Source organism: Rhamphochromis sp. 'chilingali' (genome assembly GCF_963969265.1).
Source record: "Rhamphochromis sp. 'chilingali' genome assembly, chromosome: 16".
Lineage (NCBI taxonomy): Eukaryota > Metazoa > Chordata > Actinopteri > Cichliformes > Cichlidae > Rhamphochromis > Rhamphochromis sp. 'chilingali'.
In genome coordinates this window covers 25,870,731-25,974,305 of record NC_137943.1, presented here as the reverse complement: position 1 = coordinate 25,974,305, position 103,575 = coordinate 25,870,731, and the positions used below count along the sequence as shown (strand labels likewise).

Here is a 103,575-nt window from a genome sequence, read left to right as displayed (position 1 = left end):
GAGACACACAGGGACAAAGCCAGTGTCCACTGACTCTACACGACCCATTAACATTAAACGGCCCCTTTGAGCTAAAACCTGCTGCAGCCTAATCTCTCTCTCTTTTTTTAATGAACAGATTATAGTTGCCTTTTCTGTCTTTTTCAGAACAACAGATGCTTGTAGTTTCAAAAGAATCCACTGCTCTTAAGATAAAACAGCCCTCTCCTCCCTTTGGTCTCCCATAATCGCTGCTCCCCGCCGTACAGATCACATCATCAAAGCTGCGTGTGTGTGCACTCCTTGCATCGTTAGACGACAAAAGGTAGAAAACCTCCGCATGGCAGTTAAAAGGATGTTGTAGTAACCCACAGTGCAGCCGATGCAGAGGATGATTCCTGCCACTTGAGGGCGTCGATCAGCTGCTGTGCTCAAAGGCAAAGAACAAAAACAACAGCTGGATTAAACACTTTATTCATAGAAATGTACCACAGGTTGGAAATATACATCAGTCGAAAAGAAGGCGTAAATAAGGATTAAGGTCATCCTTCAACATCTTCACAGGAACTAGTACGTGTGACATTTTGGCCCAAACACAAACCATCAACACAACCGCATTCATACATCTGTTTAAAAAGCACATCTGGGATTCAATTTGACATTTTCAATTATGTTTTGTTTTCTCTCATACATAAAAAAAAATCAGAACATTTTAATGTCTGCTGTATTTTTGTGCTGTGCTTTGTGATCCCATTCCCATCATTCACACCCAAAAAGCAGCAGTTTGTGATTGTCTTCATCTGTACAATAGCATAGTTTGTTGTCTTCTTCTTCTTCTTCTTCTTCTTCTTCTTCAGGCTGCAGCTTCATATCTCTGGCTAAACAGAACCTCCACCACCTTGGGGTCAGCCAGGGTGGAGAGGTCCCCGAGGTCCTTGTCGTTGCGAGCAATCTGTCTGAGGATTCGCCTCATGATCTTTCCTGAAGTGGATGAGGACACGATGTTACACAGGAGGCAAGTAGAGGAAGATGATGTCGATTTATAAAGGTGTTGGACTGTTACCTGAGCGAGTTTTTGGGAGCGCTGGGGCATTCTGGATGAAGTCTGGTGTAGCGATTGGGCCAATTTTTTCTCTCACTGAGAAGAGAATGTAGAAAATAGAAAAAAAAAATCAATCAAAAAAAGAAACAAAAGGCTGTTTTTATTTTGGAGCATTTCCTTAGCTTTTTTCTCAATTGCATGCAAGTGGGGCGATCGTGGCTCAAGAGTTGGCAGTTCGTCTTGTAATCGGAAGGTAGCCGATTCGAGCCCCGGCTCCGACAGTCTCGGTCGTTGTGTCCTTGGGCAAGACACCTCACCCATGGCCTACTGGTGGTGGTCAGAGGGCCCGGTGGCGCCAGTGTCCGGCAGCCTCGCCTCTGTCAGTGCGCCCCAGGGCAGCTGTGGCTACAATGTAGCTTGCCATCAGTGGGTGGATGACTGAATGTAGTGTAAAGTGCTTTGGGGTCCATAGGACTAAGTAAAGCACTATAAAAATACAGGCCATTTACCATATAATAAAATAACTTACCCTGTAACATAAACAGTTGGCTGTAAATGAACTTTCATATTTGGCTATTCCAAAGCCAAATAATAAAAGTATTAAAGTATGATGTTCTGTTGGTGCAGAAACAGGAAGCATAAAAAAGTTGGGGAAACTTATTTGAAAACCCATGTATTATACCCTCAAAGGGTATTTTTTTAGTTTTTCAGTTTGTTTTAACTGTTATTAATTTTTCAAGAACATATGGAACATGCTTGAAAAATATGAAATTTTACAGCATGTAGTTGACTTCGATGTCCTGAGTGATTTAGATACTATAATAAAGACACTTTAACCTTTTGACAAAAGTGTATCCCTTACTGTTGGTCTTTCTTGATAAAGAAGTAAAAATAAGAAGAAGAATTAGACCAGACAATGTCTTTTTTCCCACAACTGGGCAAGTTTTCTTAAGCTGTATTAATTTTCAGTCCTGCAAAAAACTGAGTACATCCTTACTGCTTCCATAGCAATTAAGTGGGTAAGTAGCATTTAATTACCATCTGATTGACCACCTCAATAAAACAAATTCACCCCAAGGCTAGCAAAAAAAACCAAAGAGCTGCATGTCAGAGAGTCCAGGCCTCGATTAATATGTCAAATGTTGAATGTTCTGACTGTACAGTTAGAAAAAGACTGAATAGGTATACCTTTGGTTAAGAGGAATAGCGGGAGAAAGCCTCTTCTATCAAAAAGAACATGAAAGAACAGCTTATGTTAGGAAAGTTGCATCTTAACAAATGTTCTTTGGACAAATGAAACCAAAGTGGAGATGTTTGTCCAAAGTGTACAAACCCCACATTGGGAAACAAAAAAAACACAGCACGAACACTTCGCACGAACTGTCAAGTGGAGATGATCTGGGCTGGTTTTGCAGTCACAGGACCTGGGCACCTTGCAGTTTCTTTATCCACCAAGAACTCTTTTTGTATATCAGGCCATCTGTCCAAAAGCTGAACACTTGGCTAAAATTGTCCAAGCACACCAGCAAATCCACAACAGAGTGGCTGAAAAAGAGAAGAATCAAGGTGCAAATATCGGGTCAAAGTCCAGACTTAAACCTGATTGAAAGGCTGTGGCGGGACCATAAGAGGGCAACAAACCTATCCAAACCTCAATGAACTGACACAACGCTGTAAAGAAGAGTGGGCCAGGGTTCTTCCCAAAGGTACGAGAGATTGATAAAGTCTTACAAAAAACAATTATGCCAAGTTACTGCACAGTTACTGCTTAGTTTTTCACAGGACTGAATCCAGCAGAAGTTGTATTTGTATTTAATTTAACATTTTATTTTAGATCAAATGCAAAACAAGAGACCACTGATACACAAAGACGCATGAATTTTAGTGGACTTTAACCCTAATCAAAGGTCTCACCCAGTCTCTTGAGCTCATCCACCAGCGTGTGACTGAACTCCCTGCTGTCTTTGAGGGTGACAAAGCAGTAGAGGGACTCTCCCTTCACCTTGTGAGGTCGACTCACCACCGCAGCCTCCGCCACAGCCGCGTGCTCCGTCAAGGCCGCCTCAACCTCCGCTGTGCTCATCAGGTGGCCTGAGGGGGGGAAAAGATATGCAAGGCCATTGCAGAGATGAATAGCACAATTTCCTGGAGAGGCTAATAAATAAAAATGTGCTGAGAATATTTAAAGTTATTTATGTCAATTAGATAACAGCCTTAAAATAAGTTCTGAGGGACAGCACCGTACCTGACACATTCAGCATGTCGTCTATTCTCCCTGTGATCCAGTAATAGCCGTCCTTATCTCGCCTGCAGCCTGAGAGAGGACAAAACAAAACTTTATATGGGGTCTCGTGGTTCACTTTGGTGCTTTAGTGAGAAATTGTTCATGTTGAGAACTAAAACTCTATCCTGAGTAATCTTCAGCCTGGGAGTGATAGCCAGCTAGGGCTGATTCTTGGATCTCACCATCTCCAGTCACATAAAAGCCTGGGAATTTCTTGAAGTAGGTATTTTCGAAGCGCTCATGGTTCTTGAACACAGTGCGCATTATTCCAGGCCACGGCCTCCTAAATACCTGAAAGAGAGGTGTTACTGCCATTGCTATTTTGAAATTTTATTTGCATCCATACACTGAAGAGTTCAACGACAAAAAAATACACTTCTTCTAATTTTTTATATAATTATTTAAACTATTTTTAAATAAAATAAACGTCACATCCAGGAAAAATACTTCCAGAAAGCATAAGAAGGTGAAGAATGTAAATGAAAATGTAAAAAATCTAAAAGTATTTGATTACATTCAGATAATAAACATGCTGCTGGTTCATTGGCCAACATTAACAGTGAAACATCGTTTTCGTCTTCCTCTCCTCTTTACCACACATGTATTCGTTGTTGCTCGATACGATCACTGTGACAGAGAGAAATGAGGCTGTGTTGAATTGAAACTTACCAGATAACCCTCAGCTTCACCTTCCAGCTCCTCTCCGTGCTCGTTGAGGATGGTCGGCTCCACCCCAAAGAAAGGGAAAGTCTGAAATATGAGTTTTGGATTTAATGTGAGATAACTGTTTTGTTTCATTTAATAACTCCCCTGCAGCTGCAGCGTTTCTTCCAGATCATTATCTGGATCATAATAAGGAGAACCAGGCTGCATTTCCTGCCCTGCTTTTGTTAAATCATGCTCGCCATTTTCATGCGCACAGGGAAAAACCCTTGCATACCAGCACGACTTGAACTAATGACAGTCCTCACATGCAGGTATGTTTTAGATTTAGAAATGTCAGCGTGGAAGAACTGTTATCACTTACAGCAGAGCCTGGTTTCAGCGGTGTAGCAGCAGGTAGAGGAGTCAAGACATGACCTCCCTAAGGAGAAAACAAACATAAAATATCACAGCAACAAAGAGGTAATAAAGCAAAACATTTGATATGCCTTGTATATTGTTCACATGTTGAAATAAATTACCAATCAATCAATCAATCAATCAATCAATCAATCAATCAATCAATCAATCAATCAAGAATATAATCAATCAGTGGTGTATCTATGGGTGGGCTGGGATGCCTGTTGCCCACCTATGAAAAAGAAAGCAAGCAAAAAAAAAACAATCCCAGTCATGGCTTTTTTTAAAATGTCATTGATTATCAAAAGGACTACTTTCCTATTGGGCATTTTAAAGGTTTTAGCATATGCTCACTACAATTCAATTAAAATTATTAATACCTTTAATTCTTCTACTACTACAAGACTTTATATAGTGTAGTTTAACTGTTGTATTTCAATATTGTGGGAGCAGTGTTTTTCTCTTATGTTACTTCCATGTTCGTTTCCAAATATTTTATTCAATTTTATTTATATAGCAGCAAACCACAACAGCAGTCACCTCAAGGTGCTTTATATTGTAACGTAAAGACCTTACTGTGATATAAAGGAAAACCCCAACATTCAAATGATCTGCTACAAGTAAGCACTTGGCGACAGTGGAAAGGAAAAAATCCCATTTAACAGGAAGAATATGTGACTGGTTTGGGAAAATCCCGCATTGAGGTACTATATATTTTTATCGTTTTATCCCTATTGACGCATACCTAGCATCATCTTAGAATCTAAACACCTACACATCCTGAGAAGAGCTATCCCAGCTCATCATACAAAAGTTGTTTCAGACCCTGCAGTTCTTCTGAAGCGATACGCCTGAGTACGACTTCCTAATAACACCTCTGTAGTCAGTTTCTTGTTTCTTACTGTTTCTGTTTGCCAGAAGGTATCAACGATGGGACATCTGCTTTGACCAACCACTTCATAGTACCACTGCCACGCCTCTGGGTTGATGGGTTCACCCACAGTACCCAGAATTCTAAGGCTGGAGAGGTCATACCTGACAAATCAAAAGATTTCCCTTAGATCACGTCATTGAGTGGTATTTATCATGCTCTTTGTAGTTCAAAGTCTAAACTTCCTTACTGACAACAAAGAAGGAAACAATCTCACCTTCAAACTACAACTTCAGTGCTCTATGTTGTTTTAGCCTTACCATAATGTTGATACTGTGCTCTGTTTAAATAGTGAATTAAAATCTGACTTCGGTGAGACTTTGCATTTTTAAGCTTTCATAGCTGATAATTTTAATTTTTCATAATTGTCTATAATGACTCATTTTTTGCATGTATTGTTGAGAATGTTTGTCTAAGTAAGATTATTTTAAATTCTCTTGACAAATAGACTATTATTTGATTATGCTAAATATTTTCTATCTACAGTTCTACCAAACTTGTAATTAGTGATTTGGAATATTTCTTTTTGTCGCTACTGTGCCAACACTGTGTTCCGATTAATTATTAATTTTGAAAAATATTCTTATTAGTGCTGAGAGCTAGATGAGAGGATTGACCCTCCCTTCTATACTCAAATATGCAGCTCCAGTAACTAGAAGGTTAGCTTAGCTTCACACAAAGACTGAAAGCAACTCCTAAGCTATGCTAACTGGCTGCAAAGCTAGCATAGACATTAATCCTTATTAATGTAAACATAGTATATTAACAAACACGATTTCAAATATTAGTACATATGTTAACTCTCACTAAACAAAATAAATTAAGCCTTTATTTTATCACTACTTAGTAAATATTAAAAATGTGCTCATACTAATGCTTGGCTAATAGAGTAGTAGTTAAGGCATTAGCTTAGCAAGCAAAAGGTCGCTAGTGGGATTCCACTTGTGGGCATCAGGAATAAAATTGCCAAATTAAATGTGGTGGTACCTATTGTGGGAACTCTTTGTGACAAGGCAGCAGCTGAAAGTATCACATAGTTAATATTAATAATATGATAAATTAATAATCTGAAAGAGGTCTTTTGTTGCCAATGCTTACAATAAGTACTTGGCTAAGATGTTAAACTTAGCTTTAACTTAGTACAAATATGACAGTCTATCAATAGTCAGATTAAAGCCCTTAAAGTTTTTGTCATACTACTCAAGTTAGATTTGCTTAGTTAAAATATTTCGTTAAAATAAACCATTTGTTTGTTGTTTGTCTCTTTGTTCAGAGAAAGAAAAATCTATTTAAACACTCAGTGTCTTCTGTTTTTATCCTGTAGTTTATAAGAAGAGGTTTCAATTGTTCCCATATTGGGTCATAGCTCTAAATCTGAAAACACACTAACCAAATTGTTATATAAGAAGTGAACAAGTTGATGGAGGTCTTTCCAAATCAAGAGAGGCACCACATCAACTGCACCACTTCCCTAGTAAAACTGCGACCTTAAAGCCAAAATATCTTGGCGCTAATGCTGTTTGTAATTATTTATTTATTGCAGCAGATGATGTGTCCACATACTTCTGTAGTGGCTCTCGTCCATACTTCATCAGCAGGCGGATGGCTGTAGGAGCTGTATAAAACTTGGTCACTTTGTACTTCTCAATTACTTCCCAGAACCGGCCAACATGGGGGTGAACAGGGATACCTTCAAACTGCAAAAACATGCAGACACATGCACACGGAGGTTTGGTTTTTGTTTAATGTTCTATACATGTGACACCTTGCTGATTTGACTCACTAGGACGCTCGTAGCACCATTTGCAAGTGGACCATAGGTGATGTAGGAGTGTCCGGTGATCCAGCCAATGTCGGCTGTACACCAGTACACATCATCGTGGTGATGATCAAAAACGTACTTGAAGGTCATCGACGTGTAGAGCAGATATCCAGCAACAGTGTGGAGAACACCCTGTTTCAAGTGAGCAAAAAATAGGTCAACAAGGAGACAGAAGACAGCAAAAATAAGGGATCTGTTAATGCTGGCAGAGGAGATGTGTATGGAGGTGTGTTTCTGTGTGCATATTAGTCAAGTTCTGTTTACACGCTCTCATAGTGGGAAAGCGAATTCCTGTTTGGAATAAAAAACAAGTGCCCATAAGGTAAACCATAACATTTTAAAGTTAAAGTTTATGTCTTGAGTGAAAGAAACATGTCTGTGTAAAAGAAAAATCCATAAATTCTGTGTTTTCTATAACAACGCACACACGCACACACACAAATAGAATACACAAATACAACAGTGGAGCTTGCAGATAACTTTCAAGGATTACATTTGTGCCTCTCAGCAACAGAAAACCATTAATTCTCACTATTTCATGGCAGATTATGTAAACGCTGGCCCGGTTAAAGTCATTATAGGCTTATCATTGTAATAAATAGATGCTGCGATTTGTGTAAATGATAAGATTTCCCTCATGCCTCTTGCTGTGTTTGTGGAAAAAAACTCGCCTGCATGTGAACGTCTGCCTCACCTTGGGTTTGCCGGTGGAGCCGCTGGTGTAGAGGATAAAGAGCGGGTCCTCTGCATCCAGCCACTCGGGCTCACACTCCTCAGAGGAGTCCCTCATGGCCTCATCCCACCAAACATCACACTGTGAGTCCCAGGGGGTCTGAATGCACCACAACAGGAGGGAACAAATCAAACTCATAAACCGGATCATTACAGCTGCTTGCCAAGCACACCAGCAGGAGTGCAACATGCCAATTTCAACTTTAATTTAGAATGCCCTGAAGAGCTAAAGGCTAAATATTTGGAAAAATATGACAGAACCATTTTTTTGGTTCTGAAATATATTTTTCCCCTTGTAGTTATTCAAATAAAGACATAAATATGTATATAGAATCGTTTTACAATGTGACAAATATGTGTTTGTCACTGTGTGTTCATTTTTCGAGCTGACGAACCTGTAGTTTGTTGCATCCACCTCCACTTTTTGTCTTCAGTGCATGGTGCTTGATGATGAGGCATTTGGTGACACTAGCTGACCCTCTAAAAGAGAAAAAAAAGAAAAGCAGTGAAAGGTAGTAAAAGCATAAAGTCTTTGCCTAATGGATACTGAGTGCATGCATGCTGCTCTGCTTTCCAAGGATTTGCAAATACTGGATTGGGGTCACATCTTGGTTCTTGTAGGTCGAGCGCCTGAAGTCCCATGAGATGAAATATTTTGTCATGTGTCCACAAGTTATTTATCCAAAAAAAAGTTTCTTTTTGGAAGTGATTACTGCTGTTTGCTCCTTGTAGACTTAACACAGTTCTTTCCTATATTAGGTCACTGTGAACAGCACAAATCTTGTATGTATACTTTGTGCACAAGATTAAAAAGCATACATTATATAATTTCAGGGGATCCATAGATGGGGGACCCACATACACGTAAACGTTCCTGAGCTTTATGTTTTTTTCTCATGTTTCTCAACTCTGTATTAGTATCACCATAACAGTAATTTAAGTAAATAAAGTAAATACTGTGATTTGATGGTAATTATAACAGGGGTTAGGGTTGGTATGAAAATTTGACATAAAATGATTTTTTTCACATATGGCCTCAAAGTTACCTCTAACCACATCTGTACCCCAGATACTCCCATAATCCTTCCCAGCATGCTTTGCTTCTCAGCTAACATTCCTCGTAGTCATGTTGCTATAGCAGATGAGTAGCTTGGGCCTCCCTGATAAAGGTGCTCCATGTTGCCCGGCAACCTCGTTAATGTAAAAGTCTTGCTGTATTATTCTTTAACATCTCTGATATCAGCTGACTGCTCTGTGTGTGTGCGTCTGTGTGTGCAATGACTCATATTCCAGGGGCTGACTTCCATTACCAGCTGCAGCCAGTGTAAATAAGGGTGGTTACTGAAATCTGGGAAAGTGTAGGCTTTGTAAGCAGGAGCTACCTTTCCCGGCACTTCTCCAGAGCCTCGGTTGCAATCTGCTTCAGGTTGATCAGTTTCTCTCCTCTGTAAACACCATCTGACAGGAGACAGAGGGAGGAACAGGTAGAGGCAGAGAGCTATGATGAAGAAGTAAAAGTAAACAGCAGGGAATCATCTTTGCAGCTTCTGGCAAAACAAAACATCTCATTGTGGTGCTGCCATTTGGCACACATGTTTTAAACAGACACATTAGGAGCTACTGAATGAGTGAGGACCACAAAAGAACAATGTACACATCAAGCACAGTTAATCAGTGTTTAGAATAGAGATTGGTGGTTTTTGTTTTTGATTGTTTTTAATTTTGTGCTGAGTCCTACTTTTAAAACCAAAAACAAAGCTATGTTTGTTCCTTTGTATATCTTCATATAACCAGATAGTGAAACTCTTAACATCAAGAGCTTCTTTTACAGGAATATCTTGGATTAACTTGGGCAGCATTAACCTAACGTTCTGTTTGACACATCAGAGCTCACAGAGAAAACTCAAACAGAAAGGCCCTGCAAAGGCGTAAACTTAAGATTGTCTTGCAGAGTGGTAACAGTGCTTACTAGTCAGCTACATCGTAATCTGATGTGTGCAAATGGATAAAATGTACAGTTTATCCTTCTGCCACACCTTGGGAAACACAGGGACAGGACAAACACTTGGCTGCCTGAAGACCTACCTGCTGTCACCAGTACACTACTCTGGGCATCCACAATCCTTTCACACAGAGACTCACAGGAGAAACCTGCAAACTGAACAAGCAAAGAGAAAAACAGAGGACGTTAGATAACAGAAACAATCATTTCAGGAGCATTTGCACGATTTTTTTAAAGAAAGCACTTTTGAATTCTTGTTTTTTTTCTCTAGTGAGAATAGGGACCAGGTGAAAGAGCAACTGGAGAGGAGGAGGTGAAGAAGCCAGGAGTAGATGCAGTAAAGCTGGATGAGTTTATATACCTGAGCTGCTTTGAATCGGATCATCCGAAGCACGATGGAGGTGAAGAAAAGAGTGCAGGCAGGATGGAGACGGGATGAGTTGTTACAGAGTAAAATAAGATGGCAGCATTGACAAAAACACATGAGGGATAGAGGATATATTGGATAAAAAGGATGCTGAAGATGAAGCTACCAGGCATTAAGAAAAGAGGAAGATCAAAGAAGAGGGCCATGGGTGTAGTGAGAGAAAACATGGAGGCAGATGATCCACTTTGGCAACCCCTAAATGGAGACCAAACGAAGAAGAATTCCTGGTTTTACCTCCAAATAAAGTTGTTTTGATAATCTTAATGAAGAACTGGCTAAATAACTACATTTTAAGGCACTTGCGGCAGGTGTAAATAAGGTTTTTACACAAAATCATCCAACCAACATAGAGCAACATTTAATGTATATTTGGAGCTGTGTTTGTAGCAATTCATTCACACTGACTGTAGCGTCGTGTTTCAGCTATACCAGATCTTGAGGGAAATAACTGGCTCTTGATCTGCCAAATTCTCCACTTTGATGCCTATCAGCTACTCAATAACTGTGTATGTTGCCTGTTTGGGACTGACTAGGTAGCAAAGGATGGCTGCTGAGAGAGTTTTTTTTGCAACTTGTTTCAATATAGCAGCTTTAAATGCTTTTTATTTAGTGTGTGTAAGTTATTTTAACTAACATGAGAAATAGATCATAATTATTAGGAAACATCATTTACAAATTTAAAACTGAGTCAGAACCCTTGAGCCAGACTAGCAGATGTTGCTGAGTACTGAGCCAACATAGTCCTTTTTTTTTTAAAGGCTGGAAGTTGTAAGAAGTGTGGAGCCTTCTAAAATCCTAAACTAAGCTGTTATGTCTCTGATATTACACCGTGATGGAGCATGCTGCTCCTTCTCATCATCATTTACAGATTTAGAAACCTTGTTGAATTTTACATAACAAAGCAGACAGACATTAACTGCTCTTTTCTATGACTGTCATTCACATAGAATCCAGACAGGAGGTCTGGATATCTGGACAAGGTTAATGGTTCACAGAGCATAAAGTTTCAGTGTTGATGAAGCATTATGAATCAGGTCACTAAGGATTCTGGACTCAGCAAAATGTCACTGCATGATTGGCATTGGCTCTCCTGCAAGTTTCCATGGACCAATCCTTTTTGCTCATTCATGATTAATATTAGCAGTCACGGGATAATCTAAAAGGCTGGCGCTGTCCCAAAGATTGTTATGTTGCCATGCCAAGTGTTGTTCCTGTCGAAAGTAAATTAATCAGATCAAAACTGAGAGTTGGACGATATACAACAATGACTAAGCAAAGACAAGGTCACTTATATCTAACTCTGCCAGCCTTTGTGAGTTATAAAAAGCGCCCACTTTGGAGTCACATTCTAGAGTTATTTTAAGCAGAGCTACTAACCTTTGCATGGAAGAGCAAGGTTAAATATCTAAAAGAGTGTTGGCTTGCTTGCAGAATTGCAGTGACTCTAGTGCCTTCTCAAACTGGAAACAGCCAGCAACTGTCTGACCTATATACTAAGTGCAGGTGCTGCTGGTGCTGTGTTCATGTAGAAGACAGCTGATAAACTACTGGAGCAGGGCAGTCTGCACTAACAGAAGCAACAGCTCGGGTTCAGACAATGTTTTCTTGTGGAAATCAGAGCAGCAAGAACCAGCAGCCTACTTTCTGACAGTCTGCAAAAATGCACCATGCAGATGGCACATATGATATTAGAGAATGCTGGACAGGAAAAAAAGACTTTTCAGTTTTGTAAAATTGTTGCATATGGTGCATAGTCATAATAGTACTTACCACAATAGAGTGAACAGCACCTATCCTGGCACAGGCCAGCATTGTGTACACAAGCTCTGGGATCATCGGTAGGTAGATAGACACTCTGTCTCCCTTTTTCACACCTTAATAAAAATATATATACATATAAAACAAGTTACTGCCACTCTATCTCTGAAACTAAGTTTGTCAGCAAAATCTGTAAAGCTATACTTATGTATTATAATCATGGACTAAATAATTATGGACTAATCGTGGACATGACCATAAGCTCAGGTTCTCACCCATTTGCTTCAGCACGTTAGCACAGCGGCAGACATGGCTCAGCAGCTGGCTGTAGGTGATGGCCATTTGATGATCAGGTGAGTTTCCCTCCCTGATAAGACAGCACACAAGAGAGAAACTTTCAAATGTATAAATGTATTACAAAACCTGTCTGTGATTCTACAGAGGTCTCTTCGTCTGTTTTGGTAAACAATTGCACACAAAAGTACTTTCCCACTTTCCCCAACAGTGTTGTCCGGTGAGTTCTTTGAGTTCACAGTAGAGATAACCTGTTCCTGTTTTTGCTAAGTCTATATTAGGCTTGGATGTTTGTCAGGATAGTTATTTGGAAAACAATTTGGCACACTTGAAGGGGCAGCAGAAAGCATGGTACCAAGCCAAATGGGAATGATGAAATAAATGACTGCACAGATGAAATTCTGCAACTGAGAAATGACTTCAAGATGTGATAGCAAATGTTGTAACTCAGCTCTATGTGAAATAGCCTGCATATATGTTGTCAAAGTCTTTATTTATTTTTGGGAAAATGTACAGCAGAGCAAACCAAATTCAGACATGGCGTTCCGCAGGGGTCGATCATGAGACCTCTTTAATTCCAACATTTATATGACTCCACTTGCCAAAATATGAGATAATCAAAATTTCCCATATTTAATCTATACCAATCTATACAAATACTATAGAAGCAGATTACTTTTCATATGTGTTTATTTTTGATTTGTCACTTAAACTTCTTTCACGGCCCCAGATTTTTGTTGAAATGGCACTCTTTGCAGCATTTTTGCTGTTCTATTTAAAAAAAAATAAAATAAATTTTTGCATTCTTCTACCAGTTTAGACAGTTGTTCAAATTATACTTGGACAAAGCGTGAGCTAAAGTCACATGAGTGATCAACTGTTGCTCAAAACAAACCATGTGGAAATTGATAACTTGTCACCACAGCTGATAGTTATAGTTTCCTTACAGAGTGTACTAAAATAGTCACGGCAAACACGTGAGCAGGTATATCATACAAGTGCTTTGTTTGAGTGTAAATAGCATTAATGCTCTCCTACAGGTGATTTCCAGTATGCCAAGTTCCACTGAACCCTTACATTGCTGAGCGTGCAGAACAACCTTCCTGCTTGCTAAGCTTAAACAGCTGACAGAGCAAATAATAACTGTCATAATATAATAGTAAAACATCATAAAGTAGAGGCTTTATTGTAATATGACAAGGACGTGGGGTCATCAGCACGCAACTGCAGGTTCAAATCATTTAAATGACTTAAAATTTAAAGCTAGAATAAGTTTAAAAATGTAATGTGTGTACATTCGTCTATCAAGTGAAGTTAGTTGCTCTAGTTAGACTTTTTGTAGTTGATTAATCAAATAGAAATAGATTTTTGCATTATAAAACAATAAGAAATTGTTGGACAGATAGTGTATAAAATCTGTAAATTTTTATCTTCTGCTTCTGACAGGAAGAAGAAGCACTGCTGTAGTGATGTGCGCTGCCTGTGGTTTGTTTTGGTGTTCTGGGGTCAGCACAGGGGACACAGCAGTTGTTTTTGACTGGAATACTTAGCATAACTCCAGGCAGCATTTCCCATCATAGCTATTATTTCCTCTGGGGGCATGCTGGTGCTTACCAGTAATAGGCAACCTTTTCACCAAGGCTCCCCTCCCTCACATGTCTGTCCAAGACATTATAGCACATGTTGGTTTTGGCTCCCTCCATGTATTTCACATAAACGCTCCCTTTCGTCACATCGAAGTTGTATTGCAGCATCGGTGCTGTTGCAGGCTTCTTCCAGAAGAACTCATCAGCAACCTCTTTCCAGAAAGCTAAAACAGACGATACCTTTTATCAGTGTTATGGGATGCAGATAAGGCAGATTAGCACAAAGAGATACTGTATGCAGACAGGCTCAAAGAGATATGAATGGCAAGGAAGCGCTGCAAGCGCTGCACTAAAAATACAGACAAGTTTGACCTACCTTCTGGATTCTCCAGAGACTTTTGGTACAATGCCAGATATGAGTTAAAGTCAGGCACATGCGCATCCTTCTGCAGGTCATTAAGAGGGTAGTACATTTTGTCCTGAGACTCAGGAACAACCATTTTGGAAGTACAGATGCAGACAGGCCTATATCATTGGAGAGTGAGTCAGAAAATGGTATAATCTGAGTCCCTGCTGGTCTGTCTGAATCCTCCTGGGTGAGGTAAGAACACTACAAGGCCTGTACTGAACCAACACAATTCAGCATGCAGAAAGACCCACCCCTAATCCCTGATCTGCAGGCTCTGGCTCAGTCTGCTTAGAGTCAGGGCAGCCAATCAGCTCATGGAGTGCAGCACTCCCACTTTTTCATTGGATGAGCCATCCCTGGCCTGCTGATCACATTATGTTTCTAAGCAAGTGGGTGGTGGAGGAGGACAAGGAGGCGTCTACCCCCAGCAGGATAAATGCTGCGGATTCAGGCAAACATTTTTTTGAAGGGAGGAGGCTGATGGGTGATGTTGGTGAAAAGAAGAAAATAATAATAATAGAGAGGTATGCAACAATTATTCACTTTCAGAGTAAACAAACCCTGCCCAATCCCCAATGCATGTCTGCTGTGAGAGACAGCTCCTGAATCCTTTTAACACTAACATTTAATAAAACTTAGTCTTTTAAAACATAAATTGCTTATGGGAAAGCTCACTGTAAAACCCCTGCTTCCACCCTGCTTTGCTTTAATCCTCTGACATTGCAAACATAGCACAGTTAAAAAAAATATCCTTAGAGAAAAGAAAACAATATTCCACTAACAAAACACATGTGAAAAACTTAAAAGAACCAAAAACAAATACAGAAATAATAAAAATATTTTATACTCGGTAGAAAATAAGTCATAACAATTTAACCTGAGACAAATTATTATTCGCAATTATATAATGTCCGCTTCTACTTTCAGCTGCTCCCTTTAGGGGTCGCCACAGCGTTTTATCTTCCTCTCACCCTATCCCGCCTATGTCACGTCAACATTCTCCCTGTCCTGCTTCACTGCATCCACGAATCGCTCTGCTGATGCAGTGATTTCCAGTCTTGTTAATCCTGGTCACTCCCAACGAGCATCCTCAACTCTGACACCTCCAGCTACCTCCTGTCTTTTTGTTACAAACACCGTCTTCAAATACTGCAGGTCTCACCACAGTCTTTTTCATTCGTGCACATGTGTTCTATTCTGACTATAATTCATTTTCCCTGGAGTGCATACCTCCACTTCTCCAGGCTTTTCCCACCTGCTACCAACTCTCACTACATCAGAATATACGAAGACTCCTGACCTCTGTCTGTCAACCTGTTCATCACCACAGCAAACAAAAAGAGGCTCAGAGAGATCCCAGACGTAATCCCACTAAATGTATATCAGTATTTTTACTGCAGTATGTTGTCTTTTTAATGAGCACGTTTATTAAAGTAATATTAGATATTACTTAAAAGTTTGTTGTGAAGCATTTTGTATAATTTTGTTTGACCGTTTTTACTGCGTCTTTATTTCTTGTACTCTTTAATTTAAAATATGATAACAGAAAAACAATGTTCATTATATATTTGCATAATTTTGTTTTTTGAATGTAGAAGAAATTTTCGCAAACACTCAACGTTGACTGACTTTGAGCTCCAACTTGAATCTGGGATCGATTAAGCGCAGAGACGTACCGACGTCACGTCGTGCGTCAGACAGTATGCATCGAACCTGAGCGCGCTTGTGTTGATGGTGGCTACCGCTGTCCCGTTCATTTCCTAACGCACCGGGACCAAACTTCAAGCGACAAGATGTTTCTGTCTGCTGCTGTTCGCTCTGCAGTGTCGCAGGCGGTACGGTTGTGATTTTTTATGGATCTGGGGAAAGGTTTGGGTGCAATTTTCGATAACTTGGAGAAAAAAAATGCTATGACTCTTCACAAGGGCATGCAGTGGAGGCCGCTCAGCAAAATGACGTTGGGTAACACTAGCATGCTAGCTAAATTAGCTTTCTGCTGTCAAACTTTTAAAAGGCGATCGCTGGAAAAATGTGCAGCGAAAGGAAAACATAGCCGCTAGAATGGGTTTTTAGCAGGCTCGTGTACATGCAGTTGGCTTTAACTTCACCCTATATAACTGCTTGCATGGCTACTGTAAATTCACAGTATGGGAAAACACAGCAATATTAATCACTTAATATTAATCTAGCTGGAAACTTGGATCAGATAACACTGTTTACAATTTACATAAAGCAATGATTTACGTAAAAGTGGCTCAGCACAAGAAGTTTTGTGTATAATAACAGCTTGCAAAAGCTTTAGATCTGTTAAATATCAATTATACTGCAAAGTTTCTACTAGTAAAGTAGTAATTCTACACATTTGTTACTGTACATGTACTTAAGCTATCTAAGGTATTCACTATGCAGAATGTCACATTTCACAGTCATACACATCGTACTATCAGATCATAAATTTTGATTATATAAGTATAATCACTCCAACATTGCAACTGGGACTCATTTTAATTGTTTTATATACAGCTGTGCAGCTTAAACTTTAATAATAAGGCATAATGTGTTACAAGATGTATATTTAATATTATGGTGATGTAGAATTGTTCGCAGCTTCAGATTTCAAGAAAATTCAGTAGTATAAACGTAGTACAATTAATTTCTAAATATAGTGGACTAGAAATAGAAATCTATAGATTTGGGGTTATTAAGTTTTCATATCTTCTTTCGGACTAGTGGGAAACGTTAAAATATACACGAAGAGGTTTATTTTACACAACTTTACTCACCTTTACACTATTGTGTCATACTTTATGTAAATAAGATTTTCCAGTAACAAACATTTTAGTTTAATTCCACTTCATCGCTTTAGAGGAAGATTTCTCAAAATAATTTTTTTCTCATACTAGAAAACAAAAATCTTGACTTTAGGCGCAAACTAGGACTGGGCGATATATCGAGTTTTTAAAAAAAAAAAAAATTGATATATTTTTATACGAGATATAAGATGTGAAAATATCGTTTATATCGATATAGTATATGTTACGTTTTAATTATACTTGTGGAGCCGCAAGTTTGCCTCTCTTTCGTCCACTTTTGTCTCTACGCAACGTTACTCTGGCTCGCCTCTCCTTCACTGAACACAACTCCTCCTCCCCCATAGCTTCACCTACAGGCAGCGACAAGATGGACACGGCAAATCTCCGTTAACGAGTTACTGCGCATCGCCCCGTGCGTGGAGCTGGACGGCGTCAACGTGTTAACGACCTAACCACGCTAACGCCATGCAGCCCAGAGGGGCTGCACAGCCTACAATCCTTGCATTTTCTCAAAAGTTGACAGCGCGCCTGATGTATGAATTCTGGTTGTGCTTGATGACCGCGAACCGATTTTATGTGGAACACAGCGCTCAGCAATCTGTCAAAAATGTTTGAGTACGACTTTGGTAAACTACGGAGCTGTGGAGTAATACGTACTGTGCTTCAACGTAATATTACCGTACTTTGTGTGTATAAGGACCATAAATGACACCTGTTCAGAGTCATGGTTACATTTCAAACTCCAGGCTGTCAGTCACGCAGTAGAACTTGGGAATAGAGCAGCTGTGAAATCTGTCGTTGTTATTATGCTCAGCGTCCTTTAGTTTACATTTTGACTGCACAATTGTGAGCTTTTTGTTGTGCACAAAAACAACATTGTTTTAGTTTATTTATGGAGCATTATTAATTAACAAATGCTCATAATATATTTTTGAGTAATTTTTTCATGTACACCTATGCTGTATGTTAATAAAAGTGCCTGTGTGACATCTGGGAAACAGCTTTAACTAAGAACTCTCTTTCTGTTCTTACTTTATGGAATAAAAAAATATCGAGATATATATCTCATATCGCCATCCAGCTAAAAAATATTGAAATTTGAATTTTGGGTCGTATCGCCCAGCCCTAGCGCAAACCTTCCATTTTATTGCTGTATGTATTTTAAAGTTTTATTAATAGTATAGTTGTGTACAAATCAAGGCAGGCGCAGCAGTCACTATAAATTTGACCTTTTACATTGAGCCAGTCAGTCAACAATTACCTACAGTCTTTAGTCTTGCAATCTTTGGGTCATTGATGTGAGATTCATATTTTATTATGTCTAAGTGCATCAGTTCTGTTTAAAATATGACTTGAAGGAGTTTAATCTACAGACTAACATTTAAATAAAATAAATAAGAGGTTTAGAAAACTAACAGATGATCTTAAATCACAATGTTAATTTGACATCTGCAGTTTAACTCCTCCCAGTTCCTGGTTCATTTTAAACTTTAAACACTTCAAACTTTTTTACTCGAACACCTGTATTAACTTCCCAAGGGCACACATATAATTTTAAAATGAAATTTAAATTAAATAGAAATTAAGTTAACGTTTACTTCAACATTATCCTAGTTTTACATAAAAACCTCATGTTTTTGGTTGCACCACCTGATATTTTGGGGTTTTAGTTATCGCTGAACTAACACAACTTAAACTTGGGTCTTAGAGAATGAACTCCTGCAAGTCATGAATTGGATTCATTATTTTTAACATATGTTATGCACTCAAAAGTATTGCATGTAAGTAGCATGTTTACTGTAAGAAATGTTGGCATTTGAGATCAGTTTGAATTTAGCTCCATGACATCACTAGGTATTTTACCTGTTTTCTTCTGTTTTGTAGGCCAGGAGTCTGCATCAGTCTGCTGTACGTGCTGGAGCTGGTGGCATTTTTGTGGTGAGTAGCACTTTCCGTTCCTCAGTGCACAAAATGTGTAGAAGGTGACAGACAAAAACAGAGTACATGCGGATGCTGTACACGCTGATGCTGTACGGGCTTTTTTTTATACATTGTGTGAGCTCATCATGGTGGGTTACTATAGATCAGCAGCTCATGGAAAATTTTGTAAATTACAGCAACAATTTGTAGTCATTTCTAATATTATCTATATCTATATTACTACTAAGTTTAATTGTTACTGCTCATTGTTCAACGCAGTCAGTCTAGCTGTTACTATGTCACACTAACATTGTTTTTTTAGTTACACTGGGGCAGAAGTTCACTTACTTCTGCAATTTTTGTCTATTATTGGAAAATGAATTATTCATGTTAATACATTTTAGAAGGGTTAAGAAAAAGATTTGCTGATGGGCTTCATAAAACAGGATTAAACAGCAACACCATATCAGCTTTCTTTACTTGGTGTATGCATAAACAAATTTTCACAAGCATGGACTTTAATCACGAAACTTTTAGAAACTGTATTTATCCTCACCTTGTCTTATTTCAAAAGTGTATTCTGTCTTAGTGAGTGCTGCTCCAAAACCAGGGTTACACAGGTCACAGGAGAAGTGGGAGTCCAATTTGCATGTAACAATTGAGGCAGAACGATGGTCGGAATAATGTCAGAAATGTTTAAATGTAACCATTAATATCAGATACAGACAGACATTACAACAATCTCCATCAAACTTATATCACGCCACAAAAATTAAATAAATATAAACCAGAGTTTATAGAGCATTGAGGAGCGTTTGTGTTTTTGCACAAAGGTAAAGGCATTCTGGCATGAATTTTCCAACATTATGTCAAAGGTTTTAGAGCTACTCTTTCCATTAGATCCTCAAACATGTTTATTAGGGGATTTTAAAGGTTGGTACCCAATTACGAAAAAAGCCAACAGAAGTTCCTGGAACTGTCTCTATGCATTGTTAGAAAGTGCATAACCATTATGTGGAAGTCCGACTTCCAACTACCTATTTTTAGATGGATCTCAGAGATATGTAGATGTGTCCCACTTGAAAACATCACCTACACGCTCAGAAACGACTATAAAACCTTTGTTAACACTATACCAACTCCTTTATTGGACTGATAGGATCAAATGCAAAGGTTTTTAGAACTTATAAACCTACTGTCACCAGTGTCAAGTATTGTCCTTATGCTGTATTTTTGTTATCCTGATCTGTTTGGGTGGGTTTGGAGTGTGTTTTTGTCCATGCGTCACTAACTTGAAAATTTTGCAAAAAAAAAAAGGCTCAGCCATTAATTGAAGACACAGCTCTGCAGTATGTTTGTAAAGGATTGATCCCAGTGGTATCTGTTTTCCAAAAGACCTTAATTTATCCAGGGAGGAGCCATTACAGCCACACGAAAACATCTTGTGATAATTTCATGCATTGGAAACTCTCCTTGGTTCCATAGTCCCCCGGTAGTAACATTGTTTTTAACCTGTGCTTGATTTAAAAAAAAATTCTTATGACACTCTTTTTTAATTAATGCATTGGTTGGCTGCTTTAAATTAAAAAACAAAAAACATTAAATTTCTTCCCTCCTCAATTTTTCTATTGCACAAAGGAGCTTTGCTGCTCACAAGGGGGCAGTGTGTGCAGAAGCAGAAATAATAGTTGTCTGTGTTGAGTCTGTTCTCTCGTTGGGTAGTAGCACCTGTTTCCCTCTGGGCTTACATGATGAACTGTTAATATTTTATCAGATACTGTTTGCAGCTCACAGATCTGTTACTCACGCATGAAAGTGGTAGCTGTTAAGGAAAAATTCAGCCTCAGTAGAAGCTTCACAAGATTTAATATATACACAGATAATTATATACCGAAGACGGTTATGTGTGTGTCTGTTATAAATAAAGTTTAATCTACTTTAATGTTATCCTTATTCTTTTTTAGCACAGAGATACTCCTGACAACAACCCTGACACACCTTTTGAGTTCACTGAGGAGAACAAGAAGGTGAGCCTCGCATCTGTGTTGAACAGTATTTTTTTAATGCACTGATGTGGTTTTCATTACCAGTAATAGCAGATAATTGCAGGTATTGATTTTGTGTTATTGTACAAAAGCTGGAATTTCTTTTCAGAAATACCCAAGTTGATTGGCTTAAGATGTCTCTAGCTTTATTTTGTAACTAATTTAGTAGTTATTTAATTGCCTTTCCACCTTAATACACCAGACACAATGTATTTTCCTGGTATTTTTGTAGAAAAAAAGCTCAACGATAGATGGCCTACCTACTACTGTACTGTACTGTACTCTACAATTATAGTATCATTTAATTCATGTACATGAATTATATTAGGACTATTTCACTGTATAAATTGGCCTTATTGTTAAAATAAAAATGGGAAATACAGTTATGGAAAAATATCTTTTTCTGTTCACTGTAGAGGATTGAGGCGATCACTTCAATGTACCCAGAAGGACACAAGCAAGCAGCCACCATCCCCGTGTTGGATTTGGCCCAAAGGCAACATGGATGGCTCCCTATTTCTGCCATGAACAAGGCACAGTCATATTTTTAGTGTTTTCCAGCAGAGTGATGCTCGTCAACACATTTTATATAAATTTTGTATTTCAGGTTGCAGAGGTGCTGGAAATCCCTCCAATGAGAGTATATGAAGTAGCAACGTTCTATACGATGTTCCTACGTAAGCCTGTGGGAAAATACTTCATTCAAATCTGCACGACAACACCCTGCATGCTCTGTAACTCAGACAGCATCGTGGAGGCCATCCAAAACAAACTTGGTAAGAGTGCTTTTCCATTTTATGCTGAGAAACCAATGAAGAGATGAAAACAGATGAAAACAAACTTTTTTTTATTGTGTATGTTTGAGATAAACAGAGACTGAGAACAAATGTATAAATATACAGTTGCCATTGGTATTCAAACAATATCAAGCTGTAGCATCAAACAAGATTGAAATCAAGCAAGGAAACTGTCAACACACTTGAGCCTACGTTACATTTAATAGAGGACAAGGTTTGTTCTTTAAGTCAACCATAGTGAAGTTTTACTCTTCCTTTTAACTCGTATATGTGGCTAACAGCTGTGGCACGTCAGGCTTTAGTGCTCGAGTTAAAAATATTTGTTGTTTTAGTAAGACAATCTGTAGAGTGTCAGATGAGACTAGCTGAATATGAAGCGTCTCTCCATTTGGTTCTCCACAGGTATCAAAGTTGGGGAGACTACTCCAGACAAGATGTTCACTGTAATAGAAGTGGAATGCCTGGGTGCCTGTGTGAATGCTCCAATGGTTCAGATCAACGACAACTATTATGTGAGTGCTCGAGTCGTCTGTGCAGATGAACGTTTTAACTAAATTAACCAAATTAGATTAAAGCTCAAACGAGTTTCACAAAGAATGTGTACAGAGCACCGTTTCTGGAGTTCTCCTCTCATGTGGAAAACAGTGCAGGTGTGACACAGCCTGCAACATGGAAGACTCTAAAGGAAATTAAGAGCAGGGAGAAAAAAATAGAGAAATAATCAGCTATAACACGAGTGTTTTCTTATTCATTATATTAGTTTGGAAAAATATCAACTTCTTGAACCAAGTGTGATGTCAAAATTTTTCTTTTTAGATTCTTTTGTGGTTAACCATGTGAAAATAATTCTACCATGGGACATTTAGTTATTGCAAGCCGAGCTTAAGTGAATTACCCAATTAAAGATGACTGTGAAGGAGGAATTCTCCGCAACACCTCAGCTTGCTGAGGTATCATCATTAGCGAGAAAAGGCACGATGTAAGAGTACCTTGTGCTGAGGTTGGCATTTTCTTATGTGAATAATTAACACTCAAGCCATACACACAGCCTTTGGAGATTAGATTAATTCAGTCATCAATTACACATTTAGTTTTACTCAGGATGACACAGTTTGCAAATAAGAGCTTGAACTTGTGTCGGGTTGTTCAGGGGCTTCTAAATATGAAGGTAGAAGCAGCTTTGGAGCAGCACACAGGCAGTATTAATTAAGCAGACCACCCGATTCAGTCTTTGTACTTAAGAACATTGTGAGATTTGAAAAAAATGCCATAATGGTTTTGGGCAAGTCTATATCATTCATTTTTAACACTATGGTTCAGCTCTGCAATATCATAAAGTAGCTGTACTGTAAATAAAATAAAATAATTAATTAAAAAAAGCACTATTTGACACTTGTATCCTCTTTAGCACGACTTGGAAAAAAAGCTAAATCTGTCAGAGCTGGTTTGAACTTTACTGACAGTTAAAGTCAGAGTTATTATTGGCTATAGTTATTAGTGGCCATAAAAAATAATTGATTGGAAAACTGGGGATGCGCTGATCATGAAACTCTGGCCCGATACTGATGTTTAAAATAAGCTGAAGACGGTATATGTACTTTTTTTTTTTCCCTTTTTATCGTTTTTCTGTTGTTGTTTACTTCCTCTTCTTGGTTTCCTCTTGCAGCCAAACCAAAAAAAATCTTCATTACAAAAATCCTTTCCTGTTTTAAAGTCGATTAGCTGTCTGTTATGCTGTATACTTTATAGTCAGGGAAAACTGATATGATACAAGAGATACATATCAGCCACTGATGCCTATAAATATCACTGCAGATGTCAGTATTCTTGTTTTAGTGAACAAGGCTGATATTGGCTCATATTGGTAGGCTCATAGATCTTACTATTGATAAATTGGTGCTGCCCTGCATGTCCTAAAGATCAACAATAAGATATTTTGAAAGTTGGGAAAAGTTGCTGTTGGGTGAAATACAGTCACTGACTGACATGGTCAATCTGACATTGATGTAGTATTTATCCATTTATTCAATTTAGAATAAATCATCATAATTTCCTTTGAATTACAAAGATAGTATTTAAAGTATTCCCCTGTCTTTAGAATATAATAGATCTTCTTACAGATTGGAGGATGTGAAAATCAAAACATGGACCATCAGATGACCAAAAGCTAAGCTGCTCTCATCCCTTATTCTAGGAGGACCTTACACCAAAGGATATCGAGGATATTATTGATGAGCTTAAGGCAGGCAGAGTCCCTCCACCAGGACCCAGGTACGTGCACAATTTGCATAATAGATTCTTATATAATTTTAAAGTCATTGAACTGATTGTAGATGAAGAAGTTTGTTCTTTTTCTATAGGAGTGGCCGATTCTCCTGTGAGCCTGCAGGCGGACTGACTTCCCTGACAGAGCCTCCTAAAGGACCAGGATTCGGTGTAAGATCGGACCTGTAGACATTTCTGGGCCACTCTCTGCTTGCTACAAAGGCAAGCTGTCAGTGAAACTGTTATGGTTAAGTCAGATATATTGTGTAAATAAATTGTTCCTGTACATGTTCTCAAGGTGTCAGTGTCTCACTTACATGGATTCCAACAAGGAAAACAAAACTGGAAACATGAAATGCAGGATTTGTAGCAGTTGTTATATTTCTAGATACTTCTAAGCAAAGCTGGCTAAAGGACTGGAATAGTAAAGCTTCTTAATACGTCAATGTAAGCCTAAAGCTAAATATTTTTGTGCATATTGTGATACTACATAAATAGTATGTATTTCTACCTCAGTAAGTTATGTGACAGTTTCCACTGTCATTGCCACTTCAGTGATGGCCACCTATGGAAACCTTATGAAGGGTTTTTACTTAAGTATGAATCACATCCTTTGTACACTCAAATTCATTCAAATATGACATCTCAAAATTACAGCATAGCACATGCACAATAAGATGCATATTCCTACCATGTATGCCCCTATGGAAAAATCATGTAATTAAAAGCTCACAGTACAAGCTAAAGCTATTAGATGTTTATTGAAGTACTACACATGCTAAAACAAAAAGTATAAAGCCTTTTTAATTAACACTAGCTCTACCAAAGTCATTTTTGGTCCTTAATATTTTGTTCTGAATTTTACTGGATGTAAATATATTTTAGTGGACCAATTTTAGATGTCTTTCAATTACTGTGGATCAGTGACATTTAAATTGTTTATTCATAAAGAAAACCTTTGGTAAACGGTAAATACCACCAGATATGCTGCTACGCATGGTGTAACAAATTATGATTAAATTGTAAAGTTATTTTACTACATGTTACCTCTATTTAGTTCATTTCAAATGTGGTTTATTGACATTGTTTCATTATATTTGGTTCTGGACATACATTTAAGACATTAGTAGAGACTACCTGATGGTTCTGACAGGAATAATATAAAAATTATTTCATCTAGTACATGTCCAATTAATATACTCCAAACTAGACTGTGGGTAGTATCATTGTGACTGACTTTATTAACAAAAGAACCACGTATTGACCTTAAGATTCCGCCTGCTTAAACACCTTTAAAGTTGATTCATTCAAGACATTACATGATAAACACAGCCCCCTTAGCCTTGAACAGCACCCCACTTCCTACAACTGGTCCTGTCGTTTCATTTTCATCCCATCCCGAGGCCGTTTTCATGTCTAGCCGGTACCCCTCCCCCACTTTCCTCGTACCAATACGCTTTCAACCCAGCTCTTCTCTGCAACATATAACATTATGCACGGTGACGCATGCGCAATGCATGCAACATGATGCAAATGTCACTGCGCAACCAATTCTAAGCTGGCTCATACACTGAATTGGCGGGCTAATAGGTCGACTTAACCAGATCGGCTAATTACTGAAACTGCGGCCTGAAGTCCGCAGCCATGCTCACGACAAAGAAGGAAAACGCCATTCCTCTGTTAACCTCAGCCGTGATCTTCGAGAAAGTTCCCACTGACCGCAGCACAGCAGCGGAAAAGATGACGTCAAGTGCCCATTCCTGTTCTCTCTCTCCCTCTCTCTCCCTCCTTTCGGTTCAAATACACACGCTCAAAAGCCACTTTGAGGTGCTACACACACCGCTAACGTACAACATGTCTCAGCAAAAAGCGTATTCTTAAAATTAAAGATGCGAATTTACTCACGGCTTCGGTTAAATGAAAGTTAAACCGTTTGACACATACCCATCTACAGTCTATCCAGCAGACGCAGACCTTATAAGCTCGGTGGTGCTCTGGTGGTCACATGATTTCTCCCTACCAATGAAAATGACGCTTGCATGTTTTGCTAGGTTTTTCTCCGAGAGGACGAGCGACGAACGGCTTGGATGTTTTCAAAACCAGCGATGAACGTCACACAGCCGTAGGCTACGGTTAACGTCCAGTATTTATGAAATTAACTGTTAATATTGCGCAATAGTCACATATAGCGGAACCTGAATGAGTCGGTGGGAACGTGTAACCCCTTTTAAAGGTAAGCGCAAAACGAGGTTTCTTGTTTGACTGCCTCGGATCAGGATGGGTAAAAAAATCCTAGCAATCTGGCTAAGTTGTACTGCAAGCTGGCTAACGTTAAGCTAACTTGACGTAAACTGCGTGCGAAAATGGGAATGTTATGTGTTTGCGTGGGCTTGGTATAGTTGTGCGCCACGTGCGTTACACACATTGAGGACTTATTCTACGCTAACTGAAATTTCCACCCCAGTAACTGCCTTTAGTTGCTCGGTGCTTTCAAAGCGAGGATACAGAGCGCTGATAGGAAAATGTCGGGGCGAAGCAGAGCGAGCTGGGTTAGCTTCAGACAGCCAGACAGCCAACGGGGCTGTGTAGGTCTGGGAACAAGCTCGCTAGCTAGCTTAGATTAAGCGCTGGGGAGGGGGATCGTTGTGAGGGCAGTAAAGGAGCTGCAGTGGGCTTTTGTCTCGGGCTGTGCTGTGCTCCCTGTGTTGACTGTTGCTGTTTAATCGCGAAACGTGAACTTGAATTTGCCTTGTCCTGGCCAAGCACTAGCATTAGACAACATATTTACTCGCAAGACGAATTTCACCGCCAGATTAATCAACTAACACCACAGCTCGTGTTTATTATCTATGTCCAAGTTGCGAATTTTAGCGCTCAACAACATTACTTTTTGATTATTGGAAGCACGAGCGGCATTAACGTTGGTGGGTGGTGGTTTCTGCAATGATCGAGCCAACGCCACTTCGTTTATTTACAACCAGCGTAGTTTGGCGGGACAGTAGCAGTCAATATGCTGTAAAATGTAGTTATGATTTGTAAATTCTCTCAAGGAACTAGCATAGCTATTAGAAATCCGGAGCTTGCGCCTCCCAGGCAGTGACTGTGACATCTTGGGGGTGTGTTGCCTGATACAAAAGCTGCTTGTCTTTACATGGCTATCTGTGCAGCAACCCGTCTGAATCAACCGAAACGTCAACCTGAAATTGAACATACGTTAAGTTAAAGAGTTTTATTGGATTGCAGCACGTCTACACTGTTAAATTAAGCTTTAATTTTTTTTAGAATCAGTCCGAAATTGGTCCTAGTGGCAGTATTTTTAAGTGACATCTGTCTCATACAAAATACTGTGTATTCGTCTTATACTATTATATTGAATGCAGTATGTAGACAGTGTAATGGTCATATTGTAATGGTGTTTAATTAATCTGTTTTTTCATACAGTTAAAAAAAACAACAGTATTAAATGTAAAATATATTTTTTATGTCTTTGTTAAGGAACAGCACATGTAAATACAGTTAACTGGCCATTTTAAAATAATTGTTTCATTTTCAATATTACAAGAAATGTTCATTTTGGGATCATGAAGAAGAATGCTATTTAGCACCACAATTCAAACATGAAAACGTGTCATATTCAGAGATTAACTAATCGAGCAGCTGCTTAAAGGTTACATCAAAAATAAAACCATAAGAAACCAACTGTCAGAAACGCATACTCTTATTGTCTCTTTTGGGGGGCTTATTTTAATTTTGGAGACATGAATATTGACTTGAATACTGCTAGTGTTCTAGAAACCTCCATTTACAATTTGAGAGTTACTAAAATAAAGCATTAGTTGTTACAATTCAACTGTTGTGCTGACAATTGATTGTAGCATCAGCTTGCGTCTGTGGCCTTTTAAATAACCAAATCTTACAGGAATGCATGAAAAATACTCTTAAAACAGGGTGATCTGTTTGTCATTTCAGTTAAAGTTATATTTAGTAATTTCACTCTTTAGCTGACCTTAAACCAGGAACTGATTAATTAAACTGAATTTGTTAAGATTATAGAAGGTTGTATAACAGCAAGCATACTTCCAGTTCGCCATGACACATCATAATTGACCTTACTACTAAGGAACAGCACTTAAAATACCTTAAATGGTGAGTCCTCAATGATGAGTAAATTCTTGCGCAATTGTAATTACAATTCCTTTAGAATAAATCTTGTTAAATCATTTTTTTAAACTTAACCTTAACCTCAGCTGCAATTTAGATAAATCACCAGGACCATGCTGCAATTATTTGCTTATTAACAATGTACTAAGGAGCAAGTTAGGATGTAGTAATACATGATACTTTTTCATATTAATGTTTTGTTAAATGTAGTCCACTGTTAATCTGCTATTCCTTTAGATACATTTTATATAGACAGAACAGTAAATAAAAATGTTATTCATAGACTTAAATTGGCAGTAGCTGATTTTTATCAATAGAACATATCACTCTCATATTAGGGAACATGATTCTTCAGGCATTAAAGTGCTGTCTTCTCCCTTGATTGATTGATTGGTCACTGCTGTTTTGGACTCAATTGTACGTGGTGGGATTAGTAGGCTTTTCATTAGTGTGCTTGTGTCACCTCGAACTTTTGTTTTTTAAAATACTCTTTTACTTTCTGTAATGAGTTTGTACTAACATCTCTCTCACTGGCAACTGAGTATCATGTGATGATGATTTGCCTGAGGATGAATGAGACCTCCCACGGCACTAAAGGTTATGACAATACGAGTAGGACACATAATTGACACTGCAGTATATTACCAAGCCCTTTCTTGCAGTGCGTCATGGGTGCCTTTTTTGTGGTGCCATTGAAGAGAAGATGCTTCTTTTTGTTTGAAAGGGTTTTCTTTGTTCACTTCAGTCTTCTGGTAGTTTAGTAGCTGACACTGATGAAGCAAATTAAATGATGGTGTCCAATAATAAATGTCAGTTTTAAGTAACAAAAAGGCACTGCCCTGGCTTTTGTTTATCGTTTTGTTCATTGCAAACAACATTTATTTAGTTGTATTACTTAATTGGTGATTTTAAAAATGCATAACCTCAGTGTAACGGTGTGATTCTCTACAAAAGATTAGGTTCTTTGGGGCGTATAGGTTTAAGGGTATATTAGGGCTCTCCAGTTAATCAAAATTTACATTCAATCTAATGATTTAAAATTAGATTAAACAATTAAGGCAGTTCCTTCTTTTATCACATCTGTGCACTCATTTGCCCTGTGTTATAAATCCATGGCACCTTTTCCTTTGCTGCGTGTGTATCAGATTCATGCTCCTCTGTTAAAGTTAAGACACAACCTAATGTGCACATCGCCATTGACACAGTCAGCACAAGCACCGGCATATGCTACATCCTAAGCTCTACATAAATTCCCAGCAGAAGCATAAAGTCAGTGTTCTGTCCTTCTATTAACCGCCAGACGTACTCCTTGACATGCTGTACCAGATTTAGATCATCTTTTGGTCAGCACTAATATTAAAACAATTTTAATTGTCTGAAAACACTTTGGTTTTAACAAGTAGAGAAAGGAGAATTAAATTTGAAAAAAGCTGCTTTCATCTGCTCCCTTATTCACGAGGAATCGCTACAGTGGGTAACTCCAGATGTTGAATTTGGATGAATTTCTTTTTGTACTGGTTGCCCTTCATGACACAACCCCACAGGGATTTGTGTTTCTTCACAGCACTGAACCGGGGATCTCAGGCTTCTTAGGTGAATGTGTAAAGCACTACTGTGGAGCCACTGGAAAGGAGCATCAAATGCCATTCCCGGCTTTTGTACTGGCAATCTGTGCTTGATGCTTTTGTCTGTGATCTCAATGTGAATTGCCATAATTGAGCAGACTTGGGGTATGGGCTCCATGGACTGGACTTGTTGTGCTGCATCAGATAGAGGATAGATTGCATGGGGATCCAGAGAGTTTGTAGGTCAAGTCAATACTTTGAACTCTTTGTTTTTTGTTGTTTTTTTGTTTGTTTGTTTGTCTTACTTTTCATGTTCTTCCAGAGAATACTGGGATACATTGTCCTGCTGTTAGCTGCTACCAACAGCCATGGTGGCTGCTATTGGAGGTGTTGTGTTACTAATCAGCAATTTCAAAAACAATAAGTTGCTTGCTTGTTTGACTTTTCACCTCAAGATTTTAAATGAATCAGTCCCAAGTGAAATTAAAGATAGCATTAGGGTTAGGGTTTGGTATGTTCTACTGTTAACCTCTGTGCATAGTGTAACAATGGTTGGGTGGGTGGTGGTGTCAGTATGATATTTTTTTTAATTTATTTTTTTAATAAATACATTTATATAAAGGTTTCCAGAAAACATTTCATTGTTGACCTGTTAGTGGTTTTGATGTTGGGGTTTTAAAATAATTAAATTTTTCGAAATAGCTGCCCAAACAAGTACTTAGGAGTAATAAAAGACTTGCACATGTGCCGGATGACACACAAACAACACAAAAGGACAAGAGAAAAGCTGTGTAAATACTACTATCCCCTTCAAAGTTTCAGCATGTCAAACTCATCAAGACATACTCCAATGTCGTGTTTGTTTTGTTGTTATGTCTGCATTGCTGATGCACCAGTTCACTTTCTTCTGTTTCTGCCTGGCTACCTTTGTTATTGGTGCGGTAAGACAGCTCAACATTTTTCAACTTAGTCTTTTTTTGTGAGTTTTATTGACCTTTAGATATAATTTAAAATGAAAAACAAACACCTAGAAAATGTGAGGGAGGTAGGGAAAGGTAGGCTTAGTACATTAAAACATGAATGGTTGCATGTCCTGACCAGTGGGTGTTTTTTGATAGTAAAGTTCCTCTTCAGTCTAATTGCATAAAGTCTGTGGTTGCATGTGGGGGTGAAAAGAGCCCCAGGCTCATGAGGACTCGCATGTCTTGAGAGGCCTGCAAGTTGGCTATGGGGTGAACAGCAGAATCTCAGAGCAAATGGTCAAATGTTACAGTTTGCCAAAAGTGGACCGGGCGATCTGGAGACAAAGGCAATCATTGATCCTTCCACAGGTTGATCTTCAGAAATCTAGCAGGTTTTACTTTCCTGAGATAGATCTTTCTACCAAAGGCTCCATTTTGGCCATTTTGGTTCATGGTCCACTAAACAGTAAGTTAGAGTTTTTAGGGAAGGACTAGAGCAATTCTTCCCCAAATTCCCAACAAGCTGAATTTACATTGTTGTCAAACTGCAAGGTAAATGGGCACCTTTCTGCCATTAGATAGCAGGCATTGCCCATTATTCCAGAAGCCGTTGAAATTATAATGACATTAACCTCCTAAGACCCGAACTCTTCCACGGCATGCATTTTTAATTTCTCTTTGATATTTGGGCATATTGGGGCCCAATGAATGTAAAAACAAAGAATTACCAGATTTTTTTTTTGATTTTTTTTTTACCTGATTTGTCTTTTTATGAATCAGAGCCACATATGAGGATATTCATTTAAAATTTTGATAGAACAGTAGCAGTATAATGTCCTCGTAAATGGATATCAGGCCCCGGTTGAGCAAAATTGAGTATTTTGGTCTAAATAACCCAAAATGTGATGTCCACATATGTGGACGGCAGGTCCTAGGAGGTTAATGCACTTTGTCTGCAGTTGCCAGTCTGCCCATCCTATCATTGCATTGACAGTTCTATTATAGTGTATTTACTCACAGGCATATGACTAACTTTACTTTTAAAAATCTGCTTTTGATAATAAGCTGGCTGACACCTTCATCAAAAATGTCTAGCACATGTATGGGGTGAAGAGCCAGTGGGCAGATATCGGTTGACATGTAGCTTGATGACGATCAGTTTCACAAACCAGCTGGCAAATCTTTTTTTGTTTTTCTTTTTTTATTTAAAATTCAACCAGTTTCCGCAAGAGAATATGACCTGTTGTTCTCTGAGAGTATTTTTGTTAGAACTGGCATATGATATGTTAATTTCCTCTTTCTCATTGATTGGATCTTGTTTGTGTTGCTCTTCCAAAGCTTTTGCTTTCATTTTCACTCATCCTTCTTTCCTTCAGACACTAAATTAGCTTTTATTGCTCGTCTACAAATCCCTTACAGAGTTTGTCTCATGGCGTAGTCAATTGCAGGTGAGACTTTGCCATAAAGGAGGGGCATGTTAAACAGCAATTCAATTGTGACTCAACTGTCACAACTGCATATCAATCCATATGTCAATGTGATATGACTTCCTGTAACGATGAAGTGTTTGATCTGCAGAAAAACTGTTATTTAAAAGTAATGTCATTAAGCAAGTTAAAACTACTTATGTTTAGACGGAGCATTTTGTTTTTGTATTTAACATTGTAGCTTTATGTCATATAGTAATAAAGTGATCATCTGAATAATTGCTTCTTGCGGTCGCGCTGTGGTTGAGACATTAATTACAGAGCAGTTTTGGTCAGTTTGAAATATTTTCTCTGGCTGTCTTGACAATATTTAATGCCAGCATTTATCTTCTGATCACACTCGCATGCATAGTGACAGGTCTGGATTCTCAAAAATCTAATTTTCCTCTTATTTCTGCCAGATCATGGAAATCAGATGGTGGGAAAGAATCTGCAGTCACATCAGTTTTACACATGCCGTCGAGGCAGATCGTCATAAGAGGCATAGACAGAAACGTGCTGAGAGCCATGCAGACGCTTGTAAAGAAATGCAGCCCAAGTACACAGTTAATACTGAACTGAAAGTCCAGCTACGTCAAATTTTCAGATTTCTTAGATTGTTATTAGACTCCTTCCAATATTTTCTTGCTTAATAATGCAAGCACAAAGAGGGCTTGCTCTAAAAATAACTGGAAAACGTTAGGATGACATCTATAGTATAAAGCCTCTCCAGACAGACTATAAGCTTCTTAGAGAATAGGGTATTGACTAAGGTGCTGTAATGCCTGAGCAATTATGTAAGGGCATACGTTATTTCCTCTTTACAGTGCACTTCTTGAGAAAATTTGTTTGCATTACAGTTGTTCATTTGGATTATTTTTCATACAGTGGAAAGTACATAATACTTATTTCCAGTTTTTATTGTTTTTGTCTCCAGTATTATACAATATTTTGTTTTTGTAATTTGTTTTAGTCCATAACACAATGCCTAACTTGCCATATCAAATGTTTTATGCGTTATGCATTTTTTGGGTGAGAAGTAATTTAAGAAAGGGGAAAAATAAGAGGCAGCAGATTAAAGGAGTAACATTCACATGGAGGTGGAGGGTTCTAAATGCAGATCGGTGCAATGGAAAATGTCTTAAGCTATTTAGAAGACATTCTCTTAGAGAACAAGAGAGAAAGGTATTAACCCTTCACGGGTTTAGGGTTAAGCCTAGACACAAAGTGATGACTTGGACATCACTGAGTGAAGGAAAGTAATGATTTCATATGAGCTTAAGCTTACTAAATGTATTGGTTCATTTCATGTGAAACATAAGCAGTCTGTTTAAGACCTAAACTTGTGCCTTTTGTACTCGAGTCCTTCACATTGAGAGTTTTAGCTTGGCTATCTTTGGTATTTTGGGCCTATATGTTGTCTGCTTGGTCTGATCTTTGCCATATTGCAGCATTTCACAGCAACAAAGAGCAAGAATGACTTATGGTTGTAATAAAGCTGTTTTACTTTACTAACATTCTGATTGGGGTTCCTCTTTTTTGTTTTGAGTGCTCACAGCAGGGCCATATCTTCAGGGAAATCCCCCCCAAACAGTCATTTTTTTTTTTTTTTTTTTTACTCTTCACTCTTCAGCAAAGTGAACACCACTGCCCACTGAGTATTGATAAATTGCCATTATTGGTTATTGAGGCTACTGTGGCTGTGCCGTTTAAGCTTTGTGATGGTGAAGATTGGTCATCTTAGAAGATGGAGTGAAATTTAAAAAGGTTACAACAAATGTGATGGGAAAAACTCCAAGCACAATAAGCCAAAGAAATTATCTGTTTCCTCTATTTGAGGCAGCTTAAAATTCTGTTCTGTATCACTTTCACTTCATCTTGTCGACTACACTTATTGGGTTGCAGTTCAAAAGGGAGCATGAAAGCAAGCAGTGGTCATGATGTGATGTGCCTCAAGCTAGACCAGAACCTGCAGTTGGCTCCATCAGCCGAGTATCTGCGTCTTCAAGAGGCCTAGCAAGCGTGCGCTTGTGCATGTGTCTGTGAAGAGGGTGGAGCCTCCTGATTTCACAACATGTGCTGGCCTTTGCCAGCAGCTGAATGTGTGCAAAGTGTTGTTTTTGTTTGGTACGTTGAGTGCATTATCTTTGTGTGTAACGGCTTGATAATCTATTGTATGCTTTTAAAGGCCGACAGTTCGAGAGCCTGTGACCTTCCTGCGTGACTGTGAATGCACCTCATGCGCACAGGAAGGAAGGAACAGACTGGGTTGCAATATTACAATGCTGTAGGTTTTTAAATTATTAAAGAGCTCTTAAAGTTTTATTTTATGAATGAGCAGTGAGAGATATATCTGTCTGTTGCTAGTTTATTGTGAAAAAAGACAATTTGACAGTGGGTGTGTTCTTTGCATTCTTCATGGACTGCTTTCACTTCACTGATGCCAAAGAAAGCAGTCATATCCTGTTTACTCTGGCTCGGTTTTGTGACCATGCTTTCGGAAGGCTGAGGACCCTCCTGCTGTAAAATAGGTTAATGAGATTTTCATTCACTGGACAATTTCAGTGGATTCCTTTTGGTTGTAGAATAAATCGCGTCACTGAGCTCTTTTTGAGTGGAGAAATGTGATCAGATTGTGCTAATCATTGGCAGTACTCTGCATGCTGCTTTATGCTATCCATGACTGTGCTAGTTTTCATTTTAAATGGGTTTAAAGCTAAGGTGAAAACAGGCTACAATTGAGATCGCTTAGGGTTATTATACAGGAAGTAACCTATACACCTATCATATTCTCCACTGTATGTTTACATAAGAGTTAGGGTTGCCTTTGATGATGGGTTTTATGTCTTACTAACTGTTTAAAATATTTGAAGCAACGGCAACATAGCAATGTTGGCACTGTTTCTACTCTACCTGAGCACTCAAAGCACTTTATACAACTTGCCTCATTCGCCCATTCATAAAAGCGCTATTGTCTATGCTTTTTCTACATAAGTGCTTTCTGTCTAACATTCACACACATTTATACTCCAGTGGATGCACTGGAGAGCAACTTGGGTTTATTATATTGCGCAAGAATATTTGGCATGCAGACTGGAGCAGCAAAGGATCGAACCACAAACCTTCCAACAAGTAGATGACAGCTCTACCTCCTGAGCTACAGCCAGCCCATTAAATTTAAAGGGTTTTTTGTTATTAAAGTTAATTGCACATGTAGTAATAAGGAAAGACATTTTTATGTGGCAGAACCTATACATTAATCAGTTTCATTTTGTTTTTATAGACACAATTGAAAACAAACATTATTGATTAAATAACATGAAAGCAAAGCATGTGTTCAACATGCTTGTTTGAAGTATAATCAACTGTGGCCCTTTTCATGCACAAAACAGTTTAGAGCAGTTCAGATATGTTTAGAATTAACCTGCTGAAATTGGGCACAGTTGTTGAAATTCTTCATGTTTCTGCATATGATTACAGTAAAGATTAAACAAACTTGGAAGGGGCTGACTTATATACACTAATAAACCACAAAATGAAAAATGTAGGCTCCTTTTGTGCCACCCAAACAGACATGGGAACTTTGGCAGATTCTGAAGGACACTCCCAAAGATTTCTTTCTTTTGATCTGCATGCAGCCACCAACTGCTCCAACAAGATTGTGTAATACAGCCCAGACTAGGGCTGCACGATTTTGCGTAAAATGAGAATCACGATTTTTTTGGCTTAGAATTGAGATCATGATTCTCTCACGATTTTCTTTTCCAGTACAAATATTTATTGCACTTATTAACTGCACATCAACTTCGTAACAGTTGAGACTGAACATAAAAACAATAAATGTCTCACATTTTGTTGTTGCCGCAAAATGTTGTACTGCTTGAAATTCCGTCTCCACCGTTGGTTGACACTGCGTGTATAGAGCAGGTAGTGCAACAATAGAAAAATAGTTGCGGGACGGCACTGTGTAGCGTTTGTCTAGGGTGTTGATCATTTTCCTAAATCCCTCGTTTTGCACAGTGTTGATGGGAGCCATATCTTTGGTCAGGTGATAAGTGATAGCCTCCGTAATTTCTTTGTGCCTGCGGGAGTTCGACGGGTATAGGGAAGCGCTGTATAAGGTTCCCGTTATTGATGTTTGGGTGGTTGACTGGGACGGATTTTCTCCTGTCACTTTCTCGTCATCCCTGACGTGCTCTCAGTTGTTTTTTCTCTGCTAATTTTAGCATCACACGGCACAGCTTCTGTATCACGTGGTATAAGGCTCCGCCCTTGTCATTTGTTGAGCCGGAAGAGTGAGCGCTTGTTTTCGTGCAGACTACGTCCCGGATCAAAATGCGGTACAATCGTCGTCGTGTTTTTATTTATTTTTTAATTTTTTATAAAATCGTTGTCATTTGGAAATGAGATCGCACATAAGTATGAATCGAGATCGCGATTTTCTAACGATTAATCGTGCAGCCCTAGCCCAGACTGCAAACAGAAACCAGAAATCTTGCAGTGCAAAAAACCTTTTACCTTGTCTGCAGCTTCTGCATGTTGAAGATATCTGTTAAAATAAGTTCTTACACATTCTGGGGTGGTTCAGTTAGACTTGGATCGTACTCCCACCTTGAGTTTCGCTCAGCTGGTTTTGCAGTTTGGTGGGGCACGTTGTCCAGACAGGGAGGCCTTTTGGTACTGCTCCCAGCTGTCTAAAACAGCATTAAAATGGTGGAACATGTTAACATCAGACGCTCAGTATGGCACTGCATTGGTGATGGTTCATAAATATGTGGAACAACATGCAACGTGGGCTATGCAGTTTGTTTGTTTTTTGTTTTTGTTTTTTCTGTTCATGCTGTTCATGTACTACAGCTACAGATTAGCCTGTGCTGTACAGAAGGCGGAAGTAATAATAAACAGAACTTCTTCACATTGAAGTGAAACCGAGTGTTAAAAACAGTCGAAGTAGCATCTCTTCTATCTAACGCTAACTTTACAGCCCATAGCAAAGCATCATTGCCATCAAGCTATACACTGTCACCTTTTTGGAGGCCTGCACAAAGGTGCGTTAACATAGGCTTTGTGTTGGTTGATTTTATAGCAACAGAGATGTAAAAGGACGATACAGTACCTTAAATTCCCCATAACACACACGTGAATCCCCAGACCTAAGGTTTCAATGCAGAACATTACATTGAACCAATGTTATTTACCTCACCTCTTTATGGTTTTAATGGTGTGGCTGTGGTGTATTATGGTCCATGGATTTATGTAGTGCTCCAGTATTGACCACTTCATCAAAACACTAAAGCACAGTAATATGAAATCACGCAGGAGCACTGAGTGCATTGTAATGGACAAATCTAACCAAGTGTCCTAAACGCTGTAAAACCTCATGTAATTGTTAAGCTAATTGATGTATTTTAGTACCAAAGTCATCCACTTTCAGTGTAAAATGACCGAGGGAAGGTAAATGGTTAACTCCTTTCAATGAATATCTAATGTTTCTGAGTTTGTCCTTTAGCTCCACACAGCCTCACTCTTTAAATGAAACACTTTAGAATACAAATTGGTATAAAAAAAAAAAAAACATTAATATGCTGCATATCTTGTGGGGCTGACTGTAAAAAAATATACCAGCTCTGAAAATGGTTGCTGTCTCTGCGTTGTTGATTCAAGGCATCTTGTGTCTTCTTAAGCATTAAGACTATAGTGTTGAAATAAGGAGAGGTTTAAATATTTTACTCAACCAGGCCTTCAGACAATTAACTGATTAACTTCCAGCTATTCAAGAGCAATTTTGGTATTTCATTGTTGACTTAAGAGGTTTAAATCAAAGGTAAAAGGTTGGTGTGCTATGTAATCTGTAGACTCCTCGCAGCATGAAGCTGAAGTTGCTTTTTCAACCTCTCCGCACACACTGGTCTCATCTAAGCTTAGTCTGGCACTGCAGAGCTGTGGTTTTGGCACTGCGCAGGCAGCCATGTGTCGGGCTTGTGATCGGATCGGCAGCTCATCGAGTTTAATAGGATTTGACAGGTGTAGATGGAGTCGTATCTTGAATGTCATAATGAAAACTGACACAATATTTGCCTCACAGTTTATTTTTCAGACTGTGGCCAGCTAGTTGCTCATATGGAACCGAGTGGATAGGATTCCTTGTGGCTGTGACACCTTGTTAGCTGCAGATGTGTTTTGTTTCATAGTCATGTAGGTAATGTCTTTGCCACCAGGGGCTTTAAATCATTGCCTACAAATTCTCTGAAAGGAAAAGGAGGGCGTTTTGTTTTAGCAAACATGTTGCAACAGTGATGAGGCTTTTTTTAATTCATTTTTTTAACATGTATTAAACAGGATATTTTTCAGTTAATAGTTTTTGTTACCAACTAGGGCTGCCACAAACGATTATTTTGATAGTCGACTAGTCACCGATTATTTATGCGATTAGTCGACTAATCAGATCATCATCCACTGGACGTAAAACTACAGCTTATTGCACCAGCAGCATCTGCTCTTATATAACTATCATTAGCTTACAGCTTTAAGCTTTTAAGGTGCTAACTAAAAATAAAGACAAGATGATAGTTTATTCAATTTTAATGAAATTTGCAGATTGTTTCGGTAAAGTTTAATAAACTCCTTGCTATCTAAAATATAACAGGACACCGGAGTATATTCTCCAGCATCTCACACTTCTGATAATCAGCTGTCTGCTTGACGTTTATTCAGCTGTGTAAAAACTATAACTTTAATCTCAGCCAAACCGATTTACTCAGGAACAAATAAAATACAAAAAAAAAAAAAAAAAAAAGCCAAACAACAACATTTTTAATTTATCTAAGTGACTCATATATATTTAACCTGAGTCACGAAAGACGGCGGTGGGTTTGAAAACAATTTGCCGGGAGTCCGGTGTTCTCACGGCGCTAGTGACCTAGCCCCCGGCTAGCTATCGAGCTAGTGGGTAACAGACGTCTCCGAAAACGTCGGAGCGCTTTTGAAAATATGTGGTGTCCTGATAAACTGAGCCGATATTTGAGGTTTACACAGCTACATTCTCGCCTGAAAATATGTTAAACGTTTATTTTGTGACCCAGAAAGAATAATAAGAGTAATATTAAAACTAACTAGCTACCGCCATTGTTGGAAACTAAGCTGGGCCGCGCTATGAATTCTGGGACACAGCTGCTTCTTCTTCTTCGGGGTTTAACGGCAGCTGGCATCCTTGTACATGCTGTGCTGCCATCTTCTGTTTCAGTCCGTTATTACACTCTTAAATCCTGCTATTATTCCTGCGTCTTTTGCGATCTTACAAAGCTTCAAACGACACGTCGACTATTAAATCAGTCGTCGACGATTTTGATAGTCGACGTAATCGTGACTAGTCGACAAATCGTGGCAGCCCTATTACCAACATGAGATGCATTTCTGTTGCATATAGCTCACTGTTATTAATGCCAAGTCTGATAATTGCTAATTCAAAGTCAGATTTTTTTTTTTTTTATTAAAAATTCCCCAATTCTCCATCCATACTGTGGATATCAATATTTCCTCGAGCAGCAACAGCTCTCCAGTGTTTGATTGAGTCAAGTGAGCTTGGCCATGTGGTGGAAATGAGAACAAGACCTATGCCTGGGTCCTAACCTTTGGTCTAATCCCTCCCACATTCCCTCCCCCTCCTTTTAACCCGTAATCAGCAGTAAAGGCTTCATTGTTCTTGTCCTCTGCTTGGGTATCTGATCATTAACCTACATTCGGAGCAGTGGCGGTAGGCTTCTTAAGGCTGTCAGACTCTCTCGAACCAGTTTAGTGGGCATTTTTCATCAGTCCGGGTTAGAGCCTTATTCTCGTGCCAGTGAAGTTAACCCTATTTACATCCTCTCATGTACAAACATGTTATTTGACGAGGCTTTTATTTGTGTGCAAGCCATGTCCCGAGCCTCGCCCTTGTAGATTTAGATGAGTTATTATTATTTTATTTTATTTAAGCGAAGGATAAGACTGAAATTGTTCAGCACTCTGTCTTGCATAATAAAGCTCAAAAAACAATTTCTGGTCTTTAAATGAATTTATTATGTCTTTCATAGTATTGATTTGGCAAAAGAATCTGGTGTTATAATAGTATTTGACATTAGCAAAGTAAATGCTGTATCTAATGGAGATGAAACATGAAGTGTACTTAGTTGTACGACAAAACTTTTTGTTGTTGTTGTTGTAAGTGACTAAATATACCTATAAAAGTTGCTGTCGTACTACCAAAAAGCTATTAGCTTCATTGTAGATTTGGCAGCAGCTGACTGGTACAGGTTTGAACAGTTACTTAATATTAATATCCACCCATGTTTTTCCCATGCCAGAGAGTTTAACCAGTGCTCTCCGCCTCTTTCCAGCAGTGTGCCCGTCTTATTTATGAAAGCCAAAAACTACTGGAACGAAGGCCAGACGCTCTGGTGGGAGGCAGCGTGTTTCGCCTGTCTGGGGTTAGGGTAGTGAGAGGTGAACGGCCTCCTCGAGGCATCCAGTGTCTCTTTTGCTGTTTGTCGAAAAGCGCCTTCAGTTAAGATGACCCAGTGATGGGAGGAAGAAAGCTGCACTTACATTGTGCTGGAAATGTTATGCTGCTTTGAATTTGGTGCATAGTTGAGTCAGGAGAATGACAAGAGAGTGACTTTAAGAGCCCAAAGATATGAAGGGCTTATACAACCTCTTTTTGTGACTCTGCATTTAAAAAATAGACAGGTTGTGATTGCATTTTAAAGTCTGTGGCTGCAGGTAATATTATTTCTTTTTATGAGTTAAAAAGTCCAAAATACCTCTCGTCAGGATAATGTGTCCAGAACCCAAATTTGTTGTTTTTGCAATACGGCACAATATTTTTTAAAAACTGTTTTCTAAAAGAAGCTGTTTAAGGTGTTGATTATACCTGTAATTAATTGCTAGTATAATAAATTAAGTAACTGATTGTTGCTGCTCCAGGCACCATGCTTACATGTTGTTGTTGTTGTTGTCACAGCTGACAATTATAATTTACATCTGCTTATTCCCGGGTTCCCCCCCCCCCCAGTATAAATTTTGAGCACCATTTTAAAAATATCAATTATACTGGGTAGAATAGTAAGCCAACAGCTCTTTATGCTTTTTAAATTGCTTGCTTACTTTGACCAGACACCACAAACCCTTAATTTGAATATATGGCCAGGCATTCATTACAGATACAAATGATAGACTCTTCCTGATATACTGCTGTTTCTTCTTTGTTTTTTGTTTGATTTTTTTTCTTTCTTTTGTCTTTTGAAGGGGCAGAAAATAGAAGAGCCTTTATACCTCATAGATTTTGTGTAAGGTATTTAAGAACATCTAATTCAGCTTATAGTCCAGATATTTATATGTGAGAGATGCCACTTTGCTGGATATTGTTACCTCCCCTACCCCTCCAGTATCGGGCCTTTGCGGTTGGCTTTGTCCTGCTACTCATTAGGGAGTCGTTGTTGGAGGAGGAGGATGGAGGGAGCGAGTGAATGTACAGCTGAGAGAGACCTCCCCCACCATTTAGCCCGATGGCGTGTAGGACCACAACCACGTGACGGGCTGTTTACCGTTGCAGCAGGCGTCGAGCGTCTCCTTGAGCATGTCACAGTCTTCCCTACATCCTATTGTAGGAAAAGCTGAATACATCTTCTCTGGATTTGTAATATTCGTGATAATAATTAAGCAGTTTTTATTTCTACTGCAGTGTAACCCAGTGGTTTAGTCAGAGCTCACTTTTCATCAGGGGTTTTTTGTTGTGTGTGTGTGTGTGTGTGTGTGTGTGTGTGTGTGTGTGTGTGTGTGTGTGTGTGTGTGTGTGTGTGTGTGTGTGTGTGTGTGTGTGTGTGTGTGTGTGTGTGTGTGTGTGTGTGTGTGTGCCTGCAGTCGAAAGTACAGCCACATGGGAGAGCAGGGGAAAATCACATGTATGTTCCACATGGTGTGTGTGAGAGCTCACAGCAGGCAGTACTCTCGCAGCTGGAGTGGAGTAATGTTTCTGCTGCTGGTGGCGGCAGCGTACTCTGCTCTGCAAGCTGTGTGTCAGGCTCGGTGCTATTCTTAGCCCCCTTTCCCTCCCTGTCCCATCCTGCAGTCAGTGGATCAGGTTACCATACTCTGTGTGCTCGTCATCCTTCCTGGCTACATCTCCACCATACACTCTCCTCCATCCTCCCCCAGTGAACATACCCCAACACTCCCAGAGTCTTTTACCACAATTCCCCTGTCAGACTGCTGCACTCATGCAAGGACACGCACTAGCAGCCGCTCTGCTGTCAGGGCCGGCGCACCCGAACACTACAGGGAAATGGTTGTTATTGTTGTTAGTCAGGAACCAGTGGAGTTAAAAATGCAGGAACGCTAGGTTATAAATAAATGGAGACAGAGACCAGCAGTGCAGCAGCACACTTGGCTTGGGATTTCGCTGTCTTCATTCATTCAGATTTAGAATTTACTTCTTTTGAAATCACAAATTTTGCAATGTTATAGGTAAAGAAGGATGGTTAGTAAAGGGTGATATGTTGACCTCCAACCTTGATGTTTAGTTGCAGTTTATTTTTATGGGAATGACTACAATACATGAACCATGCCACACACCACAGCATTTATGGCCTAAGCTATTTTTCAATGCCCATCCTTAGGTTGAGCTTTTAAAACACAGACATAAAAAAACAACATACACAATCAGTGCACACATTAAGAAGCAAAATAAGATTTTTAGTGAATATGTATGTATGTATAAAGTGTTGGTCATTCTACTATATATATACTATAATCTACTATACTTTAAACCTTTATAAACTTAATATATCAATTAAGGCCACAGAAAACTGTCATTTTAATTTGATAAATCAGTCACAAATAATCCTAAAAATCATTTGCTTTCTAAAACATAAGAGGAAAAATCTTCCTCCCAGTATCGGAGTTTAACATATTAAATTGAGGCAAATGATTGGGAGTGTGAATATTTGAATTTCCCTCTAAGTTGTTTTACTTTGGCATTTTTGACTGCTGTTCATTTATGAGAAGATAGGGCTGCTCAATTAATCGAATTTTAATCACGATTACGATCTGGGCTTTCAACGATCATTAAAAATGACTGAGCCGATTATTAGCCCCTCCCTCATTTATCCGCGACACCTTAAAGGCCGGTCCGTGAAAATATTGTCGGGCATAAACCGGTCCGTGGCGCAAAAAAGGTTGGAGACCGCTGATTAAGAGGACCCCAGGGAAGCTCGGAAAGCTAAGCAGAAGTTATTTGGAGAGGAGAGTGACTGCTGTTGGTTGAAAAGAGTTAAAAAAAAAACTTCAGTGGTGTTGCACACTATTTTATATTATTTTTTTTAAAGTCATTGTTAACCCTTTAAAGCCGGTCAGAGCAGCACGCTCCGTTTTGTGTAACTATTTTTAAATCCCTGTAGAACCTGAACCCTGTAAGCTAGCGCAATAATTTGTTTTGCATATGAAACCGGAGGAGTTGTACTTACATCTGATGCCATCAGCTTGTCCTCGGTCACGGTTTCCTTCCACATAAAGCTTTGCAAATATTGCATAAAAAGCGCTTGCAGGAACAAAAACATAATATTCCAGACACACGCTTTGCCGATCCGATCAGCTGTTCGTAACACTTCCCACAGTGAAACAGACGTCAGCGCAAACTGTCGCATGTCCGCCATTTCCTGGCCGAAACCGGAAGTGACGTCATTTTCGCGGAAATGTAGTTTTTTACTTGTAGGCCTTAAAAGCCTATACTGGTCATGTTTGACTTTTCTGAATAGTTGCTGGGATGCTTAGAACTCGAATTGCACTGCTGGAAATAGTTTATTTTGATGCACCTGCTGTTTTCTTTGCAAATTTGCATCATAGGATTGTTTTTTTTTGTTTTTCCTGCAGTATATAAAAATTGGTGTATCTCCAAAATAAAACTATGAAGACACTCACAATAAGTTTCCTGTTGTTGTAAACTATTTTTTGCAACTTTTTTTGTATTTAAAGTTTTGAGGGGTAAACCTCTTAAATTTCTCCAAGTAGAAATATATGTAAAAAAAACAAAACAAAAACGATTTTCAATTTTTTTGTAGTTTATTGCACTTTTTTGCAATTAATGTAGTTACTATGGACTTAATGCATACATATTATTAAAATATGGGCTATAACAGTTGTATAGCAACTTGAAATGCTCCCACAAATGGCACTACAACATGTAAAAAAATAATATAAGCTCTGGCGGACTTGGTTCTATGGTAGGTCTTAAAGGGTTAAATAAATATCGTCAAATAATCGAGATCTCAATTTCAGTGAAAATAATCGTGATTATCATTTTTGCCATAATCGAGCAGCCCTATGAGAAGAAACTGCTAAGTAATTATAACCGAGATTTTTAGCTGGTATTTCAACAGATATATGATTATTGAAAATATTTCAAAGTGGCCCATGTGTTGTTAGTGCTCATCAGTGTCCTTTTCTGCTGAATTGTTAACCACAGTGATGGCGTTGAGACTGAGAAAATCAGCCGATGATTTTTGTAATCACATCTCTCAACCTTTTCCCACTCGTGGGTTGTTTTTTTTTGGTTGTTTTTTTTTGTTGAGGGGGGTAGTTTGATAAATCTGCTTTAGTGATATTAAGTGGTTTGGAAAATTTTTGCTCACACTGTTTGCCACAGTATGACATCTCATGCCAATCTAATCTCCGCTTTAGTCTCAGTGAACTGTAGCAGTCATCAAGGCGAGGTTTGATCTGGACTTGAAACAGCCTGAGGTTAATGGCAGAGCGTGCAGGGGCTTATGCAGCCCTGAGCTGCACATGAAACGCAGTAAATGCAAATGCCAAATTGGCGAGTGCCCAAATACCTCTGTAATTATAGTCCCACCCTTCTCGCCTCCTCTCTGTGCCAGATTGGAGTCCTGTCAGCGTTTGTTTTCTGGTTTGGTCCTGGCCTGTCCACACTGCTTTAATACCCCCAATACACCAGCCTCTTTACACCAACAAGTTGACTGTGGGCAGCTCAATTCTCCCTTTCAGCTGCGTGAATGACAATGCTGCTGCTTACTGGCTATCTGCTGACTAATGACCTCTCACTGGCCTCGGCTGTGCAGTTGGTCCATGTGTTTGGAAAAAACTACCTGTCAACACCACAGTATCACACAGGATCGGCAAAGATCATAAAAGGTATCAGAAGAAGCAAAATGTGGGATTACTGAAAGAAGTCTAGTTGCCTTATTAATGTTAAAACCAGCACGACTGGTTTCTCCCCGGAAAGGTGAATAGCATGTGTAACATGTATGCTGCTTTCCAATAGAGATTATTATGAGTGATGATGTTATGGAGAATCACGTAGTCAGATTATGATTAAACTGCACGACGAGAATCGAAGTTTAAAGCCTCACAACAGCAAATTATTTCCTTTATACATTAAGTCAGTAAGTAAACACAAAAAATCTGTATAAAAATTTATTTAAAAAAAACAAAACATGTTGCAACTTCTTAAGAATGGTTAGACTGAGCAAAGTTTGGTTAGACTCTAAGAAGGCATCATATTCAGTACCTACACATTACAACAATGCCATATTCAAATAATTCATGTCAACCTGAGAGTTGTACGAATACACGAATACATAAAAAATGTCAACCACAGAGCAGATTACAGCAACAGCAGTTTCCTCCTTAACGTGCGTCAGCGTTGTCACTTTGTTTATGACAGGCATGCCTTTTGTCTTGGAGTAGCTGATTAAACTTTCAGTTGTGGTTTTTATATACATCCTAAAAATGGCCCCTCGTAAAGGTGATTACATGAAACATTGTGTCACTGTCAGAGCATGCTTGTTGCTCAGCTTGCATCTGGATGGTGTCTAATTGAAGGCTTTTTATATGTTCTGATCCCCACAGGCTGTGCTTCTTAATGCTAAAGGTTTAAATTAGAAGAAGCCACTTGCATTCACTTTTCTTCAATTTCAAAGGCGATATTTGCATCCTGTTCAGCATCCTTAAATGCTGAACATTTGGTAGTTGAAGACTCTTAAATATGACCACTTAATTTTAGAAAACTCACAAAAACCTCACCTGACCTTGAACTTGTGATTAGCGTTTTGTAGACATGGAATGTAGTGGATATTACCATCACTTGTATACCTACTAACAGTGGACTTTTCACTACTAATAGTGTAGAAGCAATGCCAGTCTTTCAAGGATACTGGTTGCCCTTGTCCTTCCAATTTTAACCCTGTACATGAGGACAGGCTCCCATTAGAGCACAAGTTAAAGAGAATGAGGCCAAACTATGCAAGCAACAGTTTCGTTCCCAAGTAATCTTGACAGTTAATCAGAATTTTTTTCCCCCTTTTATAATATGACAATATGATGATTAAAAACGCACAAGTTGACGTCAAGTTGACGTTAACATGTAAAATTGATATGTTAAATATGTATGCATTTTCCTGGAGAAAAAAACTTGACTCAATTGCTTGTAATTGATAGATAAAGTGGGTTTTTAAAGCATTTGAATGGTAGAACCTCTGTGTTAGAAAAAAAAAATGCAAACAGCCATAAATTTTGAGGATGGTTATGATTTTCAATTACTCGAATAGTAAATAAATTATAAAATCATTTTTAAAGGACTGTTTCTTGTCTTATATCTTTCCTTGTTAGTACTTAAGTTTTCAATATACTCTGTTGAAGACATAAGCAGCTAGAAAGATCATGTCTGAGCAGTCATTCCTGTTATACTTCTTTGAAATCTGCTTAAAGTCTCATGCACAGTCGGTGCATTGTAAAGTCTCCAGACGTCTGTGCAGTCATAAGAAATTGGCAAGCATGCGTACATTCTTATGGACCTTCGCACTCACCTAATAATGACATTTACATCACTTAGACCCTATCAGACTTGTAGACCAGGCAGGAATAATCAAGGTTTTAGTGTGTAACATGCCACTACTGTTTGAATATGGTGGCAATGCAAGTAAAAGCTATTTGTCAGCCACTGAAAGTAGAAGTTGGTACTACATACCAGGCTTTGGACCTGTGATATACATGTGTCAAGGTTAGATTAGATGATACTGTGTAAACAGGAGAAACTTGCAAAGGCAAGTGCAGCTGTCAGAAAGTTCTCTGCGGAACATCTTCAAAATGAAAAAGAAAATGCAGTCCAGTTCAAACCCAGGTAAAGAGAGCCTGTCGCAAGTAGTCCACATCATAGACAGTATAAAATATGGATGAAGATTCTGTGTTTGTAAAGTGAAGCCAAAGCAGAAGGGCCACAAACCTGCATTCATTCTAAACTCCTTTTGAAAACAGACTCACAGTTGTATAAAATCTTTCCTGTGTTTATGGGCTCATTTGCTAGTTTTAGGACATATTGAATAAAACACGAAGTTCTTTTTGTAAATTATGCAAATTTTGAGTGGTTAAAAACAAAGTTTATCTAGGATATCCTAGGACTGGGTGATATATCGAGTTTTTAAAAAAATATTGATATATTTTCATACGAGATATAAGATGTGACAATATCGATATAGTCTATGTCACGTTATAATTATACTTGTGGAGTCGCAAGTTTGCCTCTCTTTCGTCCACTTTTGTCTCTGCACAACATTACTCTGGCTCGTCTCTCCTTCACTGAACACAACTCCCCCTCCCCCATAGCTTCACCTACAGGCAACGACAAGATGGACACAGCAAATCTCCGTTAAAGAGTTACCGCAGATCGCCCAGTGCATGGGGCTGGACGGCGTCAACGTGTTAGCGAGCTAACGCGCTAATGAGCTAACCGCGCTCTGTTATGCACAAAAACGACATTGTTTTCTTTTATTTATGGAGCATTATTATTTAATAAATGCTGATAATTTATTTTTGAGTAATTTCTTCAAGTGCCTGTGTGACATCTGGGACACAGCTTTGACTAAGAACTCTCTTTTTGTTCTTACTTTATGGCTTTAAAAAAATATCGAGAGATATATTGTATATCGCCATCCAGCTAAAAGATATCGAGATATGAGTTTTGGGTCATATCGCCCAGCCCTACGATATCCTATTATTTAATGACTTAACAATCACGGGTCTTTACAAGGATGTAAGAAATGCTCTGATCAGGGCATTATAATGAGACTACTATTCACTGGATTGGACCATGGTGGCTATGTCCATACTGTATATTGTCTATGGGTGGGAAGTGATCTTTAAAGAGTCATTAAATAGTTCCCAGTGAATATGGGCTAGGATTCTTCCTGTGAAATGTCCTTTCCTATTTAAAAACCCAGAAAACATGCTAGCCAGTGCCAAACACTTTGTCACATTTTGTTGTCAGAACTTTCCTGTGAGAGATTGCTGATCTGATTATTTAATCATAAATTATTCAGCCTGGAACTTGCCAGAATTGTTGGGAACACCAGAGCTGTGCTATTTACTGAGATGGCTTACCCCTTAACACAAAAGCCCTGGTTTTATGAATAAGTGCAATACTAAAACTGCTATCATGCTTGTTCTCTTCTTGGAAAATTAAATGTCTACTATGAAATTTAGAGTTCCCTTGTATTTTTGATGCCTATGAGTAATGGGGGCTGCCCCAATCATTTTGGAGGCTGCTTAACAACTAATCAATGGCTCTCAGGTTTCTTAATATAGAGTAAGAGTGGGACTTTCATAAGCAGCGGGAGGCTATTTCTGCTCAGTCATCATGGTACTGGGTGTGTATATGTGAGCGAAAAAAGGAAGCAGGGAAAGTTCATTCAAAGTACTAGATAATAGAGGGTCTCATGACTGAAAGCTGCAATCTTCATGTGGCAAGATAACTGACAGATGCCATGTTGGCTTCAGGTGCAGGCTCAGCTTCAGTGTTGTACTTTCTCTAAAGTGCTGGCACCCACAGTGCACCCCAGTGACTCTGCAGCTTGTGTTACTACACCGTCACAAACCACATCAGAAACGAGCTCGGTTACACTGATGAGTAGGCCGCAGGGACAACATACAGAGGGGGACGTTTTCCTCTCAGAAACCCAAGAAGTCCCTAAAGCTGTGATTCATGCTGCCTCATGTAGTTTTTCCTGCCGGTGCTTTAAGGTCAATCTCGAGAGATGCAATGGAAATTTCAATAAAAATCCCTGATTACAGATCCACTCAACCTACATCCTGAAACACAGCTGAGTTGCGCTCTGTGGCAGCACTATTTCAATACCTGCCCCTCCATTGCTCTGTGGGGGTTAAGTGACTTTTCTTTACTTGGCTCGTTTCCTCTGTAACACAAACATTTGCTGAAAGCCTATAAACAGTCTCTGAAAAAAACGTTATTTAATTGTACCTGCATTTTAAAACCATCTCCTGCTCTTGCCACTGTCTCGTGCAGGCATGCTCTGTTTGCAGCAAGAATTACTAGGTCAGCCTTCCATACAGGCAGTGATGTGGCAGGGTTGAAATCCTCCTCACTGCTGTTGTGGTCTCTGTCTCCAGGTGCATGATGAACCTACTGTGCTGTAGCTGTCTAAGCTAGTCAGGTTGCCTCACCATGGCAAAACCTGGGAGCGACAGAGATGGAGCCATGGTGGATAAGCAGGCGGGGAAGAAGGTATGTGACTCTCTTACTTCAAATAGAAGCTTCTATTACCATCCTGTGGTAAACACAAGGAATAGTTCCTGCAAGTTTACAAAAGTGATACTTGTTTTCTTTACATTTTCTTGGGGAAATACTGTACAAAATTGGACCCCAAATAATACACAGGTGATTTTAAATACAACTAAATGAATTCAGAGTTTGGCAGAAACTGTCAATAGGATCACATGATCAATGAAAATGGCATTTGAATAAACAAAGATTGACTGCTTGGTTCACATGATATTGTAGAACAATCTGGTTCATTCACATTTTCTTTCATCGAGCAAACCAGGTAAAATAAAACTAAATTGAGAAGCTGTTATTGATGCTAAATCATGTGGCATGCAGAGAGTGTTGGACTCCAAGACAGCTGACTTCTTTTAATGCTTCTTTAGAGTGTGTGTGTCACTTTTTGCTTCCTGAGTAACAGGGGTTTTTTTGTTTTGTTTTTTTGTTTCAGTTCTCAAACATCTGCATGAATGTTTCTTGGGTTTTAGAGCTCTGATGTGTAAACACTCATCACCCACTTGCTGAACACTAACATCTGGGCACCAGCAGGGAGCACATCTAAGCTTGTAGCGGCATTATTCATTATATCGGCTTGTTCTGTAAATGTCAGTGCACTTCAGCTGCCATACATGTACATGTTGACATCAATGCGGTTATGTTCGGCCAACATTGTGATTTGATTGTATGTAGTTTACCAGTGATAGAATGAGATAAATCTTGTGGTTCATCAAAAGGATATTCTTAACACAGCATATATTTCTGTGGGGCTTTTTTCTATTGTGATACAGTATTCTGCTTTAACCCAGAGATGCACTCGAATGTTGTGCGTGAGAAATATCTGATGTACTATCTCCTATATTACCATGCAAACAGGGCTTAATTGCCCTTTTCTACATAAATGCAAGGAAGCATTTGTGTCTGCCTTTATTTTCAAGGCAAAGGTACTTCACATCTTAGCTCTCATCTACTTTCAGCCGTGCCAGACACTTCAGCTTTGCACAGCTGGCACATTGCTTCACTGAGATCAAAGAAGCACCATGCTGCAGACATTTTCCTCCTGCCAGAAATGTATTTTACTGCACCAAAGTGCAGCACACTAAAAGTAATGGTTCTGAAAAAGCTTTGTCTGCAGATCAGAGTGCAGAATAACCCAGTAACTGAAAGACACTGTGATAATGGCGAGATTAGTGGTATTGCTGTGGGTTGTGTTTGATGCTGGAGTGTTTTCGCTCCACCTCCACCGTGTGTATTTTCTGTAGAATCAAATAGTTTTATATGTGCATGGAGTGGCTAAATTCAATTCAGGCATTGAAAACCAAAATTACAACCATAGAAGCAATCAGCAGCTGCAAGTGGGAGGGATAAAATTTAACATCTTGTGTCTTTTGAAGTGGGTGTTGTCGTCTTTTCTGCTCAATTATGGCTCCGATTTTGGTCACCAAAGAAATGCAAATTACCCAAACGAGGTGGTACTTGTGTTCAACAGGAAGCCACCCTGTATATGTAGGTAATTTTCTTGCTTTATCGTCCCATTTCAGGCTTTTCGTGGTCAACCTTGCTTTACGTGTTTTCAGTATTATAGCTATTAAATTTGAAGGGTTTGAGTTAGGAATTAGTTGTCACTGCAACATCAGTTAATCTGAGTGTCTCACTCAGTTTGTCTATAAAATGTCTGAAAGTTGTGATGCAAGTATGAGATAATCTACCAAAGCTGTGGGGGACGACCCTAAACAATTTTTGTCTGACCAGCAGGCTATATACAGATTATAATGCAATGCATTTGAGGACTGGGACTGCAGATATATTTTTGAATCGGATATGATTTAAATTGATGATCAGTAAAGGTGCTGTTGTGCATTAAAAAGAAACTGTTAATCTATGAAGTCTGATGGTATTGAATGCTTGCCTGGCAGTGCAGGTTGCACAGGTGTGAATATTTTCACACTCCCACAGCACAGTGCCATAATAATGGACTTATTTTTCTTCCCTTTTTTCTCTTTTGTGTGTAAACTGATGGGGGGGGGAGCTCCAGATCTTGTATTCTTCCCTTGAGACTTCGCCTTGGGAACAACATTTAAGTGAGCCTCGCAAGCAGCACCCAAATACCGTATTGCAGTCGGTGTTATCTCTGCAGTAGAAGTCACGTAAAGCAGGAACTACCACCTGCGTACTAAGCTCGATCCTGTTAGCTGTCAAACTAGTTGACATGGCTTTTAAAATGAGACTGCCAGGGTTCATTTGAGGCCATTGCTCCTTTGTTTACATATCCAGGCACACTCGGCACTCAACTGAGGCCACACCTATGCCTCGTTTGACCCGATTTTAATTCTTTGTGTGTGTTTTATTTCTTCCTCACCCTTGACAGAGCAAAGACAAGTTGTCGCCTTTCACCAAAACTCCAAAGTTGGACCGGAGTGAATTGCTGGGGAAGGAAGGGAAAGCAAAGTCTTCCATGAAGCGCAAGCTCTCCTTCACTACCAGTCCACCCCAGGCAGAGGAGCGAGACTCCGACACGGGTAAGGAGTGTTGCTGTTCCTCCCTCCAAACAGCCATGCTGCTGGCTCACTGCCATGTCTGTACACTGCCCCCTGGTGGCCTGCTGTCAAACAGGTCTTCAAATAGTCAACAACGGGTCAATATTGTTTCGAAAACGGGACCTAAGTCAGGTCTCACTGATGAACTTGTGGCCTGTTGTGTGTATTCTGAGATGGATGAAGAATCATTCTATGAGAATGTATTCATTTTTTAGTGTTACAAATAGTAATCAGGGCCTCCTACCCCACCTCCTAATATAACACCATGTTTTGTTTAGTTTTTTTCTACATTCAACACATTATGTCCTTTATCTACAAAACCCATTTAAAAAGAAAGACCAAAACCAGCAGTGAACTATGTAGCCGTAGATATCCAGTGTATAAGTGAACTGTAAAAAGCCCCCCAAGAATCTTCACTGTTTTACATCCTCAATAGTAGAATAACCCTCTACAAATGCACTGCAATGCTGTATTTAACATTTGTTTGTTAAGTACACTATTTGTATTTGTATATGTTTTTATAAACTGCGCTGTAGAAAGACCTTTGCAGTTGTCTTGAACCTCACTGATGGTGTACAGATTTCCCAATAACTGTCACTATGTTGACGATAAAAATGCACTCATCTTAGCAGTGCAGACATGTCGTTCTTCCTCTCACTTGTGTAAACACTGTTCTAACCCCCTCTTTCAGTTAAAGTTTAACTATATGTTTATCAGATTCAAGGCCTAAAAATAGGTTACTGTATCGTACAGCTGTAATTATAATAAATAAACTGCATGTTTATGGACTGCTTGAAGTCCTGCAGGTTTGCCTTCATCTCCTCTGTAGAGCAAAGCTCAACATGATCTTTTTCATTGTGTGGTCCTGTGTCATTCTAACAGATGAGAACCCTCAATTTTGGAAGTATAATTTATGTCGCACACGTAATAAACTAGCGCGGAGAGTGGCTTTGCCTTCCAGCAGCTTCCCCCGGTCCTTTTGTTGAGCAGCTGTAGGACGAGGCGAAGAAGCGACCCCAGTGACCGCCTCGGACCGGATCTCCTCTCCTGTCTGCTGTGTTGCCATGACTCATAATCTGTGCGTGGAGTGCGAGTGTGCCTTTGTGGCTGTCTGTGTTTGAGTTCATGTGAAGCGAGGAGGGTGAGAGAGAGCAAGCGAGCGTTAATGCAGTGCTTTCCCACCCTTCCACCCCCCCCACCTTGCTCTCCTTTTCCTCCCCTCTCCCCCCCCCTCCCATCCTCTCTGCTTTGCACTGTAGATGACTCAGACCCAGGCCAGTCGAGTGAGACCTGGGGAGAGAGATTAGTGCCTCCCTGCAGGATATACGCAGGTAATCGCTGCAGCCCGATCCTCAGCCCCCGCGCCCATCCACTTTGCGCTGCTATTCTGCTGTAAACACACATGCACACATGCACGCGTGTGTGTTTTCGCCTTGCATCTCCCCCCTATTACAGCTCACGCATGTCTGTGTTTAAACAACCGACCGGAGACTGGGGGGGCCCGAGGAGTGCCATGGGCACTTGGCTGGCTTAAGAGAATGCCATCTTCTATTTGTTTTTGTTTTTTTAACTGTTTGTTTTTTTTTGTTTTAAACCTCATGCTTGTCATCTGTTTCTCTGCGCACTCAACAGATACAAGGGGAAGAGGAAAAATGCGATGCAGTCACAATGAAGTTGCATCTTGTAAAAGACGACCTTTTTTGATGTTTTTTGTAATTTGTCTCCAAACTCATTCTTGTTACAGATAAAGATGGACCAGACAAGAAGAAGGTGAAAAAGGAAGCTGGGGGCAAGAAATCCCAGGCACCCAACTTTTTGTTTGGGTATCCGCTGTCGGAGCGCAAACAGATGGCTCTCCTAATGCAGATGACAGCCAACAGTCCAGGTTTGTGTACTCGCCCTCTCACCTTGTCCTCAAGAAGGGTCAGTGTGTATTTGCTGCTAGATGAGTCATACTTCAGAACGTCTCTTGTTTTTGTTTTGTTTTTTAGGAATAGGATAAAAATCTTATCTGTGGTGTTTGTTAGTGATACTGTACCGCTGCTGTAGATTAGATCTGAAAATAGCTGACTTGGAGAGGGGTTAGGGTTACTGTGTTGTTTGGTTTTGTTTTGTTTACATGTTTTCTAGTAGTTATTGCAGTTTGGTTTTGTTTGTCTTTTGCTTTACTCATTAAAGGAGCTGTTTGACAGTGTTAAGCCTACAAAAAACTGACTCCAAATGAATTTGAGAGAATCGGGTCAGGATATTTGGGAATTAAGCTGTGGTGCTGGAAGGGGATGAAACTGCATTGTGGGGGGGCGGTACCATGCGACTTCCTGCTGCCGTAGTCTGTCTACTACAGGAGATTTTTGCTGTACCCTGTGCTATGTGAAAAAGTTACTTCCTCTTGATAAGTTGAATAATATTTATTTCCTTTCCATTACGTTGTTGGCAGTTTTGAGAATTTTTCTTTTCCCCCAAATATGGTCTCTAGTCACTAGACCTTTTTTTTTCTTTCTTCTTCATTTGTTCATGTATGTCATGCTTCGTCACCGGTGCTCATCAGCAGTCAATGAGAAATTGGTGACTGTTACAGTAGACAGTTTGAGGGGAATGATAACCCTCATTTGTTAGGAAAATGGTCTGAAATGTGCACACGTACCTTCTCCATTGCACAGTCTGACTGTGCTTTATATGATGCTATCTGTAATGCTGTAGTAACGGACTGCTCTGTTATTGCCAACAAACGGGATATTCAGTGGTGGAAAAAGTACTCAAATGATCTGATGTTTGTCAGTTAGTCCATTTCCATATCTTATTAAAGTAGCTCTGATAAACATTACAGTGCATCTTCCGGAAATCACGGAACTGCATTTGTCTGAATTTGCATAGGTATACATATGTGCATGTCCTCCAAAGTAACCGACATCATGTAGCCGATGAAGATGATGGTGTGCACAGATAAAACGGAGGGACTGCAGAGTTCACCGCTAAAGGAGAGAAGTAAAAAATGAATAATAACATCAGTATTCAAAAAATGTGACTGCACACAGATACATTTTGTTGATGACAGTCTGCACAGCTGTGTGTAGGTTCTGTTTAGCACCAACACACAACCATGCCAGTCCCATGAGTGCTATTCAGTTTCCATTACTATGGCAACCCCCATTTCATGTTTCATAGACCCATACATGTTCTTTCAACTATTGCTGTTTGTCTACAGCCTGAATTTGTAGCAAACGGCAGTAGATCTAGTTTGCTTTAGGTGAAGGTGCTGTCTTTCTGTCTGAGTGGACCAGGATGTTGTGAATTCAGTGAACTCTGTACTGACACCATGCATTCAAACGTGCATGTGTAATTCCTAGAAAGGTCCAGATGCATGTATGCTTACTCAGACATGGGTTTAAGCAGTCTCTCGTTCCCAGTAAAACTGGATTCACTGTAGTTGTTCAGTCTAGAGAGAAAAGCAGTTGTCTTAGTGTGTGATGTGCTTTTTTTTCTGTCTCTCTTCCCTTCGAGCATCATTTAAGTCTTTTTCGCTCTCTCTCTCTCCATGTGTCCAGACTCTACACCGAGTCACCCCTCACAAACGACCCCTGTGCAGAAGAAAGTCCCCAGCAGCGCCTCGTCTCGGCAGAAAGACAAGGTCAACAAGAGGAACGAGCGAGGGGAGACTCCCCTTCACATGGCAGCAATCCGGGGAGACGCTAAGCAAGTTAAAGAGCTCATTAGCCTGGGAGCTGATGTCAATGTCAAAGACTTTGCAGGTACGACGCCCCAGGAGATGATCATTTAACAGCTTTCATCATGTCCCAGCAGTTGTTAATAATGACATTAGACTGAGTAACAGATGCTGATGCAAAGGCAATGTCTCAACATGAGCTGTAATCAGTCTGCGCATTACTACTGCTTATGCAGCTGTTGGTATGTCGAGTAGTAGAATTGAGAAAACAGCTGGTAAAAAATTTTTAAGACTCTTCTCCTGTCCTCACCAGGTTGGACGCCTCTGCATGAAGCCTGTAATCTTGGTTACTATGATGTGGCCAAGGTCTTGATAGCAGCAGGTGCAGAGGTGAATACACAGGGTCTGGATGACGACACACCACTTCATGATGCTTCCAGCAGCGGGCACAAAGATGTAAGAGCTTTGAGTTAGTCTGTAACTGAAGGTCTTAAAAGTATATTGCACTTAAAAATTTTGATTAAGGACTCTGCACAGGTCTGATGTGTGAAATTGTTACAGAATGTAAGAAGGACATTGTCTCAGTGCACTTACAAAATTTGATTAAACATTTCTGAGAATCAAAACAAAAATACACAAATTGATTTAAATTTGGCTTATCACCAAACTCGGACAGCTTCCAAGCGACTGCTACTTTTAGGTCGCTCAGCAGAAGACCTGTTTTGTCTTCCTGCACTGCCTCTAAGATACATGGTGCATCTCCTTCAGCTTTTCAAGACGGTGACCTTTCAACTTTGTGGAATTTGTGGATTTGGCAGGGAGACATATTTGGCAAGTAGGGAGGTTGGTGAGCCAAGATTATGTCAACATAGCCAGAAAAACGTACGTGTTCATAATGCACTCTGTGCCGGCACAGGATGGCACGCATCACAGTTCAGGTCGTTTGTGCTGAATATTTTCCTTAGACGTCTCAAGATGTTAGATGAACTCGAGCGAGGTGTCAGTGTCACCTTGGGGGATAAATTTACAGTGAATAACAATCTTGCGAATGTTGACAAGCATGCTCCTGTTCGCACTCCTGTTCGCTCAGGAAACTGTGGACTCTGTAACTGACACCCAGACCCCCCCCCCCACCCCCCCACCCCCACCACATGAAAGCAGAGTCAGTCTGACAGATAGAAGTTGGCTGCTTCAAGTTTTGAGGGCTGCGGTGAAATCGTAGACCACACATGCAAGCGATCAGAATCTAGCCTAAAAACGAGCAAGCTAAAAATAGCAGCAGCACTGAAAACTGACCCAAGAGGATGACTTTAAAAGGGAGATCAGCCAAATTTTTATCTGGTGTGCTTGTATGTATTCATGAGCCAATTCTTTTTTTGATCGCACCTCTAATATAAAGGTTGCACAAGTCCATCCTTAATGCAGGAATAGTCAGAGTGCTGTTACATTTATATGTGGACATTGCATACATGTTTGGGGGTTTTTTGTTTTTGTTTTTTGGCCGTCTTTAAATGTTAAGTCAAATATTTATTTCTGTTGCATCAACTTGCAGAATGTAGTATTTTATGATAATGATAAGAAGACGGCCACTCTTAGGTCATCAGCCAGTAAATTTGTTTTTAAGTTGTTCGAGTTTAAAAATGATCAAAATGCATCAGATTGCGTTAAAGTGCATTTTGTTACAATTTTAAATGCCTTGGTAAAATGTTATATTTTACCTTTAAAAAAAATCTAAGGCATGTCTGTCTGTCTAGGATTTCTCAGTGTAATTGTTGTGTTTTCTGTAGATTGTGAAACTTCTGCTTCGTCACGGTGGTAACGCTTTCCAAGCCAACAAGCGCGGCGAGCGCCCGGTGGATGTGGCCGACTCTCAGGAGCTGGAACAGCTATTAAAGGGAGAAGGAGCCGTGTCGGACCATGATGACAGCTCTTCAGGTGATTGTCCCTCCTGTGTAATATTTATGTTTTGTTTTGTTTTTTTACTCCCCTGTCATCGACATCCAGTAATGTGTCCACTGTAAATGAAGCTTAAGTCTACTGTACTCCACAGAATCTGAAGACCCGCCATCTGTCAATCCATCCAGTGTCGATGACAACATGGAAGACTCTGATACTGAAAAGGACTCTGCCACGAAAGCATCGTCTTCCATGCCAGGGATGGATGAGTACGAATTTAAGGACGAGGAAGAGGAGGACAATCTCGGTAAAGCCCTGAATGACAGACACATCCTCAGGAGGGAGCTACGACAGCCGGAGAAGGAGGACAAAGACAGGAATCACGTTGCAGTAAAGCAAAGCAACAAGGGGGATTCCTCATCAAAGTCCAAGAAGCAGAAGACGTCTCGTGTCCACTGCAGCTCGGATACGTCCAGCGACGAAACGGAGAGCCTCTCAGAGAAGAGAAGCTCCCCCACCTGCTCTCATAGCTCGGAGAACGTCAAGCCGGACACGAGGTCGAAAAAGGACAATACTGAGCAAAAGGACAAAGGTAAAGTTAAGAGGAAGAGCAAGAGCCAGAATAAAAACAAGGAAAACCAAGAAGATGGGAAAGAAAACAGTAAAACGCTAGTCCTCTCTCTGGCAACAGTGTCTGAAAGCACAGAGAAGGGCCGGGAGGAAGACTCTTTCAAGATGTCTTTCAGTCCCAAAGATGATTCATCCGTCCACCTCTTCCACTTGTCAGCCATCAAATCTCCTAAACTGAACCACAGCCTGACAGATAAACAGACACCACTCAAACAGGAAAATGCGAAGATGTGCGTTTCCATCACTGACAGCTCGTGTCCAGTGGACGGTGTCAAATACAACCACTACACAGACGCAGACTACTGCACTGAAGGCTCCAGCACGAAGGGGTGTAAGCACAAGGAAAAGAGCAAACATCAACAGAAAGACTCCAGTGTGGACGGCGACGACGGCCACTCGAGCCCCTACAAAGACGGCAGCATAGGAAACAGCATAGACAGCGAGGGTGCCTTACGGAAGACTGATTTAGACGGAAAAGTCGTGAAGAAGCATAAATTTAAACACAAGGAGAAAGACAAACACCGCAGGGAATATGAGGCAGAGCGGAGCCGCCAAAGGCAAAAGGAGGCCAGGAAAGACAGCCACAGGAATTTGGAATTTGACAGAGAGTTCTGGAAAGAAAATTTTTTCAAAAGTGATGAGACAGATGAACCTCTGCCAGTAAAAAAGGAAAGTGAAGACAGCAGCTCACTTCAGAAGACTGCTGATTCCTCTCCTGTGAAAGATGAGCGAAACCCAAAGGAGAAGCACTCCGGCAGCAAGGAAAAGAGGCCAAGAGAGGAGCGAGAAAAAGACAAGAGCGTGAAAAAAGAGCGGAAGGAGGCGGCAGGAAGAGAAGAGAAGGTGAAGGATTCAAAGCTCAGCGAGCATGACGAAAAGGTGGACTGCCACGGCTCAGGGCGGATTCCTGAGGAGTCGCTGCAGAGCAACAGCATGAAAGAAGAGACAGAGGAGAAACCCATAAGTGGGATCACAGCTGATCAAGAACAGCTGGAGCCTGCAGAAAAAGGCTCACGCGAGAAAACTGACAAGAGGCTCCCAGGAAAGGAAAAGGACTCAGACAAAATGGAGAAAAGGCATCTTGACAAGGAAAAAAAGGTCAAAACAGAGCACTCTGACAAAACCGAACCACAGAACTCAGTGGATCGTTGGAAGGAAAAGGAGCGAGCGGGATCCATCTCTTCCGTTTCGCCTGGAGAGAAAAGCTACAAAGAAAACGAGAAGCTGAAATCTTTAACCACAACAAAAAAGCATGAAGACAGCAGGAAAAGTAAAGATAAGTTCGACAAACGGTCTGATAAGGAGAGGCAGGACAGAGACTATAATGCCGGGGATCACAGAGAAAAGGATCGCACAAGCTCTGATAGGAAAGGAAAACCTCTGGAGAAGACCACGGATCACAGTAAATCTGATCGCGCCAAAGAAAAGGACTTTGACAGGAAAAGAAGAGATAAAATAAAAGATGGAACGCTGTCCTCGACCTCCAATCTGAAATTACTTTTAGAGGAGAAGAAAAGCCATCTCTCTGAGAGCGGCAAGTCCTTATCTACAAAATCAAAGGAGGAAGCAGTGAGAACGCCGGAGAAGGATCGCGATAGGCGAGACCGTGACAAAGACTCGGATAGACACAAGGATAAAGAGCGACACAAAGACCGCTCTCAGCAGGCCAAAATCAGCAAGGCCAAATCCAGTGAGACGGAGGCAGACAAGGCCAAATTGAAAGCCCCGCCAGCAATACGAGACGCCAAACCAAAAGAAAAGAGACTTGTGAACGATGACCTGATGCAGACCAGCTTTGAGCGCATGCTCAGCATGAAGGACCAAGAGATTGAGCTGTGGCATCGGAAGCACCTAGAAAAACTCAAACAGAAAGAGCGGGAAAGGCTTAAACAGCGGCCTGTGGCAGATCCGGGGAAGTCCAAGCCTAAAGACAGAACAAAAACAGAACCATGTTTGAGTAAGGAGCTAACACGCTCAAAAAGCTCTGATACATCTGATGTCCACAGCAGAGATAAATCCCTGAAGGACGGCACTAGCCCCAGAACGGTGTCACTTGATGGGAAGAGTCTGCCCTCTATCAGCGCAAAGGTCATATCAGCCGTGGAAAACTGTCTGACGAGATCACCCCGTCCTGAGAATGACCGTTGTGGCATCATTTCCAGGTCTGTTTCTTTAGTCTCTGTTGCCAGCTCGGAGGATTCATGCCAGGCAACGACATTAACTCCCAGAAATGCCGAATACGATTCTGATGTAAACATGGAAGCCTCAGACTCCCAGCCTGCATTTCTCCAGTCTTCCCTCGTCATTCAAGCTACAAGGTCGCCGTCTGTTCACGATAAAGACTGCAACAGTCTTCCAGATGTTTCACAAGGTAATCGAGTGATGTCCGGCAGGCATGAATCTCCTTACCTCAGGGCTATTCTGGATGAGGATGCCAACTCATCAACTGAAGGCAAAGCTGTTGAAAATCTGCCAAAATCCAACCTGACTGCGATCCCAGGAGAGGAGCCGAGAATGAAGGAGGCCTCAGAAACCACAGAGAGCCTGAGTACACAACAAAATTCAAATTCAGTTACCGATTCAGTCACAGAGAGGGAAGGAAGCACTGCTGGATGCTCGACAACGCAACTGTTAAATAAAGATCTTCCCAGTAAAAGCGTGACTCTTCCACAGTCCAGCAGCTCACAGTGCAGTAGTTCTCAAAGTGGGTCGGAGGAGCCGAAACCTCTTCCTCTATCTGAGCCTCCTGCTGTCCAAGACATCCAGTGTCAGATGGAGACTTCACAGGCAGAATGTGTTACTAAAGAATCTGATCAGCCGTCAGTACCTACAGCTTCTCAAGCTGCTGAGCTGTCAGCACTCACAAACACAAAGCTCTTCCAGCATAGAGAACCACTCCCGTCTTCTGGTATTGAGAATCAGCAGCAGGCCGAGTTAGTTACCACGGAGGTTTCTGACCAAAAAGACACACTCGTGGAGACCGCTCACGGAACAGAACCAGAAAATATGGAAACGGATGCAGAAAACTTGACAACAGAAGCGGCGGGGAGTCCCATACCGTCCACCAGCTCGCACATTCCCACCTCTGCTGCCAGAGAATCCTCAACGGGTTTCAGCAGATCCGATGAGTGCAGGCCTTCTCAAGAGGATGCAGATGCAAGTGGCCAAGACTGCAAGAAATCACAGCCTTCCAGCGACATCTCAGGCCCATGTCTCGATGCTCTTACGGAAAAGGAAAGCGTGTCCTGTTCGAGCCCTGAACACAAGACTGAAGGGACAGCAGATGTACCACAAAGCTCGCACAACAGCGGTGGTGGTGCTGCTGTCTCTGCTGCAACTGAGAGTTCATCCGTTGAAGGCAGCCTGAGTACAGACTGCTCACCTGAATCTAAAGCAGAGGCCTCCTCGGAGCCCATGGAGGTCACGCCTGCCGAGGAGAAACCAGAGTCGTCCTCAGCTCTAGAAGAGCAGAGCCAAAGCGCCGTCCAGTCAGCGGATCCAACAGACGTCAGCAGCAGCGCCTCAGGGAGTTCCTCTCCGCAATCCGGAGACCGGGAGTCCGACTCCTCAGGGGCGAAACTCAAGATTCGCGTAGCAGACGAGGAAATGGACATTCACGTGCCCCATCCACGCAAGAGGAAGATGCCGAAGGTGTCGCTCTCCCAGCCGTGCTCCACCACTCAACAAGAGAGGGAACAGCAGTCGCTAGCGGCTATCGTTGACTCTGTAAAGCTGGAGGAGATCGAACCTTACCAGTCGGACAGAGCTAACCCATACTACGAGTTCCTGCACATCCGCAAGAAGATCGAGGAGAAGCGTAAAGTGCTGTGCAGCGTCGCCCCGCAGCCGCCGCAGTATTATGACGAATATGTGACCTTTAATGGCTCATACCTCCTAGACGGGAACCCACTCAGCAAACTCTGTATACCAACTGTGAGTCATCATTGTTATTATTGATTTGATTTGATTTTTTAGACAAAACTGCAGCAGGGATGATGTGCATACTCTTTTATGATTCAAAACGAAGCTAGTGACCATTTGACCTTTAGTGCAAAGAACGGAGCACAATGATGGTTTGATCTCATTATGTTGGCTTCATAACATGATCCATAACTGCAGTTGAATATAAATTTACACTAATCAGGCGGCTCTAATTGATATATTTCTGGGAAGAAAAATCATTTGCTCTCCCTTTCACTGCATGTCAACGTTAACATTAAATTTGTGTCACATCCTCTATCCCCGTTTTTGGCGGTCGTGTTAATCCGGCACGTTGCACCGCTGCAGCTGTGTTGAAGACAGGGGGGTCAGTCATAGATTATACAGGGGGAGGTTATACATTTTGAAGAGATGAGACTTTGTTGGAAAGATATTGAAAAGAGAATTAAATCTCATCAGTGAAACAGAAGAGTGACAAAAAGAAGTCTAGTAGTCAGATGAGCTAATGCCAAGGCGAGCCATCCATCCGTCCACAACACAATCATTTATGTTTTCACCCAAACTGTGAGCACGCTATTGATGTCTTGCTGTTAACTGCTCATTTATTAAGGCTCAGAGCCTTAAGCATTTCATCCCCCATGTTTACCAGGACAGCTGATGCTCAGTTTTCTGCATAGACGCACTGCATCACTGCTACACACCAGTACTAAACTTTAAATGCTAATATTTTCTCATCTCTCAGATGTCAAACTGCAGTCCTGACCAAGTTTGTAAAAATCTTTCTCCTTTTTTAAACGGTTCGTTTGGACAGATAACTCCTCCTCCGTCATTACCTGAGCAGCTCAAAGAGATGTTCAAACAGCAGGAGGTGGTCCGCATGAAACTACGACTGCAGCACAGCATTGAAAGGGTACGTAGTTCTGCTGTTGGAGCTTCGCATTGTTAAATGTCGTCTGTGTTATGCCTGCAGTTATATTAACCATGACTGTGTTTGGTGCTGTGCTACATGTGCTTTCTTAAAAAGATTTGAGTTTCACGCTAACACACAAACGTTGGATTTATGACACTGACTGGATTTCTTTTTTCCTTCTTTAAGGAAAAGCTGATTGTTTCAAACGAGCAGGAGGTCTTACGAGTCCATTACCGGGCAGCAAGAACACTAGCCAATCAGACTCTGCCTTTCAGTGCCTGCACCGTTTTATTGGATGCGGAAGTGTACAACATGCCGCAGGATGTCCAGGTAATTAACACAAGGACATCCATGGGTTTATGTTTTACAGTCCAGTGTTTTTAGTGTATTTTGGGGAGAATTTGAGAGTTTATCATTTGTTTGTCTCATAGAGTGATGATGGCAAAACATCAGTAAGGGACCGATTCAACGCCAGGCAGTTCATGTCGTGGTTACAAGATGTCGACGACAAGTTTGACAAACTAAAGGTGAGCAATGAATCTGAAATTATAAGGAAATGGTCAGAAATATCATTGCAGGAGATTTTTATGCTATTCCAAAAAATGTAGAAAGAGTTGTTTGCTTGTTTTAGATGGTCTTATTGTCTCATATGTGAATGCTTTTAATCTTTCAGTGATTGTATCCTGCTAGTTGTTGCTTTTTACATCTAAGATGCAGATCTCTGCCTTTCATGCATCTGAGATTTATCTTGTGACATCTTGGCGTCCGTGCTCAGGAAGCCAAGAGGCAGCCAGGAAACTAAGAGAAGGGTTAGGGGTAGCCAGAGAGCAGCGACTTCCAAGTTTAAAGCAAGGGGGATGTTTATAAGTTAATTAATTGCATATGGCTATTCTCTGGAAGGAATGAAAAATAAATGTGCTAAAAGGAACCACCAACTACACTTCCTGACCATTTTATTAGGTAAACCTAACTAGCACTGCATTGGAGCCCCAGAACTGCTTTAATTTTTCATGGCACAGATTTAATAAGGTGCCTGAAACATTGCTGAGATTTTAACCCATGTTGACATGATAGCATGACACAGTTGCTGAACATCCATGATGCTCACGGTCCACCATATCCCAAAGGTGCTCTTCTGGATTGAGATCTGGTGACTGGGGAGGTCATCAGAGTACAGTGAACTCATTGTCAATTTATTTTATTTTTTATTTTATTTTATTTTATTTTTGAGGTTTGTAATATGGCACAAATACGTGGTCATTTGAGTTACTGTTGCCTTCCTATCGGCTCGACGTGGTCTGGCCATTCTCTTCTGACATCAGCAACCCTCAAGGTGTTTGTGTGGTTAAATGTCTGCAGATGGGCAGTTTCTGAAATACTTGTGAATCAACAACCATGCCACAATAACGTCAATCGTCTCACTTCTTCCCCATTCTGATGCTCAGTTTGAACTCCAGCATCTGACCATGTCCGCGTACATAAGTGCACTGAGTTTCTGCCATGTGATTGGTTAACAAGTAGTTGAACAGGTGTACCTGATGAAGCACCCAGGGAAAGTTTCTCTGATGTCGATCGATGGTACAGTCCAGTTTTTTGTTTTGAATTCAGCGTGGCGGAGAGCGTTTTTGGGTTTAGCAGCAGGGTGGAGAAAAACGTTTCACTTCTTGGTTGCCTTTGTTTTTTCTTCCTACCCTCTCCTCCACCAGTTCTTTCTTGGAGACGGACGCTCTTGGTCTAAATGAGAACAGCTGTTGGATGAAGTCACGACCTCTTTTTCTTCCCTCCACAGACGTGTCTTCTGATGAGGCAGCAGCACGAGGCAGCAGCTCTGAACGCAGTGCAGCGCTTGGAGTGGCAGCTCAAGCTGCAGGAGCTGGACCCGGCCACCTACAAGTCCACCAGCATCTTTGAGATCCCCGAGTTCTACATCCCGCTCGTGGAGGTCAACGACGACTTTGACCTGACCCCGATATGAGCTGTAGGACAGACGCGCTTTGCCACAGCGGAAGCTAAATTGCTGACACGAGCGGGCAGCCTGCACAATCGGGGAACAGGAAAGGAAAAGATGTGAAGCACTTATAATGAGGCAGTGATAAGAAAGAGCACTTAAAAAAAGAGACCATTTTAATTCCAGAGCTCTTAGAGTCCAAAACAGGCCTCCCGCCCACGAGGACGGGGAAGGAAGACCGTCCAGGCAACAGACGTAGCCGGGGAGCCGAGACGAGAAGCAGGGCCAGGCGGTGCAGTGAGAGGAGGCGCCGTGTGGACAACAACACCTCATCAAGCAGGGTCACACAAGTGAAAGATTTCAATTGTTTTCAAACTGAGTGTTCATACATTGTGTACAGACTGTGCTCTTAATTTTTTTTAACTTATTTTATACATAAATTGTGCATTTGTAAATAGCCATGTAATTATTGTTTTAAACTTGTAAAACAACAACAAAATGATAGATATTTTGATTGTAAACTTGTTCTGTCTGATGTTTTAATGGACCAAAGTTCTTTTCCCCCCCCTTTTTCCCCCCTTTTTTTGATATTGAGTGTCCTCTTTGTTTGTGATGTTGTCGTTGGCTTAAAATCTTAAGCATGTGTTGGCTTCAGTTGCTTCTTTTTTTTTTTTTCTGTTTTGTTTTTGCTGTTTCTTCCTTCCTCATCTGGACATCCACGCCACAGCTGGTGTTCTTTGACTTTGGCAATTAAATGCTGTGCATGCGTTGCATTGTTTGTACTTTTTCCCTAAAGAGCTGTACTGTGGACTTAATTGTGAGGTTTACTGAAGTGTTCAGACTTTTTTTTTTTTCTTGTTTTTCTTTTTCCCCTTTTTTGCGCCATTGTGTTATGTCCTTATTGTGGCCTCACTCCTCATGTTGTTCATTGTGTCTTGTGCACATTAAAGTCTGTTGTGGCTTCCAAGGAAACAAAAAACAACAAAAAAAAAATATCATACTTTTACAGTTTCATTGTGAGATCACAACAAATCCTATTTTTTCAGCATAATGCCTTTTGAACGATAGTTCTAAAAAAGTCTATTTTAATATTTACTTGTTACATGACTTGTAGATATTTGTAATATATAATTGAATAAATTTTATTTGTTGTGAAATTAAATTTTTTGTTGGTGTGATTCTTGGTAAAAACCTATTTTCATAGTACAGCCACCTCAGCTGAACACTATTTAGTGGTAGTACTATGTTTAGCCAGTAGGTGTCACTGTAAGCAGCGCTGCACCTCCAGCTGTGACTTTATTATTTTTCCTGTTGAAAAACAGATGCAGTAAAATTAAAAAAAAATAGCCCCTCGATAAAAGAGCAGTTTTCTTTATATTATTTATTATTTAAATTTTTTATTATTTTAATCATGCCCTTATTGTTAAGCCCGTTGCTCAGCACTTGCTGTTTTTAAACCACTATATACATAAAGTTGGCTTGGCTTGTGTTATCCTGCTGAGGCAGCCATCAGAAGGTGGGTACATTGTGGTGATAAAGGGGTGACATGATCTGCAACGATACTCCGGCTCTGGCATTAAAACAATGTTTGCGTAAATGTTGCAGATGAATTCATCAGACCAGGCAACATTTTCCCACTCTTGGTGAGTCTGTGTAATGGCCTCAGTTTAGTTAACTGGAGTGGGACCCGGTGTGGTGTTCTGCTGAAGTAACCCATCTGCTTTGACATGTTATGCATTTAAAGACGCTCCTCTTGGTGTTGGTTTGTCATCTAAAACCCGAAAGTCATGTGACTGGCTTCAAAACAGTTTGAAATGTTAGAGCAGTCCTGCTCATACACGCATGTTTTTAAGCTCAGCTTAAAGCTGAGTTTAAGTTTCCTCCTTTAGCAGATGAAGGTGAAGAGAGTCCCTTAATGTAAAGCTCTGCTGAAGCAAGTAGCTTGGGTGGAACATAACAAGCTGCTTGCACACGATTGCATCAGCATTATTATTCCAGTAAGATGATATTTAAAGGAGTATAATTAACATGATAATACTAGTCCTACATGGACCATTAATACTGACGAACATAATGTGTTTTAATAGTTTGGTTTTATTTGGCTTCAACAGATTTTATTTGTCACCTCAATCATTCCTGCACATCAATTTTATGAATGAAGGATTTACTGCGGGACTGTTACCTTCGACACCATAAGTTTTATCAGTGTGGAGCTTTTCCACTGCTTTAGTCTGTCTTTAAGGTATATTTATACATAACAGTGAGGAATGATGTGGCACCAACCCTTCCTAAAACATTTTTTAACCTGTCCTTGTGTTGCTCTGTCTTCATCTTGTGCGTTCCCCACTTTTTCACATATTCTGGCCCTGAGAAATGCAGTTTCATGCCACAGTATTTTACATACGGCTGGAAAGACAAACTTGAAGCTTGAAGCACAGTTTAGGATATGTAAACACTATGCTACATATAAATTGTCTACTCCGCAATATTTTGGATTCAAATATTATAGTTTTAATCCTTATCAATAATTTTAAAGCCTTGGTTAATTGTTTTTTTTTTTGTTTTTTTTTTTCAGCTTTTAAAATACAAATCTATTAATAACTTGCTGTGTTATAGGTAAGGGTTTAAAATCATCTGCAACTGTAACAGTAAAGTTACACGTATCCGTCAATCAGTAATTATGATTCAATAATATAATGTGTAGGATTCTTAAGAGGGACACTTTGGATGAAAAGTATTTTTACTATAGGTACATTTTCGTATATTTTGGTTTGGTTATACATCACAATAATTCTCTGATTTTTTTACACTTTCTTTGACATATTCATATTCCCTCTGACACCCACAGAACTCATAACAAATGAAAATAAAATAAAATAAACATAAGCAATTGATTAAACTAATCTTGACAACTTTCAAACCTGACTTTTAGTCCAAAACATAATTTATCACAAATTTAAAGTTAATTAACCTTTGTTAAGATAAAAAAAAAAAAACTAAATCCGATTAAAATTGTAATTCGCCTTCCTCCCCTGCAGCTATGGAAGTGGTGGCCAGTTGGGTCTTTGATGAAGTTTCACAAAAAACACCTGTGGAGTTAAACGCCCCATCAGAGGGTTTCCGCGGCGGCAACAAATGAGCGAAGGGTGGCGTCGCGGCTGCAAGTCTGATCAGCTTCACGGCTTCAGATGACCTAATGAGCAACCCACAAGGCCACTAATGAGAGTGGAGACAAAAGGGGGTATGTAATTGGGCAGGGGGTGGAGTGAAAAGTAAATACTTCCTTTGTTGTTGGGGGCGAAAGAAAAAGGCAAACATAACCCACCTGCGTTGGAAGAAGCGAATTTTACGCACCGACCTCTCAAACTTTGCTCCGGGCTCATATTTACGTTAAAGGTGAGCTGAATGATTCATGCGCGTCACCCGGTGACTGTGTGAGACCCGAGACCCGGTGTTTTCCTGCACAGACGCCGGATAGAAAAGGGAGTGTGTGTGTGCCTTTAAGGCGCCCGACTGCCTGTCGCTTTGTGCTGCGGAGAGACTGACGCCCTCTGGACACAGTGGACACTTGAGCGGCGGCAGAACACCATCCTGGAGAGGTTCAAAGAGAGCACAACCCCAGTCCTCCTTAAAAAAAAAAAGGGAGAACCTCGAGCTCGTTAACTGCGTTGTGGTAAGTTTGAGACTCTCTAATATCTGCATTTACTCGCTGTTATTTTTTTTTCTTTTCTTTTTTTGCGCACTCGATTCTCTTGTGGCTGCGTGCGAGTGAGACAAAGTTTTGAGCGGAGCAGGGGAGGGGAAAAAGAGAGGTGAAGAAACGCGTTCAGGACTCGGGGAGCTAATGTTCCTCACATGTTTTCTCTCGCCGTCATGCGAAATGCAACAATGTGCTGCAAGTGTTGAAGTGTAGGAGCGAGATGGGAGAGAGTGTTAAAGCGCGACAAAAATAGAAGGGGGTGAAGAAAGGGGGGAGAAAGGGAGCTGATGTTGCCAGATGTGTGTATGTGTGTGTTGTTGTTGTTGTTGTTGTTCTTCAGTAAAGTAAGCAGTGCTGGCTTTGAATGAGATGTGACGCGAGCGTTTTAGAAAAGTTCAAATTAAGACTTTACAGAAAGGCAAAGCAGTGAGTTCCTGCACACGTGACAGCACATTTGCATCTACTTTAGGATGAAACTTTATTCTTGTGTGTGTGTGTGTGTGTGTGTGTGTGTGTGTGTGTGTGTGTGTGTGTGTGTGTGTGTTTAACAGTAGAAGTTAGATGTTAACTCTCACACAAAATGGAGGAGAGCTCTCCAGTCGAACAGAGCTTCACTTTCCTCTTTTGGAATTAAACTGTTGTTGTTTGTTTGCCTTAATCCTCCATTCCTGATCCAAGATCCTGTGCTGTGTCTCTCATTGATGTAGGACTTTTCCCAGTGCCTTGCTGGTGAGCCGTCAGGATGAGGCCCGGTGAGCTGATCCTCCCCGCTGTCGCCGTTCTCCTCTTCCTCCTTTCAATATTATCTCTGACCTCCGGTTGCAACAAAGCCCTCTGCGCCAGTGACGTCAGCAAATGTCTCATCCAGGTAAGGGATGCTGAGGTTTTCCCATGAGCTGCTTTTGGTTTTTGCACCTTAAACGTGGAGCCGAGTCCTGGATGTTTGTGGTGAGGCGGTGTGTGAAAGAACGAGTGTTTGCAAACAGGCTTCGCCTCCCTGAGGTAACTCTGTGGTTGCAGACACATAATCTCAGGTGCACTTAACTCACGAATGTGATGATCTTCTCTGGAGATTAAAGCGGCGAAGTGCAGCCAAGTTCAAGCTTTTCATCCTCCAGGGTTTACAGCTTTTTTTTGTAAACAGGCACAGTTGTGTCTCTTGGCTAAAACACAAGTCAGGAGTTTAAAGCGACAGCAGTAGGTGGACGAGGAGTCCGCTTTTTTGCCGCTTTGCTTCCATAAAAGCAGCAAAACTGTACAGCGGCGCTTCTTTGAGCGGTAGCTGAATTCACTGAGGGGAAATAATGCCTCCGCAGCCGGTCTGTTTTATACAAGTTCTTCTAACAGTAAATATCCAACGGCAGCCAAAATCGAGTCTAAAAATCTGCCAGGATAAGATGAAGATTTGGACCTGGGAGCAACGATGGAATCTGTTGTAAAGAATGCAGATACATTCCCTAGATAATCCTGGAGGCGTCTGAAAGGGAGCGGACCTGTGAAGCTATCCAGCCTTCAGCTGATAGGGAGTTGGATGTCTTTCTTTCATTCTGTTTCGTTTGTTTGTATTTATTTATGTGAGGTTCTTTTAGCTCTGCTTTTAAAAATCTCACATCAAACTCATTCATGCTTGTTGACTTTTTAACATCGCTTCCTTCATGTCACTTTTTTCCTCACACGTTCGGATGGGGGGTTCAGCCCACGCGTTAACACCGATTCCTTCATGAATTCTTGTTTCGAGTTGGTTTTAGAAAGGCCAACTCTTCTCTTGATTTGACTTTCTTTCAGCTGTCAAGCTAGATTTTTGCTTGGCTGCTGTCCTGTAGGTCAGAGCTGTGTGTTTAGCTTTCCTGCCTCTTCCATTACAGTCTTTAAAGTACTGTCATTAACCTCAGTGGCTATTTCACCTGTTTAACCTCTTGTGAACGTGAGCTGCAGCTCTGTTTTGCACCAGACTCTATTCTTGGAGCACGATGTTTGCAAGTAAAGAGAGGAAGCTGTTGCTGTTGTTGTTGTTGTTGTTGTTTTTCTTTGTTCAAGATTTGGCTTTTAGATTGTTTAGCAGAAAAATTAACATATCCAACAAAATCCCGAACACATTCTGCTTCCAAAGTTTGTCTTTTCTTGGATTTAGATTTATTTATTTATTTTTAATTTAGCTAAAACAAGACATTTTGAAGGTCTGGCTTTAGTCATGAAGACCAAACTCATTGCTTAATTAAATGAAATAATTAAATGTATGCAGTTTCGAGTTGATTTTAACCACTAATGTGGGTACCATGCAAAAAAAAAAAAAAAAAAAAAAAAAAAGCATTGCTGCAGGATTGCAAAATACATCAGTACTACAGCGCCGGCTTTAATGCAAAGGTTCAGGTTTCTGCAATTAATTAAGTTACCAAAAAATCTGCTTGGCATGCTGTGAATCAGAGCCCAGAGGGGTCTAAGCAGCCCTGTGCTCTTCCTCCGTTTTCCTGGTTGGTAATCCAACCTTTCCCCCTTTTGATCACTACGTTGCTTCAAGGAAAACTTTTCGTGCAGCAACTACCAACAGTACAACAAGACATGTAGGACATGGTTAAATGTAAGCTGTGAGCAGTGGGTATGAAAAGAAACAAGACTTAGAGGCAGGAGATGAATCCAAACTGTAGATATCGAAAATGACCATAAATCGCCCTGCAAGATCTTGTCTCATGGGGTGAAGATGATCATGATGGTGGTGGATCAGCCCAGAACTACAAAGGAGGAGCTCGTTGACGGTCTGAAGGCAGTTGGGACCAGAGTCATCAAGAACACTATTGGTTACACATACTACCTTATAATGGACTGAAATCATCACTTCATCAAACTTACAGATTCGTCAGAGGATCGAATACTTATTTCCCACATTGTGTGCAGCTTTAGAAACTGTTACAAGGAATTTTATCTGTGCTGTTTTCACACATGCACCACAGCCCTCAACTTTTCTAAGAGGTACCCGCCGAGGATTTGTATGAGGGCGCGTAAGCATCTGATACAGCCAGAAGAGACGTCCTTTGGTCTTTCAGAGTTTGCTTTGTGTGACTGATGCACTGATGTGAGAGTAGTGCAGGTGATGGTGCGATGAATACAGAGATACTGATATTTTCAGTTGGGGAAAATGTGGCTGAGGCGAAAGGAAACTTAAGAAGGCGTCCCAAACTGATTCTACAAACATCTTCCTGAGTTCATGTGTGAAAACGCCTCAGGAAAATTGAGAAATCCTCACGTGAATCACTGTAGCCAGGAAATTCCTGGATTTTGTTGTTTTGCAAAGGTCTGAAATTGCTAAGTGATCTAAAAACAGTTGAGGAAAAATGAGCTCTCTTCCAAAAATCTTCAGAGGAAATACAGCCTCTCGTGGCTTTTTTTTCTTTTCTTTTTTTTTAAAGCTTACTTCTTTTTGGATTAAACTCCTAAACAAATCCCTTCTTCCTGGCTTGAGTTTCCCCAGAACATTTGAGGCCCTCTATTTGTTCTTTACTTCCAGGTGGCTTGTTTCGCCTGATGAATCACTGCTCCGGACAACAGCTCTGTAGCTTCCGCGACCCCGTCGACACCAACTCGCTAGCTGTCAGAGGCGAGAGCGATTTATGTGTGTGTGCGCCGTGAAGGAGAAACTTTTCTGCCTCTCCAGCCCCTCTGTAGACGCTCCATGTTGCTTGTGATTAGTGGGATTTGCTGTCCGACGCTCACTTTTGCGCTCTGCTGCCATCTCAAGTCATTTGTCTTGAATTCCCTAAACCCCCACCAAGGGGTGGGGAAACATGAGAGCAGGAGGTCGAAGAGGAGGGAGGGGAGGTTAAGGTCAGGAGGAGGTGTGTGTGCGTCTGTGTGGAGAGAAACCTACAGTTTTGAGTCTAAGATGTGTGCAAAACTTCACAATCCAGCTCTGTCCAGGACTCTGCACACCAGGCTGTTTAGCAGGGTGGGGCAGCAGATTTCAAAGCTGAAACACAATAGCGGTCGCTCGGTGGGACGAGCGCATACTCACTTTCCCTCCAGAGCCCTTTTGTCTCGCTGCAGCCGGGCTTTGACTGATTGCAGCGGTTTCCACTTGAGAGCAAGGGTAGCCTAATAAGAGCTCTTTAAGCCGTTAAGATAACCTCATCCACCTCAGTGGGGAAATTGTTGTTAGTAGGGTTGCAACTACCGCTGGTTCTGATTAGTCTGTCCATTCGTTTTCCAGCTGTTTCCCAACAGCGTCAGGCAGAGGTGAAGGAGGTTCCTCGAGCCCAAAGCGATGTCTTCAAGCTTCTTTTGTCAAACAATATGGTGAAAAAGCAAAGAGGTTGAATTTACTATCACAGGAGATGAAGAGTTTAAGAGGCTTAGGCAAGTAAATCTTTAGTGTTTTTACTCGAATTTATATGAAATCTGCTTTAGGGTGATACCAGCCAAGAAAGAGAACTTGAAAAGAAAATAAATGGGACGAGACCTTGTTTCCTTTTTGTTTTCCTTCAGTAAAAAGAATGGAAACTCTACTTTTGGACGTAGTTATATTTTAACACTAACAGACTAATTATGTCTGTGCGTTAACTATAAAGGTAGCGCCAGAAGACAAATTGCTTGTCTCAGAATAAAGGCAGAAGTGGCTGTGTCCAAATCAGTTTGCATGTTAGCTCATTTTTTTCAGTCTTCACTTTTTTAATGACCTGTAATTTAAAGAATAAATCCAGTGTCGTATCACACAGTAATGAGGTCTGAGTGCAGGCCTTACAGATGCCATCTTTGAGCTGTTTCTCCAGACAGCCATCCCGTCCACTGTGATATTGTGCAGCAGATTAAGGCTCTTACATGTACAGATGGATTTAAGAAGTTGCCATTTCCAAAGACGAACTGTATTTTATGTCGTCTTCTTTTTCTTTGTGCTGTTGCTGGTGTCCTTCAAACCACTGGTGCTCTGGGAGAGAATACATTTATAAAGATTGTAGCTATAAATCTGAGTCTAGCTTAATGTTGGTTTAGACAAATGATAATAAAGGGCCATTACGTAACCTTCACACTTACTGGATGATGAGGTTGTGCTCACAGATGCTAGGTGCTGCCTCTCAGCAGGCTTCTAGAAGTCAGCTGGTTGAGACAAAGTCGGTTTTTTTTAATACAGTGGGGCAAAAAAGTATTTAGTCAGCCACCGATTGTGCAAGTTCCCCCACTTAAAATGATGACAGAGGTCAGTAATTTGCACCAGAGGTACACTTCAACTGTGAGAGACAGAATGTGAAAAAAAAAATCCATGAATCCACATGGTAGGATTTGTAAAGAATTTATTCGTAAATCAGGGTGGAAAATAAGTATTTGGTCAATAACAAAAATACAACTCAATACTTTGTAACATAACCTTTGTTGGCAATAACAGAGGTCAAACGTTTACTATAGGTCTTTACCAGGTTTGCACACACAGTAGCTGGTATTTTGGCCCATTCCTCCATGCAGATCTTCTCGAGAGCAGTGATGTTTTGGGGCTGTCGCCGAGCAACACGGACTTTCAACTCCCGCCACAGATTTTCTATGGGGTTGAGGTCTGGAGACTGGCTAGGCCACTCCAGGACTTTCAAATGCTTCTTACAGAGCCACTCCTTTGTTGCCCGGGCGGTGTGTTTTGGATCATTGTCATGTTGGAAGACCCAGCCTCGTTTCATCTTCAAAGTTCTCACTGATGGAAGGAGGTTTTGGCTCAAAATCTCACGATACATGGCCCCATTCATTCTGTCCTTAACACGGATCAGTCGTCCTGTCCCCTTGGCAGAAAAACAGCCCCATAGCATGATGTTTCCACCCCCATAGCATGATGTTTCCACCCCCATGCTTCACAGTAGGTATGGTGTTCTTGGGATGCAACTCAGTATTCTTCTTCCTCCAAACACGACGAGTTGAGTTTATACCAAAAAGTTCTACTTTGGTTTCATCTGACCACATGACATTCTCCCAATCCTCTGCTGTATCATCCATGTGCTCTCTGGCAAACTTCAGACGGGCCTGGACATGCACTGGCTTCAGCAGCGGAACACGTCTGGCACTGCGGGATTTGATTCCCTGCCGTTGTAGTGTGTTACTGATGGTGACTTTTGTTACTTTGGTCCCAGCTCTCTGCAGGTCATTCACCAGGTCCCCCCGTGTGGTTGTGGGATCTTTGCTCACCGTTCTCATGATCATTTTGACCCCACGGGATGAGATCTTGCGTGGAGCCCCAGATCGAGGGAGATTATCAGTGGTCTTGTATGTCTTCCATTTTCTGATGATTGCTCCCACAGTTGATTTTTTTCACACCAAGCTGCTTGCCTATTGTAGATTCACTCTTCCCAGTCTGGTGCAGGTCTACAATACTTTTCCTGGTGTCCTTCGAAAGCTCTTTGGTCTTGGCCATGGCGGAGTTTGGAGTCTGACTGTTTGAGGCTGTGGACAGGTGTCTTTTATACAGATGATGAGTTCAAACAGGTGCCATTCATACAGGTAACGAGTGGGGGACAGAAAAGCTTCTTACAGAAGACGTTACAGGTCTGTGAGAGCCAGAGATTTTCCTTGTTTGAGGTGACCAAATACTTATTTTCCACCCTAATTTACGAATAAATTCTTTACAAATCCTACCATGTGAATTCATGGATTTTTTTTTTCTTCACATTCTGTCTCTCACAGTTGAAGTGTACCTCTGGTGCAAATTACTGACCTCTGTCATCATTTTAAGTGGGGGAACTTGCACAATCGGTGGCTGACTAAATACTTTTTTGCCCCACTGTATGTCCCATCTTCATGTGGGTGCTAAATGGAATTAAATAAAGTAAAAGGAAAAAAAAAGTTTGAAGTGAATTGTGGTTTCTACTCCCGTAAATACCCAAAACAAAAACATGGAGCTCTAACTTAGTCTTTGCACATAGCAAAGATTGTAAAACCAGAGAGGTGCTTATTTTAAAGCTAGCTCCCTCTAAGCTTGAGCTCATTCTTAACAAATATAAGGTAATTAACATCACTTCTTAAATTCTTACCCCTAAACATGTGAGCAAGTTTTCCACAAAACACTCCTGAAGCGAAGGCCGGCTGGAAATCTGACGTGTAGATTTGCAGCCGGCCTTCCTTAAGTTTTGAAATGTAAGCTAATCAGTTATTTTAGCTTTAGCTTTATATTTGACACTTCCCTCCTGTTTTGCCTACATCTTCATAATAAATAAGCAAATTTACTAGTAACTGTAAATTAAGCTAATGAAAAGCATTCTTGCTTTAGTGCCATACGTCACATAAAGACATGGTTCTTAGATAAGATTCACTAAAACGTTTCTTCAAAAGAAAAGGTGATTATGTACTGTTATGTACTTTTTATTTATTTTTATTTCTTTAAGTGGATCCAGCTAAAGTAGCAGTTAGTAGGCAGTTAGCCGTTACTGTTTTAAAGCCAGGCTAAATGCAGGTCTGAGTCTCCTCCATCCTTTTTTTAAAAAAAAATTAATTTCTATTTTTATACGTTTTGCCTGATTTAAGGCTGCATGTTTTCTTCCCAGGAGCAGCTGTTTAGTTTTTCATAATTTCACCCTTGAGAGTCATAATTACTCATGGGATCTGATGTTGATCAGAGGTTTGGGGATTGAGAGGCCAGTGATTAAGTGAGCTCTGTGTGTTTCTTGCAATCCCTCGATGGTGAGTCACTGAAGAGAGACTGTCTATGTGTAAAACATGGTTTCTGCAAAACTGCAAAGGAGACTCTGGAAGAAAGGAGTCATGGAGTGAGCAGCCCTGTCCTGTTCTCCAGGTGTTTTCTTCTCCCTCCCTCCTTCTGTTCCTCCCCCATCCCAGTGACCTTGACATGGAGGAATGTGCTCCCTGTTTAGTGTCATGGGGGAACAGGAGGGAGGAAGAGGAGCTCCTCTGGCACTCTCACTTGCTTTTTAAGCCCACCAACTGCGCTTTTTTTTTAGTTTTGTGTCGTTTTAACTCTAAACGCAAACTGCACTGCAGCACAGGAGTGCTGTTTCCCTGTGTTTGTACAGGAGGTATTGCATCAGCAGTGGTTTCATGTTTTTGGATGTTTGCAGAAACTTGTAGCTTCCATCTAAGAGAAAGGAAGAAAAAAAAAAAAAAAGCATCGTGAGCAGTTGAGCTCAAGCCTGTGTGTGTGTGTGTGTGTGTGTGTGTGTGTGTGTGTGTGAGGCCTCTGTATGAGATCATGTCATACAAAGACTTTATTTTCTTTCTTATTTGCACAGCTGTTGTTTTTATTATAGTTTTTTGTGTACTTTAATAAATGCTTTAGATTTCACTTCATGTGCCAATATGAGGACCTGAGCTGTGAAAGTCTTTCAGGACTCCGGTCTGGAAAAGACTTAAGACTTTAAAGGATAGTTTGTTCCAGTTTGAATGTTTTGGACATTCAAAAACATCCACATGAATGTTTTTGAATGTTTGTGTCTGTTTCATGGAAACTCTCTCATCACTGTACAGATATGTAGAAAATGAGTGGGACAGGAAAAAAAACACAAGATCTTTGCACACGTTCAACTTTTAATAATTGTTGTTCATTTTGTTGTTTGTTTGTTAGTTTGTTTAGTTTTTTTAAGTCACTGAAAATTGCACTTCTTGAAAATTTTTCAAGATTTTTTGGCATTTACCTGCAGACAAGCAAACCAGAGATTTTTGTCTTGCAAGGTCAAATGTGTGTGCTTTTATTTATCTTGTTGAATTCAGTGTGCACTGTGTGTTATTGTTTGTAGGCTTCTGATTGGCCTGCATGGTTTGGGCTGTATCATCACCTGTTGCTTTGGCAGGGTTTTTTTTTTTTTTTTTTTTTTTAATTTCCTAAAGCAAAAGATTTATTTCCTCTTAGAATTTAACCTGGATCTTTTCCTTGTTAGCAAACATGAAAACCACTTTAATCCTCCTCCTCCTCTGTGAGAATTTGGCAAAACCTTCCTAACAGGCAGAAAAATGAGTCTTAATAATTGTCCTCAGAAAGTCTGTGGGCCAACCTGGATGTCACCAGCGAGCATGTTCAATATCCAATTCTCCTTTAAGTGTTAACTCTCATCTGATGGGCTGGATTTGATCTTGTGGATTTCATTAGGATTCGTAGTTTCTGTAGAAAAACTTCTTTGGGGATTAGGGACTACATGAGAAGTGGAATTTTTAGTTCCACTATAATCAAGAGAAGGGAGATGATGCTCTCTACAGCTGGCGTCTCTAAAATTGGTCAGCTTGCATAACAATAATGGCACTACTGCAGGAAAAAGGGTTATTTTTGCCCTAAAGTCAAAAAGAAGACATAACTGACTAGGGCTGTTCGATATAACGATATATATCGGATGACTATATAAAAACGTCTATCGTTTCATTTTACGCTTTCGTTTGTTTCGTGGTGTCGTAAAATAAACTGTTTACGGCAATATTTTTTTCATCGTTTTGATGGTCACTGTAGTGGCTATATTAATTTCTTAAAGTTCTCTTTCTCTTATGTTTAATATAACCACACAACTGACGGACAAGCCTGTTTTTTTTTTTTTTTTTTATGGGTTGTGGTTAGCAACAACGATGGTAAAACCATCGCGTGTCCGCTTGTTTATGTTCCATATAAACCTTTCACAATAAAGCTCAAGATGCTTTTGAGACTTTTCAAAATAAACTGAATAACGTGAAAGAGTATGCGGGGGAAAAAATAAAAAATAAAAAGCGGAAATAACCTTAGTTTTAGTATTTGTTTGAATATAAAATAATTTCTTACCACTTACAGATGAGACATTGATGGTGTGTTTGAGCTTTGAGATCTCAACAAAACTGTGAGTCAACTGCTTTTGGTGAAGTGGGGTTTTTTGTTTGTTTGGTTTTTTTTTTTTTTTATCACTGATTTTCCTAAATCTTGCCGCTGACACGTCCTCCATGCAGTAAAAATTTTAAAAGGCTAAAACCAACACTTTTTTTTAAATGATAAAATATGAACAGAAATCCAAAAAAACAAAATAAAACAAACCCATCAAATTAGAAAATGCTGAACCATGGTAACCACTGTTATTGATTACATTAAGTAAATTGTTAACATGTGGCTACTGATGACTACAAGTACAAACATCATCAACATAATTAGCTACTTTATTGTGAATCAGTTGAATTCTTGGTTTAGTAAACCAAAGTTGTAACAAAGTGCAGTTTTTCTTTAAAGAACGTGTCAAATATTTAACTCGATCATAAACCGAGACCTGTGATGTGAAAGTGTGGATTAACGTGTCCGGACCTGCTGCGGTCATGAAAGGAAATGCCGTTTCTTTTTCTTTTCTTTTTTTTTTCTTTTTTTTCAGTTATTCGAGTCTGCGGTGACGTCTCGCATTCTTCGATGAATGCCACACGCAGAGCGCAGTCTTGTAATGGCCTGTGTGGGCCCTGTAATGTTTTAATGGCACGTCTGCTGTTTGAGCAGCGTGTTTGCTGTGATTTGAAGCTTCTGCTGCACCTGTCAGACACCTCCGCATCAAATTCATCAGGACTGAGATGAGTTTAGTAGTCGGGTTTTGTTAAGCAGTGTTTAATGCATACAGTCCTGTGAAAACGAGGTACACCCCACGATTCAATGGCTTGTAGGGCTACTAAATAATTATATTGTGTATGACTTTATCAGACTGCTGCATCACTGTTGAGGAATTCTTCTTTACGGCATTGCTTCAGTGCATGTAGGGTGAGGTCCAGACTGGGCTGTAGAATCTTTTCTTTTTCAGCCTGTTGTAGATTTGCTGCTGTGTTTGGAACCATTGTCCTGTTGCTTAAGCCAATTTTGCCAGATACTTTCAATTCAGTTTTATTTATACAGCAAATCACAACAACCGTCTCCTCAAGGTGCTTTATATTGTAAGGTAGACCCTACAATAACACATAAAGAGAAGAACACAACAATCATATGACCCCCCTATGAGCAAGCACTTAGGCGACAGTGGGAAGGAAAAACTCCCTTTTAACAGGAAGAAACCTCTGGCAGAACCAGACTCAGGGAGGGGCGGGGCCATCTGCTGCGACTTTTTGGGGAGAGAGAAGGAAGACAGGACAAAAGACATGCTGTGGAAGAGAGACATAGATTAATAACAAGTATGATTCAATGCAGAGAGGTCTATTAACACATAGTGAGTGAGAAAGACTACTGAAGAAGACATACAGAATGCATTGACTAGAGTCATATTTGACTGTAGGAAACTTCCATATACACAGGAGTTTGAATGAGGTGTTTGTGCATTCAGGTCAAACATCTCCACTTTGGGCTCATCTGTCTAAAGGACATTGTCCCAGAATTGTTGTTCAGAAGACGCTTTGCAAACAAAAGCCGTGCTGCCGTGTTCTTTTAAGAGAGAAGAGGCTTCATCCTCCAACCTTTCCAAACAAGCCATATTTGTTCAGTCATACTTTCATTGTCACTAACTTTAATATTAGACATCCTAACCAAAGCCTGTACAGTCTGCGGTGATGTCTGTATTGGACACAGTGGACATCAAAGTCACTCTGCTGGACAAACTACGTGATGACACTGTTCCACATAAGCGTGCCATTCTGCATTATAATGTATCAGTCGACATCTCACGTCTGTGGCTGGCATTATTGCTGCCATTCCTACATCATGGACAAAGTGTGTTTGTGGTGTATAGCAAAGGAAACATTTCGGTTGGTCGTGGTTAAATTTGTTCATTTCCATATTTTACCTTCATAAAATATAATTTCCAGTTTGTGCACAGGTCTCTGTAATGGTTTGCTTCTATGCTCGCTGTCCACACTCTTTATCTCAGTGGAAAAAATTACTGATGTGTAGCAAGTATGCTTGTACAACCAGTAGCATAATAATCAGGACAGCAGCCAGTACTATCCAGTGTTTTTGCAACGAGTCACGAGCTGTTTGTGCTTTACTGATGCACGTTTGTGTTTTCTCCTGCAGGAGCTGTGCCAGTGTCGTCCGTCTGATGGGAACTGCTCCTGCTGTAAAGAGTGCATGCTGTGTCTGGGGAATCTTTGGGAGGAGTGCTGCGACTGCGTGGGTGAGTGCAGGGGACTCCGTTTTTATTAGCAACGCATTTTAAAGCTGACAGAAAGTTGGTCCGTGTTGTTTTAGGTTTGGAGAACTTCACTGTTAGTTCAGGCTTCTGCACACTGAGCAGGTTGGTGATATCTGCTGAGCTCAACATGTGCGTAAGACATTAGTGTCAGAAGCGATGGATGTGTGTACCGCAGTGCTGAATTTGTTGTGAAGTTTTGTTTACAAGGATTTATTTCCATCGGTAACCAGCGACGCAAGACTGAAGTGCAAACACGCACACATACAGCACCACGTCACATCACAGTGTTTTTGTTTTGTCCTTCTGAACTGTATGACTCAACTTGAATCACCTCATCGCTCACTCTACACTCAAAAAAGGTGACATGAAAGCGCTGCCGTCCCCTCCTCCGTCAGAGAGAAATGGGGTGAGACATCAGGCCCAAGGTCTCCTGCTTTTTTTTTCTTTTTTCTTTTTTTTTTTCTTTTTTTTTTGCTGCCTTTTCTGAAGCAGAGTTTTTGTTTTTTTTTTTCCTCCATGTTGAGAAAAAACATGGACAAATGGCTAATCGTGCATCTTTCACCACTGATTCAGGTTTAACATGAGGCTTTGGGAGCTATACACAGTGCTGGTACTGGACTCTGTTGTGAATCCTGCCTATGTTCAGAGGGTTGCATAGGGAAAAGTACCCATAACAATGAGAATACATGGCTTTAAGGCCAGCCCAAGACAGAGCTTGTTTCAGTCAGAAGTATTACACAAGTTCCTCTGTGTTTGGAAAAATGACTCTGTCCTCTTTATAGATCAGATTGACTTGAAGAAAAATGTGGTGAGAACTGTGCAGACTTCTTCTGAAACATTCATGGTGTGATGTGAAGGAGGAAGCAAAATTTGATGAAGTGTCGTGGCATAGAAGCAGAGCCTGTGTCATGCTTAGTTTATGCTACCCTGATTGTTTCGATTTATGGAGGGATTTGTCCACGAAGAGGGGTTTTCAAACCATGTAAATATGCTCCCGACAGTCGTCCAAAATCCATGCTGCATGGTGCTTGACATGGATGAGTGTGTTCGTTGCTGATCGGTTGATGAGTAGGCGGGGACAGGGAAGGTAGCAAAAAGGTAGAAGTTCAAAAAAATTCCACAAATTTCCCCAAATCATCTTCGTGTGCTAGAAGTTTACTATTCTCTGCACCTGATGGACCCACAGCAACCTAATCTGACCACAGGCGTGCTCTGCAGGTAGCCATGCAGTCCCAGGCTGCCCACACTGCCATTGGTGAACCATAATTTCCCCATAAAGATGAGCTGAGCTCATCAGGGAACCCAGAGGCTAGCCTATTAGCTCAATCATTTAGCTTGTGTGCACCAAACATTAGTTACGAATGTAGATGATTCCAAAGATCTCAAGAGCTAAATCGTTGTCAGATGATCATCAGTGGTTCCAAGATTGCATTTTGTCAAATGAAATCCCAGTTTTGTTGTAAGAAACCCTGACGACTTGTCACAGCAAGTGTTAAACTCCCCCCAGATATTTTGACTCGTAAGGTAGTTCAAATAATTCTGACACTGATCTGTATCCATACCTGAACGTGCCAGTTGAAGTCTCATCTCTGAGCTCTTTCTCCCAGTAAAAGCCTGAGAGCTCGGCTGTAATGCGCTCGACAGCTGAGAAGCACACAGGTTTAAACCGCTGCAGTTTGCTCAGGGTGTTGCTGCTGTGATACCAGAGTGTGAGGTGAGCAGAGCCAGATATCAAACGTGTCTCGGCCTCCGTGCGGAGAGGACGACTGTTTATCAGAGCACAGGAAATTAAAGTAGCACTTCCACATATGGACAGAAGTCTCGAGGTGCTCCCGAAGATCAAAGGATGAAGAGGCCCCGAAGGGACAGCGAGGCCGAGCTGCTTAAACGAACTCTTGACTTTTGGTTAAAACTGTAACTCACTTCAAAGCAGCAGGGGTGGTTTGAAAACCAGACTTAAAGGCAGATTGGTAAAAAAACAAGAGAAACGGTGAGCAGAGTCAAAGTTTAAGAGCCTGACTCGGAGCTGTTAAAGCTATCCCACCTCCGCTACATGGCTGCACGACATCCAGACTGTACAAGTTTTTTGTTGTTTTTTTTAAAGCTGTAATTTAGCTGTGCATCTCATTATTCTCATTTTGTGTGTTTGACTCTCGCAGGTATTTTTGTGTCACTCTCACTGTTTTGTGTCCTTTTTGTATTTTATCTTGTAGTTGTTTGTGTGTCTGTTCTGACTTTCTTGCTTATTTTATTTCTTTGTGATGTTTTTGCCTCTTGTTTTGTGGTTGGACTGTTCCTCTTTAAAGCTGCTTTGCACATTCTTTTCTGTGTCCTTGATAATTTGTGCATTTGTGTGTGTTCTGCTTTCCATTTCGCATCTCTCGTTTGATATTTCTTTGTTTCTGTCTCTGGTGGTTTTGCGGCTCCCCCTAAATTTGTTTGTTTTGTAATTCTGTATGTAGCTTAGCATGTGGATTTAGCTTATTTTGCACTTCTTTTGGTTTTTATTTATTTACTTATTTATTTGGTGGAGGTTGTTTAACCCCACCCCCAAAATCCCTTCCTGTGGAGGGTGCCTGCATCTGTTAAGAATTTTATCCGTAGCCATTTTCACACGCTGCACTTGCATAGATTGAAACGCTCTTAATAACCTTCCAGATCCCACAAAGTCTGCGTGGCGTAGGAGACTCCCTCATCTAAATAAAACAGATTTCCAGAAGCGATAACACTCGCGCGCACACTGTTGGTTTAACATGTTGAAGCTGTGTGCTACGTGTGAGAGAGGACACCTGTTGACACGTCTCGATTCCCCTCACGCTGTTTGGAGTTTGTGCGAGAACGCAAGCACGAGGTTTGAGCTCTCGCCCTCGTAAACCAGTCTTCTCTCAGATCAGCTCCAGCAGACAGATATTGCTTCACGTGCTGACAAGGAAGCTTTATTAAAGCTCTTTCATGTGGAACACGAACACAAGAATCTGACACTGAGCTCTGAACTCCATCCTGCTGCTCCTGCTGCTGCTGCACAGATGTTACGTGCCGTTTTCCTCCCGGACAGGCCTTTTACAATACACCGAGGATGGCTTTTAGCTTTGAGCAAGTTTATACTCCTCATTTATGTTTTTGCTTTTCCTCCTTGCCGCTACCCTTATGTCTACTTTAAGTAAGTTTTCACTCTAAACACGCTCCCTGTGCCAAATTCCATCTACTTTGAAGTGTGTGTCTGAGAGCCGTTAGAGCGGCCGAGTGGAGGGGAGAGGACTGTTTATATTTTAGAGGAGGGAGGGAGGGAGGACATGGAGGGAGGACCCATGTGTACATTTTATCGAAAACAGCTGTTCTGGCTCTGCTTTTAGCATCAGTTTTGTAATCCAATTCCTCTGTCAAACTCCGTTCTCCATAAAATGATTTAGTCATTAACTATAATTCACTTTGACTCATTTGAAGGCTTAGGAAGATCATATCTTGATGTGGGGACTTTGTCGAGTGATTACTACTGTATCTGGAAATTAAATGAAGTGTTAAAAAGGCCTTAATTGAGACGAGACGTTTTTGACAGTGGTGTGGTTTTACAGAACTGCCCTTTCTGAGTTGCTGTGTCTGTGTGTGTGTTCGACCGTTTAGCCTTTAAACCAGTCTTTTTAAGATTTAACTGGATAATTCAAGACTGTAAAGGGGGAAAAATGTCTTAATGCTCAAAAATGCATATCTATTTTTGACATTACCTCACTCAGTTTTTCAAGTAGATTTGCGACCCACAGTCACGTCCTTGGTGATATATCTGAATAAAAATGCCATAAAATGTTTACTCTTCACTTGAATCGCACAGTTCTCAGTGAGTAGGTTCATTAAAAGACTGTAAATTATAAAAGAAGAGGGTAAGTTGTAGGATTTTTAATTTTCTTAATTATGATCTAACATTTTTCTTAAGATCAAACATCAAAATATTAGACTTAGATTTGCTTTTTTTTTTTTTCTTAATGAGGGAAATTAACGTTGTGGATTAGTGAAGGAGACAAACGAGAGAGAGAGAGAGAGAGAGAGAGAGACACACAATTTTGTTGCCTCTCAGGTGTTTTGGAATGGTCATGATTCTCAACTTTTTTAATAAAGTAGAAGTTTTATAGGAATGAAAGTATGAAATTTAGGGGAAACCCACGGAAACCTCAGTCTTGGCTGTTCGTACGTAGGATTAAGTCCTCCGTGCTGCTGTGTAGGACTGATAAGTCACCAGAAAGCGTTTAACTTCTTGGAGACTTACCCCTGTGAGAGTATCAGTCAGATTTCAGTAAAACAAGATGAATTTGTCCTGAGGACTGACTGTGAGCCTCCTCAACTTCTCACCAGATTTGAATTCTTATTCATTTGTGCAAAATGACAAGAAAACCTCACACATTAAAATAACCTGTGATTGTGATGGATCGTGAGCCGGCCCGTTCCTTCACTGCTGTTCTAGTTTTTTGCTTCGGTCTCTTTTTCTTTTTTCTTAAACTGTGTGAAAGTCTGCTGCTTTACGCTGTATTTACACTGAAATAAACATGATCTCAAAGATTTCACGAGTTTTGCAACTATACAAAAGCCTCCATCAGAGAATTGTTGATCACAGCAAACACTGTATCATGTAAACTAATAAACCTGATTCCTTCCAGGCTACTGAGTGTAGTAAATGACTAGCATAAGGTCTAAAATTTGAATGATTTCAGTTAAAAACAAAACAAATGGCTCTGCATGTAACTGAATCCAATGAATACAATTGGACAACGTAAAAAATTGAGGGAAAAATTCTTTATATGTAAATTAATGGTCTTTGTGCCCTATTTTCCAAGTTTCATTGTTACTCTGGATAATCCAGTAACTCCAATAACTGTTACTTTTGTATGAATTAATAAAACCTGACAGTGATGTCTATGGATTATCCAGAGAAGTGGGGAAATTGCCTCGTGAGCATCAGTTATTTAGCTGCATTGTGTTGGTGAAGTCAGAGTTTCAATCAAACAAGACTTCCAGCAGTTTCTGCTTTCTGAGATGATTCCTGTGACCTGATCCTTCACTGTGCTCTCACTGTTTTCACATCAGGGATGTGTAACCCAAAGAACTACAGCGACACTCCAGCCACGTCCAAGAGCACCGTGGAGGAGCTGCAAAATCCCATCCCCTCGCTGTTCCGCGCCCTCACGGAAGGCGACGTGCAGATCAACATGATGGTCGTGTCCTTCCCCGTCTCAGAGGAGCTGTCGCATCACGAGAACCTGGTTTCCTTCCTGGAGACGCTCAACAGCCAGCACGAGAACGTGACCGTGCCTGGCAACAGCATCCACGGCAGCCTCGACAGTCAAGGTAACGCCGCTGCGTTAGCGTGGAAAAGTACCTGTTCACACTTTACTACATTGAGGTGTGATCATAAAGTTTGAAGGAAAGCATATTTCTGTCACTGAGGCCAAAAAAATAATAATTAATTGGGGGGGAACTATTGCAATCCAATCAAAATTTGGGCTTATTATTATGTCAAAATTTTAAGTTGGAAATCTAAAAATTTCAACTTTATAATGAAAACTTGAGTTATTTTCTCACAATTTTGGTAAGTTGAAATTTTTCCTTCCTTTTTTTTCCCCCCCCCCTCGATTGGCGGAGGTTTGTTTCATCCTTAGAATGAAAGTGTGTTTTGTTTTGGGGTTTTTTGTGTCACTTTGATCAATAGAGGGTCCTCATTAATGCTTCTCAGCTGAATAGACTCATGAATGGGCGTCAGGTCAATTACACGAATACTTCAAGTACAGTTTTGCCGTAATGTTTTATGTTGCTTTAATCATGTGTTTCGGCGTGCTTAAAAGCAAACTTTTACTGGCTTTTCACAGATGATTGATAAATTGCTAATGTAATAAAAGAGAATAAAAATAACTAACTTAAAGCACATAAAGAGAAGTACATTTAGAACATAAAAAGGGCAAAAAAAGGAATAAAGTTATGCCAGTTACTGTAGATTAAAAAGACAAAACATGAAAGTATATTTTTTTTATCTAATAATCAGTAAGTCCTAGTGAGTGAATAACATAAAGCAGCAGATTTAAACAGTCAAAAAAATGAATTGGAATAAAACGACAGTGTAGCAACAACGAGATAAAGAAATGTCTATAAATTATGTTTCAGAGATGGGTTTTAAAAGTTTAATGCTTCCAGCTGCTCTTTAGTTCTTTGTAACTGGCTCGTTCTTTTAATCTGAAGTTTAAATGCTGTATGCACACCAATGTATCAGCAATCTAGTCTGATGACTCGTCCTCGGGGGGGGAACGGCGTGTTTTGTTTGCTTGTTTCTGTGGCCGGCAGATATCCAGGCCAAGACTTCCTCTTCTGTCTGCAAATTGTTGTTTACAAAAGCAGATAACTTTAAAAAATGACTTTTTGACAGATGCAATCTGTCCGTCTCCCTGCACACAGATGACTTACCTGCACGCAAGCAAAGCCCGCTCAAATATGATTGGTCAGTAGAACCAGTTCATTCAGTAAAACTTGGACTAGGAAATCGAAGCGTGTCCAGTAATAAAACTTTTTGTCATGCCTACAGATGTTCGTATATTAATATACAGCTTTCTGATCATAGAGATTCATGCTCACGTAAGAAAATCGATTCAAATATTTGAATAAGCGGTGATGAATATTCTAGAATGGCTCTGGACCTGACATGGCAAAGGTCTGTTAACTTCTTGTTATTAATCATGGTTGACTGCTACTACTACGCTTTGCCAGCAGAAAAAGGTTTTCACAGCACTCATCGGACTGACGATACCGGGATCTGCACAGAGTTCCTTGTACTTTCAATCCTTGTTAAAGTCGTTAAAGATGTATGCTGTCCAATCATTCTCCCCTGGAAAGAGAAGGGTTCAAAGGAATGATTAAAAGCCTAAAATTACCATGACATTCATGCCTGAGATGAGTGTATGTAAACCTCTGACCACAAATGTACATCAGCGAAACCACCGTATTCCACAGAAATTGTAACTAATGATGAGAAGCCACATGGTCCACTAAAAGCAGTCAGTCTTTTCCTAAATGTGCCGTCTCATATTGCTTTACGTTTTTGAATGGCTCACACAAAACAAGACTTGCTGCCATTTAATTTTTCCTTTGTTCCCACCGTCTCCTTGTTTTGTTCACATTTAGGCTCACTCACTGAGGGTAATAAAATGTGACCTGACGAGTCAGTCTTGAACTGTGACCAGTTTTGGTTGGATCAGACTTTTGTATCATTACAGCAGGACTGTGCTGCCAGAAGATCTCCAGCTAAGGGAATTGGAAGTGTTACATTGCCATTTTTATTTGAATTTGAGGCCATTTTGGCTCTCAACCTCTATTGCTTTATTTACTATAAAGCAATAATGAAAGCAATCCCTCAGAGCTGAGCTGTTAACTCATTAAGCTCACCAGAACACACAATCATACTTGACGCAGCAATTTGACCTCAGCTTTTAAGGAAAAGCAGGAAATTGAGGGTTAAAGGTTTAGTTTTTTCTCTTTACTGGATCTGTGACTCACACCATCATCTTTGCGTGTTGTTCTTTAATTTCAGAGAGCATGTGCACTGTGGTCTACTTTGACGACTGCGTGTCCATTCGTCAGTGTAAACTATACTGTGAGTCAATGGGAGGATCCAAGTACCGCTGGTTTCACAACGCCTGCTGCCAGTGCATCGGACCGGAGTGCGTGGACTACGGCAGCAAGCTTGTGAAGTGCATGAACTGTCTCTTCTGAAGTGCGGGCACATATTGGTACCAAATGCTTGCCCCATACCGCAGGACTGGGGACAGAGGAAACTATGACTGTTATGTGCTAGCATTCCTCAGTTACCTTGTAAAATGCCCCCTGCAGCCCTCCTCCTACCCCTGCAAACTTTTATTCTGCTGTTTTTGTTTCACTGTATATTTTTAGATTTTTTTTTTTTTATAGCATTTTCTTTTCTTTTTTTTTTTTTTACTAGAGTTGTATATGAATAATGTATTTTTACAATTATGGTCCGCTAAATCCCAGTCTCATGCCAAATAAAGATACGTTTTGGTGACTGTTTCCGTCTCTAAGAAAGTCTTTCATTATATATTCTGGGGAGGGGGGGAAAAAAATGTGTGAAAAGCTTATGGCATGAGTGAAATGGTAAATATTTGTCTTCCTAGTTGCCTGTCTCCAGCTCTTCTGTTGCCCAAGTCAGGAAACGCATCATTTCCTGGGGAAACAAAGTTGTTATTATACCATTCTGGTCCACAGGTGTTCCACTGCTCACCGACCGTCTCATGCAAGCAATGGTGTGGGGAGGGTGGGTGGAGAAGGGAACATTTACCGATGCCAATCTCTCACCGCCACACACAAATGCTCTTTGTAATGCCAGTACATTTTCAAAAGGCAGCAGGGTGCCCTATCACTGATTGTGTTCCCAATTGGCATGCAACAGCAGTTTGCACAGACTCCTCCACCGGCCGACACAATGAAGCCTTGTTTTTTTTTTTTTTTTTTAAATATTGAATCACGACCTCATTTCACCACTGCAGCTGTGTGGTTTGGAGCCGACGGTGCCAACAAAGATCATCAGAGGGATAATGTGTTTCATATGTGAGGATGACCACCAGTCTTCTGGGTCCGACCGCAGCGCTCGGGGAAAGTACACATGATTGAGAATAGCATGTGGTTTCACCAAATTTAGATTCTAGTTGCTTTTTAAAAACACAGTTTGACAGTTTCTCTTGTACACTGGCTTGAATAGCAGTGAACTTGTGGCTAAGATCAAAACGATACCACAGCCTAAACATACGCCATTAGTTCCAGACTGTTTTCAGCCAGGAAACCTATAAAGAAAATACGTTTGTGGTAGGATCTCCAAATAAATGAAGCACCCACTTCTACCAACTACTAGGTGTATTTTTACCACTTACTTTGCCAGAGTGTTGCTAACAGACTATATATAAAAAATGAAGTAGCTTCTGGATGTTGGCAGACATGCCTTAAAATTGCATTAATCCTTATATTGAAGTCTATGAAAATGGTGTGACTTCTGACTTGATACAAGAAATGAGTAAATGCTTTAATGGTGAGTTTATGGTTTCCATGACTGGTTTGCAGTCTTAATGAATATAAATTAATGTTTCTTTTATAAATTATTACTTTAATCTGTAATTCAGGGGAATGAAAAAAAAAGTTTTGCAATAAACATTAAGGAATTTTTGCACGCACTCTAATCCTTTTCTGACACTCAACGGTAATTAATTAGCAGTTTCATGGCCAGATTATGTCTGCACCCTTGTTTAAAAAATGCAAACAGATGTGTCATTGTCCAAACACCTATGGACATAACTGTAGCACAGCAGTGTGTGAACCGCTGGGATAGGTTCTGTGCTGCATTCAGGAAAAGCAAAGGCAGATGGAAGATTAAGGAAAAAGAAGAGATGCTTTAAAATAACCTGTGACTGAAACGAAGGCTGTGACTGCTCTTTGGAAGTTACAGTAACAACAAACTTGCTGAGGAAAATATGTGTTAGTCAAGGCATATATATGTATGTGTGTATGTACTTGTGGTTATCTTTTTTTTGTGCATTGATGTAAGTTTCAGTTCTACCTAATGACAGAAGAATGAGCCATTGTAAGCTTATAGAGGCAAACATATGCTAATAATGTGAGTATGTCAGGGCAATACAGGGCATGTATGTGGAGCCAGACAATAATGAGGTCTGCAACAAGCATTTCAGATACATCAGGAATCAGCTCTGTGGCCATTTGTGTTTGCAGGGGTGATTGTCAGGCAGAAGTCTCTGTGGACTATTTTTGCAGATGGCATTGTGATCTGTAGTGAGAGTAGGGAGCAGGTGGAAGAGAGCCTGGAGAGGTTGAGGTATCCTCTTGAGAGAAGAATGTGCGTGAATGAGAGGGAGACAGGTATAACAGTGAAGGTAGATGGGTTTAAGCAGCAAAAGTTTACAAGATTCTAGCGGGTTCTCATATGGTGTATGGTTTGGAGACAGTGGATTTGATAAAAAGATTTTCACTGACAGTGACCAGGATGGACAAGATTAGAAATCAGTATATCAGAGAGACGGCTCAGGTTGAGCAGTTTGAAGACAAAGGTTTGGTGTGATAGAGGCGGATGCTATGGATGGGGTAACATGAAGGGAACACATGAAACAAGAAGAAGAGGACCATGATATTTCTCAGTTATATTTCTCCTGTTTTCCCTCACAGATGTTTCACTATTTCTTTCACTTGAGTTAAACACGATTCTATTTGCGTTTAACTCCATTTCCCGACACGCACTTGTGCTTGAGCGCAAGCGCAGATGGGTTTATTTGGTATACAGGCAGCCGGAAGCTATACTGTGAAATAAACGGAACGGGATAGTACTTGGTAAAGTTTCTCGCCTTTTGTGTTTTGCCTGATTAAACATAATGCAGCGGTTAGCAAATATAGTTTACCATCTGTAGCTAACTGTGTATCAGATGTTGGTTTTTGTTTGGACGGATCTTCGGTTTTTATCGCTACTGATAGGCTGGCTAACCAGCTAGCTTAGCAGGATGGCAGCTAGCTAGGCTGGCTAACCAGCTAGCTTAGCAGGATGGCAGCTAGCTGAACTGTCGTTAGCATATGGGGCCCTACGTTCACAGGAGGGCAGCTCTCTGTGACAGTTTGATTGTAAATTCATCGAAGATACAGAAACGAACCTTGCCATTTAAACAAATGAGCAGATAATAAGTAGCCAGCTGTTCTAACGTCATTTTTAAGGAACCCAGCAGAAAATGGTGATTTAATTTTCCCAAAGCGAAGGAAGATTAAAAGAGAGTCAGGCTTGAATAATCTGTTTGCAACCAGAGTTAATTTAGGATACTTTAAAGGAACATGTGGCTGCTTATTTTCTTGAAAAACGTGAATTCATTGCACCCTAAATAAATTTCTGTTATGTATTGTTGTCCATCATCTAGGAGATGTTAAACATAGTTTTCATACCTGTATATTTTTCATCAGTTGTCTGTCTTCAAACGATCATTTTGTCAGACCAGGTTAGTTGTAGACTAGCTTCCAGAGTAGGTTTGCCAGCTTCAGCTTGGTCTTTACTATTGAACTATGTGTAGCTTTTATTTGTTTCAGTCTTAGTCTTTTATATATGTAATATGATGGGTATTTGTAAGTAGCTCTGATAAGACCAACACAACACTGATGAATCATCTAAACATCACAGTCTTTAAAAAAAAACCCCAAACACTTGCGCTGAAGCCTCCTCATGTTTCTTCAGAATTGACTAAATTAGGGGGGGAAAAATAACCTTGACATTTCCTGTGTGCACTTATTTTCTTTTATCTCCTTTTATAGATACTCATGACTGGTTTAAGATTAAGGTTTCATTTCTTATTTTATATCCCAGTTACCTAACATGTTTCTTTTTCACATCTAGTTTTAGTTAACTATAATAATCATGATGTTCAGCCTACAAAACCTTAGAATCAATAGGTGCAGTCACGTAATTTAACTCACTTCCTTATACATGTGGAAGTACTCAGCACTTCCTTTTTCTGTTTACCGTCCACAGTGCGGACAGCCATTGGGCTGTGTCAGGTAGCTGTCTGCATACAGCCCATCACATGATTTACAGTAATGTGAGATGATGAGCTTCAGATAAGTCACTGTGTCTCTGACTGGTGAGGTGATCGTTTGGTTTTTTCCTACTCCAGCTGTCTGGATTGACATGTTGGATGCGGGATTGTTTGAATGACAGAAGCCCCATCTGGTGGGTGGACATTACTGGTGCAGTTGCATTTTTTTAGGGATTATCATCGTACTGTTTAGAAACAAAGGAAGACAACACAGGAAAGAGTTCCAGCTTGTTTTACTGTTCTGCTACCTTAACATCTAAAGATCGGTTACAGATCGTGATTATTTTACATACATTCTCTCATCTGTCTGCAAAGTCTTATGTTAAACATGTTTAACTTTAAGCGGTAAATTGTGTTATAACTATGTTGTTCGCTTTAACAACTTGATCTTTGTTTTTGGTGGTAGACATACTTCTCTGACAATGATTGGATTCTGTTTTGAGTTTATCTGCCTTGCTGTGAAAGCATATTTCTATCGTTGCAGTGTGCTCTAACATAGAAAATTAAGCTCTGTTATACCGAACAGGTTGTAAAAGACAGCATACGGTATCCACAGGATATATCTAAGTCACTGGTCCTGAGATTAAACTACAACATTAACAAATGAGCTAAGTGCTCTAGTCTGATTATATGGCTGAAAAGGTGCACAATTACTGATGTTTTTGTAGAAAAGATTTTTGAACAATGAGTTGAAACACTGGTTTGAGTCAGAATTCTGTACTTCTGCCCACTGCAGGTGTGATGGAGGGGTGACGTGTGAATCAGAGGAGTGATTAGGCCAAAGCAGCCATGACCGAGTGCTTCCTGCCCCCCAGTAGCAGCCCCGCAGAGCAGCGCAGGGCCGAGCACCCCGGGGGCGTGGCCCGCACCCCGAGCTCTGAGGAAATCAGCCCCACCAAATTCCCCGGGCTGTACCGCACCGGGGAACCATCGCCGCCTCACGATGGACATCACCACGAGCCTCCCGACGCCTATGTCTCCGACGATGACAAAGAGCACAGCAAGAAGAAGAACAAGTTCAAGAAGAAGGAGAAAAGGAGTAAGATGCTTTTTTTGGGAAACATGGATTGAGGGAGGGAAGGACAGTATAGCACAAGTGAACTATTTGAGATTGCAGGCTTATTTTTGACTCTGAAAATAGCACTTTGAAAAAGTTTTTTAGCACCAGGTGATCTAAATATGTATACCTGTGTAGAAAAAAAAACAGTTTTCTTGGATGTGGAAATATGATAATCTGGTTCTTCTAAAACCTTTTACTTTTCCAGGCATTACCTGAAAAAACGTGCACATGAGAACCCAAATGTTAGATCTAACATCTAAACTTTAGCTCCCTAACACAAAGTGTGACTGAAGTCCAGTCTTGGGAACAAAGAACTTAATTGTTTGCTGACTTCAAAGAGAGTGAGTGTGTACACTGAGGACATTCTAATCTAAACTCCAGTAGTGAGAACTTCCCTCTTATCGTCTCCTGCTGTGTGCTATGTGGGAAAAGGCGACTTCAGACAGTATTGAGTTCTGATTAGACATAAACTCTGATGTTGTCCAGAGTTTACATAAAAGGCCTCGTGTTTCCACGTAACGGTAGCCAAGCAGGGTGGCCAGAGTTTACTGAGTATATCCAACTCTGCAGTATAGATTGTGTTATCACCACTATCGCTGTGTTTGCTTGTGCTTGAGTTATCATGCAATAAACTGTAGTAGCACCTTAATTCTAATTGCATTGTAGTATTATGGCAACCAACAGAGTACACTGTACAGTTGAAAGAAAAAGGTGCTTTTATAGTGGGTGCTAAACTGTGACACCCATCTCTCAAAATACTTCACAATACCTTTTTTTCACTTACTTTGTGTTTATACACCACTTTCCCTTTAATGATTAGTTCTTATTATCGCCTGCTCTATTCCGCAGTGTTTTTCTTTTTTTGTTCTGTCTCCTCCTCACCTGCAAATGGTAATGGCAGATGGCCCCACCCCTCCCTGAGCCTGGTTCTGCTGCAGGTTTCTTCCTGTTAAAAGGGAGTTTTTTCTTCCCACTTTTGCCAAGTTCTTGCTTAAAGGAGGTTGTTTGAGTTATCTATATTATTGTGGGGTTTCTGCCTTACATTATAAAGTGCCTTGAGATGATTGGCAACATATAAATAAAGTTGAATTGAGACCAAGAGGTTAAAACAGTGAGATAAACGGAAAATACTGACAACAGTAGACCACAACAGGACACACATTTATAATCAGACTTGGGCTGGTTTATGAAATAAGGACGATTTTATAGCTTTGCAACCATTTCCAAACAACCAGGAAATGAAGTCTGGTAATAAAAAGCTGTCAGATGTTGTTCTCACAGGCGCAGCAGGACAGGTTTTACATAATAGAAATCACTACAAACCCTATAATCTAGTTTAATTGAGCCAAAGATTAGATTACATTTTCAAAAACATTCCAACATTTTTTTTAATATATGTTTTAGAGGGCGGCACATGGCTGTGTTATTCATCAACAAGGAGAAAAATGTAGAATATTTCAAACCTTGTATTTTAACAACTGGGAGCTACCGAGGGAGCTAAAGGTCACATCAGTACTAATGAGGCGAGCTACTCCCACGTTTCCATCCTGATGGCTGCAGTGGTGTGAAATGTTCCTCTGCTGGGGATGTTTTTCACCGTCGTCCACTTTTTTGTCATGATTTTTCCATGCCTGGATTTAGCTCCTACACCAGGATATGGTGGGAGAGAGGAAGAGATGGACAGATTCAGCACACACCCACTGAACCCAGTGAAGGTGTGTCTCAGGCAGCGGTGTGATACACAGAGCCCATTCTTGGGGAAACCCAGCGTAGATAAAATTAGGAGGTTGAAAGTGACAAGGGGCCCCTCGCTATCACTTTAAAAAAAGCTTAGAGTGAGCTGTTCTGGAGAGGAGCGTTGTAAGGTGCAGTGGGAGCTATGCTAAATCAGTGGCTGACCTCTTTTCCTAGTCCTCATTCTCCCCCTCCTCTGCTATCTTCTCTCTCTCACCCGTTTCTCTTCCTCTTTCTGTTTCGCTGCTATCATAGTTCGGTTATAGGACGGAGATTAGAAAACAGAGGTGCTACTCCCTTCAGATCTAACCTGATTTCTGCCTCTTCTACTCTTTATTTACTTTCACAGCGGAAGGATACGCCGCCTTCCAGGAGGACAGCTCGGCAGACGAAGCAGAGAGCCCGTCCAAAATGAAGCGCTCCAAGGGAATCCACGTGTTCAAGAAGCCGAGCTTCTCCAAGAAGAAAGAAAAGGATTTTAAGGTGAAAGAGAAGGGTCCCAAAGAGGACAAAGCCAAGGATAAGAAGTCAAAGGACCTGACAGCTGCAGATGTGGTGAAACAGTGGAAGGAGAAGAAGAAGAAGAAGAAACCAGCCACAGAGGCAGAACCGGTCCCAGTGGAGACCCCCACCTTCAGGCCCATCTTTGGAGCCCCGCTGGCTGAAGCTATCAAGAGGACAGCTCTGTATGATGGCATCCAGCTACCAGCCATCTTTAGAGAGTGTGTGGACTACATTGAAAATTATGGGATGAAGTGTGAGGGCATCTACCGGGTTTCAGGTATCAAACATTTTGATTCTACCTTCTTCCTTTTTTTTTTTTTAAACAACGTCTCTGATTACTCACATTGGCTCTTTTTTTTCTTTCAGGTATGAAGTCCAAAGTAGATGAACTGAAAGCTGCGTATGACCGAGAGGAGTGCCCATGCCTGGAGGAGTATGACCCTCACACGGTCGCCAGCCTGCTGAAGCAGTACCTCCGCGAGCTGCCCGAAAACATACTCGGTCGAGACTTGGCCCAGTGGTTCGAGGATGCTTGCGGTCGGCAGGTCGAGGCCGAAAAGGTGACGGAGTTTCAGAGGCTGCTGACCGAAGTGCCGCTGGAGAGCCGACTGCTTCTGTCCTGGCTCGTCACACACATGGACCACGTCATTGCCAGGGAGGCAGAGACGAAGATGAATATTCAGAATATCTCCATCGTCCTTAACCCCACCATACAGGTCAGTGGGAAGGAGATCAGTCAGTGAAAATGCAAATGCACCGTTACATGGGAAAGGGAAGAAATATGCAAGAAGATCATGAGCTGGGGCAGAGAACATCAATTTTCCAGCAACAGGCAAACTAAACATCAAATAATAATGTGGCGCTTTGGCTCAGGCTCAGATATAGCTAAAAAAAAAAAAAAACAACCCTCCCCCTAGCAACAAACCAGTGAAATTTTATTGGATCAAAGAGTCAGTTCATCTCTGAAACCCTGGCCCAGTTTAGTGAAGCTAATTTATTCCCATAGGGGACATCTCTGTTGGTGCTCCACTTATTCTGAACCAGCAGCAGCAGCCGCCACAACTCTGTTAAATAAATACTTCTCCCACTTAATGAGCACAGTCCAGGGCCAGTTTAATCAGGCTAAATAAACATGCAGGAATTTGTATTGTGGAGGAACTGGTGCAGATACAATTCAGCTTTGTGCTCGTTTCCCTCTGGTGATCCGTGTGCCTCCTTTCCAGATTGGGAATCGTGTCCTTTACATGTTCTTCACCCACGTGAAGGAGCTGTTTGGGGATGTAGTCTTGAAGCCAGTGGTGCGGCCACTCCGCTGGTCCAACATGGCGACGATGCCGGCTCTGCCCGAGACCCAGGAGAGCATCAAAGAGGAGATCAGACGGCAGGTGGGTTCGGTCCTGTGGCAACTAATGACTGCCTATTTTAGTGTTTGAACAAATGAGTTTAAAAAAAAAAAGTTTCTTCTTTTGCTTCATATCTTAATATCTGCTGCAAAAGGAAATTATTTTTTTTAATATAAGCAGATGATGATTTTCCCTTAAAGCAGGTTTTAAAATGTTACAACATAGTAATGCAGCTTTAAGGCCTTTTCTATTTATATTAAAGTGTCTTGTCAGCAGTACACATCTTTATCTTGGGTTTGTTTCTCAGTGTGCCAGAACTCACCTGTATATAAAAGAAAATGCCAGAAAACACGTCAGCTTCAGATGGTTTAGTCTGTCGATTTGAACCCCAGTCTCTCGGCTGAAGCTGTTTCTTTAACATTAAAAAATGTTCCTTCGTGGCCTGGATTTCCAAAACAATAAAACATCCCAGAGGAGGCTCACACATCTCAATCCCTCCTAGATCACCTAACTTAGAATATACTGAAAAGTTATTGTAGATTTTTTTGTCCTATGATGCTCAAATCATGTTAATTATCCATGGCAACTAACTTTATTTGTCATTTATAAGTGGTTATGCGTGAATCTCAGACTGCCCTTTTTAAAAAGATTATATGGTTTATTTTGCTACTTAATACTTGGACTTTTTTATTCTCATATTGACTACGTTTTTAAATGTGCTTGGCTCCTCTACTTGTCTTGAGCGGATTGTTGTCATCAAGTAAATTTCAGCCAATATTTATGAAGGTATTTGTGTGTAGGAGTTCCTCCTGAACTGCCTGCACCGGGACCTGCAGGCAGGGGTGAAGGACTTGTCCAAAGAGGAGCGGCTCTGGGAGGTTCAGAGAATCCTGACCGCTCTGAAACGCAAACTGAGGGAGGCCAAACGTCAGGTAATCTGTCTATGTCAGTATTTATGTTTCTCTGGATACAATAGCTGTTCGTATACCCAGTAATACCAGTGAGGGTTTGAATTTCCACCTCTTCTGAGATGTATAGAAATTATAACCTTCATTAAGGTAGGAAACAGCAGTAAGATTGTTTCTTTAGTCTGTATTAAATTGAGCTGGGAGTCCTTAATAAACTATAATGTGGCCCTACACAGTAACAACAAAAAGGCAAATGCAGATGAATCGACCAAGATTAAAGCATTGTCTTGTTATGTCAACTAGAACTACTTTCTAACTGTGCTGTATGTGTCTGCTCTCCGTGGGGCTTTAGGAGTGCGAGAGTAAAATAGCCCAGGAGATAGCAAGCCTGTCAAAGGAAGACGTTTCTAAGGAGGAGATGACTGAGAATGAAGAGGAAGTCATCAACCTCCTTTTAGCACAGGTGAGTAATTCATAAAAACACATCGATCAACAGCTTGCCAAGAAAACCTTTAAACGTCTTCTCGTTCTCTCGATAATCAGGAGAATGAGATCCTGACGGAGCAGGAGGAGCTGATCTCTCTTGAGCAGGTGCTGCGTAGACAGATTGCTACTGAGAAGGAGGAAATCGAGAGGCTGCGGGCAGAGATTGCAGACATACAGAGGTAAAAGAGGACAGTGATTAAATATGAGGTGTGAACAAAGAGTTCCAGTGTTGGAAGTGTAAAATTTATAATCTATACCTGATGTAAAAGTGGTCAATGTCCCAGTCAGGTACATTTTCTTGCGGATCTTTAGATCATTTTCAGTGTGACTGCTGATTTCAGATCCCTCAGTGGATGTCTTGTTGTGTCCTTTGATTTGTGCGTGAAGGACCATATTGGGCTGTTTTCAGGACAACACTCTGGTACCATTGCATTGTGTGAACCCCTGTGAATGTCTCCTCATTAGCAGCAATACCCCTGATGACATTTGAGCCTGTTTGAGAGAAAAACATGATGTTTTCCCTCTGGTTTTATGGTCGAGCAGAAATGGTGCATTCGCTGTCCACTCAAGTCCAGGGATTGTCCGTCTGCCTGGAGTGAGCTCTGTTGCCAGATAGAGGCATTATACAAGTATGTGGCCCAACAGGTGTATGGGCTACTTGGGTCTATGGGCCACTCTTGCTTGTGCTGTTGTTGGTCCATCAGCCAGTCACAGAGGAGAGCAAAGTGATAACACACAAAGAGCTGAAGTGAAACAGAGTGTTAAAAGCAATGAAAAGTGTCCACTGCAGCCACTGCCTGTGCTTTTAATACTCTGTATTTTGATCTTTGAAGTTTTTTTCCCATTCCCAGTGAACTCCAGTATCCCTCCCTGCTCTATTCCAGCTCACCTGTGAACCAGTCAACATTCGGCAGCCACTTTAAGTCTTGCTTTAAGTTGCTTTAAGACCGTGTATGTGGTCGGACAAGTTTATGGGACCATGAAGTAAAACACGACATTAGATCCTAGCAGTAAGCCAGCATTGTGTTCCTCCGCAGTCGGCAGCAGGGTCGCAGCGAGACAGAGGAGTATTCATCAGACAGCGAAAGTGAGAGCGAGGATGAGGAAGAGCTGCAGATGATACTGGAAGATCTGCAGAAGCAAAACGAGGAACTAGAGGTGAGAAAGCATCCAGCCTCCACTACCTGTTACGGTGGTCCTGCGGTGTTTGACAAAATTGTGGTTATTCGTATTCCAGAAGCTCAGCATGCTTTTGTTTCTGGTAATAGTGAAAGTATTGGCTGGAGTTTTACAGGATCTAACTCTGAATGTGTACTTTGTTGCCCTGAAGAACAAAAACACTCACCTGAACCAGGCCATCCACGAGGAGCAGGAGGCCATCTTGGAGCTCCGCGTTCAGCTTCGCCTCCTGCAGAGCCACAAGCTACAGCAGGAGTTGACCGCCCAGCCGCCAGCCGAGCAGGCTCCACCCACACAGCCGAGCCCGGAGGCCCGCAGCGATGAGCAAACCAAGCGCTCCGTTGCTGCCGTGGCTCCTACCGCCGATGCAGCTGCTGCCACCACCAACGGAAAGGCAGCTAAGGATCCATCAAAGCCTTCACCAAACAAAGACAAGAGAGACACCAACATGTGAGACCTCTGTGATGCTTTTGATGGTCGTCTGTGCTGGTGTTCGTCTCTACCGTGGGCCAGTTGTCCTGCAGCGTTGCTCGCTATCCTGCTGGAGATTTCACATTGCAGAGCTCATTAGTGACCGTGTCCACCAAGTGGCAGACAAGGAAAAACCTTTTATATCATCTTTGGTGTCCTAACCTTCTTTTTCACATCCTCATGCAAAAAAACCACCCTGAAAAAAACAAACAAATGCTAGGTTTAGCTGGTGTAGCGGACAACTGACTACCACTGTAAGAGACTAGCAGGGACCATGTTTTCAAATATGCTGTGCCAAGCCTGTATGAAGGAGGAAGGAAGGGGCAGGAAGGGGAAATGAAGGCAATGAGAGTAAGAGAGGGTAGATTGTAGATTATTTCTCACTGGTGAGCAAGTCAGGAAGCGATCACTAGACCACAAATGTCATCAGTCCCTGTCGCTCAGATTCATCCCTTACCTTGATGCAAATTTGACTTTTTCTTTTGGATAGAGACCACTGTGCCATAACTTGAGGATGCCCCAGAGAACCACTGATAACAAAAGCTTTTTGAATGATGAAGAATTTATGATTGGTCTATCTATATATTATATATTTAAGTAGTATTCTGAAGTACACAGATGACTATTCAAGAAGTACATTAATTTTAAGTTGCAGCTTTTTAGTAATATATAAATATACAAATAAATATATTGTAGAGTCTCTGGTTCGTTTTCTTTTTTTGAACGGCAGATTCATACAGAGAAGTGTTGCACCTCGCAACTAACCGGTGGATGAAAACACGAACAGCCAAATAACAAATGTGTGTTCATCGCTGCAAAACGCAGACAAACAGCTGGAGGCCACACTTTGCTCCGTAGTGCAGTCGTCTTCTCAGTTACCTTTGCCTGCGCTGCACTAACGAGGAAGAGCGGGAGATCATATTTGTCCAGTTTAATAAGGATGTAACAAGTCTGTGCTGATGATTTATTTTTTGCTTCCTATATGGGTGGAGACACTTTGTTTTGTACTCTTCATGTGTGGAGGTTTTCTTCAATCCTTTCATTTCACAGCTGATCCGTGTCTGCTGCAACCTAATGTCATTGTTCGATAATATTTAAGGCAGAGATGTGTCCTGATTTACTTTTTCTGTATATTATTGTAAAATTGCAAACATACTGTATTTTCAGCTCTTCGTGTTTTGTCTTCTTGTTGTTGTTTTCTTTTCTTTTTTTACCATTAATAACCTGTATGGAGTTACGCGAGTGCGACTGCCCTGCTTTGGTCACAGGCAAATCCATACAATCTCATCTGGACTCCCGATTCCATGAAACTAGAACAGGCTCAGAAGCTTCTCGTGAGGTTATTTTCATATTGTTCTGAGCTTTTGTAGCTGATTGTTACAGACAGTAATGCTGTGAAGAATAAAGTGTCAGTCTAAAATAATTATCTCACTGTCTCTTTTCCTCAAGTTTACCTTTTCACTCGACTATGTCTGGCTGGACATGTATTCCATATTTAGTACTTCTCATTTTCCATTACACAGTATCTGCCTAAATACAAACCTGAGCATCTCTGAGAGAATAGAAAGCTGGACTTTGACTCTGAAAACAAATTACTCAAGAGATAGTGGAGCCACCCAGCTTTTTTTCTTTTTTTCTTTTTTTGGTCAGGGCTTTAACTGGTTTCCGATTTGGAAACTAGGCTGGTCAAGTAGGACTAAAAAAACTAAGAGAACAACGGATGTTAGGAACTGTCTTTTCAAAATTAAAGCTTGACTTGAATTCACATAACATAATGACCATTTTCTCTTGGAAGGAAGCAATGGTTGTAATTTAAAAGAGTAGATTTACATAGTCTACTGCTTTTCAGGAAATGTTGGCTCTATAGATATACAATTAATATTAACCATAGAGCTATACATACCTTCACTGGGCATTTTATTAGGTACAACTTGTTATTACAAGGTTGTAACATTTTTGTTCCTTTAGATTTGGCTTAATTCTTATGTCTTCATGGCACAGATTGAACAAGGTGCTGGAAAAATTTAACCATAAAGATAATGACAGCATCACACAATTACTGTTGAGTGGTTGGCTGAGTCTCCTGTTCCACCACATCTGAAAGGTGCTCTATGAAATAGAGATCTGGTGACTTTTGAGATATTTGGAGACATCTGAGCACAGTGAACAAAAAAAGAGATTAAAAAAAGGGATGTCTATAAGGATATGAACATGTCAGCAACAATACTCAGTTAGGTTGTGGTTACAAAGATGCTCTCTTCACCCAGCGTGTGCCAAGAAAAGATTCCCCTCATTATTACAACAGCAGCAGCTTAAATTGTTGATAGAAGGTGGGGGATGGATCCATGCATCCATCTTACCTGGTGTTCTTTTTCTTTTTTAACCATAGATTTCTTGCAACATTTACTGTGTCACAGTCATTCCTCACTCTTCTATGAAAAATAATAAAATCACAACTCACAAGACCATATGACTGAGAATTGCCTTATAAGTAGCTTATTCAGTCTTGATGGTTGTATTTTCTTTTATTTGTGGTCATTTCTATCATGTACCACAGAAACCTGCATAGCTTGTGACTCTGTGGTTACTGTCAGTTTTCCTCGGTGCCCTCCCCATCTTTCTTTGTTTCGTGATGTTGTAAAGTATGTTCACAGATTGGCCAGGTATACAAAACGGCTTGGCACCTTAATGGCCAAAATCAAGTTGATTTATAAGAAATGCCTTGGCCCATATATGGTAGTAGTTTGGGTGCTGAAAGTGAACAAAGTCTTTATCTTGTCAAAAGTCAGACTACCAACCTTGGTCGGTTTTTCAGTCCTAATGCAGTGTGCGTGCATTTATTCTGCCAATTCTCAGTCCAAACTGGCCCAAGCCCACTTACAAAAAACCCACCCAAGCCTGGTAGCCATTACTGGGCTGGAGCCCAGTCATTTTTGGCTGCCAGGGCACAGCCGGCTGTGTGATGATCCTACTTTAGGCTTTTATTTTTGAAACAAAAACATCATTGTCACAGTCGTCATTGTCTTTGGTTAAATTAGTTAATTGCAAAAATATGTTAAGAGCAGACCGACATTTCCCGGTCCTGTTATACTTTCATTGAACTGAAGACCATT

The 103,575-nt window shown here is 40.6% G+C and overlaps 5 protein-coding genes across 8 annotated transcripts; 4 read left to right on the top strand and 1 right to left on the bottom strand.

Moving 5' to 3' along the window:
* Nucleotides 1-799: 799 nt before the first annotated feature.
* On the bottom strand, nt 800-14,568 carry acss2l (acyl-CoA synthetase short chain family member 2 like). 2 transcript variants are annotated; one of them, XM_080861961.1, is made up of 18 exons: nt 14,296-14,567; nt 13,948-14,143; nt 12,315-12,406; nt 12,052-12,155; nt 9,938-10,010; nt 9,235-9,310; nt 8,248-8,332; nt 7,815-7,952; nt 7,082-7,252; nt 6,862-6,995; nt 5,270-5,402; nt 4,333-4,389; nt 3,975-4,055; nt 3,488-3,596; nt 3,267-3,335; nt 2,936-3,112; nt 1,043-1,117; nt 800-960 (listed from the first exon to the last, which is right to left on the bottom strand). In XM_080861961.1, exons 1-18 carry the CDS (start codon nt 14,417-14,419, stop codon nt 833-835), a joined length of 2,022 nt encoding a protein of 673 aa, XP_080718087.1. In that variant the 5' UTR covers nt 14,420-14,567; the 3' UTR covers nt 800-832. The 2 variants fall into 2 exon arrangements, with proteins under 2 accessions (XP_080718087.1, XP_080718088.1); XM_080861962.1 differs by lacking the exons at nt 800-960; nt 1,043-1,117 and adding an exon at nt 1,143-2,566 and having other exon boundaries at nt 14,296-14,568.
* Nucleotides 14,569-16,005: 1,437 nt separating this feature from the next.
* On the top strand, nt 16,006-24,460 carry ndufv2 (NADH:ubiquinone oxidoreductase core subunit V2). The gene is made up of 8 exons (XM_080861964.1): nt 16,006-16,163; nt 19,026-19,079; nt 21,026-21,088; nt 21,523-21,639; nt 21,714-21,882; nt 22,306-22,415; nt 24,098-24,174; nt 24,264-24,460. Exons 1-8 carry the CDS (start codon nt 16,122-16,124, stop codon nt 24,355-24,357), a joined length of 726 nt encoding a protein of 241 aa, XP_080718090.1. The 5' UTR covers nt 16,006-16,121; the 3' UTR covers nt 24,358-24,460.
* Nucleotides 24,461-26,247: 1,787 nt separating this feature from the next.
* ankrd12 (ankyrin repeat domain 12) lies at nt 26,248-66,559 on the top strand. 3 transcript variants are annotated; one of them, XM_080861958.1, is made up of 13 exons: nt 26,248-26,401; nt 49,774-49,888; nt 52,290-52,440; nt 53,718-53,789; nt 54,203-54,343; nt 56,004-56,207; nt 56,436-56,578; nt 57,910-58,057; nt 58,173-62,581; nt 63,399-63,497; nt 63,684-63,827; nt 63,929-64,024; nt 65,287-66,559. In XM_080861958.1, the coding sequence occupies exons 2-13, from the start codon at nt 49,829-49,831 to the stop codon at nt 65,470-65,472; spliced, it is 5,853 nt and encodes a 1,950-aa protein (XP_080718084.1). In that variant the 5' UTR covers nt 26,248-26,401; nt 49,774-49,828; the 3' UTR covers nt 65,473-66,559. The 3 variants fall into 3 exon arrangements, with proteins under 3 accessions (XP_080718084.1, XP_080718085.1, XP_080718086.1); XM_080861959.1 differs by lacking the exon at nt 53,718-53,789 and having other exon boundaries at nt 26,249-26,401; XM_080861960.1 differs by lacking the exons at nt 26,248-26,401; nt 49,774-49,888 and adding an exon at nt 53,341-53,536 and having other exon boundaries at nt 52,306-52,440.
* A 2,179-nt stretch (nt 66,560-68,738) lies between these two features.
* On the top strand, nt 68,739-89,214 carry twsg1a (twisted gastrulation BMP signaling modulator 1a). Its single transcript, XM_080861787.1, has 5 exons — nt 68,739-69,118; nt 69,853-70,013; nt 81,045-81,144; nt 86,236-86,496; nt 88,724-89,214. Exons 2-5 carry the CDS (start codon nt 69,888-69,890, stop codon nt 88,903-88,905), a joined length of 669 nt encoding a protein of 222 aa, XP_080717913.1. The 5' UTR covers nt 68,739-69,118; nt 69,853-69,887; the 3' UTR covers nt 88,906-89,214.
* A 2,209-nt stretch (nt 89,215-91,423) lies between these two features.
* On the top strand, nt 91,424-101,885 carry ralbp1 (ralA binding protein 1). Its single transcript, XM_080907136.1, has 10 exons — nt 91,424-91,536; nt 93,514-93,816; nt 95,921-96,352; nt 96,442-96,791; nt 97,299-97,460; nt 98,219-98,350; nt 98,679-98,789; nt 98,870-98,991; nt 99,850-99,970; nt 100,143-101,885. Exons 2-10 carry the CDS (start codon nt 93,567-93,569, stop codon nt 100,443-100,445), a joined length of 1,983 nt encoding a protein of 660 aa, XP_080763262.1. The 5' UTR covers nt 91,424-91,536; nt 93,514-93,566; the 3' UTR covers nt 100,446-101,885.
* The last annotated feature ends 1,690 nt before the right edge of the window (nt 101,886-103,575 follow it).

Bases quoted from the DNA above. Each gene is read 5' to 3' on its own strand.
- ndufv2 (XM_080861964.1), top strand. From the start codon at position 16,122: ATGTTTCTGTCTGCTGCTGTTCGCTCTGCAGTGTCGCAGGCG. The intron at 21,089-21,522 runs GTGAGCCTCGCA...TGTTCACTGTAG, and splicing joins TCACTGAGGAGAACAAGAAG to AGGATTGAGGCGATCACTTC. The intron at 24,175-24,263 runs GTACGTGCACAA...CTTTTTCTATAG, and splicing joins GTCCCTCCACCAGGACCCAG to GAGTGGCCGATTCTCCTGTG.
- ralbp1 (XM_080907136.1), top strand. From the start codon at position 93,567: ATGACCGAGTGCTTCCTGCCCCCCAGTAGCAGCCCCGCAGAGCAGCGC. The intron at 93,817-95,920 runs GTAAGATGCTTT...TTACTTTCACAG, and splicing joins CAAGAAGAAGGAGAAAAGGA to CGGAAGGATACGCCGCCTTC. The intron at 99,971-100,142 runs GTGAGAAAGCAT...GTTGCCCTGAAG, and splicing joins AGCAAAACGAGGAACTAGAG to AACAAAAACACTCACCTGAA.
- acss2l (XM_080861961.1), bottom strand. From the start codon at position 14,419: ATGGTTGTTCCTGAGTCTCAGGACAAAATGTACTACCCTCTTAATGAC. The intron at 12,156-12,314 runs GTGAGAACCTGA...ATTTTTATTAAG, and splicing joins TAACGTGCTGAAGCAAATGG to GTGTGAAAAAGGGAGACAGA. The intron at 7,253-7,814 runs GTGAGGCAGACG...CACTTGAAACAG, and splicing joins GCTCCACCGGCAAACCCAAG to GGTGTTCTCCACACTGTTGC.
- ankrd12 (XM_080861958.1), top strand. From the start codon at position 49,829: ATGGCAAAACCTGGGAGCGACAGAGATGGAGCCATGGTGGATAAGCAG. The intron at 52,441-53,717 runs GTAAGGAGTGTT...TTTGCACTGTAG, and splicing joins GGAGCGAGACTCCGACACGG to ATGACTCAGACCCAGGCCAG. The intron at 62,582-63,398 runs GTGAGTCATCAT...TCGTTTGGACAG, and splicing joins GCAAACTCTGTATACCAACT to ATAACTCCTCCTCCGTCATT.
- twsg1a (XM_080861787.1), top strand. From the start codon at position 69,888: ATGAGGCCCGGTGAGCTGATCCTCCCCGCTGTCGCCGTTCTCCTCTTC. The intron at 70,014-81,044 runs GTAAGGGATGCT...TTTCTCCTGCAG, and splicing joins TCAGCAAATGTCTCATCCAG to GAGCTGTGCCAGTGTCGTCC. The intron at 86,497-88,723 runs GTAACGCCGCTG...CTTTAATTTCAG, and splicing joins CGGCAGCCTCGACAGTCAAG to AGAGCATGTGCACTGTGGTC.